Source organism: Arachis stenosperma, chromosome 9, assembly GCF_014773155.1.
Source record: "Arachis stenosperma cultivar V10309 chromosome 9, arast.V10309.gnm1.PFL2, whole genome shotgun sequence".
Lineage (NCBI taxonomy): Eukaryota > Viridiplantae > Streptophyta > Magnoliopsida > Fabales > Fabaceae > Arachis > Arachis stenosperma.
Window position 1 is genome coordinate 158039221 of NC_080385.1, and position 127277 is coordinate 158166497.

The 127277-nt window shown below is 34.7% G+C and overlaps 20 protein-coding genes across 28 annotated transcripts; 10 read left to right on the forward strand and 10 right to left on the reverse strand.

The window, feature by feature from the left end:
- Positions 1–4044: 4044 nt before the first annotated feature.
- LOC130951432 (uncharacterized protein At2g27730, mitochondrial) lies at positions 4045–7605 on the reverse strand. 3 transcript variants are annotated; one of them, XR_009073972.1, is made up of 4 exons: positions 7316–7584; positions 7162–7245; positions 4646–5639; positions 4045–4231 (listed from the first exon to the last, which is right to left on the reverse strand). XR_009073972.1 is itself a non-coding variant. In XM_057880080.1 (4 exons), exons 1-3 carry the CDS (start codon positions 7466–7468, stop codon positions 5613–5615), a joined length of 264 nt encoding a protein of 87 aa, XP_057736063.1. In that variant the 5' UTR covers positions 7469–7590; the 3' UTR covers positions 4045–4231; positions 5587–5612. The 3 variants fall into 3 exon arrangements, 2 of the variants coding, with proteins under 2 accessions (XP_057736063.1, XP_057736062.1); XM_057880080.1 differs by having other exon boundaries at positions 5587–5639; positions 7316–7590; XM_057880079.1 differs by lacking the exon at positions 4646–5639 and having other exon boundaries at positions 7316–7605.
- Positions 7606–8805: 1200 nt separating this feature from the next.
- LOC130947440 (uncharacterized protein At2g38710) lies at positions 8806–11684 on the forward strand. The gene is made up of 5 exons (XM_057876138.1): positions 8806–9090; positions 9777–9896; positions 10191–10305; positions 10706–10799; positions 11238–11684. Exons 1-5 carry the CDS (start codon positions 8987–8989, stop codon positions 11438–11440), a joined length of 636 nt encoding a protein of 211 aa, XP_057732121.1. The 5' UTR covers positions 8806–8986; the 3' UTR covers positions 11441–11684.
- A 4706-nt stretch (positions 11685–16390) lies between these two features.
- On the forward strand, positions 16391–19416 carry LOC130951010 (omega-6 fatty acid desaturase, endoplasmic reticulum isozyme 1). Of its 4 annotated transcripts, XM_057879621.1 has the most exons (3): positions 16391–16503; positions 17922–17993; positions 18133–19416. In XM_057879621.1, exon 3 carries the CDS (start codon positions 18152–18154, stop codon positions 19289–19291), a length of 1140 nt encoding a protein of 379 aa, XP_057735604.1. In that variant the 5' UTR covers positions 16391–16503; positions 17922–17993; positions 18133–18151; the 3' UTR covers positions 19292–19416. The 4 variants fall into 4 exon arrangements, with proteins under 4 accessions (XP_057735604.1, XP_057735602.1, XP_057735605.1 ...); XM_057879619.1 differs by lacking the exon at positions 17922–17993; XM_057879622.1 differs by lacking the exons at positions 16391–16503; positions 17922–17993 and adding an exon at positions 16667–16737.
- Positions 19417–20675: 1259 nt separating this feature from the next.
- LOC130951675 (vesicle-associated membrane protein 727) lies at positions 20676–23263 on the forward strand. 2 transcript variants are annotated; one of them, XM_057880379.1, is made up of 6 exons: positions 20676–20839; positions 21338–21583; positions 21692–21890; positions 21977–22097; positions 22759–22821; positions 22917–23263. In XM_057880379.1, the coding sequence occupies exons 2-6, from the start codon at positions 21394–21396 to the stop codon at positions 23058–23060; spliced, it is 717 nt and encodes a 238-aa protein (XP_057736362.1). In that variant the 5' UTR covers positions 20676–20839; positions 21338–21393; the 3' UTR covers positions 23061–23263. The 2 variants fall into 2 exon arrangements, with proteins under 2 accessions (XP_057736362.1, XP_057736363.1); XM_057880380.1 differs by having other exon boundaries at positions 20696–20839; positions 21335–21583.
- Positions 23264–24273: 1010 nt separating this feature from the next.
- LOC130950819 (coatomer subunit delta-like) lies at positions 24274–28607 on the reverse strand. Its single transcript, XM_057879407.1, has 12 exons — positions 28449–28607; positions 28256–28310; positions 27713–27752; positions 27373–27596; positions 26718–26960; positions 26430–26604; positions 25957–26261; positions 25421–25616; positions 25186–25339; positions 24930–24992; positions 24722–24818; positions 24274–24536 (listed from the first exon to the last, which is right to left on the reverse strand). The coding sequence occupies exons 2-12, from the start codon at positions 28256–28258 to the stop codon at positions 24447–24449; spliced, it is 1590 nt and encodes a 529-aa protein (XP_057735390.1). The 5' UTR covers positions 28259–28310; positions 28449–28607; the 3' UTR covers positions 24274–24446.
- Positions 28608–43307: 14700 nt separating this feature from the next.
- Positions 43308–45581, forward strand: LOC130951820 (uncharacterized). The gene is made up of 3 exons (XM_057880558.1): positions 43308–44374; positions 44580–44734; positions 44956–45581. The coding sequence occupies exons 1-3, from the start codon at positions 43780–43782 to the stop codon at positions 45208–45210; spliced, it is 1005 nt and encodes a 334-aa protein (XP_057736541.1). The 5' UTR covers positions 43308–43779; the 3' UTR covers positions 45211–45581.
- Positions 45582–51944: 6363 nt separating this feature from the next.
- Positions 51945–54172, forward strand: LOC130951313 (ribonuclease H2 subunit A). Its single transcript, XM_057879966.1, has 6 exons — positions 51945–52408; positions 52496–52583; positions 52676–52813; positions 52900–52987; positions 53080–53200; positions 53896–54172. Exons 1-6 carry the CDS (start codon positions 52128–52130, stop codon positions 54080–54082), a joined length of 903 nt encoding a protein of 300 aa, XP_057735949.1. The 5' UTR covers positions 51945–52127; the 3' UTR covers positions 54083–54172.
- Positions 54173–54821: 649 nt separating this feature from the next.
- Positions 54822–56754, reverse strand: LOC130950925 (uncharacterized). The gene is made up of 2 exons (XM_057879528.1): positions 56366–56754; positions 54822–55377 (listed from the first exon to the last, which is right to left on the reverse strand). The coding sequence occupies exons 1-2, from the start codon at positions 56457–56459 to the stop codon at positions 55079–55081; spliced, it is 393 nt and encodes a 130-aa protein (XP_057735511.1). The 5' UTR covers positions 56460–56754; the 3' UTR covers positions 54822–55078.
- Positions 56755–57951: 1197 nt separating this feature from the next.
- On the reverse strand, positions 57952–59883 carry LOC130951456 (replication protein A 14 kDa subunit B-like). The gene is made up of 3 exons (XM_057880104.1): positions 59709–59883; positions 59213–59471; positions 57952–58691 (listed from the first exon to the last, which is right to left on the reverse strand). The coding sequence occupies exons 2-3, from the start codon at positions 59466–59468 to the stop codon at positions 58627–58629; spliced, it is 321 nt and encodes a 106-aa protein (XP_057736087.1). The 5' UTR covers positions 59469–59471; positions 59709–59883; the 3' UTR covers positions 57952–58626.
- Positions 59884–63583: 3700 nt separating this feature from the next.
- Positions 63584–65386, reverse strand: LOC130951101 (ferredoxin, root R-B2-like). The gene is made up of 2 exons (XM_057879714.1): positions 65212–65386; positions 63584–64354 (listed from the first exon to the last, which is right to left on the reverse strand). The coding sequence occupies exon 2, from the start codon at positions 64340–64342 to the stop codon at positions 63875–63877; it is 468 nt and encodes a 155-aa protein (XP_057735697.1). The 5' UTR covers positions 64343–64354; positions 65212–65386; the 3' UTR covers positions 63584–63874.
- Positions 65387–66410: 1024 nt separating this feature from the next.
- Positions 66411–69028, reverse strand: LOC130947797 (uncharacterized). The gene is made up of 2 exons (XM_057876502.1): positions 68245–69028; positions 66411–66992 (listed from the first exon to the last, which is right to left on the reverse strand). The coding sequence occupies exons 1-2, from the start codon at positions 68786–68788 to the stop codon at positions 66811–66813; spliced, it is 726 nt and encodes a 241-aa protein (XP_057732485.1). The 5' UTR covers positions 68789–69028; the 3' UTR covers positions 66411–66810.
- Positions 69029–70057: 1029 nt separating this feature from the next.
- LOC130950274 (uncharacterized) lies at positions 70058–70618 on the reverse strand. Its single transcript, XM_057878790.1, has one exon. It carries the CDS (start codon positions 70616–70618, stop codon positions 70058–70060), a length of 561 nt encoding a protein of 186 aa, XP_057734773.1.
- Positions 70619–70735: 117 nt separating this feature from the next.
- On the reverse strand, positions 70736–71824 carry LOC130950275 (uncharacterized). Its single transcript, XM_057878791.1, has 2 exons — positions 71322–71824; positions 70736–71207 (listed from the first exon to the last, which is right to left on the reverse strand). Exons 1-2 carry the CDS (start codon positions 71822–71824, stop codon positions 70736–70738), a joined length of 975 nt encoding a protein of 324 aa, XP_057734774.1.
- A 3772-nt stretch (positions 71825–75596) lies between these two features.
- On the forward strand, positions 75597–85455 carry LOC130951730 (tubulin-folding cofactor D-like). Its single transcript, XM_057880438.1, has 17 exons — positions 75597–75981; positions 76642–77189; positions 77796–77898; positions 78121–78297; positions 79084–79269; positions 79537–79653; positions 79823–79927; positions 80550–80720; positions 80831–81046; positions 81524–81722; positions 81938–82143; positions 82256–82480; positions 82572–83147; positions 83231–83500; positions 83964–84008; positions 84697–84882; positions 84980–85455. Exons 1-17 carry the CDS (start codon positions 75769–75771, stop codon positions 85268–85270), a joined length of 3834 nt encoding a protein of 1277 aa, XP_057736421.1. The 5' UTR covers positions 75597–75768; the 3' UTR covers positions 85271–85455.
- Positions 85456–89382: 3927 nt separating this feature from the next.
- Positions 89383–90970, forward strand: LOC130948080 (uncharacterized). 2 transcript variants are annotated; one of them, XM_057876786.1, is made up of 2 exons: positions 89383–89402; positions 89788–90970. In XM_057876786.1, the coding sequence occupies exons 1-2, from the start codon at positions 89398–89400 to the stop codon at positions 90683–90685; spliced, it is 903 nt and encodes a 300-aa protein (XP_057732769.1). In that variant the 5' UTR covers positions 89383–89397; the 3' UTR covers positions 90686–90970. The 2 variants fall into 2 exon arrangements, with proteins under 2 accessions (XP_057732769.1, XP_057732768.1); XM_057876785.1 differs by having other exon boundaries at positions 89395–89545.
- Positions 90971–93923: 2953 nt separating this feature from the next.
- LOC130950920 (ACT domain-containing protein ACR12) lies at positions 93924–98228 on the reverse strand. The gene is made up of 9 exons (XM_057879524.1): positions 97975–98228; positions 97552–97606; positions 96718–96840; positions 96094–96188; positions 95505–95649; positions 94936–94991; positions 94695–94800; positions 94546–94614; positions 93924–94226 (listed from the first exon to the last, which is right to left on the reverse strand). The coding sequence occupies exons 1-9, from the start codon at positions 98157–98159 to the stop codon at positions 94164–94166; spliced, it is 897 nt and encodes a 298-aa protein (XP_057735507.1). The 5' UTR covers positions 98160–98228; the 3' UTR covers positions 93924–94163.
- A 6666-nt stretch (positions 98229–104894) lies between these two features.
- Positions 104895–110784, forward strand: LOC130950927 (uncharacterized). 2 transcript variants are annotated; one of them, XM_057879530.1, is made up of 13 exons: positions 104895–105212; positions 105784–105956; positions 106052–106155; positions 106267–106347; positions 106711–106814; positions 106918–107004; positions 107152–107354; positions 107727–107928; positions 108017–108067; positions 108155–108253; positions 108348–108407; positions 108715–108839; positions 109501–110784. In XM_057879530.1, exons 1-13 carry the CDS (start codon positions 104976–104978, stop codon positions 110627–110629), a joined length of 2655 nt encoding a protein of 884 aa, XP_057735513.1. In that variant the 5' UTR covers positions 104895–104975; the 3' UTR covers positions 110630–110784. The 2 variants fall into 2 exon arrangements, with proteins under 2 accessions (XP_057735513.1, XP_057735514.1); XM_057879531.1 differs by having other exon boundaries at positions 108718–108839.
- A 2156-nt stretch (positions 110785–112940) lies between these two features.
- Positions 112941–113645, forward strand: LOC130950277 (uncharacterized). The gene has a single exon (XM_057878792.1). It carries the CDS (start codon positions 112941–112943, stop codon positions 113643–113645), a length of 705 nt encoding a protein of 234 aa, XP_057734775.1.
- A 39-nt stretch (positions 113646–113684) lies between these two features.
- On the forward strand, positions 113685–115568 carry LOC130950278 (uncharacterized). The gene has a single exon (XM_057878793.1). It carries the CDS (start codon positions 113685–113687, stop codon positions 115566–115568), a length of 1884 nt encoding a protein of 627 aa, XP_057734776.1.
- Positions 115569–115976: 408 nt separating this feature from the next.
- On the reverse strand, positions 115977–118993 carry LOC130950279 (protein MAIN-LIKE 1-like). Its single transcript, XM_057878794.1, has 4 exons — positions 118922–118993; positions 117507–118249; positions 117336–117423; positions 115977–117242 (listed from the first exon to the last, which is right to left on the reverse strand). The coding sequence occupies exons 1-4, from the start codon at positions 118991–118993 to the stop codon at positions 115977–115979; spliced, it is 2169 nt and encodes a 722-aa protein (XP_057734777.1).
- Positions 118994–127277: the final 8284 nt, after the last annotated feature.

Sequence of the window (127277 nt, forward strand, 5' to 3'; positions counted from 1 at the left end):
TTTTCATGTCATGAATCAAAGATGTTATTGTGCTAAAGCTAGGTTGTTACCCGAAAGCAACGCATTGTATGGTTCGAGTACAGTGTCAAATGAGCAAGAGCCGCTGCATCGGTGCTCAGATGTTGTGTTAAATGAGAAAGGGTTCCCGCGTTTTCGTGAACGAACGAGAGTAAATAAGTTAGTTCACAAAGTAAAAGGTAAAGGTTGGAGCGACAGAAGGTTGAGATTTTGAACATAGAACATAACTACTCTAACAGGAAAGGTGAAGAATAGGAATGAGGTTGGTATTATTGTGGATAAGCAGTGGAAGAAGTACGTAGTGGATGTCAAGAGGGTGGGAGATCGGATCATCTCTATCAAACTTGCTGTGGAGGGAGGTGCTTTTTATGTGATTAGTACCTATGAACCGCAAGTGGGTTCGGACGAGCAACACAAGATAAGGTTTTGGGAGGATCTAGAGAGTTTGGTCCAAGACATACCTTCGAGAAATAAGATTTTCTTAGGATGAGATTTAAATGGCCATGTTGGAAGAGAAGTGACTGGGTATGAAAGTATTCACGGAGGCCATGGTTTCGGGGTGATCAATGTCGATGGTAAAACTATTTTGGATTTTTCCTCAACTTTTGACATTCTCATCGCAAATACATGTTTTAAGAAGAGAGACGAACATTTTATAACCTATAAGAGTGGCATGACAAGCTCTCAAATCAACTTCTTGTTGAGGAGAGTCGACCGAAAATTTTGCATTAATTGTAAATTATCCCAAGAGAGAGTTTAACAACACAACATAGAATGCTCGTCATGGATTTTTGCATCGAGCAAAAATTGAAGAAAAGACATCATATGAAGAACCCAAGGACAAGGTGGTGGCAGATGAAAGGTGAGGAATAAAGAAGTTTCGTAAGATGGGCAGGAGAAGAGGTAAAGTGGGATGGAAATGGAAGCGCAGAAGAGATGTGGAGGAAGATGGCAGAAGTTATTAGAATAACAGCAAAAGAAAGTTTTTGTGAATCTAAAGGGATAGGACCAAGAGACAAGGAGTCTTGGTGGTAGAATGCGATTGTATAAGAAAAGATAAAGATAAAAAGGGAGTGCATTAAAGAGTGGTCTTTATGCTGCAATGCAGATAATTGGAAAAAATATAAGGCAGCTAAAAAAGAGACAAAAGTGGTTTTAAGTAAAGCAAGAACGAGAGCATACGAGGGTCTCTACCAGTCTTTGGGTACGAAATAAGGAGAAAAATATATATATACAGAATCGCAAAGAGCTGTGAAAGAAGAACAAGAGATTTGGATCAGGTTAAGAGCGTAAATGATAAGGATTGAGAGGTGCTGGCTCAAGAGGAGAAGATTGATGAAAGGTGGAAGAGCTACCTCTACGAGTTATTTAATGAAGGACATAAGACTCTTCCGAGCGTTGGTCAGTTGTGCACAAGTAAAGAAGATCAAAACTTTGACTACTATCGAAGGATTCGAGACTTCGAGGTAAAAGAAGTTCTAAAGCAGATGAAAAATGGCAGGGTGGTAGGATCTGATAATATCCCGATTGAGGTTTGGAAGGGTCTTGGAGAAAAAGGTATTAATTAGTTAACTAAGCTTTTTAATGAAATTTTAAGGTCAAAGAAGATGCTTGATAAGTGGAGAAAGAACACCTTGGTATTATCTACAAGAATAAGGGGTATATACAAAGTTGTAAAAACTATAGAGGGATCAAGCTCATGAGCCATACCATGAAGTTATGGGAAAAGGTGATGAAACGGAGGTTGAGAAAAGAGATACAAGTAATAGAGAATCAATTTGGATTTATGTTAGGCAGATCCACCACCGAAACGATATACCTGTTAAGACAGATGATGAAGAGGTATCGTAGTAATAAAATGGATCTATATATAGTATTTATTGATTTGGAAAAAGCTTACCATATGGTGTCAAGGGATGTCTTATGGAAGGTTTTAGAAAAGAAGAGAGTAAGGATCGCATATATTCGTGCAATTAAAGACATGTATGATGGGGCACAACTAGTGTGAGGACTCAAGGTGGTGTGACAGAGAAAATTTTCATTGGTATAGGATTACATCAGGGATCATCCTTAAGTCCATATATTTTCACATTGGTCTTAGAAGTACTCACAGAGCACATCCAAGAGCCTGTGCCATGGTGCATGCTTTTTTGCCGATGATATCGTCCTTATAGGAGAGTCAAGGGAAGACCTAAATAAGAAGTTGGACTTATGGAAAGAAGCTCTAGAAGTGTATGATTTGCGCATAAGCCGTAGCAAGACCGAATATATGGAATGTAAGTTCGGTCTGAAAAGAGCCGTAATATAGAGGTGAAGATTGGAGAAAATATCCTACGAAAAGTTAAAAGTTTTAAGTATATTGGGTGCATCATACAAGATAATAGAGAGATTAAACAGGATGTAAATCATAGGATCCAAGCAGGTTGGTCAAAATGGCAGAATGCATCTGGTTTATATATGACAAAAAAGTGCCTTTAAAATTTAAAGGTAAATTCTATCGCACTACTATAAGACCGGCTATGCTTTATGGTACGGAGTGTTGGACAGCCAAAGGACAGCACGAACATAAGTTAAGTGTGGCAGAGATGAAGATGTTGAGATGGATGAGTGGTCATACGCAATTGGATAAAATAAGGAACGAAGATATAAGGGAGAGAGTTGAAGTAGCACCCATTGTGGAAAAGATAGTAGAATCGCGTCTCAAGTGGTTTGGACATGTGAAAAGAAAATCGACAGAACACCTAGTTAGGAGGGTGGATGAGATGGAAGATGGACAAAGGGTGAAAGGCAGAAGAAGACCTAAGAAAACCATCCATGAGGTTGTGAAACGAGATCTACATATAAACGGTCTCTCTGTAGACATGATAAATGACAGAACTCAATGACCCCACCTAGTAAGACAAGGCTTTGTTGTTGTTTATTCTAAAATTTTTAATTTTCATTAAATATATTTCTGATAGTTAAATTTCTAAAAAATTTAGAACTAATCCAATAACAATACATGACAACAATCTCCGATTTGTTTGTATTGATAGTTGTTCTTGTAAAATTATCGCTAAATTGGTTTAAAATTTTTTGAAAAAATTAGCCATCAAACATACATTTGATATAAGTAAAAAATTTTAAGAATAAAATTAAAACAAAATAAAATTTAGGAATATTTTCAAAATTTATAACAAACTTTAAGGATAACCAACTTGAATTGATCGAGTAATTAGCTTATTCATCCACTTAAGAAGTGTAGGAAATTCGAATCCCAACTTATACATAAAATACCATGAAAAAAAAAAACCTCAAAGACAAAATATACTTTATCTAAAATATAATTTGAATGAATTCATAAAATAACTAATTAACGCAAGAATGGTTAGTACTAACGCCAGAACCAACAACACCACCAAAAGGTGGAAGCTTACAATGGGATTTGCTACACGTTGGGCTAATCTTGCAGGCCAAGTAATCTTGTTCAGTTTTACTTCCTACATTTCATACTTGAGTTACATTAGCTTCCTTCAAGGAGTAAAAATAGATCTAATAATCCAACTAGATAGTTCTAATTAATAGTAAAATTTACTATAAATAAAATAATAATGACGACAGAATCAATCAAACAATAATTAATAATTGACAATTGATATTCTTTTCCTCTTTAGCATTCCGCCATCATATTATCCCATTTTTTATTTTGCTGATCTAATAAATCATTTACTTATTTCTCTCTCATCTTATTAATTCCTCATCTATTTTCTTCCCCTTTCACTCCCTAATTAAAAACCATGCTAATCCAAGAACGAAATTTGCCCGAACCACCACCTTGTGAATAACATTATAGAGGATCTAGAGATGACAACGAATTCTCATGAGAACAAGAACATGACCCCGTTTTCCGTCCCCTACCTCCAAAATCTATCCCCATTCCCATCCTGTTTCCGTTATGGGTAATGGAGACTCCGTATCCGTCAAGGACCAGTCTCCACGAATTTTTGTAAAAAACAATAAAAATAAAAAAATAAAAAATAGAAAAAATTAAAAAAACAAAGATAATCCCAAATTACATTAAAAAACAACTAAACATAATATTATATCCATAATTCATAAACAATCAAACATAATTCATCACATCATAGAAATATAATTCTCCATAATTCTCTAGCCTTCTTCATTCTGTAATAGTTGTAATAGGAATGGTAATAGATTCCGATTTACTTGAATCCTACAAACATAAATTACAGAAATCACAAACATAAGTCGTGCAAATCAGAATCGAAATAAAAAACATAAATCATAATTAACCTAAGTCAAAAAAATTATAACACAATCACATAAATTATATAAATCAAAATCAAAATCAGAAATTGTAACATATAAACAAATAAAATTACATAAATAACAGAACTAACAAAGCATCACATAAATCATAAAAATCAGAATCGTAATAAAAAACATAAATTATAGTTAACCTAACTCAAATCAAAGTAAAAAAAAAAACAAAAAAAAAAACGTAAAATTTTTTATTCTTCAAACCACAAACTAAAAATCAATATCAGAATCACAAACTTTAAATCAAAATCAGAATCACAAATACTTCAAATCAAAGTAAAAAAAATTCAAAGTTCACATAAGCTACTTATCGGAAGAAAGAGTAAAGGCTCAGAGATCGGTGAAGATCGGCGACGGCAAAGATTGAGAAACAGCGCAGAGGCTCGGACGATCCAATGGCAAAGACGACAAAAACTGAGAAGCGGCGCAAAGGCTCAGACGCTCTAATGGCAACGACACACTGCAACTGTGACATCGAGATTGAGAAGAGAGGATCTTAACGTTGTCGGTGAGGGACTAAAAGGTAGGAGGTGGCGGTCGGTAGTGATGAATCCGTGAGAGGAAATGGTTTGAGAGTGATAGAGTTGAGTTGAGGAAAGGAGAGGACGGAAGAGAGGAGCGTAACATAAGTGACGATTAGGGTTTGCTCCAACTCTCATATGTTTTATATATATAATAGGGACAGTTTAGTATTTTCACATAAACAGGGTTTAACAGATCCCCACAAGGCCCCCGCCCCAGCCCCATATAACTAATAAACAGGTCCCAGCAGGTAAATCCCCACGAATACCCGTCCCGCCGGGGTTTTTGCCATCCCTAAGAGGATCACATAAACCGTTTTGAAATCAAATCTCACCGACTCATCATCTACAATCCTAACACTACAACCAATCAAAAGCAAGTCCGCGCTGTTCGATCCTCCTAAGCATCATCCTATTCTTCAAACAAGAAGCTTTCATCTATTCAACTGGTCTACTCACACCCAACAGTTATAACACCGAAAGTGTAACTGAATATTTCACAATTTCCACATACTGATCAGAAATTTAGAATGGCATTCACATCCAACAAACGCGAAGCAAATAAGAGGATCATATCATAACGAACTTCATGAAGCTTGATGGACGAGACAGCATGGTTACATTTTTCAACATACAAACAAACACGAAACACAATCTATACAAAGACCAAAGTCCACTTAGAGTCAATGTTTTTATTTCCCATTGATTATTTTCCACTACTAGTGACCTTGATAGCAAACATGACAGACAAACTCATCCCTTGTGAGATCCTTCAGGTTTCTACAGAGAAGAAAAAACAGAGTTGTGTTAGGATTGTGGGAAAGAATTAACGGATACCAAAAGATTAGCAGTTAAATTTCTGTAGAATAGTGTTAAACTGCTGTGGAACAAAGATACATATGGCCACCAGGAAAATATCACTGCCACCTACTTGGAGCAAAATAAAGGCAATAAAAACTTCAATTCAAAGAACATCTAAATATCAACTAAATTCAGGACATCAACTTAATAGAAGAACCAAAAATAAATCAGGATAACCACACAACACATCCACACAGTGATGCACATGACTGGCACCTGCAAGTGCCCATTTGGAAATGTCCAAAAAAGCTGAAGAATACAAACAACCAATCTAATAGAGATTGGCATCAGAACTAATCAAAATTTAGCACCCATATGAAATGGAAGAACCGATGACGTCCTTCAAGGGAACATTATTTTAATTAATTGGAATGTTGATCGAGTTGATAGATGTACTTGATATGGTGATATGTAGCATAGAGAGATAGTAACATAGAAAGTTTGAAGTTAACGAGCAGGCTATTTCACCATTTCCTTGTGTAAAAGATAGAATAAACTTGTGCTAAAGTTCGGTAGTGTCTGATGCAATTTGATTTGAGAAAGAGAAGTGAAGTAACCCTGAAATCATAATGCAGCTCTCAACTACTATGCTAAGTGGCAATACATGATTTCCAAGAAACAATTTGGAGATCATATGGGTCATATGATTGTTACCTAACTTGAGATGCTACAAAAGGGGAGCACCATTGTAAGATTAAACTCGCAATTAATTTGCCCAAGGATACTTACTCACAAAAATGACTCAATATTTCTCAATATGACTTCTCAACAATAATAAAACAACATACACTAAGCGGAAGAGAAACAAAATCACAATAATATATATATCCTCTCTATTATACTCTCTAAAATAGAGAGGAAATGAAGGCTCTTAACATTACTCACATTCTCATTACAAATTCACTAGGAGAATAGCACACATAAGCTTATCTATTTAAAGACACAATTACATGGTAAGATAATTAATTACATGAGCTTGCATGTTTATAGAATTGATGCTTCACGAACTCTATGGTGTCTTGACTAGATACAGTGCTTATCAACTTTTTGCAATTAACCTTGTAATTCATGAAGCATTAGGCTTATAGTTTATTGATAAGCTTAGTTTAAATATACCAACAGTGATTGAATTTGTCTACCGAAGATTCACGATTGGAATGCAAACCATACAATGCTTGAATTTAATAAGATCTAAAACGTTTTCCAGAGGCCAATGTCTTAATTAATAGTTGTAAACCCTAAATTATAAATTCAGTGAGAAGAAATTTATCCTATCGTGAAAACACACATCCGGCTCCAGTCAAACACAGGGTTCATAACAAAATCAAATGTTCGGAATCATATGATGACGCATGTAAATATATAAAGAGTTGATGTTTAGACATTAGAGTAGCGGAATCGAATCCCTAAAACACCGATGAGAAGAATAAAAATCAAATACCTTGTCAGAAGCGTTTTTGTCCTTCTCAGCCTTTTCCTTCTCAGCTTGCTGCTTCTGTTTCTCCAACCTCTCTCTCTCCCATTTCTGCAGAAAACAAATCATCGGAACGGCGCTTCGAATAAGGAGAAGGGGAAAGGGCGGAAAGGGAAAGTACCTGGATGTAGACGTTCTCTTTGGCCTGCTCCTCTTCGCTGAGAACCCTACCTTTGTCGCTGTAAAAACGAGAGAAAGCACCGCGAGATGTTGAGTCCATGAAGCGAGTCACGAATCCCCGAGTGAGAAGCACCGATCTCATGTTCATTGACATTGCCAATATTATTATACAACACACGCAAGAGGCGGTGCGTTCCTTGTTATGACGATTACTGCTGATTACTAGTTTGATGATTAGGGCGAGAGAGTGAGTCAAAGGATCTACAACCTTCGCCTTTTATACTCACTCACTCATCCATCACTATTCTCGGACCTCACTCGACCCGGTCAATTCGCCTAGTCTCGCCCATTTTTTCCCCTTTCCTGTGGGCTCTGCGTTATCCATCAATAAATATAAATATGTCGCAATCAATGTGTGTAAGGATTTAAAAATTAAAATGGTACACGCCTTCAATTAAACTACATTAAATACAAAAAAATAATAATTTAATAATAAAAAAATTCGTTGATTTTTTTTTTTGGTATTGAAAGAGAATTTAAAAAAAGGGAACTAGATAAAAATGTGGCCAATAAGGTAGCTTCTCTAGCATTTTTATGGAGAATTATTTTTTTCTTATGATTTTTCTTAATTTTTAATCTATTATAAATTAAAGTTCTATTTAAAAATTTATTATTAGTCAATAAATTATTATATGTATAAGATAAATTCAAAATTTTTTACTTACTTAAATAAATTAATAAATTAAATATTAAACTAACTCAAATTAGTTAACTTAACCTTTTTTTGTTTCTCATAATATTCTGTCACACCAAAAATGAAGTCTAGTTAGCTTGATTTATTCATGCTGATTAACATAAACTCATTGAGAGTAATTTTGACCTATTTCCTAAATTGGGCTTAATAAACGGAAGCGGGCCAACATGCTTCAGTTATTAGTTGGGCTAAGAAGGCCTGCTAAGGCTCCTACTTGCTCTGGGCTTGTATGATCCGTGATGACGAATAATGCATACACACTCGACCAAAAAAAACGAATAGTGCATACACACCAAAAACATCTTGCAACATGAGAATAGTCGCGGAAGTAATCTCTAAAATTTTAGTATTTTAATATTTTCAAAAAATAAGAATACAGAATATTAAATTTTTTAAAAATAAAAACTAAAATTTAATAATATTTTATATTTAAAATATTTTTATTTCAATTAATTAATTTTAATTTTATTTTTTATATAAATTAAATTAAAATTTTATTCTTATTTTAATTTTTGTCTCTTAATTTTTATATTTTAATTTCAGTCTTTTCATCTATGTCACTCCACCAATCAATAGTTTATATGTGAGGTGACATAGAAACTTGCTCCACTAAAAATTATTCGAAGATGGAGAAAAGCAAGAGGGGCAATATAGTAAAAAGAAGAAAGTGCACAATACTTGCAAGGAAGCCCAATAAAGAGGAGAATAGGGAAAAGAAAAAAAAAAAGAAAGAAAAAGGGATTGCTAGGCAGGTAGGTAGGGTCCAACGACTCCAAAAGTCTCGCCTCCCAATTTATTTTGCTGCGTCTGTTATCGGCTTCCGAAGAAGGAAGAATCCGAACGGCAGCGCTTTCAGAATTTCGATTCTGAAAAGCTGTTCCTAACAATTCTTTTCGTAACTTTGAAACCCACGCAAAAATGGTGTCTGCCAACAAGGAGATGGTTGTGTACTGCTTTGACACCCTCGTCGCTCACTACAACAGTGACGATGCTCCTCCTCCTGCCTTCGACGAGGGTCAACAGTAATCTCTCTCTCTCTCTCTCTCTCTCTCTCTCTCTCTCTCTCTCTCTCTCTCTCTCCAATTATGTTATTTCCATGTTTCAATTAAGTGGCAACGACTCCAAGGTTGAGCTCACACTTCATTTATTTTGTTCTTATTCTGATCGCTTATCGTTTAGATTTTTACAAGTTAATCATAGTTAGATAATTTACTAATTTTCATATTCCCTGTGTGAATTTTACCCTGTTCTCTGAGTGGTTTCCGTTAGTAGGATATTATTATAGCTTTGACCGCTCAGATGCTAACGTTTATTTGATCGAAGGGAAAATGTGGATTCGGGGTGGAGAAGGAAAGGTTTGCTTTCCACCATGGTTGTTATAAATCGTGCTTTATTGCTTATTGCTTACCGACTTTTTTTTATACAACAGTTAGCTATGGTGGGCGTTGCACTATGCACTGTACACATCAAATTCAATTAGAAAATTTTGGTTTGGTATAATTAAACATTGTGTTTAATAAATATTTGGATTTGGATTGTGCCGTACGCCAATAGCAACTATAGTGTAGTTTTCATTGTACGCTCTTGTAATTAGGTCTTGGATTTGTTAGTTTTAAGGAGAAATATATGCCTCTCTCATGAGATTATCATTTATGTTTGAGCAATAGTCTATGATATACCTGTTTGAAGAGAGTGTACTTTGTTTCAGCCCATTATTTGTTACATGGAAGAAAGTAGTAAATGGCGGCGAGCCTCGACTTCGGGGATGTATTGGTTCTCTAGAAGCACGTGGCTTAATCAATGGCTTCAAAGATTATGCCCTCAACAGGTGTGTTAATATATTAGTACTTGAAAAGATTATGCTTCAAACTATGATTTTACGTAAACTGATTATGAATAGGAGTGAATCTGTCCTAGATATACATGCATTTACTGTGTTTTTCTTTCTCCCATGATAGTCTAAGCATAAGGATTTGTTTAGTAAAAGTAATGTAACGTCATGAGGTCCTTATAGTTTTCGTTTCTCTTTGATTTGATTCACATCCATATATTCATACTTAAAACTTTATTGGCCTCAAATTCATGATAATTCTTATGTGTTTGCTTCTAAAATTTCTTGCAGCGCTCTCAGAGACCGCAGATTTCCACCCATACAGGCAAAAGAGCTTCCTACTTTGGAGTGTACAGTATCTATTCTTACTGATTATGAAAATGCTAACGACTACCTTGATTGGGAGGTATGTGCTTGATTTGGCTATTTTGGTTTCTGGGGTGTAATGATCGTACAGTGTTATGTAACTATGTAGTGGTCTGGCCTAACGTGCATGTTTTATCTTTTTGTTTTTCACTTTTTTTGGGGGGTGCCCCAACCCACAAGGTTGATTTTGGAGGCAAAAAATGATTCTGAGTTTTACTCTCTGTCAAAATCAGTTTTAGATGAAGCACCAAACATAAACTGATTTACTCCAAGATCAATTTTAACTGAATCACTTCCAACTGAACTACAAAGGCAGAATTGATGACACTCTTTTTGTTCTAAGGACACCACATCTCCCATTTATTGAGTTTTAATAGCTGGCAATCACTTGGAAGTTGGAATTCTTTGCACATTCAGATTCTACTGGTTTGCCTTTGCAGGTAGGGACACATGGTATAATTATTGAATTTACTGATCCTGACTACAACACAAGGCGAAGTGCCACATACCTGCCTGAAGTGGCTGCCCATGAAGGTAACCTTTGCCTACAAGCATTAATTTATATGTGGGAGTTGTCATTAAGTATTTTGTTTGAACACTAAAACAGTATTTTCTTTTTCTTTTTTTTTTTTGTGGGAATTCTTACCTAATCATCAAACAAAAATTGCAGAGAAATTATTCCCCCCAAAAAAGAAAACACTATCTTTATTACCTACATAACTTTAACTGACATGGTGAAAGCTCAAGGAGAATAAACTTTATGTTTCCCTTTGGTTGTAGTTTGTTAGTGTTTCAAAGCAATAATGCCATATTTCTGTCTGCACTCCAGAATTAAACAAAAATCTCAGGCTAACTATAAAGATTATGGAAAGCACTTTCACTTAATTGTCCAACTTCAGATTACGTAGCTACATTTGCTATTTTCCTTTTTAGTGAACACAATTGATTAACAAAACCTTTGATTTGATTCAGGTTGGACTAAATTAGAGGCCATTGATTCCTTGATACGCAAAGCCGGCTACAATGGTGTAATCACGGAGTCACTCAGGAAGCGTTTACAGCTGACCAAATACCAAAGTACCTTATTTACAATGCACTACAGTGAATATGTTGCCTATGTGAAGCAGGCAAGAGGTGAAGCTCCTTCTATTCTTGGAGCCAAGTTACGCAACTAGTATTCATTTCAAGCTAAACTTTTCCAAAATTGCATAGCTTCTTTGGTTAAAGAAAGAAGACTATTTCCTAAAGAAAGGAAAAGAAAGAAAAACAGGTGCAATTTGTTCTTTTCTTAATTGAACCTATTGCTATGATTGGTGCAACTCTTTCACATTCTTCAAATTCATTTGATTTTGAAGAAATTAGTAACACTGGATTCAGTTATTTATGAAATATTCAGCTCTTTTGAACTGCTTTATGCCAGTCTTGAAGTGTACAATTTATTTATTTTTTTAAAAAAAGTTCATGGATTTATGGATAACATGTCGGGAAATAATAAAAATGGTACCGATTAAAACACCACTTGGTAAGGATCAAAATCAGTATTTTTTTTTAGTCTTAGATGTAATAAAAAGAAGGACAATGCATGCTTGATTAAATGGGTATGTCTCGTGTTCTTTGCATGATATTACACATGGCGCCCCTGTGCAGAGCATCTTAGTTCTGCCCAAACCATTCTTTTGAAATGATGAAAATTCAGAAATGGTTTTGAGCGAAGGGACTAGAGTGATGTGCACTCCAAAATGGATCTTTTTCATTTTTTTTTAGGTGTAAAGTACTTAAGTGTGTGATCTTTAATTCTTTAATTTTTTTTTTAAATATTTTTTTGTTACATCTATAAAATGTATGATGAGAAATTATATTTTTTTTTTAAATAAAAAAATTGAGAAAATCCAATTTCTGTGCAATGTTGGCCAAATAATATCTAATCCTTTAATGCTTTTTCTTTAATTTTTTTTGTAATACTTATAAAATATATAATAAAAAATCATATCTTATTTTCTCAAATGAGAAAAAAGAACTGAGAAGATTCTGTGCCAAAGATCCAATTTATGTGCCGTGTCGGCCAAGTAAAGCCCTACGTGAACGCGTGTTAAACCAACACCCCATATTCATGTTACGCTCTTCGATCTTCATGGCTCCTTGGATTTGCATTCAAATTTTCACTCAGAAAATTATGTTCTGATTAGATTCTTTTTCTTTAACATATAGATTTTTATTTTTTACCTTTTTGGAGGGGGGAGTGGGGTTTGTTTGTATTTGGGTTTGAAACAATAAATTAATGAATTAATTAATATCTACTCATTATAATAATTTGTCACTTGTTTTGTTATTTTATTGTTTGGTAAAATATTAGTTTAAGAAGAAATTTGAAGGTTTATATGTATAAAATATATATTAAAAATAATATAAATAATATATATTTATATAAAAATATATAATAACTGATTTAATAGTTAATTTTTTATATAAATATAGTATTTTTAATAAGAATAAAGACCCAATTTAATTCTTATTCATTTTTACGAAAATAAGGCACTCTTTGTCTAAAAAAAAGATACTTTGATCCTTAACCTTTTTATTTTAGGACAATGTGATCTTTCTGTTAAAAATTCTGTTAAATAGTAATGAAAATTAGTTTTGTGGAGATTTTATTTGCAATTTGTGAGGTTTTAAACTCCCACAAACTAAAACATTGTCCTATTTATGCATTGATGCATCCACAGTTGATTTTGTGCTTTTGGAGCTTGTTCATACCCTGACCCAGTGACAAGGTCCAGATCCAATAGTACGTAAAGGCCCAATCCACAAGATTGGCCTTCCCCCGCAAACCGACTTCCTCGTAAGATGTCGGGTTCGACATAGGTTCTGCCACAAAGAAGTCGGGGACGATGATTAGTTGGTAGATAACACTTATTCAAATAAGTAACTTCCCCTAAAATCTCTCAACCCACTTCCAGGAGTCAAATCTTAACCTCCCTAAGATAAAGGGACGATTATCTTCCTTAAAAGGTGGAACCACTCCAATGGTAGTTATGGGTTCATCACTATAAGTACACTGACAACCCTCAGGTATCTCTAAGTTCCAATACATTCTAAACCTGCTTAACCCCCTTGCTGACTTAGGCATTGAAGTGTCTTTGCATGTACCACCCCCCATTCTTTCACATACACAACTCGGACGGCGGCTCCCAGACGTAAACCAAGTCGGAGACCACCCTCCTCTAGCGCTTGGGCCTCACAAACAAGCCCAACCACTATCCGGTTCTAGGTAAGCCCCGGAACAGAGCTTGTACTTATTCTCCAGATTATCGATCTTATTCTTGTATTGCTGTCATGTAAGATATTTGGTTAATTATTTAACTTTGACCTCACGGTGGGACTACATTAAAGTTAAATGAAACTTTTTTGCGTTCAAATAAGATACTTTAAACCTTAAGAAGCAAAACAGAATTACGCCTAAACGTAAGGGACCAATTTAGTACTTTACCCAAAGTAATTACAATACGAAGATCTTATAAAGGGAAAAATAACACCGACAAAAAAATAAAATAAGATAACATTAATGTTGATAATATTTGTATTAATGACGATGACAATAGAAAAAATAACGATGGTGATAAAATATGATTATACAATTGAAAAATAGAGGTAGAAGTGATAATTACGAGAATGAAAAAGGTGGTAGTAGTACTTGTCATAGTTAGTTATATCATTGAAAAAATTTTGTGGGAAAAACCCCACAAATTATAAATAAAACTCTCACGAAACTAATTTTTGTTACTATTAATAGATTTTTTAACCAAGGAGTCTAATTGTTCTAAAATGAAAAAATTGATGACCGAAGTGTCCCCTTTTTGGACAAAAGACGCCTTATCCTTCGTAAAAATAGACAAAAACTGGATTTGATCTTTACTCTTTTTAATAATAAAAATCTTCATTTTACTATACACTAGTAGATACCCGTCTATGTAAGGGAGGCTTAGATGCTTGAAGGATAAAAAACAAAGAAAAACAAAGCAAGAAATCTAACGGGTTGCATGAATGATATCTGATCAAAGCTCGATTGCTTCTCTCATTCAAATCCCTCCAATTTGCTTTCACCAAAAACAACGTTCACCTGTTCCCTCATGGTCAGAATTTAGAGAAAGAGAGAGAAAAAGCTTAGCTTCTAAGCTGTTCACCAAAGAAGGAAGAAAGAGAAGGTTTAGCAAAAAGGTTGAAGTCTGATCACCCACATCAAACTGTATCAAAAGAAGTCAGAGACAAAAGGTGATTTATTTCCTTCTACATGCATCCCATTTTCTTCTCTTCATCTTCAACTCTCTGTCACTCCAAATTGGGTTACATGGGAAAGATGATATTTGTTCTTCACTGCTGTGCATCTACGGTCATAAGTGCGTCTTGGGGACCAAGTTGTGTTTCAATGGCTAAGATATGGGTTTACCATTGAAAATACTTGTTTATGTTGTCCTGTGACTTTCGGTCAACAAAAAAGAGTCAGAACCACAGTTTCTAATTTGGGGACTAAATGAAAAGTGACATGGTGAGTTGGTGAAACACAATGCTTTAGGGTTGACCTAGGAGAGAGGAACTCAACAACATGCAAGGAGATACAAAAGAAGATTTCTCATCATTCTAAAGCAAAGGAGAGATAACTAGTATTTTGAAGTTTATGTTCTAAGAAGAGTTCTTTGAAGAAGTTCATTAACTTGGACAGTGCTACCTAGTCAAAAGAGCATTCCGCCAGAATGAGGAATTAAATAAGAGGCAAGTAAATCTGGTTCATCACATAGCAAAGAGGTTGTTGAAGCATCAATCTCCTTCACATTTTACAGATTGTAATTTTCTTTTTAATGTTTATCTTTCTATAATTGTTTGAGGTAAAAGGCAGAATGAGAGAGTTCAAGTAAAAGTCTAAGAGTGGAAAGAGGCTGAGTGATACACTTGAGTGAAAAGTCTTGAGTGATTTCAGATTTCTTTAGGTTGATTCTGTGTCTTGTATCTTGTACCTGTGAGGTACCCCTTTCTTAGTTAGGTTAGCACTAAGAGTGAAGAGTTAGGTATTAGCATAACCAAGTCAAGTTAGGTTAGAACTTGAGTGTGAAAAGATTGTGTCAATCCTGTGAATTGGTGTATGTAATACTTTAACTATAGTGGAAATTCCACCAATGTTGTGGTGGAGACTAGACGTAGGCTGCATTGCACAAGGCAACCAAACCAGGATACATGATGGTGTCAGTTTCTCTCTTCCCTGCTCTGTTCTGTTTTCTGATATTCATGAGACAAAATGAAATTGTCTCATAAATTTTTCGCTGATGAATTCAAACAGATTCAGATTGCAAGTTTGTTTTACAAATATTATTTCATTAAAGTAAAAGAAAGTCATAGATCCACCCCCCCTTCTCTAAGCCTTCTACAACCTTTAGAAACATTATGACTTACGAATCAAATTAGAATTCGTCCCAAATATTGAAAATCAAAATAATACTTTACTCTATATTATATATACTATATTGTCATATTTTATAAAAATTTAAAATTCGTGTGTCTACGTATCTTGTGTTATATCGTATTCGTGTTTCATAGAATTTAAGCTCAGAGACACGAATTTAACCCTTCGGCAACTTATCTGCAAGTCAACTCCAAAATCACTTATGCAGGGTCTATTTTTTTGTGGAAACGTTAATCTAATGTAGAAGAAAAGTCCTTTAACTTACTTCATTCCAAGCCATAAATGTTTCTTATTCTTTGATTGGTGGAAGGATTCGGTGTTACAAATTGGATTTCAAGGAATAAGCCCTCAAATAGTTTGACTGGTTTTGATTATAGTTTGGAATATTTGAAAGAAGAGGTGTCGACGAGTCTTCGAGCATGTCCAGGAGCCTCCAAAAAAAGTGCTAGTAATATCGCTTAAGTTAAACTGGATTTATTTATTTTACCTTATGCATAATATCTAAAATATTGAATAAAATACAACTATTATGTTTAAGGGAAAAAAAAAAACCTTATTAGGGTTGATGCTAAATTGGTGGGTTAGATCATCATTGATCATTTGATCACACCAACTAAAATACCTTAACTTGTTGTAACTCGAAATATAGCACACTGTTTTCCCTATAAAAACCCAATGTGAGTGAGACAACAACTTAACACATTACATAAAACCTTAAACGTGGCTGCGAGATTCATCATAGGAGAAGCACTCACTTCTCTTCTCTCTGTTGGAATTGCTTTCACGGTTTGCACTATGTCCCTTTTATTATAAAACATTCAATATTTCTTTGTTCTGCACTTCTGCTTCTGCTCATTGTATTCTTCTATATAATTCATGCAAATTGCTCTAAAAAATTGAACTCGTGTTGCTGGTTTCTTCTTGTGTCCATTTCTATAACATCAACATGCATGCTTGGATAACATTTTATTTTGATCTTTTATAATAACCTTGAATTTTCTGAATTTTTGAAGCAAAGGGGTGAGGTTTTCTTCCATGTTATTTCTACTGGATTTCAGATTCTGCATTAAACAGTATCAATGAGAATGCTGACAAATTTCTTTTATCCTCAGACACACAGTTTTGTTATCCCAGCTGGTTTCATAGCCGTCCGTTTTTCATTTTTCTTTTATTTTTTTTATTTATTCTTTGGAATCTCTGAAGATTCCCTTTTTTCATTGAACTACTTCTTGGAAATGACACCTATCATTTATATCTTTACATATATGACATGAAAATTGTCATATAGAAATAGGAATATCTCTTAAACCATAAGATTATTCTGTTGCAAAATGTTTTCTTCTCCCCATCACTTTTTCTTTTTAATATTTTTATTTTCTGCCTCCAAGTCCAAGCAATAATTAATGGGACCCTTTTTACTCTTTCATGGATAGTAAATATATAAATAAGGAATGTAATGTAATACAAAAACACTACAACTTCTCTTCTTGGAGTATAGTTGCATTTTTTTCATCCATAATCTTTTCCTTGAGGTTAATCTTCTTTTCTAATTTGCCTTGAAAATGACTGAATTATATTTGATTTTATTTTTTCTGTTAGTATGAATTACTAAACCAGAAATCCATTGCCATTTCCTTTAGTAGTATAATTCATTCTGGTTGAGGAGAAAAATTAGAAGAAAATATTTGCATACATTAAGGCATTAGTTTTGATGGCATGTTTGCAAAAAATTGATGTATCATAATTGCTTCTGGGCCCTCACTGATATATGATTTTGTCATTGTGTATTTGTGTTTGGTTTATGATAGTTTCTGTTTTTGCATGTCAACCTCACACGTATACTAATACAAGTGAACCTCAGAATCATGCCCCTTACAACTATATATATATAGTGTGAAATTAATGTTTCTGTGCATGTGTCATGTGAGTCTGAGACACTGCTACCACCATCCAAAATCCAAAGAAGTTGTGTGTGTTGTAGTGGTTAACCCTTGACACACTCTTCATGCTCTTTTGCTCTGTCCTTCATTATAGAAGATGCATGCTTTCTTGTCAAATGAAGGGTGCAAAACATCATCATTCATACTAGTCACTTGGCATGATAAGCTAAATTGTGATATTTGAATGCCACATGTGTTTGGAAATTGGTGTCTATTGTGTTATGCATTTTCACATCCTTTCTTTTCTTTTCTCTATTTTTATAGGATTCCCAAGGCATAATAGAACTTCAAATATCTGGTTGTAATATCAGAAATCCTTTCTTTGCTGTTTCTCTGGTCATGGTCTAAGTCACTCTCATCTGCAATGACTATCATTCATTCATTTTCTTAGATATCAGAACCATTAGATTACTGATTATTCACTTGCTTTGTAGTAGTGCAAAGTGCTAACTCTTTCTTTCTACATTGGTAACAGGAGCTTTAACAACACAACAATGGGAGCTGGAGGGCGTGTCACTAAGATTGAAGCTCAAAAGAAGCCTCTTTCAAGGGTTCCACATTCAAACCCTCCATTCAGTGTTGGCCAACTCAAGAAAGCAATTCCACCACATTGCTTTGAACGTTCTCTTTTCATATCATTCTCCTATGTTGTCTATGATCTCTTAGTGGCCTACTTACTCTTCTACATTGCCACCACTTATTTCCACAAGCTTCCATACCCATTTTCCTTCCTTGCTTGGCCAATCTATTGGGCCATCCAAGGCTGCATTCTCACCGGTGTTTGGGTGATTGCTCATGAGTGTGGCCACCATGCCTTCAGCAAGTACCAACTTGTTGATGACATGGTTGGTTTGACCCTTCACTCATGTCTATTAGTTCCTTATTTCTCATGGAAAATCAGCCACCGCCGCCACCACTCCAACACCGGTTCCCTCGACCGCGACGAAGTGTTTGTCCCGAAACCAAAATCAAAGGTATCATGGTATAACAAGTACATGAACAATCCACCAGGGAGGGCTATTTCCCTTTTCATCACACTCACACTAGGATGGCCCTTGTACTTGGCCTTCAATGTTTCTGGCAGACCCTATGATAGATTTGCAAGCCACTATGACCCTTATGCTCCCATATACTCTAACAGGGAAAGGCTTCTAATTTATGTCTCAGATTCATCTGTCTTTGCTGTAACATATCTGCTATATCACATAGCAACTCTGAAAGGTTTGGGTTGGGTGGTATGTGTTTATGGGGTGCCATTGCTCATTGTGAATGGGTTTCTAGTTACCATAACCTATTTGCAGCACACACATGCATCATTGCCTCACTATGATTCATCCGAATGGGACTGGTTAAGAGGAGCATTGGCAACAGTGGACAGAGATTATGGGATACTGAATAAGGCATTTCATCATATAACTGATACGCATGTGGCTCATCATTTGTTCTCAACAATGCCACATTACCATGCAATGGAAGCAACCAATGCAATAAAGCCAATATTGGGTGATTACTACCAATTTGATGGCACCCCATTTTACAAAGCATTGTGGAGAGAAGCCAAAGAGTGCCTCTATGTGGAGCCAGATGATGGAGCTTCTAAGAAGGGTGTTTATTGGTACAAGAACAAGTTCTGATGCATAGTCAGAGTTGGAAACGTTCGTGTTAAATTAGAAACTTAAGTACTTTAGTAACTTGTAATGGTCATCAACAATAATAAACAATGTGTGTGTGGATTTGCCATGTAATGTACTACTACTACTACTACTACTAGTAGTTTTTGTGAAATACTAGCTTGGTGTGACTTGTGATCATAGATTTATTTAATGCAATATTGCTATTGTGCTAAGCATTTTGAAAATTTCTTCCTTTTTTCTTTTTCTTTTGTTTCTTTCCCCAAAGATGCAGATCTATCTAAAAGAAGCATACGATAAGAGCAAGTTTAACATTAACTACTAAGAAATCTCATTAATTTTTTTTCACTCCATTAAGTTATTTCTTTCCAAAATGGTAAAAGATCTAATGCATACACATATTTTATTAGTGCTGATTTGGGTTGGTAGATGAGATCAACTTTAAGGCTCCTATGTCTTGCTTAATGAAAGTTGTATCTAGCTGTTTAAATTTGAAGTGGTATTTAATTAGTTTATAAATTTAATTTTAATACACTAGTAAATTAGTTTTAAAATTTTATACATACATTTAAATAGTTTTTTTTTATTAACTATGTGAATGATTATTCAAAAAAAAAATTAAATAATTTTGTAAAATATTTTATTCCATGGATGCATTAAAATTAAGTTCTTAATTTATAACTAACACTCTCTTTTTATCTTTTTTATTTTCAATTTTTTCAAAAATTCATTTTAAATAATGATAATTTAATCATTTAAAGCGTTTTAAAATTTTTTTCCGTAGCCAAATACTTTACAGCATATATTCCTATTCCCTTTAACTACTTTAAAATAATAATAATAATAATACGACATGTCATCCGATACAATTACTCTTAAGGAGACATGTATAATAAATCTATAGAATATAGTACGAATTTTTTACGATAAGTATTAATAAGTATGTACTAATTGCACCTTTACATCTTAAATTCTTATGAATAATACTACTACAATAATGTTTGAGAGATATTAAAATTTCAGCTCAAATAATTCAAAATTAATTTATTTAGTATTTATTAATTATAATTAAAATAATAAAATAATTTTAAATATAATAAATATATAATTATAAATATTATATATATAAAATTATAAATATTAAATTAAACAAGATAAATTTAATTATTATTCTTTTAATATTACGGGAATAATATGCTAACTTTTTACTTAACAAAATGTAAAAAGATCAGTGTCTAATTTTAAAATCTATTCATCAAAGGTATAAAGAGTTCAAGATAATTAAATTGAGTACATGTAAACGTAAAGATAATGTCATAATAAAGAGTAATTAAATACGAAAAATAATAAAGAGTAATTAAGGAAATTATAGGAATAATTAGTGTTGCAGTAACACACTAAACCTTGTTTACCACAATTGCTTGGCGAAGCTGATAAAGTAACCGCTGTCATCTTTTTCTCCGTCAACACCATCATTCATCACTTTCCATTTCATCTTCACTGTGCTTCCGCACCAAGCAATCTAACATCCATTTTCTCCGTTGAATTCAGGTTCCTCTCTCCCCCTTCTCCTTCTCTTTCTCTCTTTTTATTTTCTATTCAAGGGTCGATTTTTAATTTTTTATCAGGATTCGTAGATCCCCCAGATTAGATCACAGGGTTTGGTTGGGTTTCTAGTTTCTACACTCACTTTCGTTAAAGTTTTCTCTTTTTCTCCATTGGGTTTTTCTTGCTTAAGCTGTATTCCCCATAATATCAAAGGATCGAAGGCGAATTGGGATTGTAATTTTATTACTCTCTGTTCATCATTTGACTGTAGATTTTGCTAGATCAAAACCGTGCATGCACCATAATTGTGAATTGGATATTTTCCTTCAGTGATTGCAAATTGTGAACATTCTTTTTCTGAACAGAAAATTTTTCATTCGGTTTGGCTTATGAATTGAACTAGAACCTAAAAACCTAATTCTTCAGTAGTTGTAGTTGTCATAACTTTTTGTGTTTTTTTTTTTTTTGGTTTTCATTTTAATTAATATCTGTTATTAGCAGGGTGAGCAGGTTATTGTGGTATTGATTGTAACTTGTGGTGGTGGTGCTTTGTGGAGATGAGTCAGAGAGGTTTAATATATAGCTTTGTTGCCAAAGGAACTGTTGTCTTAGCAGAACACACGCAATATACTGGAAATTTCAGCACCATTGCTGTTCAGTGCTTGCAGAAGCTGCCTTCAAATAGCAGCAAATACACATATTCATGTGATGGTCACACGTTTAACTTCCTCATAGACAATGGATTCGGTATGGATTATTCTATGTTGTTTTGTGTATTATTGGCTCGGCTCTGCTGTTTTAGTTTTTTTTTTTTTTTTTTTCAATTCAGCTGAAATGTTTCCCTCTGCTTTGCAGTTTTCCTTATTGTCGCAGATGAATCGGTTGGAAGGAGTGTTCCTTTTGTATTTCTTGAACGGGTGAAGGATGATTTTGTGAAGCGATATGGTGCGAGCATTACGAATGACGGTGCGCATCCACTTGCTGATGACGATGAAGATGATGACTTATTCGAAGACAGATTTAGCATCGCCTATAATCTAGATCGTGAATTTGGGTTTGTATACGATTGATCCTTTTTATGTGTTTTTTTTACTGCTTTATGCTGCCGTCTGCTTAGTATTTTCTTACCGTGTTGCTCAGACCAGCGCTTAAGGAGCATATGCAGTATTGCTTGACCCACCCGGAAGAAATAAGTAAACTATCGAAATTGAAGGCTCAGATAACCGAGGTCAAGGGAATAATGATGGATAACATTGAGAAGGTATATGACTCTAAGCTTAATGACACATACATGGACACAATTCTTTTGTTGACATCAATCATACATTAACCGAGTCCTGCATCTTTGTAGAATGCTGATTTGTCTTGAATTGTACTGTTCTATCTCCATAGTGTAGCCCCTTTACAGTGTAAAATTAATTAATGACTAGGTTGTTCAATTAAAATTTTGAATGTTGCACCGTCTTCTTTTTTATTGTTTTGAGTGTGTTGGCATGATTCTCAAGTTGCAAACCAGCAGATTTTGATAAGGTCAATCAGTATTGCATTTTACCACCTTTGCTAGTTTCTAATATCACAGTGAACAAGAATTTTAGACAATTAGGATGTAATAAACAATCTTGTTAAGGGAAGTAGAACAAAAATGAACAATTCCTTTTCGTATTTGTATTTAGAAAAGGCATGCAACTTCAAACTGGCAACCATGGGTTCATGAAACCGCTTGGTGTTAAATTTCATAGCATGATACCATGTTCTTCAAAGTTTGTAATTCCATAATTTTGCATCTGGTTACTCGTAAAATGTATATGCATATCAATTCATTGGCTATGACAATTAGACCGGCACAGAGAGGATGCCAACCACTTAGTTTAGATCAATATTAAGAACTTTTAACCAACATTCGCACTCTCACTGGTCTGAAGGTTTTGGATCGTGGAGAGAAGATTGAACTTCTGGTTGACAAAACAGAAAACTTGCAATTCCAGGTACGTGTGTATTTATTATTATTGTTTGAATCAAGATAATCTCTATGAAACAACTTATTAATGTGATTGTTTTTATTTACCATTGAAAAATATAGGCCGACAGCTTTCAGAGGCAGGGGAGGCAGCTAAGAAGGAAGATGTGGCTGCAGAATCTCCAGATGAAGCTGATGGTGGGAGGAGGAATCCTTATCTTAATCATAGTATTGTGGGTTATTGCTTGTGGTGGTTTCAAGTGTTGATGGGATTTTGGAGCTATACGAAAATTGAAGTCTGAATCAGGGGGATGTACAAAACATATTCTACTTGTACATGGAATTTGGTGCTGAAATTTGTGGTTACTATTGCTGAACCAAGCACATACATTAGACAACATAATTTAGCTGCTTGTTCATAACGTTTGTTGCTGCATTTATAATTGTATGTAATAGACCTTTCATAGTTCCTCCTTGCCTTTCTTTTGTTCAAGTAAATTATATTTGTTCCTAGTTAAAGCATTAACTAAAGCAACATGACTGAAAATGCACTACTAGGTAGGATGAAGAAGACTACATCATATTCATATCCCAATCAATAATTCGATATCCATTAGGTGAACGAACCAGCTTGAAATGCACCAAAACCGTTTACTGAATGCTTGGCTTTTTTATTCTCTTATTTCAGTTACTAATATTTTGTCGTCGAGGTATTTTTATGTTGGTTAATTTTAACGCTTCAGAGTCTTCAGACACACCCACGATAAACGTGAGGTTGCATATTGATAGATTAATTGTATTCCTTCCAGTTTGGTAAGGTTTTGATTTTTTAAAAAAGAATAGTTTATTAAAATTAGCTTTTCTAAGTATAGTTTTCTTCAAAAGTGATAATAACTATGTTTAGTAAATTAAAATAAAAACAATTTAATAAATATAAATTAAAGGTAAAATTATTTTTAATCTTGTAAATATTTATTATATTAAACTTTTTAACTCTGAAAAGTATTTTTCATGTTTAAAAACATTTCTAGTTTTCAAACTTAAAAACATAATCACATTGTGGACCTCTCCAAAAAACTTTACAAAATCAAAATTTAGTGTACCTGAATTATGCTCATACAAGTTTAATTTTAATATACTAATAATTAACAATATAAAGTTTTGGTCTATTGTTTAATTAAATTCATATATTTTGATTGAATTTGAAAAATAATTACTGTTGTTTTGTTGATATGACAACTATATAAATTTCTTTTACATTAAAAAAGTATGAAAGTTAAGGCTTTGAAACACTGTAATACGATGTTGGACTTCCAATTTTCTCTCCTTTACTGCCTTTACCTTTAATAAAAAATAAAAAATAAAATAAGAATCTAACGGCGTAGGCTTAGGTCGTTGGGACTGTACCACTCATGATTTACTTGTCTTTCACTTATTATAGCAGAAGAGGGAGGTAAATGGGTTAGGACATGCTACTCCATAGAGTAAACAGACACTAAAGTTTGGGATTAATTGAGATAATTCATACATATTGCCTGGTCTTAAGAAATAAAACTGAAGTATGAAGTCAAGAATAGTAACGAATAAAGTAACTTAAAACGGCCTTTCATACAACAATCACAATCATAAAAGCAAAACTGTTATCGAAGCTAATCACACAACTTGGTAGTTTTCTGTGATCAACTGCGTTCTCTGAGCATATTTGGGTTGATTGCCCCCCTTAAGTGGTATGATGTTAGCAACCTGCACAGAGAAATAGATGAGAAAAGGAATGTACCAGAAAAAGTATAAATACCTATTAAATAAATTCTCACTCTGGTGAGTAATGGAGATGATTTCATCCAGATAAATTTGACACATCATTCAAATAACACCATAAATCCATTGCCACAATTAATGTTGAATGGAAATAGATGATTCAAACCAACCTTCAGGTCACTAAATGTGTCGGTTGCCATAAAACGGACTGAAATGGGAAAGAATGCTGATGAGTCTGCTTGGGGAACAACAAACTCCATTGACCCACTGCCAAATATATGTTGAAAAATCAGACAAACAATTCAAATATAGAACGAGTACACATCATTACACCATTAGTTAACTCTGAAAAACCATGCCTCTCAGAATTTAACATACCTGCGGTTTGAATTATCAATCAGAAGGATAGACCACTCCAAAATAGAATTCCTAGAGTCATACCTGAAAAGCCAGTTTTAATAGGACATTGTAAAGAGCAAGAATGTTAAAATAGAAAAAATATGAGAGCAGAACCATTATATGTACCATAGAAGATTGCTACAAAATTTATTTAATGCAAACTTCAATGCAACACAGGGCTCATGTTTGTCCCTGGTACTTAATTAGATGAAAACAAGGGGAAAAAATTCCATACCTCCATTCACCATCAATCTGGTTAACAGTTGGTGCTTCTCTAAGTGCAGGTAGAGGTACCGAGACCACTACGTTCCGCAGCTCAAACATTGATGAAGCTTCGTATTCAATGCTGACGTAAGTTTCATTTCCAGAAGATGAGGGCCAGCAGTTTACTGCAACACATAGTTATTGCACAACATGAGCTATTAATACATAGAACAAAGTCAAATCAAATCAGCTATAAATAAACTCACTTGTCAGAGGCACCATTGATTCATCAGTGCTTTGCATTCTCCACTTTAGGAGGCCAACACCAGCTTCACTGCCTTGACCAGTGGGGAAAGGCCTATTGGGATCTTTTAACCCTAGGATATTTTCATTGGCAAATAAATCTTTGTTCATGTTAGGATGTGTCTTGAAGGAGATGGCTTGATTTTCACCAGTTTGGACCTGCAAAAACAAGGCACAACATGCAGGCCCAATTAACTGTTTTCCCCAAACAATATATGCATTTAAAACCAGCCTTTATAGGGAAAGACAAACAAGTAAACACTACAAGCAACTAAGGATGAAGCCACTTATGAGAGAAACAATACAAATATAACTGAGCAAATAGAAGACTAAACTATTTGAAAAATGAAAATTGTAATTGAAACTTAGAAAGACATCTTAATTAGCAGAGCAAGCAACATTTTTCCTATCAGGGAATTCAAGAAAAGATTACTCAGAATATCTAGGCCAGAAGGAAGCCTACCCAGCAGGAAGACTTAAAGTGAGTGTGAAGTGTTACCTGAACTTGAATATGTGCATCCTCTTGGTTAAGAATTTGAAGCGATAATGTTCCTTGAACATCAAAATTACTTACTCCACCATCTCGTTTTAGAGTCACGTTTAGTTTCTCCTCAACAGTTAGTGTGATGGGATCAGTAAGTGGTGCGGCAGCTGCCCGAGACGGACCAACTTTTGGCTGAACATCTTCAACAATGACCTCACCTTCTGCTTTCAATGATTCTAAAAATTGATTTGTCCTTTGTGATTTACCAAGCTTCATTCCAAGACCCTTGGGAGGAGCAGTGGCAGCCGAAGTTGGACGGCCTAAGGAACAGAATGGCAATTAACATAAAAGAAAACAAAATACTCTTTACTTACAACATGCTCATTCAAACATGGAATAAATCAAATCCAGGACAGCATGTGTCAATGTCATTAACATAACATATTTCAGCATTCTACACTAATTCATGGAAATGTATGAAAGCCAACCTTTAGACTTTGTAGAAAAGGAATCAATGTCAGTAGTCATTCCAAAACCTGAGCCACTTCCAAAACCAGTTCCACTGCTAGATATGCTCAAATCATTAAAGCCACTTTCAATTCTTCCCGAGCCCATAGACTGTAATGGGCCAAATCCACCTTTATCACCTCTGTTCTTTTCAATCTGCAGAGTACATGAGAATTTAATTAAATGACATGCACCTCCAGAATTTAAATAATAGTAATTTATTTATTTACTTAAGAGAACAAAGGAAAAAGAAAAACCTCCAGTCATACCTTGCTCTTATCAATCTCACTAGCTTTACGCTTCATAACATCCTTTGTTTCATTAATCTTGCTCTGCATAACCAGCTTGTGTAGTTTCTCTTCGTGACTCTCCATCTCACAGTATTGCTTAACTTGTGCAACAGTGACATTCTCCTTGTGGCCAAGAGAGATGACTTCATCAAAGGCAAAAATCAGCTCAAATGCATTTTTGCAAATACCTTCCTCATCGAGGGAATAAGAATACTCAGGCACCTAAAAAATATTAAGGAATGCAAAAACCATAATCACAACAGTTTGGCAGATGTCTAATTAATGGCCTAAAAATGTCCAACAAAATCTAACATATGTTCCTACTAAAGCCCATTACATTATGCTAAACCCTCCTGGGCCTTACTGTACAAAACAATATTACTTAATTTTGTGTCCAAATCAATGCAAAAGAATAGGGTTAAATGAATGTACCAAAGAAAGTGCAAGAAAAACCCAAAAGGGCTGGAAACATAGTACATAAGAGTAGATGACATAGGGGAAAAGGCTATAGATTCAGGCCACTAAGTTATACCAATTTAAAGCGAAGGCCATATTGCTCCTAATCACGCAAAAGAAGTAAGACCAAACAAATGGAAACAAAGGCATCAAACTCAAAGTATCAGGAAGAGGATACAAGTTTGGAGAGAAGTCTCAGAGTTTCTAAATCTTCCAGTATGTTGCTTTGTTTGTTTGTCACAAGAAGTAGATAGAGTGCTTCTATTGGCTGGTAAACATAGCGCACATTCTCGGTCTCAACATAAGTGTGCTGTTTTCCAGTGCCAATCAATTTCGGAAAAGCTGCCAGAAGGCCCTCAATCCTTATACGAGACATATCGACAAACTGCCTAGAAACCAGAACTGCATCCAAAAGAAAGAAGCCCTTGTCAGTGCAACAGCAATTTCTAATCCATATTGATTTAAGCACCACCTAACTGAGCATCAATTCAAGACGTAGCCGTGATCTGAAAACTCACCTTTACCAGATTTGCCCACAATGGATGCAGCAAGTACAACCTATATAGGTGAAAAAAATTCAGAACATAAATTCAAAGTTGTATAAGATAATTCAAGCAAATAGAAAGAAAGACTGTAGTATTCCCCAACCCAGTTAAATGCATCATTTTGCAAAGGAATCCAGCACTACCCCAACCTCACAATTTTGTCTACGCTCATTGGGCAAGTAACTTGCCTATAATCTAATTCATCACCAATTTTATACGAAATAGAATTTACAGCAACCTATCATAGCTAAATTTGAGGAGAAAGGGAAATAACAGCGGGTATCATAAGCGAAATCAGAAGATCCAACAGTAATCTTGAAGAACATTCAAATACAAACCTCACCATGAATAGATCTCAATTATAAGGCAAGTGTGTATAACTACACAACACGAAGCCAATGTAAATGTAACGCCAGATCACAGATTCAAATTACATGCACATATCAAAATTGTGGCTGATAGAGAAGCCTAAAATAAATATCAAAGTGCGGGATTGTGAGGAAACAAAAGGATTACCATGTTTGCGTTCGATCTTTGAAATGACGGAAGTGATTATTGTCTCAAATTGAATCTGACAAGAAAACAAAGTCCGTAACAGTGTTAGGAGCCATAAGATCAGACCGTGAGACGAGAAAAATATGCAGTGAGGGCAAGTGAATGAAGAACTCGAAGAGAGAATACAGAAAATAGAAAGAGAAATGGAGGTTACCGGAACGCGATCTGAAATTCGGAAGCGCAGATCTAAATGGAGAGGACTGAAACACAGCTCAAACAGAAGCAGGAAAATGGAGCTCGTAAGCGAAGACGAGGGTGATGATGTAGTGGAGAGCCTGATACGGTGCGTTTTACCTCAACTGGTTGCATTTTTTGTTTTCTTGGTATGAATATTATTTTATTTTATTTTATTTTCAAAGTCCTACTCCAAAGTTTTTTTTTTTGGTCATTTACTCCAAAGTTCGAATCCAAGTCTTTTTTTTGTGGTTACCTGTAAGACATGATAAATGTCTTTTTTGTTATATACAGAGCTTACAGAGCTTCAAGCCCAAAGAGGAAACTTGACATAAACAAAAAATTTAAAGAAATGTGACAAAAATAAAAAAAAAAACTAATTTGGATTGATGTAATAGTTAACTTACTAATTCACTTAAATAATTGTCGAGTTGGCTAAAAAAAACAACTGCGAACTTGCGAAGGATTTCAGTCTCACATTGTGCATGTAGTATTTATTGGTCATCTGCAACCTGCGAATCACTAAATAGAATTTTGATCTTGAAAAATCTTATGACAGAGTAGACTGGTGATTCCTTGAAACTTCCTTGATCAAATTTGGTGTTTCTGTGGCTACTATTAATCTTATCATGGCTTGTGTGACTTCGTCCTCTCGGTCTATTTTGTAGAATGGTAATAGACTTCAAAGCTTTAAACCCATGAGGGAGTTGAGACATGAAGATCGCATGTCCTCTTATCTTTTTGTACTTTGTATGGAGAATCTTTCTTGTCTTATATCGTATAAAGTCTCTCAAGGATCGTGGATCCCGGTATCTATTTCTAAGCATGACCTAAAAATCTCTCACTTGATGTTTACTGATGATCTATTACTTTTCTGCAAAGCCACAAAAATTCAGATGACAGAAGTTTTGAAGACTTTGGATATGTTTACTCAAGCGTTGGGGCTGACGGTGAATATCCATAAATCTAAGGCTCAATGTTCCAAAAATATTTCAGCGAGAAGAAAAGAGGTGCTTTCAAGGGTCTCTAGTATTCATTTTTGCCAAGATATGAGAAGATATTTGGGAGTTAATATTGGTCATGATAGGGTTTGTAGGAAGATGGGGTAGGAGGTCATTGACAAGATTTAGGGAAAGCTTGCTAGTTGGAAGGGGTGCTTGCTTAACAAGGCGAGCATACTTTGTCTCGTGAATGCGGTGATGGCTTCTATTCTGTTTTACAATATTCAAGTTTCCCTTCTTCCGAAGTATGCGTGTGACAAGATTGATTCTTTGATGTGTCCCTTCTTATGGAAGGGTCAAGCGAATGGAAGAGGATTGCCTTTGGTCAAGTAGGATATTACTATAACTCCTAAAAAGGCAGGTGGCTTGGGTGTTAGAGATACCCTCTGTGCGAACATAGCTCTGCTTGGCAAGTTGGTTTGGAATTGTCTGAATAATAAGAATAAGTTGTGGGTGCAAGTTCTAACTCACAAATACCTCCAAAACTCCAAGGACATGGGGAGCATTCGTTGTCACAATGCCTCAACTACTTGAAGGAATATTCTAAAGGCTTATGATATCTTAAAAGAAGGATTTCGATGGAATGTGGGGAGTATGCAACAATCGATTTGGTATGATGAGTGGAGTCCTCTTGACAAACTTTGTGAGCTTACGTCTTATGTTCACATATCTGAAATAAAAATTTTCTCTTGTTGATTTGTGGAGCAATGGTACTTGGGAGGGGGATAAGCTTGTAATTTCTCATAAAGTCAAACAGTTTCTTCACAGCTTTGGGCCTCTTCTAATGTCAGAATCGGAGCCTGGATGGATATGGTAAAAGCTTATAGTTCTCGAGAAGGTTATCGTTGGCTCCTGAAAAAGAAAGTGAATTCGATTGAAAATAGCAACTATGGGTGGATTTGCCACTCTAATTTGTCAGAGAAGATAAAGATGATAATGTGGCTAGGTTTACAAAATGCGCTTCTGAAAAATGTCATTCGGTTCAAGCGCCATTTAACTGATTCGGAAAGATGTTCGAGATGCAATGCAGATCTGAAAACAATGGAGCACTGTCATAGTGACGGTGTGGAATCAAGAACCATCTGGCAAATGTTGGATCCTTTGCTTATTGATTCATTCGAAGGTACTCCTTTGGAATTTTGGATTCGAAAGGTCATGTCAGGCAATGAGGCAATTGTAGAAGTGGATCTTTGGCGGGTGTGAAGGCATCGTTGTAATGATATTTTTAACAATGGAGATCAGTGGTCAGACTACAAGATTGTTGCTATGGCTCGAATAACTGCTAATGATTTAAGAAAGTATGTCAGTGCCAGTTGTATAACTTTCAAGGATGGAAGGAGGTGGGAATCTCCAACAGGTAACACTTTTAAAGTTAACTGTGATGCGAGTGTTTTTTTTTTATTGGAACCTAGTGGGAATTGGTTGTGTTATTAGAGATTCTAATGGGCGTTAGATTTCGGATTGTTCTAGTAGCTATTCTCCAATGTCTATGGTCAGATGTGAGCTTTTCGCTGTTTGGAGGGGTCTGATTTCAGCTTGGAATTGTAGCTTGATAGATATTGTGTGTGAAACAGATTGTCTTGACATTTTGCACATTTTAAACAATTCAATAAATGGGTTTAATTGTAATGTGGTCGATATCCAGGAGCTTCTGTCAAGACCTTGGGTTGTAGATTTTGAATGGATTACCCGTGAAGTTAACGCTGTGACAGATTGGCTGGCGAGATATGCGGTCAAGACCAATCCAACTCATGTTATTTGGTCGGAGTCTTGTGATGAACTTCAGCATCTTATGCTTATTGATTTAGGATAATCGTCTCTTTTTTTCTTTGTTTCTTTGTTTGTTTAGTCACAAAAAAAAAAATTTAATAAGTAACAAATTAGTCTTTGACCTGCCGAAACAGTTAAAGAATAAAAAGCCTACAAAAATTCACAAAATTTAATTTGATTTACCTTCAATATTTGAAGCATTTTAATTTCATCATCAACATTTTAATAGTATTTTAACTTTGATAAAGAAAACTACAAAACTTCAAAGATCGAGGCAAAATTGGAACAAAATACAAATATTAAGGGCATTTTTCTATTTTTTTCTAATAAAAAAAGTTGTGAATCAGTTTTTTTAAAAAAATCTTATTAAACTAGAAGATGAATTTATCTATCTGTTTAGAGTATTTTAATGTTTCTAAATTTAATTATAAATAAAAACTCGATTAACTGTAAAATTACAACTAGGCTATATGTATATTAAAATCAGCTATCAAAATTAGTTACAGTATAAAATATATGTTAAAATATGGGTTAAGTATTATTTTCGTCCATAAGATCTGAGGCCAAAATCAAAATCGTTCCTGACCATTTTTTGTTATTAAAATCATCCTCAATATTACAAAACGTTATAAAATCGTCATTTTCTACTTTAATTTTATTTTTTTACTAAATTACCCTTAATAATTAATATAAATAATAAAAATAATATTAAAAAACTCTCCACTCCCCCTTCCTCATAACACCTGCACCCGCCACCCCGTCGGCGACTCCATCCCCTTCCCCAATCCCTCTTCCTCGTAAACACACCCCGGTATCCCATCCACTATTAGCAAAATCGGACCGGACTGGCCGGTTCAACCGAAAAACCGGTAAACCGAACCCTAAGCCGGTCCGATCTAATGATCTGACCGGATAAGATACCGGTTCGACCGAACCGCTTCAGTTTCAATATTTTTCCAAAATGTTAAAGCTGGGGTTCGAACCCCCCTCCTCCTCAAGGAAAAACATGATACTCACAACCACCAGGCTGTTGAGCTTGTTATCAATATGTTTGCAAATTAATATATATATAAATATCTTTCAGCAAATAATTTACTTCTATTTAATTTATTTTAATTTTAGTTATAAACTCATTCATTCTTAAATTAATTATATTTTTATTTAACAATAATTATAAACTCATTTATTTTTTTATAATTATATAATATCTATTAATATTATTTTTCAATAAATTCTTGTAGTATATAATAGTATAATAGATATAAACTAATTAATAAATTATTAAAATTAAAAAATAATAGTTATTTTAATATAAAAAAATAAAAATATTTATGATAGAGTAAAATTAACAAAATACTTATTGTTCCTGTTTCATATTGTTTTAGAATAGCTAGATATTTTTAAAATTTTAGTAAAAATATGTATTTTAAATTTTTTACTATATTTTATTTTTTATTTACATACGACCGGGTCAATCGGTTCAACCAGTGACCCACCGGTTGAACCAGTAACCCAGTGACCCAGTGACCTGACCGGTTCGATCACCGGTTCGGTTCTGACAACTATGATCCCATCTCCTTCCCCAATCCTTCAAAGCTTAGCCAACCTTTTAACATTTTCTAATTTCTTCTTCATGGCTATGTACTTGTGAGAGAACCAAGTAAGGACCAAGTGGCTGAGAGTATTGTTTGATGTGAGAGAATTACCACCATCATCATCATCCCAATGTTATGGGACAAGTTCTGTGGCCAAGTGAAAATCATTTGACGATGTTGGATGTTTCATAAGTTTGGTCAGTTGAAAGTGTTACTGGCTCTTGCATTGGCTCAAGTGAAATTCTATTTTCTCAATCATCACCTTTAGCTCCAATTTCTCAGCAACTTTCAATAGAGCCTTATTATCTAGACTCAAAAAACATCAAGCTTTGAAGTTTCTTTAGATGATTGATATTGTGCCATAAGGAAGGGGGTATGAGGAAATGGGGTGCCGAGGAGGGGGTATGAGGAAGGAGATGGAGAGAGAAGAAAGGGAAGAGATAACGACGGGGAAGAGAGGGGTTTGTTTTTATTTTTTAATATTATTTATATTATTAAGGGTAATTTGGTAAAAAAATAAAATTAAAGTAAATAAGGATGATTTTATAATGTTTTGTAACGTTGATGATGATTTTAATAACAAAAAAAGGTCGACAATGATTTTAATTCTGGCCTCGGACCTTAGGGACGAAAAGAATACTTAACCCTTAAAATATAAATACATATTGAAAATAAATTTAACTACATATATATTACACAAATATATTAGTGATTGGTTTTAGTAGTTAATTTTAATATACAAATAATATTTTTGGTAAAACTAAAATTGATTTTTTTGTGTGACTAAATTAAAAAGTATTTAAAAACACTCCAAATTTATCTATCTTATCATTATGATAACTAGGTGATGCCCTTTAGTTCTTCCTTATTTTTTAGAAAAAATTTCAAGTGTATCAAATATACCAGTATTCTAATAATTTTAACTATTGATCTTAATTATAAAAAATATATATAATATATATTAATTAAATCAACGATTAAGATTATTAAAATACTGATATTTCAAGTACATTTGAAAACTTTCCTATCTTTTATAGTATTTTCTTCTTTTCTTGTTGGAATAACGATTTTTCTTTAGCGACGTATCATAATTTTATTAGTTATATCAGTTCTATGTATTTCAACGAGTTTATAAATATTTTTATATATCGATTTTAGAGTATTAATTCAAAAAAAATTAGGTTCTTTAGATTTTAATTCTTTCCTATAATAATTTTTTTAAATTTTTTTATTGTGAGTTTGGAGTTAATTGAGATCAATATCTATTTATCATAAATTCTTATTTAAAGAGAATACTCTTTTATTTTCTCTATTTTTTCCTTTGGCCAAAACAGTAATAATACTTAAACTTGAAATCTTATGTATATTATTCAAAATGTTCACCACTAAATTGATTATGGTGATTTCTCTTATTTATATGTTAATGTACTAGTGTCAAACTTTGAAAAAAAAAAGGTTTAAAAAAGACATTAAAAAAATTGCTGAAATTCGTGTCCATCTCCTACTTACTTTTCCTACAATAGTCATTATGCATTCCAATTGCTGCGCAAATCAAACTCATGCCCAGCAAGGTATGATTTTATTTTATTTTATTTATTTATTTATCGAAGATAGAAAAATTCGAATTCGCGGCTTCTTAAGTAAGTATGGAAATATTATGTCATTTGAACTATAACTCATTGGCCAGTAAAATATGATTTTTATTTTTGGAGTAAATAAACAAAAATACTTGATAGATAAATATATACTCTAATTATTCAAAATATTTAGTGTATATATAAAATATTAGTAATTAGGGACAAAAGTGACACATCGTTAGTAGGGACTTGCAAAATCAAGAAATGAGAGGTAAAGCTTAGTTTAGATTTGAGGGTAAATCAAGATTATTTTGTCGGAAAAATAACTTTAGGGATATCGGTAGGTCTTTTGTTAGAGATGTGACGAAAAAAATAAAATAATACCCCTTCAATAGTGGCTGATATTATTATGTCATGAATGTTGTGCGGTTAAAATCATAAGTGGTGAAGAATCCGAATAGATTGTTCCTACGATATCTGCATTATAATATAATATGTGTACACTAATCATTCTGCCTCTACTATTAATAGAATTTTTTATTGACAAGTAGCGACAGATTCAAAAAATTTTTATAGTGGGAACAAAATTGATATAATATGATAATAATTTTTATAATAAAAATAATGTGTAAATAAAAAATTAAATATTAAATTATCTATTAATAATTATATATCTGTGTATAAATATATGTATTGTTTAATTTGTTTTTAATATATATTTTATACAAATAATTATTTTTTATGTACATATAACATGATTATTGTTATGATTATATTTTATTATTGTAAAATATGATTAGCCTTCAAAATATCTAATATACAAATTAAAATACTAAAATAGTAATTTAAATAATAATATATAATTTAAAATTTTATTTTTTAGGTTTTATATTTTTAAAAAATTAAGTAATTTTCTCTTAACACTACCATTAAACTTTCTCTCTTTCCATATATATTACTAAACAATTATTTAAAAATTCACTTCCCAACACAATTAGAAGCCAACTCTTATTGATATTCATAGTTAAAAAAGTTCTTTCAATTAATATAGTTGCTACACAAAAATTAAAGCTAATTTGAAAAGAAGATAAATAATATTCTTTTGAGTTAATTTAAAAAAAAATACTAATTTCGTTTAAATATGAGAATTGATCATTCTAACAAATATCTAATATAAAATTTTTAAATTAATGATTAAATACCAAAAATTAAGTAAAAAATTATTATAGAATCAAATTTAATAATCTAATAAGTGTAAATAAATATTATCATCATATACTATTAAAAAAATTTCAAATTGTAGTGAAAATGCTTGCCCCACACCAATATACATGGAACCGTCCCTGTTGACAAGGATGAATTCATAAATTAATAACCTAAGGACATCGATAATTGGTTTGTGTACACATTGGTGTGGAGATGTTGGTATTGATGAGCTTGTTTCATAAATTAGGACATTAAATACTCTTTAGGATTTATTTTTTTCAATTTCTTAAATTAGCTATTTTTCACATAAGCCTCGCCTAAAGAGTCTATCTTGTCACGCTATATAACTACGTAGAGAGTAACTTAACGAAAATAGTCTCACTAATGATGTATCATATTTGTCTATCATTACCAATCTTTCGTGTGCATATTAAGTATTTCGAATAATTGGGATATATATTTGTCCATCCAAAAATCTTTCATGTATATTTTTATCTGTTTACTCATACATTAATTTTAATTACTCTGTCAGTCTGAGCTTTTATAATTTTATTGAACTTTCAACTAGGTATTATATATATTTTTTTAAATTAAATTTCTATACCATATTTAATTTTGTAATCAAATTTTCATAACAATAAATGTTAAAAAAAAAATATTTATATAATGTGAATTTACTACTTTATCTATATCATATACCTTATAAAAAGTTTTTTACAGACTTTTTGTAGGTTCTCACCACTTCTTTTATGATCATATAAGAATATTGATTTATTATTGATTAATAATCGATGACAAATTATGTCTTATTAGTTTTCTCTTTTTGAGAATACTAAAATAATTTTTTTTATGTTGGGTAGACTTTTAAAATGGGACTAGAGCTTACAATAAAGAACGAAAAAAAATACAGCAGCACAGTAAAGAAAAGATTATTTACAATTTTCATATCCCTGCAGAAGAAGGAAAAGAAAAAAATGATGTTATCGGAGTTGTAGTCTCGATCAATTTCCCCTTACATATCAAGCTCGAGCAGCATTCCTTCCTTTTCTTTCTCCAATTTCCAATCCAAGCAAAGCTCAAATCCTGAGTCCACCTAATAGAATTTGTCGTCCCACAGTCATGGCCACCAATGTGGTCACTCCACTTTCTTGTTCTCGTCCTCATCCTTCATATCCATTAAGAACTCCTCCAGCTTCGCCCTCAACTATCAAATCATGATGGCATTGGTTCTCTCTGCCATGTTCCTCTGTGATGAGCTCAAAGGTTCTCTCCTTCTTCAGTGTGTAGCTCACATTCGTATTCTTCCAACTCTGCGCCACACCACTTTCGTCTTCGACATCTGGTGCTCCCTCAACTTCTATTTCCTCCCTCTCGAAAACCTTTCCATCCTCTTTTCTTTCGAGTGCATCTTCTTTACTTTCGCCCTTATCTCGCCTTCTCTATTTTCACTTGGCTACTATCTCGACGAAGAATGTTGTTCGTGGAGAATTCATAGAATGTTGAGAGTGTGTGAGAGAATGTTGAGGGTTTTTTTGGAATTTAAGAAAAAAAAGTGTGTTGTCGTTAAAGAATAGTGCTTTTATCTGTGGTATATTTATTTTGTTTGATAGAATATTCTGTTAATTCTATTTTTTTTTTATCACGGTAGAGACTTAGTTACAAAATTCGACATGGCAAAGGAACCTAATTAAAAAAATATGACAACCTAATTGAAAATTTAGTGAAATTACAAAGATTAACAAACAGAATATATAATTAAATATTTTATTTTTTAAGAGGCACAAAATGTGTAATTCATTCCAAACCTCCAACCACCTTTTTTAAATGGAGTTTTTTATTTAAATTAAATAAATGTAGAAATTACGAAAAATACATAAAATATGAAGTAATTACCTAAATGCATAATGTATCACATCTCAGATACTGAGAACAAAATTAGAAAATAATCATATCTCGGGTACTGAGACCCCGTTCTATGACACAACGACAACATGACGTATCCTGAGTGCACCTGAGATACGTGTAAAGTGGAAAAAAATGGGTATTCAGCATCTGAGATACGCGTAAACTAGGAACAGGGTCTCAATACTCGAGATACATTTAAAATAGATAATGCGGGCCTCAACACCTGAGATACACTCAAACGTGTATGAGACTGGGTATTTTGTTGTACAACTCTTTCTAGTTACCATAAATTTGAGCAATCATTTTCTGCTTTGCCATCCACACCTTCTGATACAATAGCTTGAAATGGTAACTCTGATGCACTGCATTTTGCAACACCAAGATAGACACAGACGAATTAGTCTTTATGATAGGTAGGATGACCTTGCAAATCAAACTACTATCCAACTGAGCATGGTCTTGAGACATGGTTGATGCCAAACAGGTGTGTGCTTCACCGAATTTACGCACTTCTCTACAAAATTACTCGTGCATGTCCATTCAGTACAACACATAATTAACATAATAGCCTTTAATTTTATTAAAACTAACACGTAAAATATACTAGTAGTTGAAGTTCTGACATAGTGTCACATGAATACTCCATCGATAACCGTCGGTGAATTGCTTGCACTGATAGTGGTATTTAAGCTTATTTGACTCCAAAGCTCTGTACTCCGCATTCTTTTGAATACTGTAGTTTTTCACTGCCATTAGAATAGCATCACGGTTTCTAGACTTATGCCAACCCGGAATTCTAGCCCACCATTGGTGTTGTAATCCTCCCCTTGGCCAGTAATGGAGATTTTCTAAAACTCGACAAGTGCACCGAATCGTATCAAGTAATACCACGGTGAGTGAGTTATCGTTCCCACAAGGACCAATGGATTGAGCAAGCAATGATTAATTGATTGCTCTAATTAAACAAACTAAAACCTTGAGTAGGAGAATTAAATGTTGAACAGAGGCAAAGTAAATCGCAAAGTAGTGAATGAAAATAATAATGATGAGAATGTTAAGGTTTCGGAGATGTCCACTCTCCATGAAAACAATTCTTGTGTTTATTTATTTAGAGGCATGCAGAGATCAGTTCACAACAAACCATAAATAATCAAATTTCAATTTCTTGGCAATTCAATTTTTCTTTAATCTCTTAATCACTAATTCTCTATTCAATTAATTAATAAAAGAGGTTAAACACAATTCCGATTTATATTCACATAAAGTTCAAGAGTGATCCTAGGTTGAATCATATGTCACTTATTCAAACTAGTTATCATCCAATTAAAGATCACGAGAGTTATAAAGTCGCACACTTTTTAAACTACTATTCCTAGTCAATATTAAAAAGTCATGAGAAAGAGTTTTCAAGCTAATTCTAATATTAAAATTTCTAAAGTAATATTAGAATCTAAAACGAAGTTAGAATGTTTTCCAACAATTTTAATCTTTAGGGATGAAGAACAGAAGTTCAATCATGAAATAGATAAAAGCATAAACCTCAAATAAAATAAAACACATAGATTAATAATCCATAAAAAGAGATAAACAGAACTCATAACCTTAACATAAGAGATTAGTTACTCATGGTGCAGAGAAAACAAAAACTAGAATTGTAGAGAGATAAGATGTCCGGTGATTCTCGGATCAATTCCTTAGACTTATTTAAATACTAAGCTAAAACCTAAAATTCAAATAAAATCAAATCAAATCTAATATTTTCTAATAAAACTTAACAAACTAATGATCTTCTTTGTAATTAAGATTCAAGACTTGGTATGTTACTTCATTGGAATCATGGACTTGCAACTTGATCTTAGGTTTGATATGAAACTTGGGCAATTAACATGGCATGCCAATGCATTGAGTTGTCCCTGGAAGTTGGCTCAAAGCGAGGTTGCATGGGCGTGTAATTGGCATGTGAATGGCATGCCACTTGAGTGAAGTTGAGAAGCGTGGACGTCCCTGGACTTTGGCCCAGCATGTCACGCCAAGGAGTGGCGTGGCACGCCCTTGCATGGAAGAGGTTGTGAACTTGGTGCGTAGGAGGGCATCAAGGCTGTGTTTGTTTACAGAGATAGGACACTGAGACACAAAATCGTGTTTGGCAGAGGAGACATGGACAGAGACAATGTGTCCAGAGACACTGAATTAGTGTATTTTGTGTCCATCCCGACAGGAAGGACACAGAGACACTAACAAAAGACACAACTTATTTTTTATTTTTTCTTTCATTATTTTTGTTAATTTTTCATAATTATATTTTTTATTATTATATTTTTCATCTCAAATTTTTTGAATGGAAAAAAAAACAAGAATAAATTAAATTTTCATAATTTGTTCTAGTTTATTGCCAAACAGAATACAAGAACAGAAAATTTTGTGTCTCTGTCCATCAATGTCTTGTCCTGTCCTGCTCTCAATGTCTTGTCCTGTCCTGTTCTTGGAAACAAACGCAGCCCAAGGCATGTTGCATGCCCACTCTTGCATGGATGATTGCAGGTGTGTGGAAAGGCACGCCCACTTGAGGAGGCACGATGGCATGTAAGTGGTGTGTGGAATGTGGCATGCCAATGGAAGTGGACAATGGCGTATGGTTGACGTGCCATACTCTTGAGGATGCTTAAAGGAGGCTCCCTGAATGTTGGCCCATCATGCCACGCCAAGGAGTGGCGTGGCACACCCAAAGAAGGAAGTTGCAGGCGTGTAGAGTCAATCTTAGGCGTGTAGAATGACGTGCCACGTCGGTTTTGGATGTTGTTTTTACGAGCTAAAAGGTGAGAATCGTTCGTGACCCAAACTGAACGTCCATTATAAACATATGCATGTCGTTTTGAATATCTGGATGTTAGCTTTTTAACTCCACTAAAACAGTCTCATTTGAACCTCTGTAAATCAAGTTATGCTTACTTGAGTATGAAGAGGTTATGATTGACAGCATTTACAAATTTTCTTCAAAGGCGTTGTACTTCCCTGGGGCTTCTTTGCTTATTCCTTCTCTTCTTTTGTCTTTTCTAAAATCTTTCAACAATATCCTAAACATATCAAAACTTAAAGCAACTCCAAAAAATATTGATTAAAGCACAAGAATATAAATTATAATAAGGAAACTACTAACTTTATTCAAGTAAATAATAGAGAAAATAACTAACGATGCTCGTGTATCAACCAGCATTGAAAGGATTGTCTAGCTGCATTACGTCTAAATTCAAAGTGTGATAATGACTTGGAACTTCAGACAATTGAGGAATGGGTAAAGAGGGAGGCAAGAGAAACCGAGCATCACTGCCGGTGGGAGTCTCCAATACATACTCATCAGAGAAAGAAGTCTCGTTAGATGATATGGACCCAGAAACATATTCTAAATTGCCCTCGCTGTCATCTTCTTCAGCACTATCACGAGGCTGGGCGAAGTGGATCAGTCTTACTTCTAGCTGGACTAATTGAGGACTCAAACAGGACAGCCCAACTCTAATAACCACGTCACGAACCGCAGCATACCACTCCATTACATGCTGTAGCATTAGCATTGCATGTACGTCGAACATTACCCTCACATGTTGAACCCCTTCAATCCAGAATAATCTGTTGGTGAATCCACCGCTCGGAAGCGCGTGCAAAAATCTATATGCAACTCGCCCAACCTCCTTGCTACCTATTCTCCATGTTGCTCAATATGATCGTCTTTAGCTCATGTAGAGTATCAACAAATCTAGTGTGCAACATCATAGTTGAGTTATATTAAAAAATCACTCATTTATCATCGTTTTTTACTATCCATTGTGTTAAATTACAATAAAAAATAACTAATTATTGTCCATGAGAACAAAGTTAAAGGATAAACAAAGAGAGGAGAAAGAAAAGATTGAATTGTGAATTGTGAGTATATATATAGAAATTTTCTTCAAGATATATAAGGTGCAGAAACACCTACTCCATAATACACATATTTCGGGTGCTGAGACACGTATTACACGTTTGAGTTTATTTCGGAGGTTGAGCCCATGTTCATTGTTTTAAACGTATCTTGGGTACTAAAACCTTGTTCCTAGTTTACGCATATCTCGGATTTTGTGTATCCATTTCCGTTACATCTATTCCAAATGCACACAAGATACGTCACGTCATCGTTGTATCACATAACGTGGTCTCAATACCCGAATATGATTATTTTCTAATCTCCCTTTGTATCCGAGATGTGATACGTTGTGCATTTAGGTAATTAATTCATATTTTATGTATTTCTGTAATTTTTATATTTATTTAATTTAAATAAAAATTTCTTTTTTAAATATATATAAAAATAAAAATAAAGACTAGTTCTTTTACATATATAAAACTTAGGAGTTATATTGAAATAAACTACTTGCTCTTTAATAATTTGTATAAATGGGAAGTAAAGGAAGAAAAACTTATTACTTGCAATATAAAAAGTAACCAAAGGTTTGTGTACACGAAAATATTGGCTCAATAATAATAATAATAATAATAATAATAATAATAATAATACCTTATTTACATTTTGAAATAATAATTTTGTATTTTAATTTATTCATAAACCATGTTAGATTATTATGATAAGAAGTAGTTATTCAATATTATCTGATCTTTTTTAAAATTTTATTTGGAGCATAAAAATATAATAAAACAAAACAATAAACATAGTGGCGAATTTTTCTCTTAAATTGACCTTCAACGAGATGTTAGTACGGATATATAAAAGTAAAAAATATATTTTTAAATAATGATTATGAAATTAATTTACAATGCAATTACGTACATATTAAACCATTAAAAATTCATCGAGAGATCAACATGACTAGTTAAATTTCTACAGATGTGGAGAATTGCAAAACGACAAGATAACGTGACGACTACTCCGAGGGATCAATTTAACAAAAACCAAAGGAATCAAAGAGCAAAACAAAAGGAAAAAGGATATTATAAAGACCGAGTATCACGATGCCGGACTTTGCATTTGCTAGCATGTTTATCGGCTGCTTTTTTTATGAATAAAACAATTTTTAAATAATTAAAAATATAAAAAAAATAATTAATAAATATTCTCAAAAAAATTTTATTTAATAAATAATTTATTCATTTTTTTCAAATTTTTGCGATAATTTTTTAATAAATATTTTAAAACATACAAAAAATTTGCAATAAAATTTAATTTTCATATTTTTTTATTTTTTAAAATAATATGATCATTCATAATAAAATATTTTCTTTAAAAAAAATCACTTAAAAAATTACTAGATTTAACAATCAAAAATTTTATTTTTTAATAATGTTTGAAAATTTATATTAATTTTTTTAATTTTTTTTAAATATATATTTAATATTAATTTGTTTTGTCATATTTTTTATTTAAATTTATTTATGGTTAATATCTTTTGAAGTTGTTTTTGTTAGTGATGTAAATTTTTTGTTTTAGTAATTTATCTTTTTTACATATTTCTTAGTATATCCCTGAAGATTTCAGTAAATCCAATTACTTCGGTCAATATTTCGCACGATAGATCACTGCTTTCTCAACTAATACGGGAGCAGGGTACATTGTTTGACTATCGATTCTCCATGGATATATAAACTTTTAAAATAAAAATAGACCCAACGACTAAAATTTTAATTATCATACCATAACCATCGGATACAACGTTTTATCGATAATTAATTAATTAATTAAAACCAATTTAGTGGTTATATTAAGTTGATGGGTGTTGACGCATCGCTAATGCATTAAAATCCTCCCTTTCGTACTTTTGGCTGGAATGGAAAATAATCCCGGCTTAGATGTACTTTTCACAGGAATTCATTTTTGTTAAGAAATGGCAGCGGATTAAGATTTAGATTTGGATCGCAGAGGAAGAAGATAAGGGAAGGAAATGGAATTAATTTCCACTTTTATTTTCTTTGCAAAGAAGGCACAATAAAAACATCATCATACTCACACAATATCCATTTATGGCTTCACCTGCACGACACCACACCAAACCAAACGCATTACTCAAACCACTTCTCTTTCACTCACCCTCACAGTCACACCATTAACCACCTCCCTACCCTCCTAATCGGTGCTGCTATAATCCAAATTAAGCTGTCGTTTTCAGTTCGTTTAAGCTTAATCATCACTACTAATCCCCATTCCCTCTAAACTCTAACTAACTCAACTTTCTCCCAAACCGTTCTTCCGCTATTTTCTGTTTGTTTCCGTTATGGGGAACTGTTGTCCCAAGCCGGAAAAATTAACGGCGGAGATTGTTCCGCACGACGGAGCTAAAGTTTATCCGACGGTCCGTTTGTACGGTTCGCCGAAGAGCATCGTCGCTGCTTACCTTCGTTTCGCGCTTCTCCACAAGTCTGTTTCGTTGGAATTTGTTCCCTCCAACGAAACGTCGTCGGAGCGCGACGGAGGATCCGACCCGGTTAGACTCCAGGTAGGGTCCGAGGTTGTTACGGGTTCCCGTGAGACGCTGCTGCGGTTTATTGACGCGCGGTTCCCTGGTCCATCGGTGGAGGCAGCTGCTGGCGGCGGAGGAGTGGGGAGGGAAGATGAAACGACGCCGTTGCTGGTGAGGATGACGGTGCTGCATCACAGGAGCATGTTGAGGCAGTTGGAGAGTGTGGTGAGGTGGGCGGAGGATCTGGCGACACGTGGAGGGAAGAAGGCGATTGATCCAACGGTGGGAAGCCCTAGGATGGAGATTAGGAAATTCGGGAGGAGCTACTCCGAGGTGCTTGAGGTTCTAATGGAGCACGCTCAGATGGAAGAAACTATCCTATTCCCTCTCTTCGATAAGGCTGATCGAGGTAACCAATCACTACAATGTTTCTCAAATTATTATTATTTGTTAGGTGCTCTGTTTTAATTGGATTTGTGTTTGTTGTGGAGTTAAGAGATATAGTGACTTTTTCTTAGTGGAGGTTGCGGAAAAGTTTGCTACTTGTCTTTGAAGCAATTCTGTGAGTGGTATAAATATAATATTTGAATTAAAAATAAAATGAAATGATGTAGGGCTCACCAAAGCTGCAAAGGAAGAACATGCTAGGGATCTACCTATCATGAATGGAATCAAAGAAGACATAAAATCAGTTGGGGTTTTGGACTCTGGCAGCCCTGATTTTCGAGAGGGTTTGTACAATATTTCTGCTCGCCTCAAGTTATTACAAGTAAGTTTGGCTTCTTTATAGTTACATTACACCTTTTGATCAACATATTTGAATGCGAATTGTTTAAAGGATTATCAGGAAGTAATTAATATTTGGGTTTCCATGATTTGTGTTATGTATTGTGTCTGTGTAATTTGGCTATTGGGATCCTGATAAATTACCAGCATTTTTCACCATCAAGTGGAGATCTGAATTGTGATGTTGATTATGTGTTGGTATAGGGACAGTGCAAGCAACATTTCATGGAAGAGGAGGTGGAATTGCTTCCGTTTATGGAGGCATTGGAGTTGAGCAAAGAGCAAGAGGTGAGTACATTGGAACAATGCTTTGATGTGATGCGTGAAACACATGGGCGTCTGTTGAAGTTTCTGCTCGAAGGGCTGCCAGCTCATGATGCCATCAAGTACTTGGAGTTAATCAATAAGTGCAGGGACAAAGCCAGAATGGAATCCATGCTCCAAATGATTCTTAAGTAAGCAACAAATCTTACTCAAAGTCATTGGTCCTACCATTATGAGCACATGGATGATGTACTTGGAATCATGCTTTGAAAATAATAGATGTAAAGTTAGAAATTTTTAGCCTCTTATACTAAGTGAAGCACCAAGCACGTGGATGAGACATTCTTCTAGTGCATCTTAGTCTGGACTAACAATATCATTTTGAAAAATAGGGAGTTTTATTTTCTTTCTCTTGCCCCCTTCATGATAGTTTCCATAAGGTTGTCATGAATATATGTTCCTAAAGTATGTACATCTAAGTTTCTGTACTACCAGTGTATTCAAAACTCAAAGGTACTATGTCAAGTAACATGTTAGTTTGCAATGTGTTGAAATTCTTTTCCAAAGTGCTTGTTTGCCTATGAACTGATGATAGCTCGCGTGTCGTGCCTGTCAAAGTCAAAATTCTTAGCAAATAAAGACACATTCCTTAACAGTTTTTCTCTCGACCCGTTGTGCCAAATGTTTCAACTACTAATCTTTCATGTAAATTTTGGGAGGCAAGTTAATTAATTGGAGTCCCAAAACACCAAATAAAATGGATAAATCATAGAAAGAACGGACCGATGTTTACTTTTCCTGGAGTGTGTTCAGCTAGTAATAACTTGAAATGAGCCTGACATATTATTTGAAGTACATTAAAAGAAAAAAAATTTCTTAATAATACTTTGACATCTTAACCATCATCAACTTATTGTTCCATTTTTTTCAGCCTGTTACATTAGCAATTTAGTACATGTATCTCTCTGTAATTTTCCCAATATTGGAATACGCTCCAAACAAGTGCATCTCAGTTTTCTCACTGCCATTATTTAGCAATAGTTTAGGAATGTTGATTTAATAATTTATTTTTCTGATTATTTTCTTAATACTTAAATAAATAAATATTTAAATATATATTATTTTTAAAATATCAAAAAATAAAAACTTAAAAAATTAAAAATGAGTTTAAATTTTCTATCTCTGCAATTTAATCATCTAACACATTTCACATCCACTACAATTTCACTGTTGTAATGTTACTTCACTCATCGTTAATTCATTCAAAAAGTACAGCCATGGCTAAACATTTCATTAAGAGGTGTTTTATGACTCGATTTAATCCAAAAATCCATTTAAGATTCAAACCCCTTTCAGCAGATAACTCGTCTCGGCCCGCTTAAACCAAAAGTTAAAAAGGAAAAAGTATAGGTAAACAATAAAAATTATTGTAAACCTTAGAATTCAGAATTTCAGCAGCCACCAGATAAACCTTAGATATCAATTTTTAAAATTATTATATTTTAGCTTATTTAGGAAAGAAATTTTGCACAATCTTTGTTCATAACATGAATAAGGCACCGAGGAATTTTTGTTTTTGTACGTACCTGGGCTGGGAGTCTGATCAACTCCGCCATCAACTTCCAACGCTCGCTCATCTATTACATTTAACTCTTTAAATATGATTGTTACCTTATTCCTGTTGATAAACTCATCGAAAATTATTTTGCTAATATTTTAGGATGCTTTATTGCTTTCACCACATAAGATAGGTATTTTTCGATGAGTTTCTCCAATTTTTAAAATAATTTTTAAGAAATGAAAGTGATCTCATAGTTCAATTTTTTTGTGCGATTGAAATTAACTAAATAAAGAAAAACAAAACAAATAAATCAAGAAACTGTTTAAATAGAGGGATAGTTCCGTTTAAGACTACTCTTAAACTCCCCTAAGGTGAAAGAAGTTTCAAATGTGAAAGTTGTAACTTCATCGTCATCTTTGTCATAGTATCTACTACCGTGTTTGTATCTCTTATAATCAAACGAAAGTCAACACGCCAATTCCAATGCATGATATCTCTTATTTTGAGCACCAATGGATCAATAAACCCAAAACCATCTTGAGTAACAAGATTAAATGCTTTCACACAATCTGTCTTACAAATAACATCGTTGACCCACATCCCAAGTTAAGAGATATCATCTCCAAATAGTAAACAATTCTCCTTGAAAAATACTATTATTCTCAATCATTCCCAAACACTCTCTTTGCCAACTCTCATTACAATCTCTAATAACACAAACAAAACCAACCCTATCACCCGAACCAAAATAACTAACATCACAATTAATCTTAAAAATACTAATGAATGGGAGATTCCAAAAACCATTTAGAGTACAAAAAAAGGACATACATTGTAATTCAAAAATATTTCTAAACACCTTTTCTAAACGTCCATTGAGTATGCTAGGATAATGTTTAAAAAATAGTGTAGTAAAATTTTAAATATTTCATTTTTTTTAATTTTCTTTTATAAAACTCCATTTGCAGCATATGAGTAGAGCTAAAAAATTAGTATATTTTATGATTTATAATTATTAATTAATCATTATTAATATTTTTAATTATATAAAATTACATCTAATAATACAGTTAAATACTGACTAAATTTTAATAGGGCAATGCTAGGGAACCAAAAGGGTATTAGCAAAAAATCAGCCAAATATCTTTGGGTAAATCCAAAATCTCTACGAGTTAATATATATGGATGTTTCTTCTACTAAGTATTAGAGTGTTTCTTTTTCATACTAAATGGATGTTCTTTTATATATTTTTCGATTTTTTTTGTATTGCAAACGTGAATGTCTCTATTTCTTTAAGAATTTCATATTTATTTTTTAAATTTTATAGATATTTAATTAATTTTGCTAAAATATAATTGGATGTTTCTTTTGTTAAGTATTAGGATATTTTTTTATATTAAATAAATGTTTTTTTATAATTTTGTAATTGTGTAGTTTTCAATCTCTTTAATCATCAAAATGACACCTAATATCCCAAAACACAGAACAACATCTTCATATACAACAACAACAACAAAGCCTTGTCCCACTAAGTGGGGTCGGCTACATGAATCAAACGACGCCATTGTGCTCTGTCATGTATCATGTCTACAGAGAGACCGTTTACATGTAGATCTCGTTTGACTACCTCACGGATAGTTTTCTTAGGTCTTCCTCTGCCTTTCGCTCTTTGTCCATCTTCCATCTTATCCACCCTCCTGACTGGATGTTCTATCGGTCGTCTTCCCACATGTCCAAACCACCTGAGACGCGATTCAACCATCTTTTCCACAATGGGTGCTACTCCAACTCTCTCCCTTATATCTTCATTCCTTATTTTATCCAATCGCGTATGACCACTCATCCATCTCAACATCTTCATCTCTGCCACACTCAGCTTATGTTCGTGCTCCCCTTTAGCCGCCCAACACTCCGTACCATACAGCATAGCCGGTCTTATAGCGGTGCGATAGAATTTACCTTTAAGTTTTAAAGGCACTTTTTTGTCGCATATAAAACCAGATGCACTCCGCCATTTTGACCAACCTGCTTGGATCCTATGATTTACATCCTGTTCAATCTCTCCATTATCCTGTATGATGCACCCAAGATACTTAAAACTTTTAACTTTTCGTAGGATGTTTTCTCTAATCTTCACCTCTATATTGGAGTTTTTCCTTCTCAGACTGAATTTACATTCCATATATTCCGTCTTGTTATGGCTTATGCGCAGACCATACACTTCTAGAGCTTCTCTCCATAACTCCAACTTCTTATTTAGGTCTTCCCTTGACTCTCCCATAAGGACGATATCATCGGCAAAACGCATGCACCATGGCACAGGCTCTTGGATGTGCTCTGTGAGTACTTCCAAGACTAACGTGAAAAGGTATGGACTTAAGGATGATCCCTGGTGTAATCCTATACCAATAGGGAATTCCTCTGTCACACCACCTTGAGTCTTTACACTAGTTGTTGCCCCATCATACATGTCTTTAATTGCCCGAATATATGCGATCCTTACTCTCCTCTTTTCTAAAACCTTCCATAAGACCTCCCTTGGTACCCTATCATACGCTTTTTCCAAATCAATAAACACCATGTGCAGATCCCTTTTATTACTACGATACCTCTCCATCATCCTTCTTAATAGGTATATCGCTTCAGTGGTAGATCTGCCTGGCATAAATCCAAATTGGTTCTCTGTTACTTGTGTCTCTTTTCTCAACCTCCGTTCTATCACCCTTTCCCATAACTTCATAGTATGACTCATAAACTTAATCCCTCTATAGTTTCCGCAACTTTGTATATCCCCCTTATTCTTGTAGATAGGTACCAAGGTGCTCTTTCTCCACTCATCAGGCATCTTCTTTGACCTTAAAATCTCATTAAAAAGCTTGGTTAACCAGTTGATGCCTTTTCCTCCAAGACCCTTCCAAACCCCAATCGGGATATTATCAGGTCCTAATGCCCTGCCATTTTTCATCTGCTTTAGAGCCTCTTTTACCTCGAAGTCTCGAATCCTTCGATAGTAGTCAAAGTTTTGATCTTCTTCCATTGTGCATAATCGACCAAGGCTCGGAAGAGTCTTCTGTCCCTCATTAAATAACTCGTAGAAGTAGCTCTTCCACCTTTTACTAATCTTCTCCTCTTGAGCCAACACCTCTCCATCCTTATCCTTTATGCACTTAACCTGATCCAAATCTCTCGTTCTTCTTTCCCGACTCTTTGCGATCCTATATATACATTTTTCTCCTTCCTTCGTGCCCAAAGACTGGTAGAGACCCTCATATGCTCTTGTCCTTGCTTCACTTACAGCCACTTTTGTCTCTTTCTTAGCCGCCTTATATTTTTCCCAGTTATCTGCATTGCGGCATAAAGACCACTCTTTAAAGCATTCCCTTTTTATCTTTATCTTTTCTTGTATACTCGCATTCCACCACCAGGACTCCTTGTCTCTTGGTCCTATTCCTTTAGATTCACCAAAATTTTCTTTTGCTGTTCTTCTAATAACTTCTGCCATCTCCCTCCACATCTCTTCCGCGCTTCCATTCCCATCCCACTTTGCCTCTTCTCCTACCCGTCTTAGGAAGCTTCTTTGTTCCTCACCTTTCATCTGCCACCACCTCGTCCTTGGGTTCTTGGTATGATGTCTTTTCCTCAACTTTTGCTCAACGCGAAAATCCATGACGAGCACCCTATGCTGTGTTGTCAAACTCTCTCCCGGGATAATTTTACAGTTAATGCAAAATTTCCGGTCGACTATCCTCAACAAGAAGAAGTCGATTTGAGAGCTTGTCATGCCACTCTTATAGGTTATAAGATGTTCGTCTCTCTTTTTAAAACATGTATTTGCGATGAGAAGATCAAAAGTTGAGGAAAAGTCCAAAATAGTTTTACCCTCGGCATTGATCACCCCGAAACCATGGCCTCCGTAAATACTCCCATATCCAGTCACTTCTCTCCCAACATGGCCATTTAAATCTCCTCCTAAGAAAATCTTATCTCCCAAAGGTATGCCTTGAACCAAACTCTCTAGATTCTCCCAAAACCTTATCTTGTGTTGTTCGTCCGAACCCACTTGCGGTGCATAGGCGCTAATCACATGGAAAGCACCTCCCTCCACCACAAGTTTGATAGAGATGATTCGATCTCCCACCCTCTTGACATCCACTACGTCCTTCTTCCACTGCTTATCCACAATTATTCCGACCCCATTCCTATTCTTCACCTTTCCTGTATACCAAAGTTTGAAACCAGAAGTATCCAACTCCCTAGCCTTTGCACCAACCCATTTCGTTTCTTGTAGGCACATAATGTTAATCTTCCTCCTTGTCATGGTGTCCACCACCTCCATGGACTTTCCTGTTAGAGTGCCTATGTTCCATGTCCCAAATCTCAACCTTCTATCGCTTCGACCTTTACCTTTTCCTTTGTGAACTAGCTTATTTACCCTCGTCCGTTCACGAAAACGCGAGAACCCTTGCTCATTTAACACTACATCCGGGCACTGATGCAGCGGCTCTTGCTTCGACACCGTACTCGAGCCATACGGCGCGTTGCTTCCGGGCAACGACCTAGCTTTAGCGCAATAATGTCTTTGATTCATGTCATGGGGGTTCGGCTATATTTTTATGTTGGTTGTCGAAGACCTAACACAACCCTCCTCCTTTATCCGGGCTTGGGACCGGCTATGTACCGCAAGTGTAACATAGGCGGAGTTAGAACAACATCTTCATATAAACAATGAAATTAGCTTTCTCCCAAATATTGCAAATAAAATTATCAACCGTCTCCTGGCTCAAGAAGTTAGCACCGTCCAGCCAATTGAACCTCAGGATCCCAACTTCCAGCTAGAACACGTCGCAAATGTTTTTAAACCATACGGTGGTCTTCAAAATAAAGTTTTTAATCCTTCTAAATTGCTACAAGGAAGAGAAAAAATGTTTTTAAACCATACAGTGGTCTCCAAATAAAAATAAAGTAAATGAAGTATGATGTACCTTTTCAAGTTGATCAAATCCATCTAGTTGATTAAGCAACTCTATCAGTGTTTTCTGAATCTTACGATCAGCAGTGCGCTCGCATTGGTGAGAGAGAAAAGTTAGTGTGTGTGATTGTTGGAGGTGGGTAGATTAATGTGAGAGAAAAGAAAAATGCTTTTATAGATTTTAATTAGGTTTACTTAATTAATTTTAAATTTTTTAAATTTTGAATTCTTTAAATTTAAAATTAATTATTAATATAAATTAATGTGGTTTTATTTAGTTTTTGACTGGTAACTTTTTGGTTCTAAATACTTTTCCATTTTAATAAAACAGCGACATTTTTCATTAGTCCTCAAATATAGGAAAATTCCGGTCGATTCCTACATCCCGATGATGATGACGTTCATGACCCATAAGAGAAAAGGAGGGAAAGAGAAAACCTCTAAAAAGGAGTAAAAATAGTTATTTTTATTTTATTTTATTTTTAATGAGAAGCTTAAAGCAGTTGGCCCTAACCCGTTGAGGTGACTCGTATGAGAAGTGAAGTTCAGTTGGCGGGAAACTGAAAGTTGGAAGCGCCGAAATGGGATCGGAAAGCGTGGTTCCGAAATGGGCTTCTCAGCCTTGCATTATGGGAATCGACGAAGCCGGTAGAGGCCCGGTTTTGGGTCCCATGGTCTATGCTTGCTTATACTGCGCTCGCTCCTACCAGAACACTCTCTCCTCTCTCAGTTTTGCAGATTCCAAAACCCTCAAAGAAGACAAGAGGGAAGAACTCTTTGAAGCTCTCAAATCCAATGACTCTCTTGCTTGGGCCGTTGACGTCATCGATCCCAGGGACCTCTCCGCTAAAATGCTCCAGAAGTAAGCTATTATCAATCTTCTTCAACATTATTATGCTAATTTACTACTTAGCCCCTTTCTTCGTCGTGTTAATTTTGATTGTTACAGGAACAAGATTAACTTGAATGAGATTTCACATGATTCTGCTATGGGACTCATTCATAGGGTTCTCAAATTGGGAGTGCTCTTAACCGAGGTAAATGCTGCTTTTCCATAACTACATGTTAATGTAGATGATCATTTCAGTTACAAGAGTGAGGAACGTAGAAATTTTGTGTGTTTTGTTAGGTTTATATAGATACAGTTGGAGATCCAGGGAAATACGAAGTGAAGCTATCTAAAGTTTTTCCGTCTATCAAATTTGTTGTTGCAAAGAAGGCTGATAGTCTTTATCCCGTTGTTAGTGGTGCAAGCATTGTTGCAAAGGTACTTAATTTGAACGTTTTTCTCCCTTGATGATATTGTTGCGACAGTTTGGTTTCGACATTTTTAATGTAATCTGAATTTTTTAGGTCACAAGGGACAGGGCTTTAAGAGATTGGGTTCTTGATGAGAGTGTTGAAAACATGCACAGAAACTTTGGCTCTGGATATCCTGGAGGTGCAAAAGACTATATATAAATCTATTGTTTTGAACAATATTATACACTTCTTGTGCCTATGATGAATGTGGTTGTGCCTTCATTTTTGTAGATCCCCAAACCAAGTCTTGGCTAGAAGATCACAAGCATCCAATCTTTGGATTTCCGACATTGGTCCGGTTTAGTTGGGGAACCTGCAATACCTATTTTAAAGATGGTGCGGAGGTCTTATGGTAAGCCCCCGTTTTCAATCTTCTGGGAAACCTCAGAATTTGACTCCCTGTGATGCCTAAGTTTGCTCCAGTTTATATCTGATAGATTATTCATCATGATATCATGTCAATTTTAGTTTCAAGGTTCATGTGCTCCCAGAATAGCAATATCAATCCCACATTAGAAATTTGAATAACTTGCACTTTGTGCTCTTAAGACACACTGTTGTTGAAATCAAGATCATTTTGAGTTCTTCTAGCTGTTTCTAGATTGATTAGTAGGAAGTAGGTACTTCTCCCTTTCTCATTTACAGTGTTTGTATGTCAACAACTAAAAGCAGAGATTTATAATATAATTTGGAGTTGAGATAAATTCCCATGGTAGCACTTCATATAGGTCTTGTAATTTGTGAAAGAACCGGCTCCCCTAAGCTTTGAGAACTTTGAGTTTAAAGTGTAGTCTAAGTTTGTGTGAGAGAAGGGTTCTCTGTTACATACTTTAAGTTTGGCTAACGGGTTAAGAAAGATTTTTAGAAGAGTTAGTTTCTTGGCATGCATCATATCTTAAGGTTGAACCCCCAATCACTTGTACCGCCATCCATTTATATGAAATAAACAACCTTTTCCCTTCTATCTCTCTTTTCATGTCTTTCTCTTTCTCCTACAAGCTTTGTCTGAATTGTTTGTTTATCTGACTAAATTTTCACTGCTTGTAGGGAGTCTGACAAAACGGATGAAGATGGTGGCAACAATAATAGCAATGGCAAGCGGCAGTTGAAGCTAAGCAACGTGGGTTTCACCTCATCCAAGAGGAGAAGTGAAGAAATAGAATCAAGTGGTAAAGGACGCTGTAGGTTTTTTCAGTCCAGGAAACTTGAGCAACTCACTTATTTCCAAAATTAATGCTTCATTGTTGCACCTTGTTCTTATGTCATCTTTGTTGTAGCTACATTATATCATTATATTGAATGATTTTCTATGGAGTTTGGATAACATGTTGTGTGTATAAATTTCCTAGAACTATATAACAACTATCAGATGTCTACTGAACTTACACTCTATCAAAGTGATAATTCAATAGGTATTGATATTTGTAAGTTGAATTTATGTAGTAGATGAACAGGCATACCCACACATTTACATGTCTGAGATAGCTGATTCTGACGAATAATTACTTTTTTGGTTCGAATGGCTGTTGTATACTACACTTGGTTGGCCATAATTCCTTACCCTAGCCCCTAGGAATTAGGATGCAGATCCCTGTTTTCAAATTTTGTTCTTGCTTATTCAATTTGTATTTTTCACACTTGCAGTTTAAGATATCTACGCAAACATTAGGAGTCAGCACTTTCTGCCGACATTATATTCTTCTTGGTTGGTCCTATCTGAATCCTTTGATCTGATTGGACATTGGATGCGATAGCTACATTCCCAGCACCGAATAATACTTCCAACCGAACGTACGTGTAACGTGTTTGAAAACATGATATTTTTATTACTTATGTTCACTTGTATCTATTGTCACTTTCAGCAATTGCTGAATATGACAGTACTCATAATTAAAGATGATGAATTTAGCAGAAAGAAAAATGCACAGGAAAAATGATATATCATTTTCAATTTTAACTTATCCATGGAATAGTGTTAATTTGATATTTTGCATACATGAAGAAACCATGCTACTCCGAACAAAATACTATCATATTCCTTGGAAGTTGGAACTGATACATTTTGAATATAATACACAACATATTGTCCTCACGAGAAAATATTGTCGGAAAATAACATATATAAGCTATAGCATTCGACTACTCACCACGACAAAAAAAAAAAAATGGTAAAGAACCTATATAACAAACATGTTACATGATATACAAAATAACCTTTATTTTTATTTTTTTACAAAATCAATAGGAGAGGACAGGCCAAAGTGATCACAATTGAAGTGAAAACGTTGATTCTGCTGAGATTGTTGTTGGCAGCACCACGGTGTATCTGATGGTTGCGATTGTTATTAGCAGCAGCACCTCCTGCATAAACAGGTATAACCCCGCCGCCGGCTGGTACATTCGGAGAGTGACCTGATCCTGGCTCTCCATTTCCATGTGCAGCGCCAGCGCCGCCGCCGCCATGAGGGGCTGTATGACTGCCTCCTTCTATCTTACTTCCATTCATTATCTTGCTTTCCTGCATGGTTGCTATTGTAATTAAAAAAAAAAAAAAAAAAAAAAACATGAGTAGGGGTGTTTACTCATGGACTCTTGTTTCTTTCAGATAAGAAAGAAACTAGCAACTAACAAAGCTATGGGAACAAGATTCTCTATACCAATGATAGTTGTAAAGTGAGAAAATGAACTCATTTTCTTGGTTTACAATTATTAACAAGTCACTTTATGTCCAAAAATCTAAATCAGAAGCACCCTAAACCTTAAAATATCTTAATATGCAGTACACAGCATAGAGAATTCTATAGACCAAGACATGATTTGGTATAGGATCCCCCACTAGACAGATAAAAGCCATTGATATGCACTTTTTATTCTAACTGAAGGTGAGGTAGAAGTTAATACCAGCAACTTTAGTTCAGCATTATCTAAACATCTTAGGAGTGGCAAGCAAGGAATATGTAACATTCAAAGAGGTTCCGTGATACCTAATAGGAATATTTTGAGACCAATTGCCAAAAACAGAGAATCTGGATTACCATTATGCTATGGTTCAGTGGAAAAATGCACTTAATGATGTCAAAAGAAAGCTGCTTTAAAAAGCTATTAGATACTCTAAATACAGATTAAAAAAATGTTTACAGAAACTGATAAATAAATAGAGGTTAATCATAATTCCAGCAATCAGAACGCTGAACTGATTGCCCTGTAACTCTGTTGGACTTATGTAATTCTTCAATCAAAAGGGTGTTTGAGAAAAATTAAAAGAATAAAAATTATATTTGCTTGCTGATAAATATCTATAATTTCAATTTTCTAAACAATCAGCTTATGAATGTGCAACCTTCTTTTATCATAGCTTACTGTTACACAAAGAAAAGCAACTTTACTATCAAGATTTTTATATAATAGAAGATTTTTAGATCTGGTTATGTACGAGGAAAGAAAGAGGGGAAGGGGATGGCAACAAAACAAGAACTTAGGAACATTTTATAGATAATAAAAGAAATTAGGACAGTACCTGTAGGCAAGGTCTTCCGAGTGGGATATGAAGAAGTAAGATCAGTAAGAAAGAGCAATATAACAAGAGAAAATCCAAGTCCTCTAACACCCATTTGGTTTGTTGTTCTAGTAATCCATACAAATGAGATGAACTTCAGTGATCCTTGTTTTATAAGAGAAAACTCCAACAAAGCTTTTCAGTTTGTGGCACACCGAATGGCTAGTAGGTAGAGCTTGTTTAAGACTTGCAGGTTAGAATCTTTTGGAAAGCAAGTATGGCCTTATCTCTATTCTATAAGTGCCCTTAATTATAAAAGTAGAAAAAAGTATTGTAAGTGGCAAGTGGTCCAATTAGTTATGAAATATGCGTAGAGAAGTTTTTATCATCTCACGAGTGGAAGGTTTAACAATCGTGGCCATGAGTCACAAGAATACACTATTATACTATTACTTTATTTTCTGTTTAAACATGATTTTGATTAAAGAAAGTTATTCCTTTTTCTCCTCCCCTCAAGTCATAGTCATGATAAAGGTAATTAATTTTAGTTGGTCGAGGTTACTCGTTTGTTTAAGCAAATTTTGTTTTAAATTTCGCATATGCAGCAACCCATGAGTTAGTGACAGATTATTGAATGAAATTTCAATCTGCGAAAAATCAGATTTACTAGGTAAAAAAATACTATAAAAATCAAGATAATCATAATGAGGTTGCAAATGATAATTAATTTTTATCTACCATTTAATTGTAGTATGTGGCGGATATATTAGATTCTCCCAAAGGGTCAAAGACTGTTTGCACATGTAACACATGTACAGCTGACTGCCCAAACATGTTAAGTTAATGAGTAGTATCAACCCATGTTAGGGTTTGAATCCTCATTAAATAATACTATATGTAGATCCTTTTTGACTCGAGATACGAAATTATTGATTGCCGCATTCGCTTGATACGATTCAGTTATTTTCAAATATGAATCAAATTAAATTGGTTTAATAATTAGCTTACTAGTTCAATTAAACAAATATTGTGAGTTTAAATTCCAGACATGGTGAAAAAACCATAGAAAAAAAAGTTATTTCCAAATGTGCAAAATCAGACTTATTAATTTCATCGGTGAAGTAAATTAATCATTGAGGAGACTCTTTTTGACCTGTAAACCTAAGCAACCCTGTTCTAAATTCTAATGAAACCATGCCAAGTTGGCTTTGCCTTTAGGTCGGTAGCGTAGCAACACCGATTAATCGTTGTTTCTTATAAGTTATAACTTATAACCAATCCCCTTACATACATTTTGAATTACCGGCCATCTTTCGATTGTCTGATTTTTTCAGTAAACATTGACAGGAAAAGTTTAATTGCAATTCACTAATTAGCTTTTAGTTGTCAATAGTCTTTTAATAAAATGCTGTAGTACCGATATTGTTCACAATTCAAAGAATTTGAAAAATGAAATTGCTTCCGTGCATAAATAATTAAATAGTACTAGTAGAGGGTAAGTATCATATATAAAAGCAAGAAATATTGAAAAATAAAATAGAAGAGAGCAAAGCACCGTACGTCAAACTAATGAATATGTTAATCATACCAATGCCACGTTTGATTTAAAAAATCAGGGTAAAGAAATGATAACGGAAGATAGGCACCAAATATATATATATCATTTCCGGTCTCTAACCATTTGTTCCATGGATTTCGCACCCCCTAACAAATATAAAAACCCAAATTGGTTACTATCTACTTTGATAAATGTACATTCCACTGCAATCAGTTTTGATCAGGTCACTTGCTGACATATCAATCACTTGCTTAGCCATCTTCATTATTGTAAAAACTGAAACGTACATATATCAAAGTATATATGAACCAATTTGAGTTTTTATATTTGTTAAAGAATGCAAAGTTCATTAGATAAATGATTAAGGACTGAAAAGAACATTTACTCTTTAATTAAGGGACAACATCTTTTTATACTGTATATAGACCAAGCTAAATATAACATTAGAGGTAACGTGCATATATAAACTTAGGTAAACATTGTAGGCCCGTATATAATTATAAACCAAACCAAACCAGACATAAATTAGAGATAATCAGATACCAGTATCTCCCAAGAGAAAAGAGAGTTTATACAGAGCACATGCTCTGCCTGCTCCTCTGAATAAACATGCATTCTAGTCATTGCTTTTGATCATACATTTACATCCTAAGTTCCTAACACCCAAGAATGAAGGCTGCAATTCCATACCGTTCAATTCCTGATCAAACATTCGGTAAGGTCCCTAGAGAAACAGATTTCTGAATTCTCCATTTGCTAGTTGGCATAACCGATTGTAAGAATTGGTATCTGCAAACAAGGCCACATGCCCACATCAGAACCAAGATAAACATTCAGCTAAAAAAAAAAAAAAAAAAAAAAAAAGAAGACGACTTCTACAAGATTTCAAACGATTATAGAATTTTTATCGGTGTCTAAATAGAACAGTCATCCACTGAATCTAATACAGGGTTTAATTTGAGAACAAAATCAATATTGAAAGAACATTCTACCCTGACATTTTTCTTCTACTACAAGACTAACAGAGAATTATAGGAATTTGATCTTTAGTGTCTAATGACTAATTAAAACAATCATCCATTGAATCTAGTATGGGGTAAATTAAGCTGAAAAAAACACAACATTCATAACTTGAAGTTTAATTTTGATGTAATAACAGTGACAGTGCAATTATAATTAGATGATCATGTAAAATTGTTTGCATTAAAACTAAATTCATAACTCTACTTAATACAATTTCATTTTGGAAAGTAAATTATTAAAACAAAGTAAAGAGGAAAAATCATAGCAAAGAGTGTAATGATTGATACCAAAAGTGGTGCCAAAGTCAGTCCAGATTTCAGCATTGATGGAGCGATTAGTTTCCGCAATACCAATAACTTCAACAAAATTCATAAGAGGGACTTGTGGCAAACCATTCACAGTTAGTTCTTGATCATCTGTGGATTTTGCTGCAGTGACCACACCATCACATTTATTCACCTGAACCACCGTTCGTACTTTCTTTCCTATGAACTTTGGAAGCAACTCGCCATTTACAAATACAGCTGGGTTTGAAGTGTCCATGGCCTAAAAGAAAGAAAAATGAAACAGATTGAACAGAATCAAACTTCACAATTGGATTCTGATTAAGTAATAGTAATTTATGTAATTAAGTAAAAACCCTAGTTTCAACCTTCAACTTAACCCGTAGCACTAAAAAACCCTAAGAATAGTTTCCGCAAGATAAGTGCAGAAAAAGAAACATCCACAGCATCAAGGAATTGAAGTAAAAAACATGAACGGAAAAAGAAAAAGAGAAGTCACCTTGAAATTGAATGATTGAAAACACTGAACCCTTTGCGTTTGAGTTAAAATCTGTGGGCAGTGGTAAAGAAATATATAAGAAGAGCGGGAAATGAACAATAAACAAGCGGGAAGGCTTCGGTGAACTTTTCTATGTGGCGGGAAATGAATATACTTGGGTTTTTACCATTCTCTCCCAAACTTGAGTGGATCGAAGCAAGTGGATTTAATTACAAGTCTTATTGTACATCTAACTATTTTTTTTTTTTTTTCAACTAAATCCAATCAAATTGATTCGATTCTAACAGAAGATTCTAACAGAAGTTACTAAGGTATAAAGTAAGTGTGTGAATCTTTTTCTTTGCGTTCTTTCTTATTAGTGTGTTTCTTTAACTTTGTCATTTTTTTAATACTACTTGTCACGGTCAATTTTAGAAGGTTAAATTTAATCATATTTGTATAATTTTTTAGAATGTTTAAAAATACTTTATATAATTTTGAAATGTTCTAAAATATTCTAGAAGGTTCCAGAATACCGTGGAAAATTATAGAGTATTCTATAAGAGTGTAGATATATATATAGATGTATATAAAAGAATGAAGAGTTGTATGAAATAATTTAAAAATATTTAAAGATCTGTGGTAGAATATATATTTGTAGTAAAAATTTTAGATGGTCAATATGAACCGTTAATTATATTTAATCATAACTATTCATTGAGGAGATGGATGATTATAAATAGGAGGTAAAAGTTATAGTTTGTGTGTGTAAATCATTTGTAATAAATACTTAAGTAATAAAGTGTTATTTCTACCAAAGTTTTATTTCTCTTGTGTTCTTAGCTTTCTTATTAAGTATTGAGGGTTAGACTAAATTAGTTTTAACTCAAAGGATTGAGTAAGTTTGAGTGCCGGCACAGTAGCGTTGGAGTGTGTTCAAAGTCGTGAAAATTTGGCATCAGAGCAAGGTTCAAGAGGGAGCACAAGTAATTTATGGATATGACTTCTAATATAACCATGGAGCATGTTGAGTCTCAAAAGAAAAGTGATGCTATTCCTTCTCAATAGGGAGGTAAGAAGGCATATTCTTTAAGTGAGTTTAGAGGTAAGCACTCTAATTTTTTAAAAAATAGAGTTTCTATATTAGAAAATATTCTATCATCTATGAATAAGCACTTCCAAATGATAGAACACGACAATGAGACCCTCGAGACTCACGTGTTGGGAGAACTAGATGCTCTCAAAGAAAGCATGCCCCAAATAGAGGATAAGTTTGAGTATTCTTTGAAACTATTCGAGGAGGTTCAAGTTTGGTTTGAGAAAGCAAGATCCCGAACAACCATTATAAGAGAGATGACAAAGATTGATCTCCTAAAGTCGAAGGAGTTCAAGAGTGTGAGGGATGCTCGAGAGGTGGAGAACTTCCTATGACAAATGGAGAGATACTTCGAAGGCTAAGGGGTGATCGAAGAAGCAATAAAAGTACGTACTACAACTCTCTACCTTTTTGACAATGCTACTTTATGGTGGAGGAGAAAATACGTAAATATGGAAAATGGTACTTGCAACATAGACACATGAAAAGATTTTAAAAGAGAGTTAAAAAGACAATTCTTCTCTGAGAATGTGGTCTATGAAGTAAGGAAGAAATTGCGACTACATAAAGGAGTTTACTACTCTTAACCAGCAAATGGACAGAGACACAAATGCTCATTTTGTTTGTTGTCTTAACTAGCAATGGATAGAGATAAAAAGTTACAAACACACAACACACATAGATATGAACATACACAGTTTTTATTTTGTTTGGCAACACCATACATAACAGTATACTAGTATCCATAAATTTATCAAACTGACAAATTTATCCTCATCAACAACACCATCATCTACAACCACCATCACCATCTACTAGCAGCATCACTACTATTATCATATTTATCATCTTCATCATCATCTATAATTATCAAAAAAATATTGATAAAATTCTTAACAATCATCATTTATCTAAAAGAATAAAAAGAAAAAAGACGGAGGCAATAATCACAAGAGAATGATGGAGATAAGAGAGACAGTGAGAGAAGGGAAGAGGAAGCAATGCAGAGGGATGGATGATGTTGCGATTTGTTGTGTCGTGAGGGATAGACGGCGAGGGCAACGAATTTGGACAAGTGGCGGCAGCAATGCAAAGGCAGCGCAGATTCGAGAAATGCAGCGATAGCAGTGCGGATGAGAACAAATATGAGAACGCAACAGAAAAAGAGTGCAACGATGGAGAAAGAGAGGACCGTCGGAGGAGGGAGATATGGCAGTGGCGACGAAATTTATGACAAACAAAAAAGAATCTAGAGGGAGGTAAAAGACTGGAGGAAAAAGAAAAGGAAGTAGAGAGAAAAGGTTAAGTGGAATAGGGTTAAGGTAGGGATAATGGTAGAATTTTTGAAATTAATTAGGAATAAAAGTAAAAAAATTTGTATTTCAGTGTTCCAACTTTAAAGGGAAACACTAAAAATATGTATTCTGTTATTTCTGTGTGTAGCTGAATATCATCATATCTATTAAAAATTTATGTCTCAATAAACAAACGATAGACATATACCACCATATTTATATACTAGACTATTATCAATGTCCATATCTAAATAAACAAACGTAACCTTAAAAATTTTGTTGTGTGACTGTTTAATTTATATATTTGCTATATTAACATAAGAATTGATGTCAAAACAAAGAAAAGTATTGTGTCTTTTTTTAGTTGTCATGTACTTTAAGTAGTTAATTTTGATTAAGTTATTTTTCACGCAAAAAATTATAAGTGATTTATTTGTTATTTTTTCTAAAATATATATAACTGACTAGTGGTCTTTAAATTCACTAGTAGAAATAATATATATCTTTTTTGTATTAAAAGTAATAGATAAAAAGTAGAAAAAGATAAATTTTTTATCATGTATAACTAAAAATAGATATAAAAAGAAGTGTGGTACAAAAATAATGTTATTTACAAAACATTGGTCAATAAATATTATACTTAAGACATCTCTTTTTTCTTAACAATATTTTTTTTAAATAAGAAAATAAAAAATAATAAGATATTTTTTTTGTAAAATAGATTAAATAACTTTTAATTTAGATATTACATTGCAATTTACCCACACAATATTTAAAGATTCTTATTCATTATTTGACATTTGCTAAATTTAAACCGAGTATAACATATTAAGAAATATATAATTTACTACTTGAACTAACATGTATAATGAGGAGACATCCAAATTCACTATTATGCTTCTGGTATTATGGGTTCAGCAGTGAGAAATAGGAACAATGACCCTTAATTTTAATTTTTTATATATAAATTATATGTAAAATTTAGTTTAGTTTTTTTTTAATTTTATTTTAGTTTTATTTTATTATGTAAATATTTTTGATCTCCCTCTAATATTTTATCTAACTCTGTCCAAAAAAAAGGATAATTCTGCTGAGCAAATTAAAGGAAAATTCTGATAGATAAATGTGTTTTATTTATAAAAAAAAACTGATATTCTCAAATTCAATGAGCTTGGTCTTATAGGACCAAAATCAGTCTTCAAAATCACACCTTAGTTTACTTCGGTAAAACCAAGAATCCGATGCTTCATTAGACTTTTTCAAGAATCCCCATGACACATTCCTAGAATTCTGGTATTCTGTACTGTTCAGGGCATCATGTCAAACACGATCATATATTCATATATGCTGATGCCATGAGATCACAACATACCATAAAAATGAAAGTAAACAAGTGCTACATGAATGTGACCATATTTTGCTTATTGGCACAACAGGCGTATTGTAAAATAACCAGTAGCTACAAGATCATAAATTTCCTAATGCAAACCGTTATGAATTCAAACTCTGCTAAATAAATACTTGCAGTCTTCATAACCTTATATCCCATGAATAATGTCATAAACATAAAGATTCGACAAAACTTTTATACTAACCGACTGTTGACAACCTAATGCAACGCAACCCTCCTTGTTTTTCTAGGTTTGGGACAGATTTTGAACAACTTTTGCAATAAACCATGTCCCTTTATTATTTGTGAATACAAACACATTGACACTAGCATATAGTTCCAAAATAACTCGCAATCCTGACACATAAGATAGCTTAGAAGAACCAACAAAAAACATACACAACACTTAGCATAGATCTCCCTCCTTATGGGTGTAAATGACACAATCAGATTTTGGGTATGAGACACATGTGAGGAGATAACCCTTTTCTGTTTGCTGGTCATCCAAAAAGGATTGATCAGATTGATCCACAGAGCCCGAAACTATTTGGCCAGCACAAGTAGAGCAGGCACCGGCCCTGCACGAGTAAGGCAGCTCGAGCCCAGCATTCTCGGCCGAATCCAAAATGTAGGAGTCATCGGGGGCTTCAAATTCGTTCTCTTCGCCATCGGGCCCAATCAGTTTCACTTTGTATACTGCCATCGCAGACACTCTAAAGGAGGAGGAAGATTTCAATCCGAATACTTTGGAGGCGTTCTTCACTGAGCTCAAAGATGATGAACTCTTAATAAGAGCACAAGATCTCCTTGGAGTTGTTGCTCCATTCAAGGAAGCTGCTGGAATTCTCACAGTGGACAGGTTCACAATTGACATTTTCACCTGAATCTGATTAAAAAGTTGCAAGATCGAGAACAATTATATACCCTTCAATAGAACTACGACCTAAAAGAAGAGCTTACTTTCTTTGCATTCTCACCGTTAGCGCCCGACTTAACACTAGTAGCACAGGAAAATAAGATAACAATCATGGAAGAAAAGCACAATAACATGAAAGTGGGCTATGATACCATGCACCAAACTTTCCTATTGTAAGCTCAAAAAAGGTGGAAAGTGCAGTCGACTTCACGTAGAGTTGATACCTTAGAGCCGTTAGATGATTTGCCTGATTTGACTAAATTTTCATCTAATATCAACTCCACGGAAGTCGACTTCACCTGAGTTTTCACACTCAAAAAAATATATGACCTCATGGGAATCAAACAGGTGATGGTGTATGATTAAGGATACATTTGAAAGGAGGGAGGAAATTTAACATATAATTTCACATGAACCTCAAAGCATTAAAAGAATTTAGATGCATCAATACAGTATACAGAAGCCATGAGTTCAGCTCATGAAACTGAATTCAAGCCCCCAAGGAGTTTGTACTTTGTAGCTTATTAGATATGATGTGTAATTATTCAATTATTAACTCTCAGCTTTACTTCATGAACCTACCACAAGAAATTCTTCCATTTTCACATGTTTAATCCTATAATTTAGGAGTACCAAATTGAATAGGTTGCTAATTTGCTATGATCCCTATGACCCCATCTTTCCATCTGGAGAATTCTAAGTTTGGTGAAAATTAAATTCCCTATGAATCAAACAACTAAAGATACCGCAGATTAATAGAAACATAACAAAAGGAAAACTAAAGATAAAAAATAAATACGTGGAGGGAGAGAGAGAGAGGGGCTCACAATTGAAGCGATGAAGTTAAGTGCTGGAGAGTGTGCGCGAAGGAAGATGCGAGAAGAGGGGGGGTTATATATAGAGTGAGAGAGAGAGAGGCGAAAGGGTTGAAGTCAAGATCGCAAAAATTGAAAGTGACCTTTTGAGGGTTCGGTGAGACAAAAACACAACCGAACTCGCGTCCACTTGTGCATACATAATTAATAACATGCCGGTTCTGCTAGAACCAATTAAGGATTTGTTTGGGTGTATCTTTAAAAAAAAATTTTTAATTATTTTTTTATAAAATTTTTACGTAAAAATAAAAATAATTTTATATTTAAATATTTTATATAATATTTTTATTTATTAATTATGTTTAAATATAATAATATAAAAATATTTATTTATTTATTATATAAAAAATATTTTTTTTAAAAAAATCTTTTAAAAAAATATAAATTATAATTTTTTAAAAAAATGAAAATACAAAAGATTAATTTGAGTTTGTTTATATTATTGGTTTTTAAATTTTTTTTTAAAATAATATATGACCCTAGTACGCTACGCAAACGCAGCCCCTTCTCTGTGGCTTGGACTTTGGAAGCTAGTACCATTCTATTTGCTTTCTTGTTTGGGACTTTTGGGTCACATCTTTGATTTTGACTTTTGTTTATTCTTTGGAAAAATACACTTCTCAATTTAATATGATCACATGGGAGATGAATTACACAAGAATGATATAAATATAATTTATTCTGCCAGCAAATTAGAAAAAGTCGGTTGTATTTTTTTTAAAAAATTGAAAATTAAAAAGAGAAATTCGTCCCTACAAATTACATTTTAAGAGATTGAAATTTTAGAAAAAAGACCATTTGTTTAGGACGAATTCACTTCTCGAAAATAAATTTGTGATTCTCCCCTCTGAGAATTGTTTGAAAAATGCCCAGTGATTTCTATTTTTTTTTTCATTTTCTGTATCCCCATTTTTGAAGATTTCACCTGTCAATCAACCATATTAAAAGTGTTTACCCAAAAAATAGTCATATTTGGATCTTTTTAAAAAAGGTAAAAAGAAAAAAAAAGATTAGAAATTGATATTCTTTTTTCTTTTTTGAGAAAATATAAGCAATCATCTCATTGATTTATTTTTATTTTATTTGTTAATTGATTACATTTGTGGCCTGATATATGTAAATCATATAAATAATAAGTGAAAACAAAAAGCTTGAGATAGGGACTCGAGTTTATATTTGTTCATTCCAAATAGACAGCTCAAGAGTTGATATAAATCATTATTACTACTCCCTAATGAGTCACTTATTACACTTGGAATCAGTACTTGCAGGCACTGTAATGAAATTACTTCTACAGAAGTTCAAGCTTTTCATAATATTTAGAACCATTTCATCCATCAGTTCCAGCAACATAATCAATTGGAACTTGGAAGCAGATAGAACAATTGGGAACCAGATATTAGGATAGTTACATAACATGAATCTTGAGAAAGAAATGGCACAAGGAGAGAATACATTCTTTTGGTTCTTAATTTTGGTATTGTTTGTAATACCTTTGTAGTAGGATTGAGCAAAAGAATCAGGACAACTCAAGGAACCTACAACAATATATCATTGCCTCTTTGGCGCGGACAACCGGTGCTTGGACCATTCTTCAAGAGCCCTGCGATGGAGGGCATTCATCCGGATGTAAGGCCGCTTTTGTTTGATCAGCTTCTCAGCATTCTTCCAATCCTCTGCAATACCCAGTGCCACTAGCAATGCACACATAACAGCAACACTTCTTCCATGACCTTCAAGTGGGGCGGAAAATGAAGATTATTAGTTACATCAGCTTATGATGCAAGCATAATGCCAATTCAACATCTTGTATTTTAGATAAGTTGTATATAGTTTCTCCAGGATATTATAGGTATTATAAAATGTTGGCAAAATTGAAGTTTCAAATAAGAGAAAGTATTGTGAAGATAACTCCTTTTGCTACTCAAAACACAAATGTCAGTGCAGGGGAATATAAAGAAACCTAGTAATGTGATAGGGTCACTTTTCCACTTGCTTTACTCATCTGCATATTGAACATATTTTCAATGTATTATAGTACCATGCTGGCATGATCTGACAAAAGTGTGGATGTGATAACCCTTAATCACCTCAAGTTCTTTCCACTGGCAATTTAAACCAAATTTCGTTGTGGATGACAATAGTATCCAATGCCCTAAACTTGAATTGTTGTCATACTAATCTGATTCTTTCTTCCTATGCTTCTCTCAGTGCTCTGTTGATTCCGCCAACCCACTGGGGATCTTATAGTTCAAAACACGCCGAAACACTTAGCCAAAACAAATGACGTTTTAAAATCTTTGGTCTGTACGACTCCTCTTATTTGAACTATCTGTCTACTATTTTCCATCCTTGACTTCGTTACACTCTTCCAAATTCTGGCAGAAGTGAGTTTTACTCATAGGATGGGGACAGCCGGACAGGGGACCTTCTTTGTTCTGTCATGCAAGCAACGAGAACAGATCATTCTGAAAGTTTATTTCCACTCTTCTAACGAAGTAGCCTTAGACCTTGACATAGGTCAGAGAATTTTTCACTTTATCAGGACCTTAAACTAGGGATTTAGAGTCTGATCAGCTTTCAGTTCATGTCTTCATCTCTCTTATATAAAAATTTGAGTGTATTCACTCTGTAAGCCCTATTCTTTAGTTTCTTCTAAATCAATCCCTAGACATCAGAGGAACCTCCTTGACAAACACATAAGAAAATGCAAAACTCCTTCTAATCTCAAGTCCTTTCTGTACTTGGACTATTATTAAACTCTCTGTATTAATTAACACCAGATAAACATCAATAAAGTAAATAGTTCCAATCCTAGTAAAATTCAAAGGACTAATCATTACTTTATGCCTAAGAAACGGTAACAGATTAATGATCAAAATAGTCTCTCATCATTAAGTAGCTAAAAGGGACTTCATTTTCAGACCAGCATTGCAATCCAACATGAAAACTCAAAAAAATGTTGGTTAAAGTTTGATAATTTACCATAAGCACAGTGAATAAAAATAGGTTTATTGAGGTCTCTCTTCTTAGAAGCCCACTTAACAGCAGATTCAATATCAGAGGGCTTGGGTGACCTTGTATCCCATGTGGGAATGCACAGATAAGGAAGCCCAGAGAACTCCTCCAACCTCGGGAACTCGCAGGTGCAATCAACGATGGCAGGGTCGCCAGGTGGCAGCTTCTGGCGCGACGATGGCCACCCTCCGACGAAGAGTCCAGGGTGGACTTCAGTGTACGGTGGTTCACCGCTTCGGAGCCTTCGAAGCGCGGAGAAGAATCTGACGAAGTACAAGTAAGGGCTGAACATCATGAGGGACCAGATTGGGAAGGTTCCATCGGTGTCCTTTCCTAAAAGCATGGGAAGGTCAATGGACGGGTGAGATGCGATCGAGACCAAGAACGAAACGAGTGATGCGTAGAGGAATGGCGCGGAGATGAGGGTGTAGCCATGGTTCTTCAGGTACACGAAGCACAGTAATAGCGCCGTCGCTTTCAGTGCTATCAGAACTGATATTCCCACCGCCATGGGTTGAGATTGAAGATGGTGTGTGTTTGGAAGGTGAATGAAATGGTTGCAGAGATGAAGGCAGTGTAACCTAGATAGAAAGTCAACCAACTATGGAAGAATGAAAAAAAAAAAAAAAACTCAGAGTTCTTTTGCGTCTCTCATTTCTGTGATACAGATACTATTTGAAGGCGGGGTAAATTACAAAAATGGTTGCGAAGCTGAGAAAAAAAATAGACGAACGATGAAAGTGAAAAAGTGGCGTTACAGTCGGATGTTCCTGATCACCGGAGCAATACAGTGCTTTACATTTTATATAAATTAAAAGAAAAAGTCTAGGTAGCCAATGGCCTAAGCGTACAATGTGTACAATGGAGGTTTAAGAAGTATTAGAGATATGACCATTAGTGTTACATTGTCCTGTCAGGTTACGCTTTTGGGATGAGTGGTTTCAGATATGGTATTAGAGTTCTAGATTCGAAAGGTCAAGAATTCGATCCTTGGTGAACCCCAAAATCAATTTAAAATTTAGAATAATAACCATGGTATCGGATGGTTATTCTAGCTAGTATGGTGATGTTCATTTTATTCATGGACCAAAAATTTAGCCCATTGTACACATTGTACACTTAAGCCATTGGCTCCCTAGCACTACCCAAATTAAAATTACAAAAGTTAATTAAATTTTTATTTTCTTATTTTACCAATGAGTTCCGGTAGTAGCCAAACTAACTCCAACTAATTAATTAAAAAATACATATAAAAAACATAAACAAGCCAAGGGAGAACAATTTTACATAAATAAGCCAAAGCAAAATCTGATTCATCAATCAATCAAAACACATCTCTATGTAGTTCGAACCAAACTGGTTCGAACTCAGTTTCCACGTAATTCGAACCAAATAGGTTCGAATTACACATTGTAACTGAGAGCCACATAATTCGAACCAAATTGGTTCGAATTACACTGAAGAAATAGTAACCAAGTAATTCGAAATAGGATGGTTCGAATTACTCAGAATTCGTTCCACAGCAATTTAAGTTACGAACATAGTTTCCACATCATGTCTTAATAAAACTCGTACAATTATTTATTCCGGTGTGCATTAGACATACATTTCGTTTAAAATTGCGTAGACAGAACATATTCATTAACTAAAATTCCATTCAAAGTACATCGCACTAACGTTAACAAATTCTATCAGTCACCAACTACAACTAAGAATACCGATAATAGTGGAATCTAAACGCGAAATTGAAATAACAAAAGTACCAAAGCCACCAATACACCTAATCATGTCCCCCTGTGTGCTCTGCTCCTCTGAGCTGTGGGCAACTCCGACGTGTGTGGCCGGGCTGCCGACAAAGCCCACATCTCTTTGGCCGGTTCAGATTTGCCTCGTCCATATTGGTCCGTATCCGAGTGGACCTCGGACGACCCTCTCTCGCACGCCTCTTGTTGGGATCAGGGATGACAGTCGGCCCGTCATACGGTGGCCAGAAACCCTCTGGAATGGGAGGTGTGAAACCCATCCGATACACACTAAAGATCGAACTAAGACGATACACCTGGTGGACGTAAGGCTCCCATGTAAACCGTGAGTAGGCACAGCATGCCAGTGCGTGGGGACACGGGAAATGAAAAGTCTGGAAGTATCCGCAGTCACATGTGTGAGATGCAAGCGAGACTCTGTAGCTACCCAGTGAGAAAGAACCAGTCGGAGTTGTCTCTGCGACGGTGAACTCGGAGTTATCCCTGTTGTACACAGTAACCGTGAAGCACCTAGCCGTCTTCAAGTTGGCCTCTATACACTTCACCAAGTGCTGACTAAATTGTGCTCCGGTTCCCATCTGTGCCTCAGCCTCTCTCCCTTTGCGACCAAATAATTCGGCCAACCTTTCGTATGTTGCCTTCACTCGCGAGCAGACAGGAAGGTTTCTGACACCCTTGAGGATCGAGTTCACATACTAAGATATATTCGTCGTCATGTGTCCGAATCTACGCCCCTCATCACAATGCTGTGTCCACAATGAATACTCAATCCGGTTCGCCCAGTCACACATCAACGGGTCTTCGGACCTAAGAATATCAAGCCAGTAATGGAACTCGACCTCGGTCTTAGCGTACGCCGCATTAACAAGTAGCCTCCTTGCGTCTTTGCCCTTGAAGGTGAGGGCAAAATTTGCCGCAACATGTCGAATACAGAATGCCCGGTATGCAGACGGAGGTAACCAGCCTCCGTCAGGAGCCTCAAGCGCGGCCTTGATGCCATTATGCCTGTCCGAGATAACCAGCAGACCCGACTGCGGTGTCACATGCTGACGCAGGTGGGAGAGAAAGAAGGACCACGACTCAGCATTCTCACCCTCGACTAATGCGAATGCAACATGGAGTATATTGGAGTTCCCGTCCTGTGCAATCGCGACAAGCAACGTTCCCCTATACTTGCCATACAGATGGGTGCCGTCAATACTAACTAGGGGCTTGCAATGACGGAATACCTCGATACACGGTGAAAACGTTCAGAATAGTCTGTGAAAATAAGCTCGAGACTCGTCCGACTGTCCACCGACACGAACAGGGCTCGTCCTTATGACTGCAACAGTACCAGGCATCGTCAACTGGACTCCTAACACCCACCTTGGGAGCTCGTTGTACGACTCATCCCAGTCACCATAGATGAGGGCAACAGCCTTCTGCTTCGTCAACCAGACCCTCCTGTAAGTTGGCCTAAACCCAAAGTGTGTGGCGGTGGCATTTAGGAGCACCTTGATGCTGACGGATGCATCAACCCTAACCATTGGCATAATGAATGCCGATATCACATGGTAATCCAAACTCTTGTGGTCGCTGGAAATGGAGGTGGCGAGACAAGTATGTAGTCCGTTGTAACGTTTGACCTCCCAAAGTCCCTTGCGCTGTCGGAGACTAAGCCGAATCAACCATGTGCACCCATTGCCGAACTCAGAACACTTGCCCACATACCGGCGATAGTCAGACTCCACGACCTTGTACTGTACCCCTCGACGAATGCTGTAAGTCTTGACACTTAACATGGCTTCTTCTTTATCCGAAAATTGCTAACCAACCTAAAACTATGTCAAACCTGCAAACCATTCAGCATCTCTAGCGCCAAATCCAGCCGGCTGCCCAGGAACCCCCTCCTGCCTCATGGCATCCAAGTCCAAAGAGGAAAAATGTGGAGGGTACTGCTACGTGCCAGAGCTAGAACCACCGCCCGCCCCAGCAGGCTCACTTGCTCCAACATCATCGCCACTGTCATCAGCAATCATATCCGGCTCGACATCATCGTCCTCTGGATCATCTAAGAATCTATCTCCAACCCCAGACGGTGCAACACACTGTTAAGAGGTCCCCAGATGTTCCCCTTCTCCGACCTCGTCGCCTACACTGCCGTTGAGATCAACAACGAACGAAGGGGAGGCGACATGTTAGACGGGTGGCTCGTACGCAGGGACGGAGGAAGATGCAACGGCAGGTCTGGAGCTAGAACCGGCTACCGTGCCTAAAGTGGTGGTGTTCCGGTTCGAACCCCAGAGCTGGACACCGCGTCAACCAACTTTGCCAACAGTTCTGGTGTCCTCACCTCTGGAAACTGCCGGCGACAATGAAACATGACCTGCAAGTCCTCATCACTCCCGATCGTGAAACAATCGTACTTTACGGTTTCCTAGAGTACCGTGATTGGAATTCGATAAAAAAAACTTCTTAACCCGTTTCACACCTTCTAGACCAAGTTTCAGCAGTACAGAGCTAACAAGGTCCTCATACTTCGTCGTAGGCTTGACGATAATACAGAGAGGATCCTTATCAGTGAACGTCACACCGGAACGAGTTTTCCTCTTAATGGATCCTCTGTGGTGAACCAACACTACAAAACTCTCCTCACTAGCCATCTTACCCCCCTCAACTGATAGCAACTCACGTTCACACCATATATATACAGGTCTGGTCCTCACCAATTCGAACCAGCCTAGTACAAAATATGGTCTGTGTAATTCAAACCAAACTGGTTCGAATTATTTCATCAGTGTAATTCGAACCAAATTGGTTCGAATTATGAAGATAGAGTTCGAACCAAATTGGTTCGAATTATGTGGCTATGGGTTACAATGTGTAATTCGAACCTATTTGGTTCGATTTACATATAAAGTGAGTTCGAACCAGTTTAGTTTGAACTATATAGAAATGTACTTTAGTTGATTGATGAATCAGATTTTGCTTTGACTAATTATTCTCCCTTTAGCTTGTTTATGTTTTTTATTCTTATTTTTGGGTGTCTAAACAATAAAAAAACACACAAAGCAAAACATATGAGGTTACTTCTACAGTTCTACCTCGATATCTCCATTTAATTCGTAACTTTATTTATTTTTTTAAATATTCAGTTAAATTATATGTTTTGATAATATTTCCTGAATTTTGTTAACTAAATTTAACAATTTGATATTTACACTCATAAAAAAAAAGTCATAAAAAAGATAAAAATATTCAAATAATTTGTTTCACATATTATATTTCTCAACAATTTTAAGTTAAAACAAAGTTTTTCTAAACTACAAAAAACTCATATCAAATAACTGACTAAGAAAAAGAACTATTAGAACAACTCGTAATCTACCTCTGTTAGAATTTCTAATAAGATAATTGAATCCAGTTAAATTTAAATTAATAAATAAACTAACATTACAATTTACTTTAAAATTATTACCTACAAGAGATTTTTTTCTTGACTAATTAGTTGAAAAACATGTATGTTAGAAAGAAAAAAAATTTTACTATCTTAATTTTTTGAATTTCAAAATCAAAAATAAAATAAAATTGATTTAGTTGATTTATATTATAAAAAGTTATACGATTTAATTTTTTGAATTGGATTTGCTAGAAAATCATGAATGAAGCTAACTCCAACTAAGGTTGGAAGTGAGCCGAGCTAGAACAAACTCAAGCTCACCTCACGAAAATTGAGTTTGGCTCACGGCTCGACTTATTAACAATGTAAGTTCAAGTTTGGCTCAATGAAAGCTCACGAGCTAGCTCGAACTCACGAGTTGACTCAAATACTAGCAACATAATCTATAATTCTATATCAATAAATTTTAACTTATATATATTAAAAAATATTAAAAAAATAAACTTAACATATTGTCTATCTGTCAATAATTATAATTTTTTTATTTATATCCTACATCAAAATTATATATAAAAATGACTATAAAATTTTAAACAATTAAGAACATTAATATATATGTAAAATTATATATTATTATTATATATATATTAAATTATTAATACGCATACTCTATATGCATTTAATCTATACTTTTAACATTATATATATAATCGAGCCAGCTCACAAGCTAATGAGCTGAGCTTATCCAAGCTCAACCTCGACTCATTTAATTTATGAGCTCAAATCCAAGCTCAAGCTTGGATCACCAGCTCACGAGTTTAGTTTATTGAGCTATTAATAAGTCGAGCTCGAGCGAGTTCATGAGCTGACTTGACTCACTTCCAACCCTAATTCCAACTAACTAGTTAAAAAATAGATCTGTTATAAAATAAAACAAAAAATAACCACCACTACTTTTATTTTTAAAATTTTAAAATCACAAATAAAAGAGAGTTGGCTTATAGCCTTATACTATAATTGGCTCTTTAAACTTTTTTTTTTATTTTAAAATAAAAATAAAATGGAATTAGTTTATATTGTAGTTAATTCCTTAAGCTTTCTCTTTACTAATTTTAAAATTTTAGATATATATGTTAAAAAAAATTGTTTTTTTTAAAATAAAAATTGTTTATTTTTAAAATTTGATAATTTTAGATTTTTTTCCCAAAACTTTTTGTTGTGGCTGAAAATTCGTTAAAAAAATAAAAAAATAATTTTTTTTCTAATTTTGTCATATAAAATTTTTAAGTATTTATTCAAATATTTTTATAAAACTTAGACTAAATGCAAATTTATTTATAAAAAACAAATTTATTTGTTATTATTAAAAAAAATAGCGTTTGATTATTTTTATTATATTTACAAATTTTTCTAAACTTACTTTTTATTTGTATCTTTAAGTGTTATTTTTCTTAAATACATAAAATTTTTGCATGGTAATAATATACCATTTGAATATTCTTTGATTTGAACTAGCCACACCTTGAATTTGATTTTAATTAAATGAATAATTATAATAAAATTTACTATTAATAATTGAATATTAAATTTTACATGTGGACTGAAACCATACTTTTAACAAATAATATACGAATAAATATTTGAAAATAGAAATAAAAAATATTTTTTATTAATTAGTCGAAAAAATTTGGCCTAGAATCATTTTTCAATTACTAAATGAGATAAAGGACTTGTTTATGTGAGTTCATAAGAAAAGATTTTTTTTGAGTTTATAAAAAATCTTATGAAAAAGTAAAAGTAATTTTATGTTTAAATATCTCATACAAAAAAATTTTTTTATTTATCAAATATGTTTGAGTATAACAATATAAAAGTACTTTTTTGTTTATTTATTATATAAAAAATATCTTTTTTCTAAAAAAAAAATATTTAAAAAAATATAAATTACAACTTTTCAAAAAAAATATTTTTTATTTTTCTAATAATTTTATTTTTACTAATAAAAATTGACTAAATACGTTAAAAAAAATTTGTTTTTATCAAAATAATATGCCCAAAATTTCAAAGTCTTGATTAGTGGTTTTAGAAAATTTATTCGCAAAAAGAATTTTCCAAGCTGACAAGTTAAACCGGGTACACCCGACCCGCAACATTCTTCAGCTGGAAATGGAACCGAAACAGTGAAACTGAAACCAAACCGCCATATGTTGCAACTCCAAAACTGAAGCTAATTCAATTCTTACGCTGCTTTCTTATCACACAAAAATCGAAACTTCTCTTTATGATCCCGCCAAAAGTATAAACAAGAATCCAACTTACAAAGATAAGTGCATTGTGACAGAGAATATGGAACCGAAGCAAGAGACAGTGAAGAACAATGATGATGGGGTTTCGGAGGATCTGACTCTGAATCAGGACGAAGATGAGTTCGATTCCAAGGAGAGGGTGCTCCACAAGTACTTCCTCCAAGAGTGGAAGCTCCTCAAGTCACTCCTTGACGACACCGTTTCAAATGGCCGTGTCTCTGATCCTTCATCTGTTCACAAATTCAGATCCATTGTACTCTCCTCCAACCCAATTTATTTATTTATCTATTGTTTATATTTTCTGCTAATTTTATTTTTATTTATTTATTTATATTGTGTGAAGTTAGGATGGTGATTTATGTTCTCGGTTGAAATAAGAGTCACTTGGACACTGTAGCGTTTGTTTTGAGGCACTGGGACAGAGACGGAGAGAGTGAAATTCAATATCATGTTTGTTGGTTCAGATACTAGTACTAAAATTTCTGTCTATGTTTCCAAAATTTTAGTATTTCAGTACTTCCAAATAATGGAGACACATGACTAAAATTCTTAGAGATGAAGACTGAAACTTTAATAAGATTTTATACCTAAAAATACCCTCATTTTAATTAATTAATTCTAATTTTATTCTTTGTACAAATTAAATTAGAATTTCATTCTTGTTTTAATTTCTATCTCCTATCTTGTACCAAACAAGATACTGAGATTTATTTCAGCCTCTGTCATCTTTTCGTCTCTGTCTCTCCACCAAACGCTACTTAGCAGTTTTCTGTTGCATTCCTTTTGTACTGTTTGAATGTGGATGCTGGGTTGAGTAAAATGTAAAATGATGTGTAAAGTGTTTTACTATCTTTTTTGCATAATGTGTGCTATGCTTAACTGTGAAATTTGTGCATTGTTCCTTTATATGCAGATAGACAAGTATCAAGAGCAGGGCCAACTTATAGAACCTTACCTGGAAAGTATGGTTTCTCCACTGATGAACATTATTCGTTCCAGAACAATTGAACTCGGGGTAGCTTCTGATGAAATTCTTGAAATAATCAAGCCGATATGCATCATTATATATTCACTAGTCACAGTTTGTGGATACAAGGCTGTGATTAAGTTCTTTCCCCATCAAGTTTCGGATTTGGAACTTGCTGTATCTCTATTGGAGAAGTGTCATCTTACAAGTTCTGGAACAGCACTGAGGCAGGAAAGCACAGGAGAGATGGAAGCTAAGTGTGTGATGCTACTATGGCTTTATATACTTGTATTGGTGCCTTTTGACATCTCCACCATTGACACCAGCATTGCCAACAATGAAAATCTCAATGAATTTGAGCTTGCCCCTCTTGTGTTGAGAATAATAGGGTTCTGTAAGGATTACCTTGCAACTGCTGGTCCCATGCGTACTATGGCTGGACTAGTGCTCTCAAGGCTACTTACTCGGCCAGATATGCCAAAAGCCTTTACAAGGTTTACACGAATATTTTTATAGCTTATTCATTGTTAATTCAGCTTTCTATCTTCATGCTTTGAATATTTGTCTCTTCCAATGATGTGGTATCATGCTGCATTAATTCTTTATGGCTCATGTTTACATATGTAATAAATAAGAAACTAGTGAGTAGCATGTTGAAAATTTAAACTATTTAAGCTGCTAACTTTTATTTCAAACTAGTAGCTTTTAGGTTAGTTAGTGTGCGCATAAAAGCACTCTATGTATCTATCGTTGAGGGAAGAATGTCTCATAAGTGATGAGAGATAGATGAGTAGGCATATTACAGTTAAAATTCACTTTCTCAAGAAGGGCACCAAATTTGTTACATAGTGGCAGATTCTTATTAATATCATTAGATCTCGTTATCTATAATTTTCGGTATGCCCTGCTTAGTGGAAAATGACTAGGTGGTGGTCATTATTATTCATTTGTCCCAAGTAATTATGTATTAGGACTTCAGAAATGTTTGGATCTGCATTCATTCTTGCATTTGATGTATAGAACTAGTTGTTTCCGTGATATCATGCTAGAAAATCAATCCTGCTGCTATTTCTGCCAAAACTGACTTTTGACTGTTTCAGCTTTGTTGAGTGGACCCATGAGGTCATGTCTTCTGTAACCGAAGATATACTCCATCATTTCCAATTACTTGGCGCCGTTGAAGCAATGGCTGCTATTTTCAAGGTTCTGCTTTTATTGCTTTTCTGCAAATAGATTCTGCTTCCTTTCAGAACTAAGAATGATGACACATGTCAATGTGTATTGAATGAATGCACCATTTAGCTTCAGGAGATGATCTAGCGTCTCTATCTTCTTCTTTCTTTGGGCATCAAAGAAGTCTTTTCTAAATAAAGTCTTCATAATATTTGATGATTCTAACTGTTATAGCATAAATTCTCTAAGCAGGCTGGCAGCCGGAATCTCTTATTTAATGTAATCCCCGTTGTTTGGAAGGACACTTCAATATTGTATAAGTCTTCAACTGCAGCTCGAAGCCCTTTACTTCGCAAGTTTATAATGAAGTTAACCCAACGGATTGGGCTCACTGCCCTTCCTCATCGGTTGCCCTCATGGCGATATACGGTTAGGTTTTATGTTATCCATGTCTGATCCGATATCTTAAAAGTGCAATGACACTCTTTTTTTGGGGGATGTGTGTACTTGCAAATGTTCTTATCTATTTTTTGTTTATTTTTTTCTTATGGTTTATATATAAAGCCATAAGAACTAATAGTGATACTTATATGCGCTATCTGGAAATGTGTCTTCTGCTGACAAAACATCAATTGCTCCTCATGCAAGTTAAGAGCTGTACGTAGAATTTGAAACAGAAAAGGAATAATGAGATTAGAGCCATTATTGGTGGTGAAAATATGAATAGCACTTAATAAACAATGGTTCAGATTTGTGAAAATTTTAATATTGACAGTGAGTTCATAGAAAAGATTTAATAATGAAATTTCACATTTTTGAAGATTTGTTTTACTAGTATGCTAAATTATGGACTTTGCAGTGTGCTCAGTTGTTTAAACTACTACTAAAAGTTGAGAGTTATGACCATATCTTATGCCTAGCTACTTTCTGAATTATTATTTGTTCCGCTGCATCAATGGAAATTGTTTTAAATGTCGTCTGTTGTCACCCTTTTCTCCTGAACTTGAAGGATGACTTGGAAAGTTCTTCTACCTCTTTCTTCACTACAATAGAATATAATGGGCAGCTTAGTACCCCATCTAGTGGGATAATGCTTTGTTGTTGTTGTAGCAGGGTTTTTAACAAACTAAAATGTTATTGTCTTTTCATAAGCAACTGTAGAGCCTTCAGGTCTGTCTATTTTCTTGCTCTGACGACTGTATGCCTGTCATGCAGGGAAGGACTACCAAACTAAATGTTTCTCTGAATACATCCATTTCAATTGATCAGTCCAATATGGCTGCGTATGGCAACTCCTACAAATCAAATGAAGTTATAGATGGGGCAGAAGATGAAGATATGGAGGTTCCAGAAAATGTTGAAGAGATTATTGAGATGTTGCTATCTGGTTTAAGGGATATGGTATGTCTAAAAGGTTAGATTTTTATAGTGAATTTTTGTGTTTCACCTCTGTGCTAAGTTGCTGACATTAGATATATGAAGGATGATGTTATGTCTGGTTACATGTAAATGATGATACATTACAAAGCAAACTGATGTTTGTTGCTTGATTTCTTTGTAAATGGTTTGTATAAATTAGGTGTCTAAGCTATTGAAAGTTGTAATGACTTTGTTGACATTGTCCATTTGTTATAATTCCAATTACTGAAATATTGTTTTCGGTTATAGGATACCATTGTCCGCTGGTCTGCAGCTAAAGGCATTGGGCGTATAACTTCACGATTGACATCATCTCTTTCTGAGGAGGTTTTATCATCTGTTTTGGAGCTATTTTCACCTGGTGAGGTATGGTACTTGACTATAATTTCATATAGGCTCTTGACCTAACAACTATATTTTACTAGCTAAAGTTACATTCCACTGCCTAGGTTTTCATTTGCATTGCAGTATAATTATACTATGCCTAACTATTTTCTGATCCTCTATTATAGCTTACATGCATAACTTTTTTCAGGGTGATGGTTCCTGGCATGGAGGCTGTTTAGCTTTAGCTGAACTTGCTCGTCGAGGCCTTCTCTTGCCTATTAGTCTTCCTAAAGTTGTTCCTGTTGTTGTGAAGGTGATGCTTAAATTTATAGATGTATCCATAGGTTGAGAGATATAAGATTGGGACTTAAAAAGTTATTATAGCAGCTTATAATTGTTTAGTTGGTCAAATTACTTTATTAATGCTGTATCATGACATTAGCCGACCTTATCTTGGGGGACAAAGCTTTGTTATCGTTGTTACGTTGCTCCAAGTAAGAATCTAAGGACAATTCTGACACCTTGCAGCAGCTTATTGCAACACAACATATATGATAGGAAAGAAATTGTAAAAGATAGAATATAAGAATGGAGTGAATCTTCTACTAATTTAAAGTTTCGTTTTCTTACTCTAGGGTACATTGCCCTATCTTTTGATGCCTATGAAGCTTAAGACATCTTCCCTTTCCTTGACAGTATTATAGCTGGTGTTCTCAATTTTCTAGTTGGCCCGATAAATCCTTCCAATCACACTTTTGATTTAACTAGACCCTTTACTGCAATGTTAATAATGATAGTTTTCCCTTATTCTTTGCTGTTGTTGCCAAAGATTTGTTTCATTGTTGTTTTCTTCTAAATTTGAACTATGTTGAGCAGTTGTTTGAGATACAACAGCTATGTAATGGTTGAAATTTTAAACAAAATTTTTTAATCAGGCGCTACACTATGATGTTCGGAGAGGTCCACACAGTGTTGGTTCTCATGTACGTGATGCAGCTGCATATGTTTGTTGGGCATTTGGGCGTTCATATTATCATGCAGATATGAGGAGCATCTTAGAACACCTTGCCCCACACCTCCTTACAGTGGCATGCTATGACCGTGAGGTCCATTTATCTTTCACGCCCTTCTTGTGACTTGATTTTGTTCTAGAATGGTTGAGATTCATTCCATCATTCCACGTGGACAGAATGTCCTAATCAACCTGTGATCTTAGGTTAACTGCAGAAGAGCAGCAGCAGCTGCTTTTCAGGAGAATGTTGGACGGCAAGGGAATTATCCACATGGCATTGACATAGTGAATACTGCAGATTATTTCTCACTTTCTTCTCGAGTACACTCCTATCTTCATGTTGCCGTCTTCATTGCTCAGTATGAAGGATATCTTCTTCCGTTCGTGGATGACCTGCTGGATAGAAAAATTTGCCACTGGGTATGCTTTACTTCTAGCTCAATTGCTCACATGTTAACCCTAATTGCACTTGCATTCTAGTTTACCTTCCAAGTAATATAAGTTGATCCTGATTTTTGCACATTGAATAATAAAATTGTTATAGGGAAATCATACACAGCAAAGCAACATTGGGAATCTTCCCAGAATGTGTATGCTTTATGGTTTACTAATATGAAATTAGATTTAATTTTAAAGTAGGGAAAAAAAATGAAAAAGGAGTTATTTCCCATGTAAAACTCTTCTATTCTATAGATGTGACTACAGATGATAATAGAACCTTTTAGTTTTGTCCATTATATTTTACCTTCTAAGTAGTATTATTCCTTGAATTTTTGTCACACATGCACACAAATCCTTGCATTATGTCATACTTTGGGGATAAATTTGTTCATATTCTCTCAGTTATTAACAGTTTATGGTTATTCCTTTTACTGTGTTGTTTCAATTTATCTTTAGGATAAAAGCTTGCGAGAACTTGCTGCAGAGGCTCTTTCTTTTCTTGTAAAATATGACCCTCAGTATTTCGCAAACACTGTCATGGAAAAGTTAATTCCTTGGACTCTTTCATCTGATTTGTGCAAGCGCCATGGGGCTACTCTAGCAACTGGGGAGCTGGTTCTGGCTTTACATCAATGCAGCTTTGCTCTTCCTTCTGGTTGGTACTTTGTTCTTGTAACTTCTTATTATGCTGTTATTAGTGGTAGTGAAACAGACCTGTTCTATTAAAATAAAAGAATCGGGAAAATAAGAGGAAACTGTATAGAACTCTTAGTACTGAAATATATACAGATATTATGAGTTTAAGGTAATGAGTTTCAAAATTTTATACAATTTTTAGCAGAAATTCGACATTTTTATTGTCATTGACAGATAAGCAAAAAACTCTTGCTGGTGTTGTTCCTGCAATTGAGAAAGCACGGCTTTATCGTGGAAAGGGAGGAGAGATAATGCGTTCAGCTGTTTCTAGATTTATTGAATGTATTTCCATATCTAAAGTAGCTTTATCAGAAAAGATAAAGAGAAGCTTGCTTGATACTCTGAATGAGAATCTAAGACATCCTAATTCTCAGATACAGGTCCTGCCCCTTTGTTACAAGTAATTTGTATGATCGATTTTTTGGGTAATTCCAATATGCCATTTTTGTTGGATGTTATACGTGACTAGAATAATCTTCATATGATTTACAGAATGCCGCTGTTAAAGCCCTTAAACATTTTATCCTGGCGTACTTACTTGCTTCAGATAATAAAGGTACAAGTGATGTGACAGCAAAGTACCTCAATATGCTGACCGATCCAAACGTAGCTGTAAGGAGAGGATCTGCATTGGCAATTGGTGTTTTGCCATATGAGTTATTGGCTGGCCAGTGGAGAAATGTGGTTTTGAAGCTTTGTAGCTGTTGTGCAATTGAGGTGCTTTACACAGTTGCAAATCCTGTTTATTATTTCGTTATACTGTCTTGGCTTCTGGTGCTTATGTTATATAACTTTTTCCTATATGCAGAAAAACCCTGAAGACAGAGATGCTGAAGCACGTGTAAATGCTGTCAGAGGGCTCATATCAATATGTGAAACATTAATTAGTGGAAGAGAAGATGCTGCAACATCTCTTATTGAGAATGATATTTCTCTGTCTGTTCTAATAAAGAATGAGGTGATGATGAGTTTATTTAAAGCTCTTGATGACTATTCTGTTGATAACCGAGGTGATGTTGGTTCTTGGGTTCGTGAGGCTGCGTTAGATGGCCTTGAAAAATGTACATATATGCTTTGTAAGATAGATAAGTCAGCCTCTTTGTCTGGAACATCAGATGGAAAGGAAATTGAATCTTTAGTGCAGCCTTTAAATGATAACTTGCCTAAGAACAACCAAGAGCTTTTATTATTTGATGAAAATCTTGCTACCAGTTTAATCAGAGGAATTTGTAAGCAAGCCGTAGAGAAGATGGATAAGTTGAGAGAAGCAGCTGCAAATGTTCTCCACAGAATTTTGTATAACCAGATTATATATATTCCATATATACCTTTTCGAGAAAAGTTAGAAGAAATCATTTCTAAGGAAGCAGAACCAAAATGGGCCGTAAGTTTATGGATTTTTTTATCAGTTCTTGATGTTGGTAGCATTGATTGTTGCTTTTTGGTGAACACACTGTTTTGATGCAGGTCCCTTCCTACTCTTATCCATGCTTTGTTCAGTTACTTCAATTTGGTTGTTATAGCAGAGATGTGCTATCTGGATTGGTTATCTCTATTGGAGGGTTGCAAGATTCTTTGAAGAAGATATCGCTCTCAGCACTATTGGAGTATCTAGAAGGGGTTGAATCTGAAGAACATAATACAAGGATGTCCAGGGAGTACATGCTATCTGTTGACATCCTGTGGGTTCTCCAACAATATGAGAAATGTGATAGAGTTATCATACCATCTTTAAAGGTATTAAGTTACCTTAGTAATACTTAACTAATCTTTCTTCTTAAACTGAAATTTTCTTGATGTTTCTATTTTATAGCTTCTTTTCTTTCTTGGGGGAGGCTAAAATTCCTGATGTGAAAGACAGTTCTTGATTAAAACTGTGTAGTTGATATGCCTTAGGATATAGCATAAAGATTACCCATGATAGCCCAGTACTGAACCATAGGTTGTAGCTGAAGGATCACTGTTCTAAGAAATCCTAGCCTTTTATATGTTTCTTGTGTTTAGAGTACCTTTGAGCACACTCCTTATCATCAATACTTAAAATAATCCTTACTTTTAGCTTATTTCCTTTTGTTGTATATATAAAATAATACTGGTTGCTTGCCTTCTCTGTTATGAGATATGAATTTTTATGCATAAATCGATTTGCTCTAATTACTGCATAAATCTCATGTACCGATGAACTTAATCTGTATTTCAGACCATTGAGACTCTACTCAGCAAAAAGGTATTCCTTAACATGGAGGTTAGTCTACATTTGTTCTCTTTATTTTTCAATTTCCCTGTTAGTAGGTTATCTAAATTTCCATTTACACATGCGATCTATTTCTGCTTTGGCATAATGGTGAAGTATATTTTTATATTGGTATATTGGCAATATATGTGTGGTCCCACACCACTCAGTGGAAACAAGTGTGAGAAGGAAGGTTGCTGTATTGTCTTTGTACATCAAATATTTTTATCATATAGACGTCTTGTACCCGATCTACATTGCAAAATTCCCTCTTGTAACATACTTTTAAGAGCAATAATGTGATTTATTTCTTGTTACATGTTTTCGCATTAATGTTGAAAAGTGAGAAAGCAGAGGTAAAAAGAAAATAGAGTCAACTAATAATCTAATATTATCCCATTGTCTTCTATAGCGAATAGCTGTATGAGCGATTTCTACTGTTCAAAATAATGAACCGGGGGGAAGGCTTTGGATCTATCTATTGTTTTTATGGTGATGCCACATGACTAAGTACCAAAGTTCAACCAAGTTGATCTAATAGCTTATTGGCACAATAAAGATGAGACTCATAAGAAGAAGGAAAAAAAAAAAAAAGACTTGGTTATAAAAATAACTTGTTCACCTAGTATTTCTCTTGTTTTTATACTCTATATGATGATGTTTGATGATAATTCATTTTATCTATAAAATTTATTTTTAGGCCAACACTCCAACTTTTTGTGCTGGAGTTCTGGATTCTCTTGCAATCGAATTGAAGGGATCCAGAGACTTCTCTAAGTTGTATGCTGGTATTGCAATACTTGGTTATGTAGCTTCAGTACTGGAACCAATCAATATGAGGGCCTTTTCTCAACTTGTTTCTTTTCTTGTGCATCGGTACCCTAAGGTGATTTTCGCTTAAAGGCATATCAGCAGTTACAAACAATGTGCAATCTTGTTTTATGTTTTCTCATTTTTTCCTTCTCTCTTTTGTTGTAAACCAGATTCGAAAAGCAGCAGCTGAACAGGCGTACCTTGTCCTGCTACAAAATGGGAATCTTGTAGCTCAAGACAAGATTGAGAGAGCACTCGAAATCATATGCGACACTTGCTGGGATGGCGACATGGATCTAGCAAAACAGGAAAGAGTAGCATTATGTGAGACCGTAGGTTTGGAGGTGGGGCCAATTGGTAAGAACACTGATGGAGCATCAAGAAAAACCAGCACTAAGAAGCCCACAAACTTGGATGAGAATGCATCATATTCCTCATTGGTTGAGTCATCTGGCTTCTGATTTACTTATTTATTTTTGGTCCCATCCCAGATTTTCTTTTGTACAATGTAACTTGCTAGTGTTGATATGAAATTTTCTTGTCAATTGGTCATTTTTCCTGTTATATTAAAACGTACTACTCAATTTGTTGTGCATTGTATGTCTTACTGTAAAACTCTACAGAAATGATGATTTCGTTTTGCTCATCTGGGATGTCAACTTCCAAAGCATTTATAAGTAGCTTTTTCTCGTGTATCTTTCAATCCGGTAGGTTAAAGACTAATTTGTTGCAGATCGAAATTCTATTTAAAAGCTTGTCGTTCACTAATGAGTTACTATACGTACAAGATGAGATTTAAACTCTCAACACTTGCTTAAGCGAACCAGCGAAATAACCACGGCATAAATTTAAGTTGGTTGCATTTATAAGTAGTTATCTATGATGCACGGACACTGACACGGACACAGGACATGACATGATACGGGACACAACGACACACGTATTTTAAAATTTTATAAGACACGGGAAACGCATACATATAAAATATAAAGTATTTTTTAGATAAATCGTAATGATATTTTGATATTTTATTGATATTAAAATATAAATTATTTTTTTTATTATTTTTAATGTCTTATTTTAATTATATCAAGTATTTAAAATATTTTATTTTAATAAATAATAATACATACTATATCTAAATTTATTTTAAAAATATATGTTAAGAATAAACCTGAATACGCTTACACGTGATGATATTTAAGTGTGTCTAAACGTGTGTAGAGAAGAATTTTTTATCTATTTTTAAGACAGATACGCGTGTCGGATGAGTATCGATGAGTGTCATGTTTAAAATGTGTCCGACAAACAGACACGGCATGCCTCATAGGTAGTTACCATGCCAAATTGTTATTAGTACTCATGGCCCAAGGTTTATTGAAACTTCCTTACTCGTCATTTTCTATATAATTAGGAAAGTACTAAGGTTTTGTGTGGGTCTCTATACGTAATAATTTAGAAATTACAGCCACACATGTTTGAAGGTTTTTGTGTGGGACCTTGTTATGTCCGGTTAAAGTTTTTCTTTTAAGTTAAAGTTTAAGGTTTGCATATACATGTGCCGAATATTTTTGCATATATTTAAAGGTAAAATTAGCATTATTTACACCTCTTAAGCAACGTAGAACCTCCGAAACTTGTAAGAAATTTCTCCTTCTCGGATTTATTCATACGAAAGTAGCAATCTTTGTTGTCAAACAAAATCTTCTGCTAGCTGCTACACAATCAAGTCCATGTATATAATATATAGTGAATGCTATGAAAAAGAAAAAAGAAAAAGAAAGCCACATGATTTTTTCAAGAATAATAAATGCCTTTAATGCATTCGAGTGATAACGTTTTGGATACAGCTACCTAAATTTAACAAATTTAAGGTAGCGTTTGGTGGAGAGACAGAGACAAAAAGACTGAGACTGAGAGACAGAGACTAAGAGACAGGGATTGAAACAAATCTAAGTATTCTGTTTGGTGCAAAATGTGAGACAGGAATTGAAACAAGAATGAAACTCTAATTTAATTTGCATAAAGGGTAAAATTGGAATTAATTAATTGAAATGAAAGTATTTTAGGTATAAAATGTTATTAAAGTTTCAATCTCCATCTCTAAAAATTTCAGTCCCCTGTGTCCCTACTTTTTGGAGGTACTGAAATATTGAAATTTTGGAGACAGAGACAGAAATTTTAGTATCAGTCTCTGAACTAACAAACACAATACTAAGTCTCAGTCTCTCAATTTCTGTCTCAGTACCTGAAAACAAACGCTACCTAAGGGTCTAAAGGAGTCTCTTTATATGGAAAATGGTAAATTATTCTAAATTATACTCTAAACATATTTATTTTTTATACTATATTATAAATTATCTCCATTAAGAAATTTTAATTTATTGAGTAAACAGACATAAATAGTTAGCATTATTTATATCTACGTAAATTTCAATCCGCTGAAATTATAATCCAGGGCCTCTCATTTTACTAATAAAAAACGACGCAGTTTCTTTCACCAAACGAAAATAGAACTCGTTTCAATTAATCAGAGTTAGAAAAGGCCACACGCTTTTGAGGGTTTAAGCATTTTAGATAACATATATTTAAGATATTTGTTAAAGTATTTATATATATAAATATATTATGTTTTTTAAATATTTATTATATATTATATAAATAATAAATAAATTTAAAACTTTTTAATATAACTAAATTTACGAAAACCCTTATCTCGATAATACTAATTAACATTAGTAATTAATTCAAAAAAAGCATGCATATATATAAAATCATTTTCAAAACGTGTACGCCAAATAATTCGTAATCAATCAAAACAATAGTACTACTATTTAGTATAATAATATAATTTGGTAATTATCTTTGGGATATCTTCTAAGTCTCAAAACGCAACAAGGCTCTAATACCTCCATGTAGAAGATTGAGAATTAGTTGGTCTAACTAAACAGAGTTATGGTGATCTCAAGCTGTAACTTGTTGCTTTTCAGCCTAAGGGCCCGTTCATAAAATAATTAAAAAAAAAAGATTAAATTATCAAGTGAGAATCTTTTACATAAGATACGATACAACTAGATAGTATGCCAATAGATGACCAAGGGTACCAATTATTTTGGAGGGAAAAAAATGGGAGTGGGGTTGGGGTTGAATCCTTTTTATAAACCTTTTTAATTAGAAATGTTTTAAGATAATTTTAAAAACTAATTTGAAGAATGAGAATCGCCAAATAAATAGGTACTTATAAAATTTCTCAATGACTAATTGGAAACTCATTTATGTCTCGGATAATTTTTTTTTTTTGTGATTTTCTTTTTTTTTTCTTAACTTATATATAGATAATATAGATAGGAGTGGAGTATTCTCTCTTTTTTTAACTTTATTTATTTACCTGATCATTATAGTTTAAACCTTTTGTGATAATTAAAAAAAACTACCTTGACTATATTCTTAAGTAGTGTAAATATTATTATTCATCATAATCAATACTATATATTTAGATATTTTAATTTAATACTGGATAATGATATTACCACTCCAATCTCTAATAATATTACTCCACACATGATTTTTTTATATATATATTTACATAAATGTATAAAAAAAACATTATCAAAATAGAAATGATTATTTATTTGAGCTGTCTCCGTATCACCGTAAAATTATACTAATAAAATTATCGGATTATGCTTTTTATATTACATCTTTTAAATGCAATTCTTCTTTATATCTTAATGTTAACTAGGGTGTTGATGATGGATCAATTCATCCGTATATTCGCAGTATTTGTTTAAATCCAATTCGAAATTACGAATATAAATTCAATCTATAAAACTATTAGATTAGATCTGCACACTGATAGAATCGAATTATAAATTTTATATAGATATATGTATATCTGATCTACATATTCGTATATATACAAAAATAAATAAATAAATAATTAAATATATTTTTTGTTTTATTTCAACTAATAATTATCATATATGTTATATTATTTTATTTTTATTATTTAAAAAAATATTTAATATTATTTTAAAAATAAACATGTATAAAAGAATAAAAAAAGAAATTTTATTAATTTTTTAAAATAAAAATAAACTTTTAAAAAATAGTTTTATATTTTACGGATATTTCGTAAATGTGCGAATCGGATTGAATTCAAACTAAAAAATCAGTAGATATTAAATCCGATCTAATCTAATAATTTTAGTGCAAATTAAATAGAAATTTTTGCTATATTCAAACCGCGTTAACCCCTCACGTTAACACAAAATGTTTCAGCATCGAATTGTTATTTTCTACGATATATATTTTGGGTAAACCTATTTCAATTTAAAAGTAGAAACTCAGGTGCAGTTGACTTCACGTGAAGTTGATAACTAGGAGCTGTTAGATGATTTAATTAATTTGACTAAATTTTCATCTAACTGATTATCGACTATCAACTTCACGTGAAGTCGACTCTCAATTTAAATACTAATGCTTTATAACACAGGGTTTTGAATCATTTATAAAAGGCATGATAATAAGCCTACCTATAAACTCATGCCAAGTGGGACTTGTAGCAAAGCCTTCAAAGCAATAACATATGGTGTATGTACCTCATTACCAACTCAACTCAACTTTGGTAGCATTCCATTTTAATTTATACGTGTCTATACTTAGCGTAAAATTCCAAATCTTTGCGTCTTGTGATACACGCACACCACCACCAACATCTTCCCTTCCGAAATGGGGTATCACTCCTTTCTCCTTTGGACTCACTCACTTACATTTGTCTCATTATTCCCCTCATTAATTCCTATCTAGCTACTTATTAGCTTCTTTCACATTAACATGTTTATATAAAACATCTCATCTTGTTTACTTTGCATTGATGCATGATTTATGTTTATATTCGGTTATACATTTTGAGAGCATATAGAACAACATCAAGATCCATTTTTTTTTCTAACCTTATTTTCTTCCATTATTATAGCACTATGTTGGAGGGACATGAAATCTTGGGGTTTGGATTCTTTGTGATTGGTTTATGGCATCTCTTCAACAACATCAAGATCCATTCTTCTTCTTCTTCTTCCTCCAACTCGTTCAAATCGACCATATGGTTTCCAACAAAAAGATTCAGATACTTAGAACTCAACTTCATCATTGCAAGCTGCACAATGTTCATAGCCATGGAGCTATTCATCGCCCCAGATCTCCACCAACCATTTGACAGCGATGGATCCATCCCCGCCAACCACCTCCACAACTTCGAACACTCCCTCATGGCTTCATCTTTCTTGGTCTATGCAGCATTCACCATGTTCTTTGACATGAAATCCATCATCACAAAAGCACAGCATGAACTAACTCATTTTCTTGCATCCATGGCTTTTGCACAACAATTTCTTCTCATTCACTTTCACACCCGAGATCACGCAGGAGTAGAAGGCCAATACCATTACCTTCTACAAATCCTCATTGTTGTTTCTTTAACCACCACAATCATGGGAATAGGGTTTCCAAATAGCTTCATGGTGAGTTTTGTGCGATCATTGAGCATAACCTTCCAAGGTTTGTGGCTCATGATAATGGGGTTCTTCCTGTGGACACCAGGGTACCAAGCTAAAGGGTGCTCCCTGCACCCTGAGATGAATACTTACATGGTTCGGTGCAGTGATGATAAGGCACTTCACCGTGCAGTTTCTCTGGTGAACCTTCAGTTCAGTTGGTTGCTTATTTTGGTAACCGTTTTCGCAATGTGTTTCTTTTTGGTTCTGAGTAAAAGGTATGATAACAAAGTTGAATATGTTTCACTAACCAAGGAGGAACAACTTGACCTTGAATCACAATCCGAAAAGAAATGCATCATGATGCAAGTGCAAATCTAAAGCATGCACTTTCATATATGAAAACTCTAGTATAGTCGACTTTACGTGAAGTTGATACTCAGAACCGTTGAATGATTTGACAAAATTTTTATTTAACGGCTTTGAGGTATCAACTTCACCTGAAGTCGACTTCACTTGAGTTTTCACCGTATATATATGATACGGTGTATGAATGATGATGATATTATTATATTCTACGACTTTGGTGTATGTATAATGTATGCTGCTTCAGTTCTAACTGTATAAGAAGTAGAAGATTTTAAACTTTAAAGTATTCGTCGGTTGTTGGTGTCTCTTGATTTGAATATACTAATAAAAACCTTATAATAAATTATAAAAGAAAATTTATAATAATTAATTTTAATATAGCAAAGTTGATAATAAATATAGATTCAGTGAATATACATCTATAGGTTTAATTAATAATTAGTCTTTTCCATCGGTTGCAAAAATGCTAGTTCTACGTACGCCTTTAGAAAGAAGAAATTTTCATTGCACCGCTTGTCTTCCAAGGCACTACACAGAATGATCTCATTTTCTTAACCCAATTTTAATGCCATTTCAATTGTTTCATGCATGATGATTGATGAGGAATAATACACTAGTGAAAGTGTACACCACGACTAATTCGTTACGATTTTAAACTTTTTGGTTCGATTTAAGAATTTATTATTAGTCAAATGAATTACTAAGGAGGTTTAATTTCTCAATACTTATTTAAGGGGATGAATGAGTTATGATTTATGAATTATGACTTTTATTTTTTTTTTTATCCAAACGATATCCCCCAACCCGACAGGTTAAGGACTAATCTGTCGCGGATATGAGCTCCATGTAAGGGTCTGCCGTTGGTCAATGAGTTGCTGCATGCACAAGGCGGAATTCGAACTCCTGACACTTGCTTAAATGGACGAGTGAGCTGACCACTCGACCAACTCAAGTTGGTTGAGTTATGACTTATTTGTGACTCACTCCATGAATCCAAGTGGATAATTCACATGAGAACTTGATTCCCGAAGTTTTTTTTTTAGCAGTGCTAGGGGCCAGCAATTTTTGTGATTGTTAGCTATCAACTAGCCATCAATGATGATTTGATGGTGTGAGATTTCATCCAATGGCTTACCTTCCTCTGCTGGTTACATGCTGGCCAAAATTCAATAAAACTGCTGGCCCCTAGACTTTTTTTTTTTTTTTTTTTTGGTCATGGAAGTTTGTTAGAATTTAGGATTGCAAGAAATGGGCTTAAGACAAGTATTCATGGGTTGGATTTTATCCCAAACTAGATGTTGAGATGGTGAGCCTAACTCCTTTGTTTTAAACTTAGAATGTCCAGTCCAAAATAAAAATAGAATGTCGAACAAAAACCGAAACGAACTTAGATTGTCTATTCTACCCAGAAAAAAAAAGAAAATTGTATTGTTCACAAACAAGAATATAAGGATGTGCCAAGGAGCCCTAGCTAAGATAGCATATGACAAGGATGTTATTGAAGTGTTGACCAAACTAATAAGCACTTAATTAGCTCAGATTATTTTTTATGATAGCAGAGGAGTTACCTTAGTGTAATTTGTTTTTCTTGTACTATTATATTAGTCCTGTATCTATGCCCAAAAAAAAAAAAAAAACAAGAAACACAGCCGAAGAAAAACGTATGAGCACAAATATGCACGTTATGCTAGAAAAAATAATAAAGAGATTATTTTTTTATAAATGATTAAAATTGAATAATTTATTTTATTCTTGTTAATTTTTAAAATAAAATTAAATATTTTTCTTTATTTTATGCATATAAAAACAAAAATGGATGAAATTGAGTATTTGAATACTTTTAAAGAAAATTAATATATCTGTAACATGTATTTTTCCAACTTTAAAAAAAACTTAGATGTTTTTCTATATATATATATATATATATATATATATATATATATATATATTGGTTTAGCACTTAGATGTTTATATATTATACGGATAAGAAAAATAAAGAAGCAATCTATTTTTGACAAGTTAACACCTAATGATAGCATAATGTGGACTACAATATGGTCCTAAGATCCAAAAATCCAAAACATTTAGGGCCACATTGGCTAAATTTTTTAAATAAATTTTTTTGAAAAATAAGCTTAAAATATAAGGATTTTTATTAATAACAACTTTTAAATAAGTTATTTTGTATTTAGACTTTGAAAAGTTATTATAAAAGTCCTTGTATTAAAGTTGTGCATTAAATAAGAATGATAAAATAGCTTTTGAAATAGAAGAAGTCACATTTTTTAACTTCTTCAAAAACTCTTAAATAACTTTTTAAAAAGTTAAAAATTTATCTCAAAAATTGTACTAATTTTTTATAAGTCAAAAATAAAAAAAAGTAGTTTTTTGATGTTTGCTAAGCGGACCCTTATTCTTAAACCAAAAGTATTGTATCAAAGACAAATTATCAACAAGCAAAATAAGTAGCCCAAATAACAAAATATGTGTCCTTAAGTCCTATAACTAATATCTACACTAGCAAAGTCTAAGTTGTTCAATACCAATTCTTCTTAGGTGATCTAAGTCTTAGAGGCTTAGTCATGAGGTCTCAATTGTGATGAATCACTCCCAAATAAAATAAATTTTGATTTAGTGTAGCATGTAAAGCGATATCATTTTTGGTAGATAAATAAGGATAAATTGATCCTTGACTATTACTCATAGGAGACAAATTGACTTCCGACCATTGTCCATTCAGTTGCATGTCACTTAACGAAGACTCATGAATGTCACTTAACGAAGACTCAACACCAGTATCATTTTAAAGATTATATCTAATATAAATTTTAATTTTAAATTAGTTCAGTTATTATAAAAACTAAAAAGTAAAAAATATACCCGCATTGGAATTGCTCAGTTTTAATGTTTTTAAGAACTTTTTTTTTGGTTTAGTGTTTTTAAGAACTTTATTGCAGCCGTTTGAGTTGTCGCTGGCTGAAATTAACTTTAATTAATAATACTCCTAAGAGATTCAAGAGTGAAGAAAAACATTTTTCACGCCCATTTATAAAATCCGAAAAACCAAAACAACGAAAATATTTTATTCCTAAAACTAAGACAAATTTTTATATCAATAAAATTTTAAGTCTGATTTTAAACGAAATTGAAATTTCCCTTTATCAGTTTATCCTCCAAGTGTTTCTAACTAAAGCTTTGGTTGCATTTTCTAGCAAAGATAGCTGGACTGTTTCTCCAAGCACGAAGAATGTTAAAATAATAACCATAGATGCCTTACGAGGGAATGTTTGATTTATATGGTACTACTTTTGACTCTGACATTTGGCTTTGAGGACGATCATACAGTTATAGCCTTACAGTCATACATTCCACAAGCAACCAGGTGAGAATCGCCAGAAATGATATCAGGCTCACTGGCAATTGTTACAAGAACCATTACACTGGCTTATTTTACATGTAACGGTGAGTGATACCTCAGAGGAAAGCTTCCTCAGTAACTATCAATATCTGTCTCTGGCGTCCGGAGATAGTAACGGAGACAGTTCACCAGAACCTGCTCAAAATTGGAAAGAGATTGTTGGGTAATTGAGTTGGGCAAAATAACTAGGTATTATTAGTTCCTCTGCTTCCTTATATGTCACGGTCAATCTTTGATACATCTTTGGATTCATGTATCTGAATAAATATGTTACCTGATACATTGATCTAAAGATGCACAAGAAAGTGACAATAACAGATGAAAGAAAATGGAGAGAGTAAATAGCAAGCCAACTTATGTATAATCAATGCAATACTAAGGTGGACAAAGTAATGCTTAAGTTATGTTTGGGCTTTTATCAAGTCTCTCTAGTTCTTATGAACACGGAAGTTACCTGAGACATTGAACTGTTTAATGCAGCGCCACCATAACTGACATGAAATTTATCTTTAGCAATCAAGCCCTGAGACAAAAAGTAAGTCAAGTTAGGTCAGAGTAAATGAGATAACAGAGAGATTCGGACAGACAGAAAGAGGAAGATACTTCTGTATCAATCTCAGCCGATTCAACATCGATGTTCACATCTGCGATGACTTTAATGATTTCAACGAGCAAGCCTGGCCTGTCTGCTGTCTCTATGTACAGCAAGCTGATAAAATTTGAATTAAAAATGGATTAGATTTCAAGCACCTATTGCACTTTGGCTTACTAATTATGCATATTGCTTTGTGTCCAAACAATGAACATATCAAACAACTAGATCCACATATTTTAAAGTGCAAACCTCCTCTTGGGCCCATCTTGCTTAACATGTATATGAGTTGCAATATCAGCATTAAGCTGTGAAAAACAACAATAAATAAGTATATTTACAGGACTAAGTGTTACCATTGGAACCATAAAGGCATTGTAATGAACCAAGAATCTTCTGGTATAGAAGTCCAATATGTACCCAGCATAACAAAATTGAAGGATTAAAACTGAAGACAGAAAACTCTACAAGTACTGTTGTCATGCAGGCAAAACCACTACATACCAGTGTACCACCATATCCATTAAGCAGTTCAAATTTCTTTCAGTAATATTCTCCAACAATTAAAAACTTGCCATAGTGGCCGTACCATCTTAAATGAGAGAAAGCACAACATAGTTTATATTAGGTAAAAATAAATAGAGAACAGCATTCTAACTAAAAGGCTAAAAAGGTGTGAATGATTAAATATAATGTCATGGAGTAGGGCACAAAAATTCGCTACAGCAGACAAAAGTCTGAGCTATAAGAAATTAGGGAGCCCTTTCTTATATAGTTGCCACCTTGATGGTTTACGAAAAAAGGACAAGAGTACTATTCACCTTCTTCTGTGGAGCCTTTATGCCAAACACCTCACCCATGGCTAGTAATTCGCTCGACTCAGGATGATATTTCAACAAGTTGTTAATAATGGTCAGTCGAATTCTCTCTAACATATCAGGATCTTCAACTTTGCGGCCAGTGTCTCTGTGAGAATAAATGAACTAAACATGCTAAGACTAGAACGAGGCATTGAAAATACAAGTGTTATTTTTCAGATATAAAGCATTACAAAGAGAAAACCTACTAACTATTGCACCACAAAAAATATGTAATAAAAAAAACTTATGTTTTGAGGTTCAAAATCAACTTGCTCTAAATAAAATGCAACAGTTAAACAATATGCCCCGCGCGCACGGGGGGAGGGAGGGATCTCTGCACTGTCACAGATCAACTATAATTGTCTAATGGGGATAAGTTACAAAAACTGGCACACTAGCAGTGATGATAATGACTGAAATAACCCCACAAAGAAAACTATTAAGCAAAGATTCTTTTCTGGGTTTAATGTTTCCATTTGCCACCAAAAATGATTTTAGAGAAAGAAAAAAAGAAGCTATAAGTGCCAGATGAAAGAGCAAAAAGACTTACGCCTGAGTAATAAAAAACTTTGTCTGCTTAACCGGTCCCTCTGTGGAGACAGTTCCCTTTGAAACATCCAACCCCAAGTTTTTTAATGCTCTCATCTGCCTTGGTATAAGCAGAAATAAGTCAATTATTAGCAATACTTATATACTTATTAAATGATGCAGACAGAGAAAATGAACTCAAAACTATAACAAAATCTGAAAGAATTGATGCCCTTTGGTAACATGGCATAGAAAATCTGGTAGCTGAGCATCTCTTTTCAAACACTTCTCAAACAAGTTCATTTCAACCATCAAACATTCTTGATAATACGATTTTTTTTCTCTCTCTAGAAGTAAAATTTTACGTTGTAAGCCCCACAGTGACAGCAACATCACTGACTTATAAAGATTTGGAGGAGAAATAATTACGTTGAACACAACCTTCCTCACTTACACTGACATGGCATGAGGGATATGTAAAGACTGACAACAGAGCGGAGGTAAGAGGAGTAATAAATCTTCTCTAACTCTAAAAAGCAACGCTCTCATACCTCAACAATATCTAACTAAGAATACACTAATACATTCAAATGGATTGCAAAGTTTTAGAGTTTGAGCACAAATAAATTTCAAAGAGCCATATCACCGTGTCAATAAGAGCTCCAAGGCGATCACCAAAGCTAAGCTGCACTATTGTTGCTTCAGTATCCGAGTCTTGATCTATCATTACAATTGGCATAGGAACACTATCAAGATTGTCACTGGATTTCTGCAGTAAGAATTAACCAATCAAATGTCAAAAGAATTACATATATAAAAGCTTGACAAAACTCAGAGAACTTGAGAAAAGAAAAAAATTTAAAAGTTAACAAAAGTCCAAATGCTTGACAAAAGCAATATTCAGTTGGGGCAGCCACTATATTTGACTGGCACAAACTCAATTGCATGGATAATTGGAAACATCATGTGCATAGAATACATAGTGGACATGTAAATTATTCAGGAGTTAAAATGTGATGGCATTAGCTGTATTGTAGTGCAGTAGGAAATCAAGCCAAGCAATAATCTTCATTTCAACTAAATGTCAACTGAATGAATGCTTAATAACTGGAAACAACAAGAAAGATTCACATCCAGCAATCGATCAAGCCAATCTAAGTTTTAACTTTATTCAGCTTTAACATTGTTATGCGCGAGATGCATGGGCTAAATCATTGTCCTCAAGGATTCAAATTTATAAAAGACAAGCCATCACTATCTTTAGTAGATACTAAAATCTTAAATACCCCCAGGAAGAAGAAAAATATTACAAGAAAACACGAGTTAGCGTGCTTTGGTCCATAGTTTTTAAATATATATTAGGAAACTCAATTGTAAACCCTCCATAACAAAACCATGTGTATTACTCGCACTTCTAAACTTCATCACAATATAAAATAGTAGTCATGAACAATATCGTCACAAGAAACACATCACTAACCAGTGAAGCTGAACTGACTGCATTAAAATCATATGCAGAAGCATATATAACATTCCTGCATAACATTGCAACAAGTAGTAAGAGACATAAAGGATGCTCAATGAAATGAACAACCATTAGTAGTATCTATCAGAGTTCACAAACATGATTATTCAACTTAACTAACTACTTCAAATCTACCAAACGAACACTGATTAACAAAAATCACAACTATAATTTTATTAAACAAAAAATTCAAAACAAGTACAACTTCTTTCTAGTCGTTTCTCGTAAGATCAAGGATCATTTGTTTTCCATGCCTTAGTGAACATCACGATCATGTATCCGAACCAGACTCAGAAAATAATAATTGGCCTAATGATTTCAGTATTATAATTAAAAAAACAACAAAGCGTTGAAAGCAAAGAGGAACGGTGTTCTTACTTATTGTTGTTCCTGGAGAGGGAGCGCGAGGTTGGGAAGCGGTGAAGAGGAACAGGAGAGATGGAAGAGTGAGAGAAGAAAGGAATGACCAGTGGATCAGAAGCCCTACCACCACCACCACCACCACCGTGTACGGCGAAGGAAGGAGCAGCAGCAAAAAATGTCTTTGTCATCGCCATAGCCATAGCTTCCTTGATCCACCGATCCAGAACCTTGCCTTGGACTTGGAGCGTGGCAGTAGCTGGGTTTGGACTTTGGTGTGAGCGAAAATATAAACAGAAGAAGGTAGGTTTATTATTCTTGATAATTTTTCAAAAATGTTTTTTTAATAAAATAAAATATATTTTAATAAAGATATAAATTTTATGTAAATATAAAAAAATACACAGAATTAATCACGTATTATTATATCAATAAAAATAAAATATATTTATACCTATTATTTAAGAAAACACATGAAAATTCAATCTAATTATATAATTCGATTATATTAAAAATTTAAAATTAAGCTTAAGTTAACATAATAGTATTTTTATTTAAAATAATTATAATAGATAAAGACTTTTTAGTTTTATTATATAAAACTATATTATACATTTTAATTTTAAATATATTTTTGTAAACTTTAAAATATCATTAAGTTTAAAAATTAAAATTATAGATACATAAAAAAATTTTATTTATAAAACACAAAATATTAATTTATATTTCCCAAAAGTATAAATACTTTTCCGAATTCCAATACATTCCACCAAACTCCCAAATTGCAGTGGTTTTTTTTTTTTATTAAAGATAAAGAGATTCGAAGTTTTAACTTAAAATTGTTTAGGTGAATATGGAAAGATTATATCATTTGAGTTATAATTTATTGATTAATAATTTTTTTAAAAAAATAACAGTTTGATTTTTTTATGATATTTTTTATTTTTACAACTTAAAAATTAATACGTTATAAATTTAAATTCTAATTTAAAATTTATTGATGAATAAATTATTATATATATAAAATAAAATCCAAACGATCAATATTTATTTAAATAAATAAGTAAATTAATTATTTATTCGATCAAAGTTAGTTAAATGAATTGTTTGATTTATTTTATTTTTTTAAAATTAAAAAAAATTAAACTCAAAATTTTAGGTAGATAAAAAAAATTATATTATTTAAGATATAATTGATTTGCATTTTATTTTAATCTTTATTATGATGGTGTTGTTCCCTACTTATTCATTGATTTTGTTTGGTTCTGACTTCTGAATCTGAAAAGAAATGAAAAAGGACGTAATTTACGTAAAAGAGAAAGAGTTTGGTGCGTAATGGCGAATGCTGCTGAGGGATGGTGACGTAGACGTGGATAAGAAGATAGGTGAAGGCCACATCAGATCCAACTCTCTGTCTGTGATATGACTATGAGTGATGTTGTCCTACATAATTAAATCATGATAATTTTTTGGTATATTTATACTTATTTTGAAATAAAAAAACCATGTGCTTTTTAATTTTGAACGACTTAAAGTTAATGATAATGAGTTTCCAATAAATACACATCATTTTAAAAAATACTTTTTATCTATACTCAAAATATTCTCTTTCGGCCGGCAGTACCATCCATATCGGTCCACCAAAAAATGAATCGATACCTTGGGTTATATGTGGATATCAGCCTTGGGTTATACATTCATTAAAAGATTTTTACGAGGTTTTAATATATTTAAATAAAATTTCATATCAAACTAATATTTTATTAAATAGTAAACTGTAAAAATATATTCGAATAATTCTAACAAAAATAAATATAAAAAATAAAAATGATAAAATCTTAAAAGATAAAAAAATATTTCTTGCACCAAATGTTATCCAATGTTTTTTCATTCTCAAATAATCCTTCATTATTGATCAACATCTTAGCATAACTAAGTGAAAGACAAATGTTTATAATAATCTAATTTATTATATGTTACAAAGACATAACTCTTCTAATTTTTACTAGTGACTTAATTGGTACCACAATATAAGTGGAATTCTACTTTTTGTAAAGGAAAACTTAAGAACTTGCAAATTGGACATCACAACTTTTTGTCCCTCCCCTCCTCTTTCCTTCTTTCTCCTTTTTTTTTTGTTTTTTTTTTATTTTAGATTTAATTATTTTATTAATCTTTATAATTTTATCAAAATTAAAATTAGATTTTTATATTTTTTAATTAAATCTTTATATCTTTTTTTATTTTTAATTAGATATTTTTTATATTAAAAATATTAAAATTAATAAAAAAAATTTTAAAAATATATAGTCAAAAGATCTAATTATGTTTTTAATTGTGAATGTCTTTAATTTACAGAAAAATATTTAATTCATTATAATATCTTTTTATATTAAGAAAGACTTAATTATAAAGATAACAGTAATATAGAGATCTAATTAAAAATATATATATAAAAACTTAATTGTAAATTTAGTAAAACTATAAAGTTCAACAGAATAATTAATCGTTATCTTTAACATTGAAAAAGATAGTGTGTTACAAAATTGTAAAGGATAATTAAAAAAAAATTGAAGGTGAGATTTAGATACTACAATCTAAAAATTAGATTTGTATTTATAAATTTTTTATTATTTTAAAATTATAAATCTAAGAATCACATTTTTGTACCCATAAAATTTTATCATAAAATTTGACATATTTTTTTATCTTTATATTAGGGGAAAAAACACTTAATATATCTATAACGACAAATAACAGACTATGATAGTATTTGGTGGAGGGACAAAGACAGAAAAATGAGAGAGACTAAGAGACAAATATTGAAATAAATATCAGTATTTTATTTAATACAAAATGAGAGACAGAAATTAAAATAGGAATGAAATTCTAATTTAATTTGCACAAAAAATAACATTAGAATTAATTAATTAATTAAGAATATTTTAGGTATAAAATGTTATTAAAGTTTTAGTCTCCATCTCTAAAAATTTTAGTCCTCTGTGTTCCTACTTTTTAGAGGTATTAAAATACTAAAATTTTAAAGATAGTGATAGAAATCTTAGTATTAGTCTCTGAACCAACAAACATTGAGTTTCAGTCTCTCAATCTCTGTTTCAGTACTTCAAAACAAACGTTACCTATGTTTGCCTACTTCTCTTTTCTTTTTCTTTTTTTTAACGGTAAGTACTTTTTTTGTGTCTAAACATGGAAAGAAACAAAGCAAACACTATCCTATAACCGAGCGAATGATTGCTGGAGATCAGCACAAGGCTCAGACCAAATAACATGATTAGAGTTACTCTTGGCACCATATCTAGCCATCCAATCTGCAGCTCTATTTGCTTCTCGGACACCCACTCAACGTGAACAAGCCAATGACGAGATAAAAGCTTCTGAATCTTGTGAACCAAATATGTTACTTCAGATAAATACCCACCTGTAAGCTCGTGCATGATGTGCAAAATGTCAAGACAATCCGTTTCAATATAATATCCCTTAAACCACAATCCCAAGCTAAAACCAGCCCCTTCCAAGCAGCAAATAATTCACATCTGATGATAGACCAGGGGAGAATGCTTCAAGAGCAGCCTGAGATCCAATCTCCCTTAGAATCTCTAATAATACACCCAAATCCTGCTAAATTTGAATCCTGATACAAGCTTGTATCACAATTAACTTTAAAAATATCACCTACCGGTGGTTCCCAACACATGCAATTTCGAAGAGACCTAAAGGCATTATTTCGATTCCTGTAAACCTGTAAGTCCTTGGCGGTAATTCTGGCCAAGGCAACAACTTTGTGGTCTGTCCAAGGGTTGTCAGTGTTGAATATGTCATTGCACCTATGTCTCCATATCCACCAAAGTCCTGCACCAAAAGACGCCTCATTGTTAGCCAAGGCCTTCCGAAACCACTATTCAAGAGTAGTACCAGCTGTCGAGTCCAGGATACTAGGATTCAACATATGCCAAATTGCCTTTGATCGTTCACAGTCTCTAAGGCAATGCTCCATAGTCTCCTGCGCCTTGTTACATCTTTTACACGTATCTGAATAAACTAAATGCTGCTTGAATCGAAAGGTCTCAGTTGGTAGAGCATCATGTAAGCCAAGCCACATAGTAAATTTGAACTTCTCCGGAATGTTTGTATTCCACAACCAGTTCCAGTTACTATTGGCATTCCAATTTAATGTTTTCTCTAATAACCATCTATAACCCTCCCTTGCACTATACTTTTTTGTTGCTGCAGGCCACTACTCCCACTGTGGCTCCAACTCAGTCGAACTAGGATATCTCAGACTACAAATAAACTGCTTAATCTCATGCGAAATAGGTGTAGTAAGACTATCAACCTCCCAAGACACCCCTTTCCACAAGTCAGCCACTATGAAATATGATTCAGAAATATGTACATAAGGAACAAGGTTGCAAAGCTTACCAAAAAGAGTCCACTCATCATACCAAACTGATTTGTGGACATCCCCAATATTCCAATGAAGCCCTTCCTTGAGATGCTCATAGGCACTAACAATGTTCTTCCAAGTAGCCGATGAAGAATTTCTACTGTTTTCATTCATACCATATTGATTCCTGAGATATTTATGCTTCAGAACCTGCACCCACAACTTTTCACTATTATTTAGACAATCTCATACTAACTTTCCCAGAAGCGCCATGTTAGCATAGGTAGTATTCCTAATACCCAATCCTCCTGCCCTTTTAGGAGTTATGGCGACCTCCCACCTGACCAGAAGCAGCCCTTTGCCGGTCGCTTGGCCTTTTCACAAGAACTGTCTCATCAAGGAATCAATTTTATTACATGCATACTTTGGGAGAAGAGAAATTTGCATTTCATAAATCGGGATAGAGACCATAACCGATTTAACAAGACAAAGCTTCCTTGTCTTATTCAGCAGGCATCCTTTCCAACTGGAGAGCTTCCTCGAAATTTTTTCAATAACCTCCTGAGCCGTCTTCCTGGAAGCTCTAGCATGACCGATGTTAATTCTCAGGTATTTACCCAAATCATTACAGAACCGGATGTTAGAGACCCCTGAGAGAACCCTTTTTCTCCTCTCCGACACCCTTTTGGAATACTGGGCCTTTGACTTATAAAGATTTACCTTCAAACCTGACGCTCTAGAAAACAAATCCAGGTAATGCATAACCTCTATCACTTGAGCTTTTGATGCCTTATAGAAAAGCAAAAGATCATCTGCAAACATCAAATGAGAGAGTTGTGGTCCGTTCCTAGAAACTGCTACCAGGTTCCACAAACCTTGGGAAACTCTATGAGAGATAAAGCAGGCAAGTATTTTCATACAGAGTACAAATAGATAAGGAGATATGAGATCTCCTTGCCTCAACCCTCTCTTTGAATTGAAATTTTGGAGCCTGTTCCCATTCCATAAAACTGCCAATGAAGAGGAAGTCACACAATTCAATATAAGATTAATGGTAGCCTTTGAAAACCCAAACCGAACCAAAGTAGCTTCCAAAAAACGCTAGTCTACCCTGTCATAAGTTTTTTCTAAATCAATCTTGAACGCCATGGTCCATTTTCGAGACTTAGTGTTCCTCATGAAGTGCATAATCTCCTGAGCAATGATAATATTCTCTGTGGTTCTTCTTCCTGGAATGAACCCTCCTTGCAAAGGACCAATGATCTCCGACAGGAAAGGTCGGAACATGTTAACTAGAACCTTTGTAACAATTTTATAAATTACATTATATAAGGTAATAGGCCGAAACTCCCGTAAGGAAGAGGGAACTTCCACTTTAGGAATTAGAATAACGAGAGTATCGAAAATAGCCGCATTCATTGGCTCATCCTCAAAGGCTCGCTTGACCAGTCCACACACATCATTGCTAAGAGAGTCCCATAACTCTTTGTAGAAAATTGCTTGAAATCCATCTGGCCCTGGGGTTTTAAACGAACTCATGGTCATCACAGCTCTTTTAACCTCTTCAGACGTCACTGGTTCCACTAGCTTTTGACAAGCCTCAGTACTAAGAGACGGGCAAGGAAAATGCCCCATGACGTCCAGGTCGATATCCTCCCTTGTAGAAAATAGTTTTTGAAAGAAAGAATTTGCCGCCATTTTAGAGTCGAAGTCTTCGTGGCCCAAGACCCATCCTCCAAAAACAATCGATGAATTTTGTTCCTCTTTCGCCTGATAATCATCTGCAGATGAAAATTTTTTGTATTTCTGTCTCCACATCTCACCCATTGTTCTCTAGATTTTTGATACCACAACAGCTCTTCTTGAAGAAGGATATCATTCAGTTCCTGATGCAAAACTTGTTCTTTGATCCTAAGTTGTTGATCCTCTTGACTCTCCAGAGTAATCCGAACGTCATTCAAAAGCCTCTCTAGCTTCCTTTTCTTAACAAAAATATTGCCAAAAACCTTTTTATTAAAGCTAATTGCATCTTTTTGAACCTCCAATAAACATTTGACCACATCCAGAGCTCCTTTATTCCAAACTATATGAACAATATTCCTAAAAAGAGGATGAGTCATCCATGCAGCCTAGAATCTGAACGGATGATGGCTCTTGGTAGCCGTCTCTGCCATCTTGCACCTAGTGAACAACGGGCAATGATCAGAGTGAAGGCACGCTAGCACTTCAGTATAAGCCTCCGGAAACATCAGTCGCCAGTTCTGGTTAATGACTCAAGCTTTTTAGCCACCTGCACCCCACCTTTCACCTTCCTATACCAAAAACGATAAGTACTTTATATATTAAAAAATATTATATGAGATACAAAGTTATTAATAATAAAAAAACAAACTTTTTTAAAATGTAAATTAAAATTATAAAAAAATTTAAAATTAAGCAGAATTAATTATTTTTTATCAATAATTTTAGCCATCAATTTAATATTTTTTGTCTGGTAACTTCTAACTACTTCACTTCGCTGCCAAAATCAATCAATTTAGGGTTTCAAAATCCCCGCCAAATTTCCTCCCTTTCCCTTTCTCATTCTCAGTCACTCAACTCCCCTCACTCTGTAATGTCAATGGCGGTGGAGAACGAGAAATCGGAATCCCCTATCACCAAAGCTTCGAAGCCACTTCCTCCTCCTGCTCGTAACGAGAACTTACCGCAGAAGCAACCGTCGAGCCCCACCGCAAGGGATCGCATTGTTTCCGTTGCTTCAAACATTGCATCTCAGCCTCTTCACTTCTCTGATCCTCAAGTTTGGGGCGTCCTCACCGCCATCTCCCACAATGCCCGTAAAAGGCTCCAGGTTCTTTCTTTCTCCCTTGTCAGATAAAATATCAGTTGCTCTAATTTATAGGTTTCTTTGTAGTTGCGTTTCTTTATTTGAAAAATGCAAGTGAAGTGAACCTTTATGCCTCTGAAATTGAAAAGTGACAAGCTTGCAGCTTGATCTCTGATATAAGCCACGACCTGTCGGATTCAGTACATAAACCTTATGAACTTGTGATGATTTCATGCATGCAATAATTTGGGCATTAGTGTGCATTTAGATATTTCAATTTGTTTATTCATTTATATATTGTTCAAACAGTCTGCAAAGTAAGAGAATTTTTTCAAAGCAACTTTTTTTTTTTTAATTACAAAAGATGGTCAAACAAACAGACTCTTAATACATGTCAACAAGATTGAACTGTGCTGTAAATATTATGGATTTGCAGCAAAGTTATTGTGAAATTACAGTCAGTGGTAGTTGAACCGCAGCTGTGACCAATGGTATTGGCACCTTTTCTTCATTTAATTGTTCTTTTTCTGTAACTATTGATTACTCCTCTTCATTTGATTTGATTTGATTTGATTGAATGGTTGATTCTGACCAGGGAATTAATATTTTACTAACTGCGGATGAGCACTGCATTGGCCGATTGGTGGATGATGTGCGATTCCAGATTGATTCGAACAACATTAGTGCAAATCATTGCAGAATATACAGGATGTCGATTACAAACGAAAATATGGTGGACACAACATCAATTTTCTTGAAAGATACAAGGTTGTGGATTCTTTTTCAGAGCTTGGCTATTTCCATCCTTCCTATGGAAAAATTCCACCCTTGTCATATTCTGATTTTTGTAAAGTCTTGTTCAGCACAAATGGAACTTATCTTAACTGGGAGAAGTTAAAAAAGAATGGTCCTGCTGTCAAAGTCTGCCATGGTGATATTATATCGTTTGCTGCTCCTCCTCAGCACGGTATGAATGCTTTCCAGTTATCAGAAGTCAGAATTTTCAGTTTTTCTTTAATAAATGGGATTTCAGGTTTTTTTGGTTCCCTCAAGAAATATTTTGTATCTTTTTATACAGATCTTACATTTTCTTTTGTATATCGAGAGGTGCTTTTGTCCACCCCCGTGCCAGATAATGCAGCTGCTAAGCGAAAAGCGGGTAATGTTATGATTAACCGAACTTATTTTACTAGTTTTTGTCATTATAGCATTCTACTCCTATTATGTTCATTATAGAATTCAAGCTTGGAAATTATATTATAGCATGTTATGATATTCAGAATTTTCCTATACATTTGATTTTGACATTTGCAGCTTCTTCATATAACTTCATGTGATCAACTGTTTACTTCCTATTCGTTGTGAAATTTATATAACTTCTAATTGATAATTATGATATATAATATAATTTTCTATCAGAAAGTTATTTGAAAGATACATCATGGTTGATATAGATATTTGTTTTATTTGAGTTTGTGGTGCTTTTTAAAATTTCTGTCTTACTTTTTCTTATCTTATATAGTGGGTTGTGCCTCTGAAAGCAAGAGATTGAAAGGCTTAGGCATTGGTGCCCACGAAGGTCCCATTTCTCTTGATGATTTTCGAAGCCTTCAAAGATCAAACACAGTACGTTATTTTAAAAGGATGCAATATCCTAAGCACTGTAAACTCCTCCTTTCTTACCCTTCTTTTTCCTCATGTTAATTGTATCCTATCTTATTCTTGGCAGGAGCTGAGGAAGCAGTTGGAGAATCAGGTGGTATTAATTGATACTTTGCGTAATGACAACCGTGTTGCTGCTGATCGTCATGAAAGTGTATGTAGCTGATGTATTTTCAATTTATGTGCTCTTCTAAAACTCTGCATGCAGATTTTAATGTAAAAATGTTCAATCTCAAGTTGTTCTTTGTTATATTAATATGTGGTCTTCAATGTCTTACCTAATCCACAATCCATTTTATAGGAATTACAATCAGCCAAGGAGTCTGTTGCAAAATGTTACCTTGATCAATTAAAAGAATTACAACAAAGTGTAGATCTAAAACACAAGGAACTAGGCGATTTTAATAGAGTAACTGCTGAACAGAAACATGCCATCGAAGACCTCAATGAAAGGCTGAGTGCTTCTATGCAGTCATGTGCTGAAGCAAATACTATAATAAGTAGGTATGATCTATATAATTCTGAGCTATTTAATTCTTGATTTTGAGTTTTTCACTTCTTTAGTGTTCAATGTTGATGCAAGTGTCATAGGAATGAAGTTGTTCATTTTTATGTAGTTTGAGCTTGAGCTGCTCCTTGATTGATTGATTTTTATGTTGCAATGAGAATTGGCAATGTGGAATGATTTAGTGCTTATGTACATGTGTCTATATCCTTGTGTGTAACATCCTGGGGATGAATTTTTGTACTGACTGTTGGAAGAGGATGAAACTTTTGGTACCATGATTAGTATTAAAACTTTTGCCCCTTACGCCAGCTGTATTCAACTTGCACAGTTGATAATTGAGTCCCTCTCACTTGCTCCTCTGCATGCAGTCAGAAAGTAAATATAGCTGAACTCAAGGAACAATTAGATGACGAGCAGACTCAGCGAAAAGAAGAGCGGGAAAAGGCCACAACTGATCTAAAGGCTGCTGTTTTTAGAGCCCAGTCTGAGGCTCAGGAGGAATTAAGACGACACACTGATGCTGCCTTAAGAAGAGAAAGGGAACTACAAGATACAATAAATAAGCTTCAGGTTTGAAGGTTTTGTCGCTAAATTAGTAAGAAACTGTATCCCTTTGATTTTGAAGCTTATAAGCTGTCATTCTTTCTGAATGTTGTAGGAGTCAGAGAGGGAAAGGTGTTTGCTAGTTGAAACCTTGAGGTCCAAACTGGTATGGTCCTGCTCATGTTTAGCCTACAATGGGAGACAACTTGTGTATTTTATAAATAGGTTTGTGCCTTCATTCATTTTGTTGCAGGAGGATACTAGGCAAAAGATGGTTGTGTCTGATAATAAGGTTCGCCATTTGGAAACCGAATTGCATGAGGAGAAGCTGACCACTGCAAATCAAACAAAGGTACTCATATAGTTTTGTGTGTATATTATGTCCTTTTTCATATTTTGGATTTGGTTACTATCTCGCTGAACAAAAATGCAAATTCATGGAGCAGAAAATAGAAGAACTTGAAGAGGAAAGAAGAAGATTAAACCAAGAGCTTGAGAGTGAAAAGGTAGATATTGGAATTTCATGTTCCAAGAATGTTTTTGTATAAAGTTGTTTGTCTAAATGATGTCTGCTTTCCACCGATTGCTGTTACTATTAATGACTTATTTCCATGAGACTTAAGAGTATGACAGTATCTTATTTATATGTTGCTAGACTGATAAATTCTAATTAATAAGTTGCTTCAGCTTTCTAATTCAATATCCCCCCTTATTCTCTTCTATCTTTTATTTATGTTTTTTAGCTCGCTCTTCTTTTATTTTGGTGGTGAAGTTTCTTTATGTGAAACTGAAAATATTTGTTGCTGTTGTTAGCAGGCAGCTCGAGAAGAAGCATGGGCTAAAGTTTCTATTCTTGAGCTTGAGATAAATGCCGCAATGCGGGATCTAGATTTTGAGAGGAGGAGGTTAAGAGGTGCCAGGGAAAGACTTATGCTTCGGTAAGGCACAAGTTGTTTCTGTTTAATATGATCACTGGACAACTGTAGTTTGAAAATTATGTAAGAATGAAACCTTATGTAGAAAAGATATTAAAGGACATCACATCGCAGGATGGGCTACTTTACTTGAATACTGTAATTCTTTGGCTTGCTTTACAGTTTACATATAAGATTTTTTTCTTAAGTTGGTGATTAAAATAGACAGGAACGGGAATTCTATGACTTCTTAATTAGAATTATCACTAGGGTGTATATTATGGTTATGTGAACATTACTATCATAGATTCTGAATGGATTTTAGCTACCCTGAAAATATGAAGAATAAAGGATGTATAAACATCTACAAGAATATGAAAGCAATTAGCAGAGCAATTGAGCCTAAATAAAAGTAGGACCGTGGCTGAATAGTTTTTGTTGTATTTATTAGAATGGACTACTCAACAATGTCATTGCAGTAAAAATTGCAGATCCTGGTATTCGTCTGTTGGATATGTCATTCATGCTGAGTTAATCAGCTTTGTTTAGTAGTCCCTGTTGGTTAACATGCTGCAGCGTTGCACTGTTTGTATTAAATGCTGATCGGCACTTTAACTTTATGAGGCAACTTCTACACCTGCATTATGCTTTGATTTTGCCACTGAAGCTCATTGATGTCATGCAGGGAAACACAACTACGGGCATTTTATTCCACTACTGAGGAAATACAAGTACTCTTTGCCAAGCAACAGGAGCAATTAAAGGCTATGCAGAGAACTCTTGAAGACGAAGAGAATTACGAGAATACTTCTGTAGATATGGATGGAGTGATCGGTGGAACCCCTGGAAGAGAGAGAGAAGTTGCAGGATATCATAGCAAAAATGCTGCAAAGGCAGGATCAACTGCATCTACACAGAAGCGCAACAGGGATCAAGTAGAAACCTCAAGCAATGAAGCTAGTGTCACTGAGAAGCATGACTGTGAGGTGAGAAGTCAAGAATGCCAAAATACACAAGAGTTCACCAGTGCAAATCATGATCATGATGTAAGAGGTGGCTTTGGTTCTGATATTGATGGTCTTGGCACAACAGCTATGATGGATGGAGGTGCTGGCGGTACTGAGCGAGTTCTGGGAACTGAAAGTCCTTCAAATTATGGCGTAAAGCATGTTGATTTGGATAAATCTGGTGCTTTAGATGGGGACACTATGCAGTGTGATGATGATGTAAATGTACAAGAAACTGAGGAGCAAGCCCATGATCGTGTTTCGCATCCGTTGCAATTACATGATCCTGCAGACACTGAAAAAGTTATTGAGGATACCGAAGTTGGAGGCACAATCAGAACAGCAGACCTTTTAACTTCCGAAGTTGCTGGCAGCTGGGCTTGCAGTACAGCCCCTTCTGTGCATGGAGACAATGAATCTCCAAGCAGAGACAATAATGAAGGTTGTGGTCCATTGCATGATTCAAATATTGTGGTGGCTGAGAGTCAGAACACTCGTTCTGACGATGCTGCCGCTAGACGGAATGAGCGGCAAGCACTCCGGGATATGATTGGCATTGTTGCTCCTGATTTGAGGGAGAAGTTTGGAGGTTCTGCATATAATTGTGGTGAAAAGCAAGAGAAAGATGGCAGTTCAACTGACTCGGACACGCAGACTTGTAGCAACAGTGGCAATGAAGGTAGAATCAATGCAGAGGGTGGAACTATGTCTGATGAAGAAACTCAGTGTTGTGACCATGTTGAAGAGAATGAAAAACTGGATGATGCCATGGATGAAGGTGATGATGAAGCTACTCAAGAAGATTGAATCTCTTGTATAAAATATAAGTCAGGAAACTGTACATATTTACATGGATTTCTGAAGACATCTCATCTCATCTCACGTATATAAAGTGGTTGATGACCCCTTGCGGTTATGACCCCCTCTAATTATATTTAAGGCGTCTTATGTTATTGTTTTTTATTTGTGACTGAAATAAACTAAACAAAGAAAAATAAAATAAACAAAATAAAGGAACCTCTTAAATAGAGGGACAGTTTTAAATAAAAGAATTACTTAAATAGAAGGACAGTCTCGTTTAAAACTGCTGTAAAACTCCTCCCAAGGAAAGAAGCTCCATATAAGAAAGTTGTAACTTCATTGTCATTTTTACCATAATATCTACTACCGTATTTGTATTTTTCATAATTAAACGAAAGTTAATATGCCAATTCCAATGCATGATATCTTTTATTTCGGGAACCAATGGATCAATAAACCCAAAACCATATTGAGTAACAAGATTAAATGCTTTCATATAATCTGTCTTACAAATAACATCTCGTTGACTCACATTCCAAGAGATATCCTCTCCAAATAGAAAACAATTTCCCTTGAAGAATATTATTACTCTCAATCATTCTCAAACACCCGTTTTGCCAACTCCCATTACAATATCTAATAACACAAGCAAAACCAATATTATCACTCGAACCAAAATAACTAGCATCATAATTAATTTAAAATTATCCATTTAGAGTAGAGGGAAGAGACATATGTTGTAATTCAAAAATATTCCTAAAGTTCATTTTCTGAAGTTAATGCCAGATAAATCACTTTTTCTGGAAGCAAAATTTTATGAGGATTAAAGATGTCATTATTCCTTACTCGTCATATCCTTCCGAAATGCTCTTATTTATTATTATTTATCATTCACTAGAATCGGTTTTCTTTGTGGAATAGTGTTTTATTTTGTATTTTTTTTTAATTTACTTTTTTTTTTAAGTATAAATAGTGTATCAGTATTACTCGCAATTTATATATGAGCTTTATTTATTTGGTTCAAATATATCGTGCTTGCTGTTGTTATGGATGGAGATAGGGGCGAGCATGACCCGGCCCGACCCGAAGATTCGGTCCGGTCTCGAACACTTTAGGGGCTAATTTAGTGTGATTTTATCGGGTTTAGGGTCGGGTAAGGGTCTCAAAAATAGACCCGGTCATTATTTCGGGTCGGGTTCGGGCCATAGCTCGGTCATCCGAAATCGGTCCGGTGGCCTGGTCACCATACACAATAAATATTTTGTATTATTAGTGATAGATGATGGCTATTATTATGTGGAATTTAAGTATTGTAAACCTTAATATTTTGTGTTATTAGTCATTATATATAAGACTATAAGTTAATGTTTTATATTTAAAATGCATAAGACTTTAGACTAATGCATAATATTGTGTTATTTGTGTTGATTTAAATATTTGGTGTTATTAGGCAATATTAGTATTGATTATGGTTATGCTTTAATTTTAGAGAAGAGTTGGTTCTTGTTATATTTTTCTAAGTGAATTTTACTATGTCAAATAATAGTTGGAGTCTTGGAAATTTGGATATTTTTACATGCTAACTTATAAGAAGGTATCAAGGTAATATAATGTTAACGAGCCGGTTTTCACCCGGTATAGTTGTGGCCCGAAAGGGTATAGATTTCATCGGGTGTATGGTCAGATTTGAGTCTCAAAAATGGGCCATATACATATTTCGGGTCGAATCTGGATTACATCAAACTTAGTTTCACCCAACTCATGCACACCTTAGATGGAGACAATGTCATGTAAGCTAAATAAACCATCGGATTTGATAAAATGAACCAAGGGGAACTCGGTTACTACTTTCTACTCTCTTTTTTGGACGGTGTCAAGTAGAAGTGAATTTTAAACAAAATTTAGGGTAAAAAACCCAAATGAGCCAAGGAGAGCTCAAAATTACCTAATTCAGCCAATTCAAAAATCCATACATGAATCAACCAGGACGAATTATTATATAATTCGAATCAATATGATTCGAATTATACTTACATGTAATTCGAATTGATATGATTCGAATTACACACAGGTAACAAACTAAAGTAATTCGAATTGACTTAATTCGAATTACTAGGAAGGACACATTATTAAGTAATTCGAAACAACTTGTTTCGAATTACACTTAACTAATTCGAATTTAGTTAATTCGAATTACTAGGTTAGGTTGTGATACTACATAATTCGAAACATATAGATTCGAATTATATATATATAGTGCGAGCCAGGGCTGTATATATATGTTGTGAACTCATGTTGCTCTCAACAAAGAGGGGAGATGGCTAGTGAGGAGAGTTTCCTAGTTCTGGTACATTACAGAGGGTCGATTAAGAGAAAAACTCGGTCCGGCGTGAAGTTCACTGATAAGGATCCCCTATGTATTATCGTGACGCCAACAACCACCTACGATGCTCTTGTTAGCTCTGTGCTGGAGAAGCTTGGTCTTGAAGGAGTTAAAAGGGTCAAGAAGTTTTTCTACCGCATTCCAACAGTGGTGCTCCATGACACCGTGAAGTTTGATTGTTTCACAATCGGTAGTGACGAGGACTTGCAGGTTATGTTTCTTTCTCGTAGGCAGTTTCCCGAGGTAAGGACACCAGAGCTGTTGGCAAAGTTGGTTGATGTGGTATCTAGCTCAGGTGGTTCGAACCGGAATGCCAATACTATAGCCGCGGTTGCCGGCTCGAGCTCGAGACATGCTGTTGCTTCATCCTCTGCTCCTGTGTATGAGCCACCGATGCAGCCTGTTGCGTCCCCTTCGTTTGCCGTTGATCTGAGCGGCAATGTTGGAGACGAGGTTCGGTATGGGGAACATATTCCCACCAAGGTACATTGTCCCACACCGGCTGGTGTTGGTGATGGTTTGTTTGATGGTCCAGATGACGATGACGTGGAGCCGGATATAATCGCTGATGAAAGTGGCGATGATGTTGGAACTACTGTTCCGACAAGGGCTACAGGTGGATCTAGTTCTGGCACATAGCAGTATCCACCCCATTTTTTCTCATTGGACCTAGATGCCATGCGGCAGGACGACAATGCTCTGCAGGCCTCAGGATTTGGTGCTAGAGATACCGAGGGGTCTGCCGGTATGAACGAGTTCCAGGTTGGCCAACAATTTCAGGATAAAGATGAGGCGCTGTTGAGTGTGAAGACGTACAGTATCCGCCGAGGGGTCCAGTACAAGGTCGTTGAGTCTGACTACCGCAGGTATGTGGGAAAGTGTTCTGAGTTTGGGAATGGGTACACATGGCTAATTCGGTTGAGTCTCCGACAGCGGAAGGGTATCTGGGAAGTGAAGCGATACAACGGACCGCATACATGTCTTGCCAGCTCCATCTCCAACGACCATAGGAGTCTGGACTACCATGTCATATCCACCTTCATTATGCCGATGGTTAGGGCTGATGCAGCTGTGAACATCAAGGTGCTTCAAAATGCCACGGCCGCACACTTTGGGTTCAGGCCTACGTACAGGAGGGTATGGATGGCGAAGCAGAAGGCCGTTGCCGTCATATATGGGGACTGGGACGAGTCGTACAATGAGCTCCCTAGGTGGGTTTTAGGAGTTCAGCTGACGATGCCTGGCACTGTAGCCGTCCTCAGGACTTGCCCTGTTCGAGTTGGGGGACAGGTTGACGAGTCTCAGGTTTATTTTCATAGGCTGTTCTGGACTTTCCCCCCTTGTATCCAGACATTCCGTCATTGCAAGCCTTTGGTGAGTATTGATGGCACCCATTTATATGGGAAGTATGGGGGAACACTGCTAGTCGCCATTGCACAGGACGGAAACTCGAACATCCTCCCCGTGGCATTTGCACTAGTTGAGGGTGAGAATGCTGAGTCATGGTCTTTCTTTCTTTCCCACCTCCGTGAGCACGTGACACCTCAGCCGGGTCTGTTAGTTATTTCAGATAGGCATAACGGCATCAAGGCAGCCCTCGAGGCTCCGGATGGGGGATGGCTACCCCCTGCTGCGTACCGGGCGTTCTGCATTCGACACGTTGCAGCGAATTTTGCCTTGACGTTCAAGGGAAAAGATGCCCGGAGGCTTCTTGTTAACGCCGCATATGCCAAGACCGAGGTGGAGTTCGACTACTGGTTTGACATTCTGCGCTCTGAGAATCCGGCAATGTGTGACTGGGCGAACCGAATCGAGTATTCGTTGTGGACACAGTACTGTGATGAGGGTCGGAGATTCGGGCACATGACGACCAATATTTCGGAATGTGTCAACTCAATCCTGAAGGGGGTTAGAAACCTCCCTGTTTGCTCGCTGGTGAAGGCCACATACGGAAGGCTAGCTGAGCTATTTGTCCGTAAGGGTAGGGAGGCCGAGGCTCAGATGGGTACTGGACAACAATTCAGTCAATACCTAGTAAAGTGTATCGAGGCCAACCTGAGGACAGCCAGGCACTTCACGGTGACTGTTTACGACAGGGATAACTCGGAGTACACCGTTGCTGAGACGACTCCGACAGGTTCATTCTCTCTTGGTACGTACAGGGTCTCATTAGGGTCTAAGACTTGTGATTGTGGATACTTCCAAGCACTTCATTTTCCCTGTCCACACGCACTGGCATGCTGTGCTTATTCACAGCTTACATGGCAGCCTTACGTCCACGAGGTATATCGCCTTAGCTCCGTTTTCGGTGTCTATCAGATGGGATTTGCCCCTCCCATTCCAGAGGGTTTCTGGCCACCTTATGCCGGGCCTACCATTATACCGGATCCGAGTATGAGGCGTGCGAGGGAGGGTCATCCTAGATCCACAAGAATTCGCACCAACATGGATGAAGCAGATCCGAACCGGCCAAAGAGATGTGGCCTCTGCAGGCAGCCAGGTCACACCAGGCGTAGTTGTCCACAAGCCGCAGGCCCCAGCGGGACTGCTGGAAATCAGTAGGAGATTTGCTATGTCTGTGTTTGTTTGTTAATGTATTAGCACTTGTCTTCTAATTGTTTTTAATTGTTAATGTATTACAACTTGTCTGTAACTACTCTGTTTCCTATGTGTAATGAAACTTGTTATTTGTACCAAATATTTCTGTTGAATGTCTTTTAAATGATTGAAATTTATAACTAGAACAAACAACATTATACATGGGATGACTGATAACGAATAACATAACATCAAACTATAAATCATAACATAAAAGTAGAATACATCAAAGTAAATGACATAACAAAACATCAAAGTACATAACATAATATCAAATAACATAATAACAAAGTACATACCATAACAATGATAACCAACCAACAAAGTACACAATATAAATATAACAACATGACATACACCACTATCCATGAATCATCTAAATAGGTGCGATCCAGTGCCGCAACGGCGTGGCACCCGTGTCCGGTAGCCCCTACGTATAAGTGGCTCCTCATCCTCAATCGACTCGTCGCTGTCATCTGGAACTGGCTGTCTCGGGGTCATAGGCGCAACATGCCCGGGTCTGGATGACGACGGGCCGGCAACTGAGTGTGATCCAATACTCTGCGCCGATGCTGGGGTCCCACCCATGGCAAAAGGATGCGCAGGAGCTACTGTGGCAGGCTCATTCAGATCTACATCCAGGGGTGCCTGTGTCCCTGTCGTCTGAACCCGTCCGGCTGCAGCCTCATCCTCCTGCATGATGGTCCGGATATCATCAAGGAAATGTGGTTCACCGAACTCGGCCACAATGCCATCACTAGCAAGTAAGTCTCCAAACATCGAGCCAGGACTCACCCATGGAGTACTATCCTGAAGGGTATGATCATCACCGGGAACACCTACGAAATAATCTTCAAGACCTCCACCACCAAGCCCAGCATCAGTGTGACTCGTGGGATCTCCCATACCAGATCCATGGGACCCACCATCATGCCCGCCCTGATGGGCCCTATCAACCCCCGCAACATCACCTCCCCCAGGCATCTGGGCACCCTGTCTAGCAGCACCCACCCTCCTCCTGCCTCCACGACCACGAACTCTCCCCCCACCCCTAACTGGGTCGTCTCCGGCATCCATAGCCCGATCCACCCAGTTCCACTCACGCTGACTACGACGTGTCCCAACTCGTGCTCTCCTCTCAATACGACGTCTGTCAGGAACATCCTCGACCCGGTCCATGTCTGGAAGTCGGCCTGCACCCCTCTGCGTCGCCTCATCTGGAATAGGAACACCTCTCGGATCCCCCAATAACATCTCCGGCGACAAAAACCTCTTTCCGTGCTGATACCACCATGTCAAGAACTCATGTGACGGTCCGGGGTCGGGCACGATGTCAAACTGTAGAATGTGATCAGCACGCTCCTGCCAGTGAAGATGCCACTCAGGGCACTGGGCCGGGAACCAACGGTCACCTCCTCTCCCGTCCTTCGACATCAGGAAGTCGATGTTCAGGGCGGGAGACGGTATGGGCTGAACGCCGCCAAACTGAGGTAAAACTCTATCAACCTGATGCCACTCGACAACCGCAAAATAAATCAGGGACGTCCTGCATCGCCATAACATCGTATGCCGAGGCTCCAACACCTCAGGATGGACAACCTGGATGACGTCGAGTGCGCTATAGGGCATCCATATGAACTGAAAAAATCAAAATCAAATCGTTTGTACACTTAGTTAAGTGCTATAAACTGAAACAATGACTTGAGATACACAAATGTTCTGCGTACTTACCTGCCGATGCTGTAACAAGTCGATCTTCATGCGAGCCATCTGTACCCGAGGTCCCTTGTTGCTAATCCCAGGATTGTAACCAGACCATCTGCGTACAAGAAAACAGAAGAATTGGTTGCATAATTGAAAATAATAACAAGAAGAATATATAGTACAAAACAATAACGGTACCTCGAGGCAAGGGGCCAGCTGATCTCATCATACCTAGATGGTCTAAGTGTGGGAAACCTCCAGAAGATCCACGACTGTAATAACTGTAACGGGCCAGCTAACTTCACTACATGTCTGTTGGCGACTCGGCACATGCACCTGTACAGCCATGCTAGTGCCGCCGACGCCCAACTGTAGCGACCCATCACCTCAAGCCGAGCAACATAAGGTAGCCATCTGATGTGTATACGATTGCCGGACTTGTCGGCAAACAGCTGCGTACCCAATAACATCATGATATAGGCCCGGGCAAAGCGCCTAACTGTCTCCTCATCTGCCCCGTCTGGACACTCTGCAAATGTCTCCTGAAACCAGGTGCAGTTGACTGCGAATTTCTGCACCTGGTTCTCCAGAGGTAAAACACCGAGCAACTCATGGAACCACTGCCAAGCAGGTCTCCCACCCTCAATGTAAAGGTGGAAGTCGGTAAGGCAGCCACTAACGTAATCTCCGTCGACTGGCAACCCCAGCTGGTATGCGACGTCCTGAAGCGTGATAGTGCACTCTCCGAACGGCATGTGGAAGGTGTGCGTCTCAGGCCGCCACCTCTCGACGAATGCGCTGACTAGGGGCTCGTCTAGTCGGAACCATCTGTCGTTCAGTCTCGCAAGATGGTAAAGTCCCGCCATCTGCAAGTACGGAACATACCTCTCATCAAGACGCATCCCCTGTTGCCGCCTAACGTTGGATATGCAACGACGAGGCTGGCCAGTACATAAACCGCATAATTAGAACAGATGCACAAACCACTAACATAAGCGATATATTTTATAAGGAACCAGAAAATAAATCATGATGGGTAAAAGATATATGAAACAAACGACCAACATTTCATACACAAACCGCTCACTCAAACCACGTGCCAATACCATTAACAAAAACATATGCATTTTCACATTTATCATAATCCACTACCGTTAACCGCTAAACCATCACTGAATCCACTATCCAAAACCGTTAACAAAAACCAAGTACAAAAATCTATAATAAAAACCACTGGCCTAAACCACTTGCTTAAACCGCTAACAGTAAAATAAACCGCTAAAACAAAACCATTAACAAAAACCACTGTCCTACACCACCAACCTAAACCACGACCCCAAACCGCTAACCAACCCTAAACCACTATCCAAAACCATTAACACAAACCGCTTACAAAAAACAATTTCAAATACCACTAAAAAAAACTACTGGCCTAAACCACTTGCATACACACCTAACACTTAAATAAACCGCTATAAAAAACCATTAACAAAAACCACTAGCCTACACTACTTTCCTAAACCACTATCCTAAAGCACTAACAGTAACATAAACCATTATAAAAAACCATTAACAAATACCGTTATCATAAACCGCTTTCATAAACCACTAACCTCGTCGTTGATCACACCGGCGATATGAGCTACTCCATCCAAACGATAAAGCCTTCCCGGATCGTCCCCCATCGACAGAAACAGCCGCTCTGGTCGCACTCGTACTGAACGTTGGTCTTCTTCTCTGGGATTTGGTGGGGTTGGAGAATGAGAAAGTGATTCGAATGAACTTGGCTCGAACTCCTTTTATAGCCGAATCCCTTGTAATTCGAATCAAGTTGATTCGAATTACTATGCAACTCAATTTTCACCTAATTCGAATAAACTAGATTCGAACCTCTCTACTATCCACTTCTCCTAGTAATTCGAATTAAGTAAATTCGAATTATGTTGATGTAATTCGAAACAAGTTGTTTCGAACTTCATTGGTTTGTTGCCTTCCTAGTAATTCGAATCATATCAATTCGAATTACATGTAAGTATAATTCGAATCATATTGATTCGAATTATATAATAATTCGTCCTGGTTGATTCATGTATGGATTTTTGATTTGGCTGAATTGAGTAATTTTGAGCTCTCCTTGGCTCTTTTGGGTTTTTTACCCCAAAATTTATATATGGATTATTAGTGGACAAATAAAAACCAAAAAAGAAACATTTATTTATCTATTAAAAATATATATCAAACTAGTGTTGTAATGATTAAATAAAACATAAATATCTAAAGGTTTTTTTTATACATTTATTATGTCAATTATATGTATTTTTTATTTTCCAATACATCTTATAACTCGATAGGCTAAAGATAAATTTGTTGTAGATAAAAAATTCAGAGCTCTATTTAATAATTTACCATTTTATAATTTACTACTAATCCGTGAGTTTCTGTATAATTTACATAATTTAGTGATTTACAACAATATAGTATTAATCTCATTAAAAAATATATCTTTTGTCCTTAAAAAAAAAAAAAAACTAAACTCTGTAATTTAAATAATATTATCACAAGTATTGTTCTAGCTAGGAGTGCTTAATTTGCAAGACAACATTAAACATCTAAACAAACTATAAATCTAAATATAAAAAACAATAAAGATTTATATTTTTTTCTGTTTGTTCATTCTCTAATTATGTATTATAAACCTAATTAAGTCATTTAAGGTGTCTGATTCTAACTTAAATTGCGTTAATAAAAAAATCGCATTTTAAAGATTTACTAGAACTACAAAATATGTGTAAATTAATTTAACATAAACAGATTTATTAGAAATGTAATTTCTGTATAAAGTTAGTTGTATCATACTATATTAGTAAATCGGTACCATTATATAAAATATACAATATACCTTTAAATTGGTTCCTAACGAATTTCAAATTAATACATTGATCCCAATAAAATTTTGTTACTTTAAAATTCATTGAAAATTACTTTTGTGAGACAATTTTATCCTTTTGTCACTTATAATAAAATATTTAATATACCTGGTAAAAAAATAATCTCCAAATAAATTTTATTATAAGGTAATCAAATTTCAACAAATATCGTTATAAGATAAATTGATCATTTTTAGTTTTTATAAAAAGATTATTAATTCATTTCAATAACTTCTAAAATAATAAAAATTTATTAAATATTAAAATATTCGGTTTAAAATTTTTTTAAAGCTAATTTGATTCTGTATTTTAAAATATATAAAATTAGAGTGATTGTAGCATACAAGGAAAGGTAGTTTAATAACTATTTATATCCTTTATTATTAGTAGAGAACTAGAAATAGAACTAGATGCCATTCTTTCTTAATTGTTTTTTAATTATTGTGATAAGTATAAAAAATGTGGATGTTCATTAATATCATGGGTGACTCAATTTTTTCATCAAAGAATATTCATGTTACCAAGAAATAGTTTACATTTAATAAAGGTTGAAAATATGAACCCTATACATGTATAAATAGGGAGTATGGTACGAGACAATATACACAGAAGCAATAAAATACTATTCTCTCTCTTTATACACTATTAATAGTTTTTCTCTCTCTTTTTGTTACTACATATAAATATATGAATCATCTTTATTGAACTAATTATATTAATTCTAAAGTCTTCTATTTATACTTATTTATTTTATATATCGTCTTTATTTATTCTACAATACGTTATTAGCACGAGACTCTGATCAAAATTTAGGAAGACTTTAGGTAACAAATTTTTATTATGTCAAAACTCTCTCATATTGAATTTAATACTCTTGATATATTTGGAAGCAATTATTTATCATGGATACTTGATACTAAAATTTATCTTGATTCAATGGATCTTGAAGATACTATTAAGGCTGAAAATAATATATCTCAAAAGGATAAAACCAAAGCCATGATTTTTCTTTGTCATCATCTTGACGTATGATTGAAAAATGAATATCTCACATTAAAAGATCATGCAGATCTGTGGAAAGAACTTGAAGAAAGGTACAATCATCAAAAGACGGTGATACTTCCTCAAACCCGATATGTTAGAGAAAACTTTCTCGACCTTTCATGCATCGAATGTGCTCCTGCAGCAGCAGTATCGAGAAAAATGATTTAAAAAAATATTCTGAGTTAATTTCTTGACTTCTTGTTGCTGAATGCAACAATGAATTACTTATAAGGAATCATGAAGCACGTCCAACTGACGCCACCCCATTTCCTGAAGTAAATGCGAAAAATTATTACCCCATAAGAGGTAAATGGCAAGATTTTGGTAATAAAAAATTATGGAAGGAAGAAAAAGTATATTCACAATAAAGGATCTCACCAGAAGTGGGATAAAGAAAGAAACAATGGACAAAGTAAATCAATTGAGGATAAATGCTTCTGATGTGGTGGAAATGGCCATTTGACACATACATGTCGTACCCCAAGGCACCTAGCTGATCTTTATCAAACATCTTTCTTTTTTTTTTGATAGTTTTATCCTCACTAAGGTCCTCAGGAGATGAGGTTACAAGTCAAACTACCTCACAAAAGGCAGCCCTCAATCACAATTAAACAAGACAAAAACAACAAAGCAAAGAAAACATAAATACACAGTTAAACTAAGACAACACTTCCCAATAAATAAAGCCAAAATCAGACCCCCAACAAAAACAACAGCAACAACACCTCAAAGAGAAAGAAGATTATTTTTGTATGACTGTTAAGCCAAGCCAGCTATCAACCAATAGGCGCCAAAAGAAGAGACCAGCAGTTAACACACACTTCTACTTCATTAATGACTGAATCCAAAGAAAACAGCTCCCCATTAAAAATAATCTTATTTCTAGCTTTCCACAAGCTCCATATAACTGCAAAAAATATAAAAGCCACCTGTCTCTGTAATTTTTAGATACACTTCTACCAATTCAAGATTCAAAATACCTAAGAGACTCCCCAAGCCATCCCCATATCACATTAAATTCGTTTAACATCAAAGACCAAACCTTCCATGCTTGCTCACAACCAAAGAAGAGGTAGTGAACGGACTCTGGAATCTTCCCACAAAGCACACACTCCGGTTGGGGGGCAATACCACAGTTGAATAGTTTCTCCCTGGTATTAAATTTTTCATGCATTAAAAACTAAGACAGCAGTTTTACACGAGGCAGGACAGACCCCTTCCAAAGCTTCAAGATAGAGCTATTAACACACACTCCCTGTTGATTAAGATACATTTGCAAGAAGGATTTCATAGAAAAGGATTCCGAATTATCAAACCACCAAGCTACCGAATCTTCACCACCCCTAAAAGCACCTAACTTTGGCAAGGACTTCAGCATCTCTTGCACCTCCTCCTCCTCCCACTACCAAATAGTACGCCTCCAATGAAATTGCCACACCCAAGACAGCCCATCCCAAAAATCGTAATAGCTAATGTGACAATCTTTGTCTAAAGCTACAGCAAAAAGCTTAGAAAACTTATTCTTAAGAGCTCCACCTTTTATTCACACACTGTTCCAGAAACTAGTCCTATTCCCATCCCCAATCATCAACTACAAACCTTCTCTAAACACCCTCAATAACTCCTTATTTTTCACACCAATCTGCATAATTTCTGGCCACACACCTCCAGTGCCTCTACCCTCTGTACCAACCAGCAAATTCAAGTTACTAATTTTATTACAAGAACAAATAACATGTTTTCAAAGAGGACACTCCTTCTTTTTGAACCTCCACCACCACTTGAATAAAAAGGTCATGATCTTTAACACTAAATCGCCCACGCCAAGACCACCTTGACTTTTAGATCTTTGATTGACATCCTACTTGATAGTCGGCATCCCCTACTCCCATCCGCCTTTCCCCAAAAGAACCCACATTGTAAAGACACAATCTTTTTTACCACAGTTGTTGGCATCTTGAAGATGCTTAGATAGTACATTGGGAGATTATTTAGGATGGCTTTAATCAAAACAAGCTTACCTGCCTTCGACATAAATTTTTCTTGAAGAACAGCCTATTTATACGGCTCATTAAATTGGGATATCTATATGAAAGTCCCTGAAGGACTATAGATATCTAAACCATCCAATGAATATTCGCAAGGGTTATACTAAGTCAAATTGTAAAGATCTCTATATGGTATAAAGCAATCTGGACGAATGTGGTATAATCGTCTTACTGAGTATCTGGCCAAAAATGGATTCAAGAATGATGATATCTGCCCGTGTGTTTTCATAAAAAATATGCATCTGAATTCATTATAATTGCTGTGTACGTTGATGATTTAAATATCATTGAAACTTCTGTAGAGATTCAAACAATTATAAAAACTCTAAAAGAAGAGTTTGAGATAAAAGATCTTAGAAAGACTAAATTTTGTCTCGACCTGCAGATCGAGCATATAAAAAGTGGGATCTTCATTCATCAAACAACATACACAGAAAAGATCTTGAAGATATTTTATATGGATAAGCCACATCCATTAAGTACCCCAATGATCGTAAGATCTTTGGATGTGAATAAGGATCAATTTCATCCTAAGGAAGAAAATGAAGATATCATTGGTCCAGAAGTACCATATCTTAGTGCCATTGGTATGTATCTTGTTAATAATACACGTCCTGATATATCATTTGCTGTGAATTTACTAGCAAGGTATAGTTCCTCTCCAACCAGAAGACATTGGAGTGGAATCAAGCAAATATTTTGATATCTTCAGGGAACGGTTGATATGGGATTGTTTTATCCCTACGGATTCAAGTCACAATTAGTTGGCTATGCAGATGCATGATATTTGCCTGGTCCACATAAAGAAAGATCTCAAACAGGATACCTGTTCACATATAGTGGTACATCTATATCATGGAAGTCCACGAAACAGACGATTGCAGCAACATCTTCTAATCATGCTGAAATACTAGCGACACATGAAGCTAGTCGTGAGTGTTTTTGGCTCAGGGGTCTGATCCAATATATTCTGTCATCATGTAGACTGATTGATCATAAGATAGCTCCAACATGCATTGCTCAACTTAAGGGTGGATACATCAAAGGTGATAGAACAAAGCATATTTTTCCCAAATTCTTCTTCACTCATGATCTTCAAAATCAAGGGGGCAATTGATGTCCAACAGATTCGTTCAAGTGACAATCAGGCAGATTTATTTACAAAGTCACTTCCAAAATCCTCCTTTGAAAGATTGGTACATGAGATTGTGATTCGCCGATTTCGAGACATTAAATTATGTCGACAAGAGGGGGAGACTGTACTATTTTTTTCTTGGTCATGCTTTTTCTTATTGGGTTTTTCTTGACAAAGTTTTTAATGAGGCAGTCCCCATCATAAAGGATATTGTACTCTTTTTCCTTCACTAAAGTTTTTTTCCATTGGGTTGTCTTTAGTAAAATTTTAACAAGGTAATGATTCTAAATGGTCATCCAAGAGGGAGTGTTGTAATAAGCACAAAGGATGTGGATGCCCATTAATATCATGGGTGAGTCAGTTTTTCCATTAAAGAATATTCATGTTACCAAGAAAGAATTTACATTTAATAAAGGTTGAAAATATGAACCCTATACATGTATAAATAGGGGGTATGGTACGAGACAACACATATAGAAGCAATAAAACACTATTTTCTCTTTATACACTATTAATAGTTTCTCGCTCTCTCTTTTTATTATTACGTTGAAGGTTGTGGTAAGCTTAGAGAAGGGGTGTTGAATCTATGCCTTCCTTTTAGTTACAGTTATTACCTTTTTAAACAAACTTTCAATTCAGGTTCTGTTTGAACTCAGCTGCGGAAATTTATGAGACAATTTATTTTTATCTCATGAATATTAGAAAACAGAACTCAGCAGAGAAGAGAAAAGCTAACACTAGTATGTATCCTGGTTCGGTTGCCTTGTGCTATGCAACCTACATCCAGTCTCCTCCACAACTATGGAAGAATTTCACTATAGTTAACAGTATTACATACACCAATTTCACAGGATTGAGCCAATCATTTCACACTCAAGTTCTAACCTAACTTGACATTGGCTATGCTAATACCTAACTATTCCTCTTAGTGCTAACCTAACTAAGAAAGGGATACCTTACATGTGTAAGATACAAGAAACTTAATCAACCTAAAGAAATCAGAAAATAACTCTAGGCTTTTCTCTCCAGTGTATCTCTCAGCTTTTTTCCACTCATGACTTTTTCTTAAACTTTCTCACAATGCCTTTTCTCTCAAGAAATTACAGAAAGATAAACTTAGAAAAGTACATTACAATCAGTAAAACATGAAGGAGATTGACTTCATCAGCAGCCTCTTTGTTATGTGCAAAACCAAATTCGCAAACCTCAGATGCAGTTCTTCAGTATTGGCCTAATGCTTCTTTGAAAGAAAGCATTATTCAAGTAGAGGACCTTCTTAACAGAACACTATTCTCACTCTCTGGTTTTCTCTCCCTTACTTTCTGAATGAACATCAAGCTTCTTTTATCTCCTTGCATGTTGTTGGGTTCTTCTTCCAAGGTCAACACCTTGAGCTTTGAGCTTCACCAACCCACAGATTCACTTTTTCTCCTTAATCCTCAGAGTAGAAACTCTCCTTCTGACTTCCTCATCTTGGCCGAAAGCCATAAAACAGCAACCATAGAAATCTTCCAATGGTCAACTTGATCTGAGCCCTTAAAAACCAACTTGGTCCCCAAGTCTTGTGTAAGACCGTAGATATACAGCAGAGAAGAACAGAAATCCTCTTTTCCTTGTATTCCATTTCGGATAGAGCAGAGTGTTGGGAAGAAGAGATGAAGATTTGATGCATGCAAGAGGAAATGGGTTACCTTTAACCTAAGCTTGATTGGGTTTGAACTGGGTGACTAGCTTAATCCTTCTCTCTCTTGCTTCTTTGGTGACTAGCTTAGTGAAGAAGCTCTCTCTCTTTCTCTTTCTTACTTTTTTGAAACTCTAATTTGACTAGGACAAAAGAGAGATGAATGTTGCTTTTGGTTAAGCAAAAGAGAGGGATTTGCTTTTTTGAAACCAGATCGGCTTGGATCGGGTATTGATATGCTTTGCCCGATTTGATTTCTTTGGCTTCTTTCTTTGCTTTCAGCCCAACATTTTTGTTGATTGCTTTTTATTCCATTTGGCTATTGAAATTTGGCCTGCAACAATAAACAATTAGTAATAAGTAAATATAATTAATCAAAACTAATTATTTATTTTGTCCAAAAATAATATTTGTCATCACTAATTAATTTAGTTAATTTCTTAATTCAACATACATATAAATATATGAATAATCTTTATTGAGCTAATTATATTAATATTAAAGTTTTTTATTTATACTTTTTTAGTTTATATATCGTCTTTATTTATTCTACAACATTAACTACTTAATGTCACGGGTGGAACTAGATTATTTTGAGGGAGGAGTAAAAAAAAATTGACCGTTAACAAAAAAACAAGATAAAAATTTTTAAGAATTAAAATTTGTACATAATTTATAAAACAAATTTGATGATTGGGAGAGGTTATTGTTCCCCGTATGATATATGGCTGCTTTTGTTTATAGAACATGACACTGAAATATAAAATTGTGTTTGATAGATGAGACAGAGACATTATGTCCAGAGATATTAAATTAATATATTTTGTATTTAGAAAAGACCTAAAAATACTAAAGGACACAACTTATTTTTTATTTTATTTTCATTATTATTATTAATTTTCATAATTATATTTATTATTAGAGTAAAGTATCGTTTTTATTCCTAACGTTTGGAGCTAAAATTCTCCCTAATGTTTAAATCGTCCTATTTAAGTCCCTAACGTTCTAAAATTGGTTCAATGTTGTCCCGCCGTTAGAGATCCGTTAACAGAATTGACGACTTGACAAAATTGAAACAATTTTGAAACGATAGAGAGTTAAATAGAACGATTTAAATGTTAGGGACAACTTTAA

Coding starts and splice junctions, on each gene's coding strand:
- LOC130951432 (XM_057880079.1), bottom strand. CDS start 7,468: ATGTCAATGAACATGAGATCGGTGCTTCTCACTCGGGGATTCGTGACT. Junction 7,246..7,315: donor AAGAGAACGTCTACATCCAG/GTACTTTCCCTT, acceptor TGTTTTCTGCAG/AAATGGGAGAGAGAGAGGTT. Junction 4,232..7,161: donor ACAAAAACGCTTCTGACAAG/GTATTTGATTTT, acceptor TTATGTTTGTAG/GATTCAAGTAAATCGGAATC.
- LOC130947440 (XM_057876138.1), top strand. CDS start 8,987: ATGGTGTCTGCCAACAAGGAGATGGTTGTGTACTGCTTTGACACCCTC. Junction 9,897..10,190: donor AAAGATTATGCCCTCAACAG/GTGTGTTAATAT, acceptor AATTTCTTGCAG/CGCTCTCAGAGACCGCAGAT. Junction 10,306..10,705: donor ACGACTACCTTGATTGGGAG/GTATGTGCTTGA, acceptor TTGCCTTTGCAG/GTAGGGACACATGGTATAAT.
- LOC130951010 (XM_057879621.1), top strand. CDS start 18,152: ATGGGAGCTGGAGGGCGTGTCACTAAGATTGAAGCTCAAAAGAAGCCT.
- LOC130951675 (XM_057880379.1), top strand. CDS start 21,394: ATGAGTCAGAGAGGTTTAATATATAGCTTTGTTGCCAAAGGAACTGTT. Junction 21,584..21,691: donor CCTCATAGACAATGGATTCG/GTATGGATTATT, acceptor TCTGCTTTGCAG/TTTTCCTTATTGTCGCAGAT. Junction 21,891..21,976: donor AATCTAGATCGTGAATTTGG/GTTTGTATACGA, acceptor CGTGTTGCTCAG/ACCAGCGCTTAAGGAGCATA.
- LOC130950819 (XM_057879407.1), bottom strand. Junction 27,597..27,712: donor TGTGGGCAAATCTGGTAAAG/GTGAGTTTTCAG, acceptor TTTTGGATGCAG/TTCTGGTTTCTAGGCAGTTT. Junction 24,993..25,185: donor CAGATTGATGGTGAATGGAG/GTATGGAATTTT, acceptor CTGGCTTTTCAG/GTATGACTCTAGGAATTCTA.
- LOC130951820 (XM_057880558.1), top strand. CDS start 43,780: ATGGGGAACTGTTGTCCCAAGCCGGAAAAATTAACGGCGGAGATTGTT. Junction 44,375..44,579: donor CTTCGATAAGGCTGATCGAG/GTAACCAATCAC, acceptor GAAATGATGTAG/GGCTCACCAAAGCTGCAAAG. Junction 44,735..44,955: donor CTCGCCTCAAGTTATTACAA/GTAAGTTTGGCT, acceptor GTGTTGGTATAG/GGACAGTGCAAGCAACATTT.
- LOC130951313 (XM_057879966.1), top strand. CDS start 52,128: ATGGGATCGGAAAGCGTGGTTCCGAAATGGGCTTCTCAGCCTTGCATT. Junction 52,409..52,495: donor TCCGCTAAAATGCTCCAGAA/GTAAGCTATTAT, acceptor TGATTGTTACAG/GAACAAGATTAACTTGAATG. Junction 53,201..53,895: donor GATGGTGCGGAGGTCTTATG/GTAAGCCCCCGT, acceptor CACTGCTTGTAG/GGAGTCTGACAAAACGGATG.
- LOC130950925 (XM_057879528.1), bottom strand. CDS start 56,459: ATGGGTGTTAGAGGACTTGGATTTTCTCTTGTTATATTGCTCTTTCTT. Junction 55,378..56,365: donor TCGGAAGACCTTGCCTACAG/GTACTGTCCTAA, acceptor TAATTACAATAG/CAACCATGCAGGAAAGCAAG.
- LOC130951456 (XM_057880104.1), bottom strand. CDS start 59,468: ATGGACACTTCAAACCCAGCTGTATTTGTAAATGGCGAGTTGCTTCCA. Junction 58,692..59,212: donor TGACTTTGGCACCACTTTTG/GTATCAATCATT, acceptor CCTTGTTTGCAG/ATACCAATTCTTACAATCGG.
- LOC130951101 (XM_057879714.1), bottom strand. CDS start 64,342: ATGTCAATTGTGAACCTGTCCACTGTGAGAATTCCAGCAGCTTCCTTG.
- LOC130947797 (XM_057876502.1), bottom strand. CDS start 68,788: ATGGCGGTGGGAATATCAGTTCTGATAGCACTGAAAGCGACGGCGCTA. Junction 66,993..68,244: donor TTTTATTCACTGTGCTTATG/GTAAATTATCAA, acceptor CCCCACTTGAAG/GTCATGGAAGAAGTGTTGCT.
- LOC130950274 (XM_057878790.1), bottom strand. CDS start 70,618: ATGGGAACCGGAGCACAATTTAGTCAGCACTTGGTGAAGTGTATAGAG.
- LOC130950275 (XM_057878791.1), bottom strand. CDS start 71,824: ATGTTAAGTGTCAAGACTTACAGCATTCGTCGAGGGGTACAGTACAAG. Junction 71,208..71,321: donor GTCGGTGGACAGTCGGACGA/GTCTCGAGCTTA, acceptor TGGCAAGTATAG/GGGAACGTTGCTTGTCGCGA.
- LOC130951730 (XM_057880438.1), top strand. CDS start 75,769: ATGGAACCGAAGCAAGAGACAGTGAAGAACAATGATGATGGGGTTTCG. Junction 81,047..81,523: donor ATAGAAAAATTTGCCACTGG/GTATGCTTTACT, acceptor ATTTATCTTTAG/GATAAAAGCTTGCGAGAACT. Junction 84,009..84,696: donor AGGTATTCCTTAACATGGAG/GTTAGTCTACAT, acceptor ATTTATTTTTAG/GCCAACACTCCAACTTTTTG.
- LOC130950920 (XM_057879524.1), bottom strand. CDS start 98,159: ATGGCTATGGCGATGACAAAGACATTTTTTGCTGCTGCTCCTTCCTTC. Junction 96,841..97,551: donor CAGTCAGTTCAGCTTCACTG/GTTAGTGATGTG, acceptor TTCTTACTGCAG/AAATCCAGTGACAATCTTGA. Junction 96,189..96,717: donor TTGGAGCTCTTATTGACACG/GTGATATGGCTC, acceptor ATACCAAGGCAG/ATGAGAGCATTAAAAAACTT.
- LOC130950927 (XM_057879530.1), top strand. CDS start 104,976: ATGTCAATGGCGGTGGAGAACGAGAAATCGGAATCCCCTATCACCAAA. Junction 105,213..105,783: donor ATGCCCGTAAAAGGCTCCAG/GTTCTTTCTTTC, acceptor GATTCTGACCAG/GGAATTAATATTTTACTAAC. Junction 107,355..107,726: donor GCAAATACTATAATAAGTAG/GTATGATCTATA, acceptor CTCTGCATGCAG/TCAGAAAGTAAATATAGCTG.
- LOC130950277 (XM_057878792.1), top strand. CDS start 112,941: ATGGCTAGTGAGGAGAGTTTCCTAGTTCTGGTACATTACAGAGGGTCG.
- LOC130950278 (XM_057878793.1), top strand. CDS start 113,685: ATGCGGCAGGACGACAATGCTCTGCAGGCCTCAGGATTTGGTGCTAGA.
- LOC130950279 (XM_057878794.1), bottom strand. CDS start 118,993: ATGGGGGACGATCCGGGAAGGCTTTATCGTTTGGATGGAGTAGCTCAT. Junction 118,250..118,921: donor CCGGTGTGATCAACGACGAG/GTTAGTGGTTTA, acceptor TGTACTGGCCAG/CCTCGTCGTTGCATATCCAA. Junction 117,424..117,506: donor AGCTGGCCCCTTGCCTCGAG/GTACCGTTATTG, acceptor TCTTGTACGCAG/ATGGTCTGGTTACAATCCTG.